This window comes from Lissotriton helveticus, chromosome 3_1 (assembly GCF_964261635.1).
Source record: "Lissotriton helveticus chromosome 3_1, aLisHel1.1, whole genome shotgun sequence".
Classification (NCBI taxonomy): Eukaryota; Metazoa; Chordata; class Amphibia; order Caudata; family Salamandridae; genus Lissotriton; species Lissotriton helveticus.
In genome coordinates, this window is record NC_136061.1 from 374,033,396 (window position 1) to 374,177,574 (window position 144,179).

A 144,179-nucleotide genomic window follows, 5' to 3' on the forward strand; every position below is an offset into this window, starting at 1 on the left:
TCCTAGAGGAGCAGGATGAACGAACTCATACTGCAAGTACTCCTGCGACCGCAATGATGCATCAAAAATAAACGTGACATCCGTGGACGTCAAGGAAGCAGCCCATTGAATCCACCGAGGGTGCAAAGCTTTAGAATTTGGTACACTGGCTTTAGTAACTGCCTCCAAATGAGAACAGGGTGTAACAACCAATATGCGTTTTCCCTGTGACAGAGCACGTTCCTTAAGAATCGCCATCTGTACAGCTGACAAAACTTTCTCCACAGTGGAAAACCGCCTTTCAGCCGAAGTGTACAAGTGTGACTTGTAGGCAATAGGTACTGTGTCTCCTTCATTAAAAGTCAGGTACGTGGAACCCACCGTCCCAGGAATGATTCTTATCACCAGGTTAGTGTGGTTATCACGAGTCAGTAAGAATTTAGAAGCGAGCAGATCAGCCTGCAAAGATTGCAAGATGGCTGAGTGCTCAGGCAGCCAGCATGATTTGGAAAAAGTTGGTTGTATCAAAGCATACAAAGGCTTGATACGCTGGGCATAGTCCGGAATGTATGTTCTCCCAAAATTTAAAAAACCCAGTAAAGACTGTAATTTTTTCAGTGTTGTCGGAGCGTGCAACTGTGCACATTTCTCCAGGAAGTGAGGAGCTAAACCTCTACCTTCATTGTTGAGCTCATAGCCTAAGAACAACACTGTGTACTCTGCAATGTGCAATTTCGCAAAGTTACATTTTTAACCCATATCAGAAAAGCTACAGCTGCTCATCATTGGCAGCTACATGGCGCCCATACGTTGGTGGTCTTATATCATGACAGTCGAGTAGTAGATCATTCAGACCTTAACCCCTTCACTGTCGTTTCAGGAAAGCGGTGGTGTCGGAAAAACCTACCTATTTTTGAAATAGGTCTTTTCAAGCTTGAATTTTTCTAAAACGGTTTCTTTGAATTACTACCCAGTTGTGCTACAAAGTTTACTTTGTCTTTTTCAATTACCGTGCAGTCATGGCCCAGCCTGTGGGCATTCCGCAGCATAGTCGCATTGCGGTGCGCAATGCAGAATTACCAGGTCCCATTAGAAGGCTTGGCTGTGGTTTTGGTGGTAAGTGCGGATGCAGCTTACCCTTACGAACTGTTTTATTCGTGGGTGACGTTTCCGGCTGTGGACGCTAATTCTGGTGTGTTCCACAGCTACACTGCCTCTCCTGTGCCGGCTGAATATATTCCGTACAGGGCTCTGGAAATACCTGTTGATCATTGGCAGCATCGCGTTTGGTTTGGTGGCGCCCTACCCCATTCGTTAACCGCTCCGAGGTTAGGTCCTTTGTCCATTCCAGGCGCAAATTGGCCTGTTCTGGCAGGATTTACTCCTCATCCTCAACACGGCAATTGTACCCTAGCGGAGGTTCGTAGACTACATGTAGTTTCAATTGCCGTGATTCGTGCATTAGTGCAATACATAGGTCGTCATCTCCCGGGTGGGCCCCCGGGGGGTCCGGCTCTTCCAGCGGGACAGGGCGGATTGAAGCTCAGTCCTGTAATGGTCAATGCTGTTATGGGTAAGCGTCCCCAGGACAAGGATGAATTTCCTTTCTGGCTTGCCGAGAAATTTGACCAGCTGAAAGCAGTATTTCCTAATACAACTCCTGGAGATAAACATAGAATCTTGACGATTAGTTTACCGAAAGATTTAGCACCCGAACTCGTTGACTGCGAGACCTGGGGCAGAACTTTTGCGGCTGTTTATGCGAGGTGTTACGGCACTCCATCTATGGCTGTACTGCCTACGATCATTAAACGTGTTCAAGATGATCACGGACCGGAGGCGGCGGTTGAATTGGGTATGCGCCTGTGTGGCTCCTTTGAAATAGTTTGCGATCTCATACTTGCTAATGTCAAGGTGGAAGCAGTGAACTTTCAGGTGGCTAATGCTTTGGCGGCTATCCCAGAAGCCAAAAAACCCCGCCAGTTAGCGAGGATTGTTGTGGCTGCTTATAAAACAGTAGGTCGCACTAGTAAGGGTCTAAAGCCTTTTTCTGTCAAAGAGAAAAAGCAACCTCAGGGGCAGTCTTCTAAGACAGAAGTCCAGCCCAAATCCAAGAAACAAAATTGGCCAAAGAAGCAGAAACAGGGTAAGAAACAGCAGCAGACTCAAGAATCTATTCCTGCGCCTCCACTGCCTGCGCAGCCAGAGCTTGTTTATGACTTGCGCGATCGCGCGACGATTAAATCACCTGATCGATTTCAGGTTTCTGATCAACGCTCTCCTTATTCCTTTCAGGACTCATCGGCCCCGAAGACCGGTGGTGGAGGAGGCGGAAGAGGACGGGGTGGTCAGCAAGGACGTGATCAGCCCCGCCAGGCAGACGGTGCTGGGAGGCAGGACGGCACTACGCCGAAGAGACCGCCGTTTGCCAAAAAGAATGTCGCGGCTTTACAGCGCATCGATATGCCACAGATAGTGAGAACGCGGCTTCGGAATCTGACGTGGGCTCTGACCTTGCTGGACAGCGCAGCGGAGATTACCATAGTGATAGAGGCCCTGCGTCCACTACTGAAGGTGACAGCGACTGACGTTTTGTTGTAATAGAGACAGCAGATACGAGAGTTGCTCCCCCTGATAGACTTTTTGAAATTGTCCTGTTAATCGAAGGAGACATACAACGTACTGTAAAAGGGGTATTTTGGGAAAACCTTTCGTCTACGTATGACATTTTGCTTTCTGAGGCTGACTGGCCCCCACCTTTTATGCTCGCGGCGCCGCGAGGGGAGGAGGTAATCCTCCCCAGTTTCGCGAACACTGTCTCGAAAGAGCATGCGCAGCATTTTGCAGAAGAGTGGGCTAAGGCTCAAGCGCCGGCTCTGTACCGCAACCAGTGTGGTTGGGATAAATTGTCCCCAAGCCACGAGATTCCTTTACGGTCTCAGCCACAGCCTCAACCTCAATATCCCTTTCGGCGTGAAGCCAAGGCTTCCGTCGCGGCTATCCTTGAACAATTGGAATATCAGGGAGTGATTGAAACGTGCGTGTCTCCAATGAATAATCCCCTTTTTACTGTGAACAAGCCAGACGGAACGTATCGTTTGGTTTTGGATTACAGGCATTTCAACTCGCACTGCCGTAACTGTGCAGTACAGAATACTCACGGCTCTGCACTTGTGGATAGTCTTGTGCGTAAGCGTTTTCAAACCACGCTTGACATTTCCAACGGTTTTTATGCCCATAGATTGGATGGTCTTAGTTCCCAGTGGACCAGCTTTACTTCAGCCGGGGTCCAAAAACAATTTCGGCGTCTCCCGATGGGCTATAAGAGTAGTCCTGGGATTTTCACTGCCCGCATTGTCTCTCTCTTGGAGAGGATCGAACCGGATGCTTGCTCGTATGTGGATGACATTTATCTCACAGACGACGAAATCTGGGAGCATCTGTGTCGAGTCAACAGCATAATTTGTAACTTTGCTGATATGGGTTACAAATTTAACTTTGCGAAATCGCACATTGCAGAGTACACAGTGTTGTTCTTGGGCTATGAGCTCAACAATGAAGGTAGAGGTTTAGCTCCTCACTTCCTGGAGAAATGTGCACAGTTACGCGCTCCGACAACACTGAAAAAATTACAGTCTTTACTGGGTTTTTTAAATTTCGGGAGAACATACATTCCGGAATATGCCCAGCGTATCAAGCCTTTGTATGCTTTGATACAACCAACTTTTTCCAAATCATGCTGGCTGCCTGAGCACTCAGCCATCTTGCAATCTTTGCAGGCTGATCTGCTCGCTTCTAAATTCTTACTGAATCGTGATAATCACACTAACCTGGCAATAAGAATCATTCCTGGGACGGTGGGTTTCACGTACCTGACTTTTAATGAAGGAGACACAGTACCTATTGCCTACAATTCACACTTGTACACTTCGGCTGAAATGCGGTTTTCCACTGTGGAGTAAGTTTTGACGGCTGTACAGATGGCGATTCTTAAGGAACGTGCTCTGTCACAGGGAAAACGCATATTGGTTGTTACACCCTGTCCTCATTTGGAGGCAGTTACTAAAGCCAGTGTACCAAATTCTAAACCTTTGCACCCTCGGTGGATTCAATGGGCTGCTTCCTTGACGTCCACGGATGTCACGTTTATTTTTGACGCCTCATTGCGGTCGCAGGAGTACTTGCAGTATGAGTTTGTTCATCCTGCTCCTCTAGCAATGCGACCTTTGGAGGACTTACTCTGCATCATTTACACTGATGGTTCGGCGCAGTTTGCGCATGGCTCTAAACACGCCTATGTTTCCGCATGCGCCATTGTGGTCGGTGCCATGGTGGACGATGAGTTCAAGTCCAGTGTCGTGCACACGCAGACTCTAGGGGACTGCACCGCACAATTGGCAGAGCTTTGTGCTCTTTTACTCGCGTTGGAGTACGCTGATCCTAGTGTGACTACTCTTATTGTGAGTGATTCTTACTACTGTGTTCAGTCTTACAATGAAAACTTGTTCTTTTGGATTTAGAATGAATTTCGTGATTCCAAGGGTAGCACAATAAAACACAAGATAATCTGGGTTCGAGTGGCTGAGTTTAAGGCTAATCTGCCGCTCGTTTTTGTGATTCATACTCTCGGCCATCAGCGCGTGGGAGTTCACGCTGTCGGTAACTCGCTTGCTTATGAAGCGGCGAAATGAGCGGTGTCTAAGTATCTAGTTGCAGCTGTTACACGGTCCAAAAGTAAGATAGATGATAACATCTTGGCGGCTGTTGCTGCCACTGAGAAGGGAGGTAAACATCCTACGGGGTTCCCTTCGAAGTACACATACCACTTAAGTCCCGAAAAGGTTCCTTTTGTGAAAATTCCTGATGTTGGTGAACGTTTAATTCCCAACTCGGATCGCAGAGCTAGCTTGATTACAGCGGCGCATGAAGGTGTGGAGTCTGCGCATGCGGGCGTCTCGGCCACTGTAACTCAATTATAACAACGTTTCTGGTGGCGGGGACTGTACAAACAGACGCGAGATTATGTCCTTCAATGTGACATTTGCCAGCAGATTAAACCTTCGACTGCTACGCGTCCGCCACAGCCACAGTTGTACATATCTAATAAACCGCTGGGATGTGCTTATTTAGATCACTGCGGTCCTTTTTCCTCTGATACTGCGTATAAGTACATCTTAGCTGCAGTTGATTCATGCACACGCTTTGTGTGGGTTTGGCCCCATCGCAGCGCCTATTCACGGACTGTCATTAGAGATTTGCGTGTCTTTGTAGGGATTTTTGCCTGTGGTACCTTTCATTTGGATCAGGGTCCGGCTTTTGCCTCTAAGGCGTATAAGGATGCCATGACTTCGATGGGGGTCCAAGTCAAGTTTTCGTCTCCCTACAGACCTGAGGGTAATAGTGTAGTGGAGCGAATGAACCGCGACTTAAAGCAATCTTTGACAGCTCGAGTTATAGGCACTGGCAGAAACTGTCTGGCTCACCTCAATGGCGTGCAGCGTGCTCTTAATAATCTCCCTAGAAGGTCTCTGGGTGGGCGGACCCCATACGAAATGCTCTTTGGCATCAAGATGTACGTCCCTGACCTTGACGGTCTAGACTGCGTGGTTTGCGCCACAACCTTTGACGTAGATGAACATTGCAATGTTTTACAGGATCTACAAAAGACCAGAGACAGTCTTGCACCGGAACATTTGCCCTCCACATCGGATGTTGCATTGCAGATCCCGGTAGTTGGCTGGCTACCCCAAGTTGGAGAACTGGTTCGAGAGAAGATCGATAACAAGAAAGAATTTGGACCTTCCTATCGAGCTCCGGTTCCAGTCCTTGGAGTGAAGGGCACAAGAACAGTCATTTTACCCCCACTTCCAGGTCGTAAGGAAAACAGGTTTATCTCCATTGACAATGTCAAGATACACAGAGTGGCCGATTCTTCTTAGTATGACACCAGCAGTCTCCTGTCCTTCCATTGTGAGTAATTCTGTTTTGGCCACTGCTTCTAATCCTGAACCTGAAGTTGCCATCGAATTACCTGCACTTTCCAGTCCTTTATTCGGTACTTTGCCTGGTACAGACCATGATGAAATTGATTATACTTACCCCACTGACTTATCTATACCTGACCTGCAAACACGTTTGGCCACAGAATCAAGATTTTCGTTTGACACTGTTTCCAATGCCTCGAAGAAGCCCTCACGGTTTGCAGTTTATGCCACTTTATTTTAAAAACATTTTTTGATTCCCCCTTGGACATATATTTGGCTGGTGCTTTTTTCGTTTTACCTTTTTATGTCAATTGGTTTTGTGTTTTATTTTTTCCGATTCATCAATGGTCACTACGTCGAGGAAAGAACATGCATTCGACATCTAAATGGAACTTTGGCCCCCCTTTCCTCGTCCCATTCAGCACACAGATTGAAAAGAGACTTGACATTTGTTAACATCACTGCTTGGCCAGTCCTTGATGGATATTGTGCAGGATGAGGTGTCTGCTTTGTACCATGGCGAAAATCAATTGTGTTCTGTCATTTGCTTGGACCCTACAGACATTGAAATCTGGCAAGGTGCCATGGACCTACATGAATGTTTCCTCTCTCTTTGCCCCTTTTAATTTGACTGACAAGCAGCGCTTGCTTTCCATGCGGGATGCGTCTTTTTCAATGTTACGTATTGAAAAATTAGAATTATTGCCTTTTTCTGTGGCGGAGGCTACTGCTGCGACGTGGCTTATCGTCGGTTTGATAAAATTACCATTTGCTTTGTATAAGTTTACTAATTGTATGCGATATGTTGCCATAGGTCGCTATGAACCGCTAGTTAGTGGGTTTCTCCATGAAGTCTGGTCCCTCCCATTTACTTACAGATGTTTGAAAGACGGACAGGAAGTTTATCTGAATGGGGAGGAGTATACAGAGACACCGGATCCCTCCTTAATGTGTAGACACATACAGTTGCACGGTTCTTGTAACCAGGACCGACCAAATTTAGCATGTGTTTTAAAAGGAACGCCAGTTCCAGCAATCATCCCCACTTTTACCTTACTGGCGAACGGAAGTTATTTACTTTTAAATAATGAGAATTGTTGCGGGTTAATTAAAGGTGTGGCTTATGTGGTAACAGTATCTGAACGTGTGGTTTGCTGCAAAAATGTGCTTTAACCACCCACGCATGGGAACGGGGATGTTTCCATCTGGCCGCGCATCCCAACCTTGACAGCGGAGTTCAATGGCATGAGTAGAATAAGAGCTCTTTTGTCCCAAAAAGAAGTGGACTTGAGGTCGGCTCGAGAAACATTTGTGCTTCACATAGCTAACACACGCACTGAGGTTCAGGCCCTTTTAAATACTGATTTGCCGTTGCACTTCAGCGAGCTGGTTCATTCGATCTTTAATGCGTCCTCCACGACTGGGCTGGTGCACTTTTTAAAAATAGTTAGCAGCGGACTCTTGACTTCATTTGAGAAAATATTTGGAGTCATTCCTGCTTTCTTCCATTATATTGTTTCAAACCTGTTTGGTGGATTCCCAGTTTTACTGGTGTGGTATATAAATAAATAATACCGGGACTATTTTTGAATTACATTAACAATAACAGATAGCTCAATAAATAAGAGGCAGGATCCGATGTGTCCGAGTTGAACAGGTTTTATTCAGGCAAAGGGGAAGGGACTGGAACGGGACAGCCTGAAAAAAAATAGGAAGGAAGGAAGGCAGCTGCACCATTTCATCGACAGTGCAGCGTATATATAGTAAAACATTACATTACATTACATGCAGTAGGCGTAACTTATGACAAACGTAAGATAAGAACACATGGGTGGAAAAAGAAGGCGTGTACAGGGCGTGCACTGAGACATGTGATGTGAACGTCACAGAAGTGTCATGAATGGGCGGAAAACATGGAGGGGGCTACCTGAGCAGCTGGGACCTTTAACCTAGTGGTGCGCGCAAACGGGCAATGACGTGTTACCGGGGAGAACTGGGGGCTATGACTTCTACACTAGAAGAGGAGACTAAAGTCTGCGGTGTCAGGACGACATGTACCTATAGCATATCTGGTATCTGGTGTTTGGAGTACATGTTGATAGAATCTAAAAGTTATCAGGGCAAAGGCTACTTGACACTAAGGCTGGTGCATGCATATATTCTACATGTATTGCGTGTGCTAGGAATCTTCTATGAATATTAATACAGTATTTCTCTTACATGGAGACAGAAAGACTAGACCATAGCTGAAACTGTTGATACGGTTCAGTAGCTTAGGAATGCGAAGAAGGAAAGCTGGACTGATAACTAGAAGCATAACATATTCTTGGCAGACAGGCAGGCAGAGCCAGGCCGGGCACTGCGCTGCGAGGCAGGAAGTAAGTGAAGGGTCAGGGATGCAGGTGGTGGCTGCATCGCTCCTCGGAGTGGGTTCAGGAAACTGGAGCTTGAATCTGATGTCCGGGCCCTTTTGAGGCCTAGAAACGGGGACAATTCAATGAAATAACGTGCACACTGTAAAACGTGGCAACATAGGCCTAATACTCGTTGCTTTCACGAGAACTGGAAACTGGCATACTAGAGTTGGACACAACTATAATTGCGTCTTTAATCGATCATAGAGGGATACATATGCATATCGATCATGCACATATAACATAGGATGGGGAACACGTAGGCACATATGGCAAGGCAAAATTCACTTTTCCACATTCCCTCCTTGTGCCCTACGTTTCCATCAGGAAACATCAATATTCATGATACTATCTATCTGTTCATATAGCATCATTTGCTCGTCTCGAATTGTCTTGGAACGGGACTTAGGACTAGGAATACAAGAGGTAGCACACATGCCGCAAATCGCAGGGCCACATTGTAAACAGAGGCAGCAACTGAATATGATCATTACTGCTATACCTAGGAATGACAATACTTTCCATCCCCAGGCAGATATGATACTCCAGAGCCAACCGGACCATGTCCAGGTGCCTGGATTCTGGTGTAACTGATGGGCAATCTTATGAAGTCTGGTTATAGCTGAATAAACAGACGGCGCGTTATTAGGAATGAAAATGCAGCAACTAGATCCGATGACTCTACATGCTCCTCCTCTATCGGCCAGTATGACGTCAAGAACGAGACGATTTTGGAGCACGACAAAACGCATAGCAGATTGTTCTTCAGTTAAGTTACCTAGAGCGGAAGTAGTCTCATTCACTACTGCTTCAAGGGTTCTGGTTAACCTACGTATTAACTTACTATTCTGGACAGGACCTATAAAGAAAAAGAAACCTTTATTGAAGTCTTGATACTGTTCTAGAGCAGTTTCAGTTTGATCGACAATTGGGGACTCAGTCTCCCTTTTATGTCTAATGTGTACTAGATGTGTGTTTCTGTGATAATCGGATGGGGCTAGAAAAACTGGTGGCAGTAGGAAGGCAATGTAACATGTTCCATCCCAATCTAGGGGCAGACGAACATATGCGGTCTGACCACAAACAAAATAAGAATGACGTGAGGTTTTGAAAATAGATTTCCCACTGTCACTATACTCGACCACAGTAGTAAAATCACTATGTCCTACATGTGCGGAACCATTCTTTCTGACACATAATTCGCCTTTGACTGGTAGAACTGAAATAGCAGGCAAATCTGGAGTAGTATCGGACTGAACATTCAGAACCATAAAATTCGAGGAATAATTACCTAAATCATATACTTCATTTTCTAGATCTAACCCTGTTCTATGGGAAAGACCTTGCTTGTCTGGAAAACATGTTCGATTCAAAAGGGACATATCAGTCGAGGATGACGTTAACGTGGACCATGCTCCACACGAACCATTATGTGAAAACGGGTAGGGAAAGAGTGGCAGAACTCCCTTCGGTGTCTGGAAAGGGGGGAGTCGACCACACACCCAACAATTAGTGGCATTGCTGGTCTGGTGTGAATAGTGCAACATTCGGATAAAAGTATTATTACGCATAGCAAGACGATAGGATAACTCGTGAGGAGGCAGATCACTAAATGTGTGCTCTACTGTAACATTAGAAAACATATGTACATGTGAAATAGGAAAACATAAATGTAAAGCATAACTTATGCATGTAACCATAAGACTCAGGAACAATAAAAAGAACAGAATGATGATACATCTCTTAGAGTTTTGACTAACTCTCTCACTGTGTGGGTCTGTCTCATACATGTCAGGAACCTGTCTAACCGTTTCACCCGAGAGGGACTTAGACAAGTAAACTGGCTGACTTACTAGACCTCAACTTGGATTTATACTCCTGCTGCGGAGTTTTCTCTAACAGGGGAAGTTTAGATTCATTGTCTGGGCAGTCCTTGAGAACGGGGCAGTCCTTGAGAACGGGGCAGTCCTTGAGAAAAGTTTTAGTTTTAAGTCCATGAAATTTCTTGACGTGGCTCGCGTGTAGCCACCCTTTTCTGTTTTCCAGTTTCACCGCAGTCCGGGTGGTGAGAAGGACGAGACGGGATTCCTTCCAGCGGGGCTCCAGCGGACTTGAACGATCAAAGTTCCTTATAAGAACCAGGTCACCTGGAACGACCTCATGCGGTTTTACTTCGGTGTTGTCTGGAAATGCAGCGGCAACCTGTGAACGACAAGATTGTAGTGCAGACATCAAGGAGGCAAGGTAATCTGTCAGCATATTACTGTCAACATCAGTAATGGTACGGGGTCTAGGTGTACCCCACATGTTAGGGGGACGACCAAACACTATCTCGTATGGAGATAGACCTGAACGGGAGTGAGCGACCATTCTCATATAAAAAAGGGCAACTGGCAGTGCTACTATCCAATCTACGCCTTTCTCTGCATACACTTTTGCAATGCGGATTTTCAGGGTCTGGTTATGTCTCTCTACGAGACCGGCTGCTTCAGGATGTCGTACACAATGGAACTTCCACTGGTACCCTAACAGAAGAGATACTTGTTTCATGAGCTCGGATGAGAATGGCTGGCCGTTATCTGAATACACGACCCTAGGTAATCCATAGCGGGGAAAAAACTCACGAACCAACTGCCTGGCAGTGGTCGCAGCTGTGTAATCTGGAACTGGATATGCTTCTGTCCATCTGGACAAAGCGCATACAACTACGAGGACGTACTTGAAACCTCGACATCGCTCCATCTGAATATAATCCATCTGGAGGACTTCAAAAGGGTGGTCAGGAGGATGAAATCCACCTTGTTCCACCGGAACACTTTTACCTGGATTGAACTGACAACATATCATACAGGTACGTACTTTCTGTTTGGCTGCTGCTCGTAAATGCTTGTTGAACCAGAGGTTCTGAATACTGTCTAACATGGCTTTTTCTCCTAAATGTGCTGGACTATGTGCGGTGTTAATAATGACTTGAACCATAGAGTCGCGGAGAAACCATGTGGCTTTTCCCTTCGTCAACCATCCTTGATCTGTCTGGACCCCTCCTTGTTCGGACCATTTCTTTATTTCATCGGGAGTAGCATGTAACTGTATATCTATGACATCTTGTGTAGGGTCCTTAACTGTCATACAAGTAGTCTGTTCTGGAATGACTGTCTGTGTTGTGTTAACTGGAATGTCTGGAGTCTGAGCTGTAAGCTTTGCCGTTCGATCTGCTAGATCGTTACCTTGGGAAATGATATCAGTGACTTTCGTATGTGCCTTGCACTTCATGATAGCGATAGCTGTCGGTAAATGTATTGCACCTAACAGAGCTTGAATGAGGAGACCATGCTGAATCTTGGTTCCATGAGAAGTCATAAAACCTCTTTCTTGCCAGAGCACTCCAAAGTCGTGTACGACTCCGAATGCATAACGTGAATCTGTGTATATATTCAGGTTCTTGGCACGTATGCAGGCTTGGGTCAGAGCGACAAGCTCTGCTGCTTGAGCAGACAGGGTGTCTATACGATGTGTTTCTATAACTTCGGTTTCAGTAGTCACTGCATACGCGGCTACTAGTTCTCCGGTATTTGTTCTCATACATGAACCATCCACATAAAGTGTCAGGTCGGGATCAGGTAATGCAATGTCTGTCAAGTCTTGTCTTGGCTTTGTCATGGTGTTAACAACTTCCACACAGTCATGTGTGGCGGGATTTGAAGTAACTGACGGTAACAGTGTAGCTGGATTTAAAATGTTGCAGCGTCTGATTTCTATGTGTGGCTGGAACAGTGTCAGTTCATAACCTGTTAAACGTGCAATAGTCAAGTGCTGAGTCTGTGTTCGGTTTAAAAGAACTTCCACGGAGTGTGGAACTTGTACTGTCAGGGGGTGTCCTAATACTATGGAATCACTTTGTCTGATAGCTAGAGCTGTGGCTGCAACTGACTTGAGGCACGCAGGCAGAGCCTGGGCCACCGGATCTAATGTGCTAGAAAAATAAGCACAGGGCTTGTATTGTCCTGCTTGATCTTGTGTAAGAACAGATAATGCAGTACCATCACGTTCTGTAACAAAAAGTGTAAAAGGCTTACTGTAGTTCGGTGTTGCTAGAACAGGTGCATTACATAAAGCTTTCTTTAACTCATTAAAAACAAGTGTATGTTCCTGGGTCCAAGGGAGGACAGTCGATACGGCTGCCTCCTGCGTCGTTAACTGTATCAGTGGCTTGGCTAGAAATGCATACTGAGGAATCCATTGTCTACAGTAAGAAGTGAGGCCGATAAAAGCTCGTACCTCCTTCTGTGTCTTGGGCTGTGAAAGACGTGCTATTAACTGGATACGGTCAGGTGTCAACTGCCTACCCCTCTTGGACAGTAAGTGTCCCAAGTAGACCACTTGCTGGACACAGAATTGCAATTTGGAAGGGGACACCTTGTGCCCCATCTCGGCCAAGAAATACAGAACTGTAAGTGACGCACGCTCGCAGTCACGTTCAGAACGGGCTGTGATCAGTAGATCATCGACATACTGGAGCAGGGCAGTGTCAGTTGGCATGTGAATATTGTCTAGTTGTCTCTTAAGTGCTTGACTGTAAATGCTAGGGCTTTCTGTGAAACCTTGAGGTGCTCGTGTGAATTTATAGCTTCTTCCATTTAAACAGAATCCGAAAAGGAACTGGCTGTCTGGATGAATGGGGACACTGAAAAATGCGTTCTTGAGATCGATAACTGTAAAGAAAGTGGCTTCAGAATCAATTGCTGTCAATAGTGAGGAAATATCAGGGACTTCTGGGTACTGGGGTATAATACATTTATTAAGTTCTCGAAGGTCAATCACTAATCGATAAACTGGAGGTGCATTTGGATCAGTACGTTTCAGAACTGGAATGATAGGAGAATTACATACATTGGAGTCAGTTTCTACAACCACTCCTTGAACAATTAGTTCGTCAATAATTTTGGATAAGGCTGCTACAGCCTCAGGTGGCAATTTGTACTGTCTGATTCGTGGTAAAACAACACCTTGCTTTAGAGTCACACGATGGGGTGTGATGTGCATACAACCTACATCAGTTGGACCTTGCGCCCATAAATGCTGTGGTACATTCAATAATCTTGGATCAAAATCACGTAATACATAATGACCTTTGAAATCACGTAGGAACAAACGGACCCCTTCTGGGGAGCAGCATATGACTGCTCCTAATTCTTTTAAAGTCTTAATGCCTAACAAATTTTCTGGGCAAGATTTTGTGAGTAACAAATCTGTGGTTCGGGACAATGGACCAACTTCTAGAGTAACTGGTTTCGATATTTCATTAACAATGGGCTTTCCTGAAAATCCAAGGGAAACATTTCTAGAGCCTGAGAGCGGAGCCCCTGGAACCTCGTCATGACTAATGGTAGTCCTACTTGCCCCTGTATCAATCAGAAACTTTCTGTCTTTCCCTAATACTTGACTGTGTACATAGGGACCCTCTTGATCTACAGGAATCTCGATGAGAGGCAAGCCTACCTCCCTCTCTAGGCTGTTTCATGAATATGGCTGATAATCTGGATACTCTGACTGTGCATACTGATACATCTGCTGTGTAACATGCTGTGTTGCAGCTATAGGCTGCGGTACTGTAACTGTCTGTTGTGCATTCTGTGGTGGCTGGGAAGTCTGTGAAACTTGTTCTTGTCTCGGCGGACGTGGTCTTTCTTTAGTCTTACCAGTAGCTATGTTGTGTTTCAGAACTGCACATTCGTTTATAAAATTACCTGGCTGTTTACAGTAATTGCATGTCCCTTTAACGGGAGCTGCAGGATGACTGGCTTGATTCGGACCCCTCTTCTGACTGTCTTGTGGAACAGACTGTGCAACTAATACTTTCATTTTCGTGTCTTTCATACGTCTCCTTTCGTGTTCCTGCTCTTCCCTGATTCTGTTCTGGTGGTACTGGAGCATCTGGAGCATCTGTGACGGAGTATTAGCTTGCCAGGTACTTTCGACTTTCAGGACTCGATTTTTAACTTGTGGACTTGAATTCTCGACTAGTTTGGTAACAAAAAGATGAGGGTATGACTCACTACTTGTTTTCAGACCACTATTAATAATAAAACATTTCTCAAATCTAGAATAAAAATCACTAGTATCTTCATCTTGTTTCTGTTTACAGGCTGAGATGGCATCCCAATCTTCCTTTTTCGTGGCTAGTAATCTTGGCAAAACTTGTATCAATAACTCGGGCAATTCTTTAGCTTTATCCCCAAGACCGGTACCTGGTACTCGTGAATTATCTTCAGCTTCTAGAGCTGTCCAATCTATCTTTTTCTCTCCCACCTCCCATTCTTTTTCTTTGAGTTTTTCATATATGCCCGCAGGCAACAGGACCTTTAACATTTTAATGATATCAGGATACGTGTATTCTCCCATACGGAGCATGTCCTTTAATTCACGGTGGAACCCTGCTGGATCTTTATCATGACAGGGAATTAACTTTTTCATTTCTAAGAGTTCCATTTTCGTGATAGGGGTGTAAACAAATACTCGTTCTAGACCACCACCCTCTTTCTTGACTGGATGTACTTCTCGTAACGGATTCTGTCTGTCTATGTAGAATGATTTACTTTCTGGAGGTGAGACGTGAACAAAATGTGGATTCAGAAACGTTCGGTATTTGTGGCGCTGTTCTAATATGACACTAATTAAATCGGTACCTAGACCTTTCCATCTGTATTGGAGTAACTCGTTTAATACATCATGTAAAGGACCTGGATCAGAATGCTGTTCCTCATACAGTGTAATGAGGTGCTGGATCATATACATACCCACCAGTCGTTGCTCGGCTGGGGGCAGTTTCAGAAACGTTTGGGCCACTATTTCGTCTGGAAAAGTGGTAGAATCAGTAGTCCACCGGACTGCTGATCGGGCTAGTTCTTGTTCATGCATGGTACTAAGCTCGCTATAACCTATTCGTGATTTCAGGATGTGATCGGTGGCCTGGAATACTTGCTCAAGAGAACACTGTTCTGGTACTGGAGGAGGAAAAGCTTTCTTGTAATCTAGGCGTGAATGTCGGTCGGAAAGTCTAGTTCTACCTACATACGCTATTCTGTCGGGATTCTCGTTGTCTACCTCTTCAGTAGAAGAGTCATATTCTTTCTCGGTTGCTTGTTTTGCTTCTCGTTTCTCGTGTATAGTTATGATTTCCCTACGAATTTTCTTGTACATACTCTCTATACAACCTTGTGTCTTGTGTTTTCCATCGGCTATATTGTCACTCCACCTAGTCAGGACTTTCAATTCTTCTTGATCTTTTTCTGGACAATCTTGCTCTCTTATTAAACAGTTAATCAAAAACTTTAAAATCATGAGCTGAGTCTCGACTTTTCTTTGAACCATGGCTTCGTGAATACTTCCTGGATTCACTCCTGTACGGATAAAACGGTATATTTTGTCTAGATGTTCTCCCATATCGGGCAGGGTGTCCAAATAGCTGGCAACCCGTCTTAAACGTAATGAATATATGACCATGTGATCCTCGCCTGGAACTGGATCATAACGACATTCAGTAAGACCTCGCATGATATCTACGTATGTAGACACTTTTGGCGTACGCTGTAACGCTAGTTCATGTAGCGTCAGACGTCTTGGTTGAGGCGGGGTACGAGGAGAACCTCCCCCCGCGGCTCCTAAACTAGAATCGTCGGTAAATACTGTACGTGCTGGTAGAGTGACTGGCAAAGCGGGTACATGTACTGTGGGCTGGGCCTGTGGTGCTGTAACAGGTACTGTAATATTAACTGGACCCACGGGACCAGCGGCTGGAGGAACAGGAATTATATTATTAACGGGAGCAGGCGGGACAGGATTTGCATAGGCTGGTACTGTGTCGTCCAAATAGGACGAAAGAAAAATATCAGCTGCGGTCGGTTTATGACGTAGCTTAGTCGGGACCAATGGCGGCGGTAAATTACAGGGTGCTTCCAGGGTTGCTTTTGGCAAGCCCTCGGCAAGAAGAGGATACATGCCTTTAATAAGGGCATTTCTCTGTCTGTCTGACTGTTCTACTCTAACTCGTTCACCTTCTTCGATTAGTTCCCTTTCTTGGGCTTTCTCTGAGGATTCCCTACTTAATTCTGTTTTTCTGAATTCTTTTTCGGTTCTTTTATGAGATTCTTTGCGCCATAACTCGATGGCATCTTTCTGGGACTGTCTGGCTTTCTTTTTCCATAATGCTTCTTCTACTCGCATGATGCACTCGGCATCCCATGTACCTGATACGGGCCATCTATATTTCTCTTCTAGTTCCTTGGTATAGTCCGCCCATAAGTCTAGATATATTATGGCATCTAAGCCATGCTTGTGATACATAAAATGTCCTGGACTGTCCCTAGGAGGGACAGGAACTGCTTCTTCGAGTAACCCTTTTCTGGTCTTTAACTGACGTAATTTCGAGAACAGAGGCATTTCGGTAATACACTTGAAACACAATATACAATAATCACAGTAATAATATAGCAAACAAATCTCTCATACCACGACATAAAAATACATGGATAACAGTTCGAACAGAATTACTACCTGATACACTGAAAACACAATACATGAATTTCTTGAGAAACGAAACTTACTAGAATTACTGGATGCACTGCTAAAACAGTACAGAACATACCGGTCCCATAAAGAGACACGTCAGGACCCGTATCCACCTAGGTGAATACTTCGTAATGGATCTGCGTACCCAAACCCAACGGACCAGGAACAAACTAATGATCCTGTCTAGATACTTCCCCCGCGACGGTACTCACCGGGAAGCAGAAACTGGAAGGCCTCGGACTGGACTGGACTGCTACGACGTCGGACTGAACTTCGGAAACTTCGGTTACAGGTGGGCCTCCGGATACCTCGGACCTTGCTCTCTCGGCTTGGGCTCTGGTCGGGACGAACCGCATTCCACACCGCTTCGTCTGGATGTCGGACCGCAGTCTCCGTCTCCTCCGTGGGCCTGAGGGAGACTTGAAGCAGAAATATCTGCCGGTGCGCAGTAGAGTTCCGTCACGGCTGCAGAGGGTCAGGGGGCCTGCGTAGCATCGCCAGCGCGTGAGGAAGGGGCTCGTCCCTATTCGGGCGCCATTATGTGGTATATAAATAAATAATACCGGGACTATTTTTGAATTACATTAACAATAACAGATAGGAGGAGCCTAGCCGACAACCATGATGGCCGTTTGAGTCCTCGGCTCCGCCGACCCTCGCGCCTTCCGCCCGCATTGTGCCTTATCCTGTAATTTCTCCTTTATGTGAGCCGCGTAATCAAGACCGGGAAGTGACCACGATTCTACTGGTGTGTTCCCCGGCGTTTCTACAGCGGCGGAGGAGGTGAGACGCTCTCGCCTCGTCCCGGCTCCTACTGGCGGTGAGAACGGGTCTTTGTTCGTGAAGAGACGACCAGCCTCGACTACAGCAGCGGCGGCCATCTACATCGGAGAGGCATCGAACGGCCGGACTGGAATTGCCGCGCTGCGCTTCCCGCTGCGGGGGTCCATTCTGCTCCGCGAGTCTACACGCCTGGAAGGTATCGCGGCTGCCTGTGATACATTGTATCGTCTCCCCTGGACAGTTCTTTTGTTTCTCCCTCCGCAGTGGTGGGAGCCATTTTGTGAGTCGCACGCTCCGCACCTACATCTGATCACCCTGGGCAGCGGCTGAAGCTCCAAGTGTGAGCCGATCTTGCATCAGCGCTGTATGTGGTGTTGACATGGAATCTGCTGTTTCTGCACCTCTGGCTCGGCCGTACTGCGAGGAGAATCGGCGGACTGGGCAGATGGTTGCGGTGAATACTGGCGGTCAGCCTCGAGGGCTGTTACATGCTTGTGAGCCTTGGGTGCAGGGAAATACAGCATCCTTTCGTCCTGGGACACCGCTGGTGATCAGCGATATTCTGGATGCTCTTGGTGCTTTACGCGATGCCCTGCTCGATAGTGCCCGGGATCTGGGGTGCCGGCTCGAGGCTATTCTGATTGATGTGCCCTCAACTGGATGTGTTTGTTCTCGAGTGCGGGGCGCTGCGCCACACCCTGTGACCGACTGCGGTGGGCTCTCTGTCCGGGTCAATACTGAGGTGTCGCAGGAGCGGAAACGAGATGTTGCCGCGGTGCTGACCGCAATGGTCGTGGAGAGGTCTGGAATTAGTGGATTTTTGCGATGTCTGGGGAACCGTCTCCGGACGCCATGTCCGGCGACTCCTTTGTGGTATGATGGCGTAACTTCTCGTCCCTTCCTGGAGCTGATTCTACTGTTCTGGCCAGCTGACCTTTCGAGATTGCTACTGTGCGTTGCTTCTCTCAGTACCGTGACTGGATACATTGCGTTGGTTTGGTCGGACTTTGTTGGCCGACATCCTGTGCTTCTGTGGCCCTACCGCATCCCTCATTCTTCTAAGATGGCGACTATGCAACCGGACTCGGTCGATGTCCCTGAACGACGGGGGCAAGGTTGAGGATGTTCACACGCTCACTGTTGCTTCCATTGCTGGGATTGTGCGGGACGGACGTTTTATTGTTTAGACTGAATGTTGGTTTTACATCGGTTCGGGGGTCCGGGGTTGAGCGGCTGAGAATACTTCTGTGGGTTGTCCTCCTCCTCCATCTTTTCTTCTCTCTTCTTTTTTCTCTACCTCTCCTTCGTTTTATATTTCCACTACTATGGGGCAGTTCCGGGGCGACAGGCACGCTGTTAGTGGGTTTGGCCGTAGCCATTACAGGGGTGCAGGGTGGGGGGTGAGGGGGGGGTTTGTTATTTTAGTTTGTTTGGTTCTATGGTCCCTATCGCTCTTTTCCGGCTTTGGGAGGGTTCTTTCTTCTCTGTGGGGTTGGCTGTTTCGGGGTCTTGCGCCTTTGCTCTTCCTGTGTTTTAATAAATGTTGTTTTTTAATCCTATGGGTAGCTTTCTGGGTTTACGCTTTAAAACGATGCTTTTTGTAATGATGTTTATTGTTCGGTCCTATAGGTGTGGTTGCTTAAGCCCATGTAGCTGCTGTCTTTATTGCCTCACTTTGATCATTAATAGGGTACGTCCCTCTTGTCGAGTGTTTTTGTGTTCCTTGATGTCAGATGTGCAGTACTTCCTGTTGCAGCCCCCTTGCTTCATCTTAACTTTAAAATGAAAACCTCCTATCCTATGTTGCGCGCCCCATAATCCCTTCTGGTATACTTTGCTGTATCCTGATTGTACATTGATCTGTTGCCCTCCTGTTTTTTTTCTTTCGACATTTATCGTTGCGGCCGGCCGTGATGGTTGTGGGCCTGCGCATGTGTATCCTGCTTATGTCTTAATAAAGGTTTTTTTTTAAAAAAAAAAAAAAAAAAAAACAATAACAGATAGCTCAATAAATAAGAGGCAGGATCCGATGTGTCCGAGTTGAACAGGTTTTATTCAGGCAAAGGGGAAGGGACTGGAACGGGACAGCCTGAAATAAAATAGGAAGGAAGGAAGGCAGCTGCACCATTTCATCGACAGTGCAGCGTATATATAGTAAAACATTACATTACATTACATGCAGTAGGCGTAACTTATGACAAACGTAAGATAAGAACACATGGGTGGAAAAAGAAGGCGTGTAGAGGGCGTGCACTGAGACATGTGATGTGAACGTCACAGAAGTGTCATGAATGGGCGGAAAACATGGAGGGGGCTACCTGAGCAGCTGGGACCTTTAACCTAGTGGTGCGCGCAAACGGGCAATGACGTGTTACCGGGGAGAACTGGGAGCTATGACTTCTACACTAGAAGAGGAGACTAAAGTCTGCGGTGTCAGGACGACATGTACCTATAGCATATCTGGTATCTGGTGTTTGGAGTACATGTTGATAGAATCTAAAAGTTATCAGGGCAAAGGCTACTTGACACTAAGGCTGGTGCATGCATATATTCTACATGTATTGCGTGTGCTAGGAATCTTCTATGAATATTAATACAGTATTTCTCTTACATGGAGACAGAAAGACTAGACCATAGCTGAAACTGTTGATACGGTTCAGTAGCTTAGGAATGCGAAGAAGGAAAGCTGGACTGATAACTAGAAGCATAACATATTCTTGGCAGACAGGCAGGCAGAGCCAGGCCGGGCACTGCGCTGCGAGGCAGGAAGTAAGTGAAGGGTCAGGGATGCAGGTGGGGGCTGCATCGCTCCTCGGAGTGGGTTCAGGAAACTGGAGCTTGAATCTGATGTCCGGGCCCTTTTGAGGCCTAGAAACGGGGACAATTCAATGAAATAACGTGCACACTGTAAAACGTGGCAACATAGGCCTAATACTCGTTGCTTTCACGAGAACTGGAAACTGGCATACTAGAGTTGGACACAACTATAATTGCGTCTTTAATCGATCATAGAGGGATACATATGCATATCGATCATGCACATATAACATAGGATGGGGAACACGTAGGCACATATGGCAAGGCAAAATTCACTTTTCCACACTGGCACTTGCGGCTGGCGTTCTGGTGATCTTTTGTTTCATTAAACATGGATGCCCTTCATGTGCAAGAAGCTGTGCAGCCCCTCCTGGCACTGTTTCGCAACAGGATGCTTGAATACTATGGCACTCTGCCGCTTGCGACTTTAAGCACGGCATATGGATTATCGTTTCGATTTTCCTATTTTACTTGTGTCCAGCCTGTGTTTCATTGCCTCAGCTGCGATTTTGACTGGGCCCTTGATTTGTGTCTCTGCAAGACGGTTTCTCCTGACGTCGATTTTAATCAGCTGATGGGTCCCGTTGCTACTCACGAGTTGGTTTGTTCTGGCGAAGGATTATGGCCTTAGCAGCGATGCATGGACTAATGGGTCTTTGGAACATAATCGCAGCAGCGCATGATTTCTTGGCACAGAGCTTTCTTGAGAACCCACCGAGCTGCCCTCTGATGGTGATAGAGGCTCTGGTACTAGAAGAGCACGTGTGTTCTTTCCCCCTGTTGAATTGGATGGCTGAACTGTTTTCGGATGAAGACGGTGATTTCATGTTAGAGGCTGTTGCTGCATATTTTGCATATTCGGTCTGGCCCTAATATCTTTTCAAGTTTCGTATCCCGGCCCATTGTTTTCTACTGACGTAATTTTTTCCAATTTTGCTTGCATTTTTCACCTCCCAGACCTATTGGCATGAGCAAAAATGAACAAAGTATTGACATTTTGGATATTTTTGAATTGATTAATGAAACGTTTTTTCCCATCGATTTCTAAGATTATTAATGTTGCTCATCGTTCTTGAACTCTGCTGTCATGATGAGGCCCTTATCTTATCTTATCTTATCCGTGCTCGGATCATGGGGGGGTGTCATATAGTTACTGCTTATCTATATACTGTGTTAAGTTAGCATGGGCTTATTAAATGTTTAAACGCCATTTTTCCTTTTTGCTGCTTCTGCACACGGCACATAATTGTTGATTTAGCTTTCAACCTAGTAGAGCGTTGTGATTTACATGAGAATAATATGTTATTGCTCTGATATCAGCTTTGCTTAATAAACTATGTCTGTACAGAGAGTGCTGAAGCTTCAAGGATAACACGACACAGAATTGTTATGAGGTCTGATCTCCGCACCTTCATAGACATAACATAAGTGCAGCTCCTGCCAATTTCTGGCTTTAGGGGCGTTTTATATTGCTTTGCTTAGAGCACACATACACACTTGATGCGGTTCGCATGCAGAGAGCTGGTGGAAGCTGATGTGATCTCTTCATACTAGGATCTTGAGGTATGGGCCCGCCCTGCTAAAACCCAAAGAGACCTTCTTAGATATTAATATAATATGCTAGTTAGGGAGGGTGTGAATTAGGTGTTGTTAACGCTTATTCATTACAGCATCTTAGCATGCTGTCACCTTTTGCTTTCTATGGACTAGTAACTATGCTGATAACTTTGCTTCTGATAATATGTTTCCTTGTATTATCTAAGATACTGCGTCTGAGAAAACGGCATTAGTAAATAAATATTTCAAATATGCACGTGTCCTCATTTACTCCACGTTCTGGTTTGAAATTATTGTATAACGAAAGAGTGCTCATGTGTTCCACGTAACCGGAGGTATCGTAAGTTAATGTTCTGGTTTGTCTAAACATTGGGGGTTTGTTATGACCAATGAGACACTGTAGCTAGCCTGGTAAGGGGATTTTGGGTACTGAGGTGAGTTTTGGGCCACCCTAATTCGCCGAGGTTCCAAATCTCTATGCACAGTTCTGTGGGAGAACGGAAACCCTGCTACATACCCTGTTCCTGCTTCTTTGGCCAATTTTGTTTCTTGGATTTGGGCTGGACTTCTGTCTCAGAAGACTGCCCCTGAGGTTGCTTTTTCTCTTTGACCGGAAAAGGCTTTAGATTCTTACTAGTGCGACCTACTGTTTTATAAGCAGCCACAACAATCCTCGCTAACTGGTGGGGTTTTTCGGCTTCTGGGATAGCCGCCAAAGCATTAGCCACCTGAAAGTTCACTGCTTCCCCTTGACATTAGCAAGTATGAGATCGCAAACTATTTCAAAGGAGCCACACAGGCGCATACCCAATTTAACCTCCGCCTCCAGTCCGTGATCATCTTGAACACGTTTAATGATCGTAGGTAGTACAGCCATAGATGGAGTGCCGTAACACCTCGCATAAACAGCCGCAAAAGTTCCGCCCCAGGTCTCACAGTCAACGAGTTCGGGTGCCAAAACTTTCAGTAAACTAATCGTCAAGATTCTATGTTTATCTCCAGGAGTTGTATTAGGAAATACTGCTTCCAGCTGGTCAAATTTCTCGGCAAGCCATAAAGGAAATTCATCCTTGTCCTGGGGACGCTTACCCATAACAGCATTGACCATTACAGGGCTGAGCTTCAATCCGCCCTGTCCCGCTGGAAGAGCCGGACCCCCCGGGGGCCCACCCGGGAGATGACGACCTATGTATTGCACTAATGCACGAATCACGGCAATTGAAACTACATGTAGTCTACGAACCTCCGCTAGGGTACAATTGCCGTGTTGAGGATGAGGAGTAAATCCTGCCAGAACAGGCCTATTTGCGCCTGGAATGGACATAGGACCTAACTTCCGAGCGGTGAACGAATGGGGTAGCGCGCCACCAAACCAAACGCGATGCTGCCAATGATCAATAGGTATTTCCAGTGCCCCGTACGGAGTATATTCAGCCGGCACAGGAGAGGCAGTGTAGCTGTGGAACACACCAGAATTAGCGTCCACAGCCGGAAACGTCACCCACGAATAAAACAGTTCGTAAGGGTAAGCTGCATCCGCACTTACCACCAAAACCACAGCCAAGCCTTCTAATGGGACCTGGTAATTCTGCACATGATTGCGCTCCGCAATGCGACTATGCTGCGGAATGTCCACAGGCTGGGCCATGACTGCACGGGAATTGAGAAAAACAAAGTAAACTTTGTAGCACAACTGGGTAGTAATTCAAAGAAACCGATTTAGAAAAATTCAAGCTTGAAAAGACCTGTTTCAAAAATAGGTAGGTTTTTCCGACACCACCGTTTTCCAGAAACGACAGTGAAGGGGTTATAGTCTGAATTATATACTACTCGAGTGTCATTATATAAGACCACCAACGTATGGGCGCCATGTAGCAGGGTTTCCGTTCTCCCACAGAACTGTGCATAGAGATTTGGAACCTTGGCGAATTAGGGTGGCCCAAAACTCACCTCAGTACCCAAAATCCCCTTACCAGGCTAGCTACAGTGTCTCATTGGTCATAACAAACCCCCAATGTTTAGACAAACCAGAACATGAACTTACGATACCTCAGGTTACGTGGAACACATGAGCACTCTTTCGTTATACAATCATTTCAAACCAGAACGAGGAGTAAATGAGGACACGTGCATATTTGAAATATTTATTTACTAATGCCGTTTTCTCAGACGCAGTATCTTAGATAATACAAGGAAACATATTATCAGAAGCAAAGTTATCAGCATAGTTACTAGTCCATAGAAAGCAAAAGGTAACAGCATGCTAAGATGCTGTAATGAATAAGCGTTAACAACACCTAATTCACACCCTCCCTAACTAGCATATTATATTAATATCTAAGAAGGTCTCTTTGGGTTTTAGCAGGGCGGACCCATACCTCAAGATCCTAGTATGAAGAGATCACATCAGCTTCCACCAGCTCTCTGCATGCGAACCGCATCAAGTGTGTATGTGTGCTCTAAGCAAAGCAATATAAAACGCGCCTAAAGCCAGAAATTGGCAGGAGCTGCACTTATGTTATGTCTATGAAGGTGCGGAGATCAGACCTCATAACAATTCTGTGTCGTGTTATCCTTGAAGCTTCAGCACTCTCTGTACAGACATAGTTTATTAAGCAAAGCTGATATCAGAGCAATAAAATATTGTTCTCATGTAAATCACAACGCTCTACTAGGTTGAAAGCTAAATCAACAATTATGTGCCGTGTGCAGAAGCAGCAAAAAGGAAAAATGGCGTTTAAACATTTAATAAGCCCATGCTAACTTAACACAGTATATAGATAAGCAGTAACTATATGACAGTACTGTATCATGGCACAGTATGGGATAGTGATGAGCAATGACGTCTTGTGTGGCATTTTATTAAGTGCTCTAGTGTGATATGCTGTGATACAATTTATTGGTGGGAGGAATATGAGGTGCTCATACCTACATTAGTACGACCTTATGACGTCATAGACTGGTGACCCCAAGGGGTAGATCTCTTGACCAGCCCACTGAAGGAATGGAGAACATTACAGCATTACCCAGTAGTGAAAAAAAGAAAGCATAGGAATAACTCAGACCATGGTACCCAGGGACGCCACCTCATCCACCCAGAAGCAATATTAGCTAGCAGGTAGGAGTCCTCAGAGCACGGGCCCCTCATCAGACTAGAGGTCCTGTCTCAGTTCATCATAGAAAGGCAGATGAGAAGCTCAAGTCCACTAATGCCCACATCATCAACCATAAAAGGATTCACCAGTCTGTGGAGAAGTTCAAGTCTCAATCCCTTGTCAGTTCACCGTGGTGAAGGGCGAGGTCCCGCAAACCCCAACCTCTAATGAGATCCATCAGATAGGCAGCAGAGCGTTGTGTTGGCTCATCCACCCAGAGAAGTGATAGAAGGGCAGCTGGGACTCACTCAGACGACAGAAGCTTAGATGCATTCACCCAAGAGAGTGATATGAGGGAGTTCCTCTGACTCCAGGTTCTAGACAGGCCCAACCAGATAAGCAGTGGTACATGCAGCTAGGGATTACTGAGCCCCACATCTCTAGTCTGCTCCATGCTGGGGAGAGTGAGAGGGCAGCAGAGAATTACCCAGGACTCCTCCCCCATGAAAGGTTGGGCCTTGGAAAAAAGTGATCCAACTAGTGTTTTCTCAGTCCCACAATCCATAATTACCTTTACTGACGGAAATTAAATGAGCGCTCGACACCCATCCATTGACAGAGCCGCCCAGATATCAAGCCAGAGGGGCCGCTGAAGTTTGCATAGACTGCATAACCCTAGACAGGATCCCTCTGGTGGGGTATGTCCGGCAGCTAAAAGTAACTCAGACCTTGAATACTTCTAAAAGGCTACTGATGACGAACGGTGAGGGGAGGAGGAGAGTAGACCAAGAGGAGGACAGTAGACCAAGACGAGAAGAGCTCTTTGCTCCCAAGGGGTCCACGCCCTCCTCTGCAAGTGTCAGTGGGGAACCGCAAGGTGGTGAACTGTTTCGCAGGTGACAGGCAGTGCAGAAGCGCTTGGAACCCCGTATTTCCCTAACTGCGCTGCCCCGGGCAGCACCTTGAGGGCCTCATTTACAAGGCCATTGCGCCGCAGCTGCGTCACTTTTTTTGATGCTCCGGTAGCGCAGTGTGCCTGCCAATTTTTACAAGGCCATGTAAAGCCATCCTGTATGACTTTTCATGGCCTTGTAAATATGGGCCCCTTTCACACCTTGCTCTGCGTGAAAGGGGCGTTTCATGGGTGTTGCTGTGGGAGTTTCCACGCAACATCAATGGGACCTCATGCATTCTCAAATCAGATTTACAAAGATTTATTAAGCTGGGAATGTGTCAGAATCCGAGGCGTAGGAGCGGCGAGAGGAGGAATACTTTTATTTCTCATCACTGTTTCCTCTTTCTATTTGTGCAAAGAAAGAGGAAAATGCCATCAATGATTGCTTTTGTGCAGGAAGGTGTCCCTTCCAGCACAAAAATAATAATCCCATTAATATAGCCACTGATTGATATCTCACGCCACCTGGACTTCATAGAGGGAACCCTGCTTGAGGCCCCTTATGCCGGCGTGTCTGCGGCTCTCCTGGTACATTCTCACATTTACTATGGACCTCCCATAAAATCACCAACTAGTGGACGCACGTGCTCAATGATATTGATGCTCATTTTGATACACAGCTCCCCCGCCTCCCAGCCTACACTCTCCTAGGACTGCCCAAAGCCCTTACATTCCCTCTTAAATTACGAAGAGGCCGCCAGATAGGCCTGGCACTAGGAGCTGCCCTTCAGAACATGGGTCGGGACGCCCTCCTACCCACCTGGGGTGGCTCCATCGTCTATGGCATATCCTGGGTATGGAACGTATCTCTCTCTCTCTCTCTCTCTCTTTCCAATCAAGGAGCCTCATTCCGAGACCTCTGGAAACCATTTTAATCACTACTTACCTTTGAATTTCAAGAGCTCACATGCCCCAAGTACCTACGGCCTCAAAGGCTCACAGCGCCGTGAGCTGCAGCTGTGGCTTCCATAATCTTGCCTGACACATAATAGGTGGGACGGAGGATGGGGGTGGGAGGTGGGTTGAAGGTCCCTGGGGCGAGGGGGGAGTTTGGGGTTCTACTGTCTTGGTTAACCTTCATATGCTCCCCTACGATAAGTAGAGTTATGGATTTGTATGTGATTTTCTTCCTTCCTGCCTGGTCTCCCTTTATTCCTGAAAATCAATAAAGAAATGTAAACCTAAAAGTAATCATCCACTAAATGCAGGCACCCTAGCATCATGCTGCATGGGGGCCTGTGCTGGCTGGCGCATGGCAGTCAATTGTGCGCCAGCGCAGGGGTAAGCACACGGATGCGTAGTGTTGTTGTTAAGACGGGGCATCCCTGTGCTTTTAAAATGCAGCATAATTTTTCTGAAAATAAGTCCCTCAATGTAATAGAGTGCACTTTCCTTGTTTGCGCCCAGCGCACCTGTTTAAAGGTGCGCCATGATGCAAGCAAAGACAGTGTGTCCTATCACTAATATGGCCCAGGTGTCCCACTGAGTGTCCAGCTGTTGGTCAGCAGTCAGGGGGGCTATCAGTCCACCTGAGAATCCAGCCTTTGACAGAATTTTGAAAATCTGGGCTTGAAGGTCTTCGAAATCAATAAGCGCTGCGATGCCATGCCATACTAATAGTAATAGAGCGCTATACAAATCTCACTTAACATAACCTAACATACACACATAACAGTACAACGATAGGGGCCGTCACTGTCTTACAGCAGAGCAGTGTCTCCAAACAGTCAGAGCTGGCTTTTGATCAGAGAGCACCCTGGACAAAACCAGATTTGGCACAATCCCCGAACCCACCACCACCACCTCGCCCCCCCCCCCCCCCCCCCCCCCCCGCCACCGCCCCATCCCACTCGTCCACTTTGTCTATGTATTGAACATTTGGGAGGAGTGGGAGGAAGGTAAGGGGGTGAGATTATGAAGCGCGATTAAAAAAAAAAATCAGAGAGAGCGCCCGGAGCTTTCAAAAAAGGTTTAAGCACACTTTTGTTTGGTCTTCAATTAAAGGGAGGCTGCTGCAGGGAGCGCCAGCGCCCCTTCAAGGTCGGCGCCCTGGGCGTGGGCCCAGCTGGCACATGCTAAAAAGTTGGCGGTGCAAGCAAGGGGGCATGTTGTCCAAGGCCACAGAAGAAGGATGTACGGTCCCGATGCATGGGATACTATTTTGCGAGGGTAATAAAGGGGAACCATTGTTGTACCCAAGAAGGGGCCCGAACTGTCCCAGAGCACAGCAGAAGGATATACTGTGTCAATGCAGGAGATATCACAGTGCGAGGGCAAAGCCTTAAGACGCGCCGAGGGGTCTGCGGGGTAGGCCTTGGTGCGAAGATTACTGCGGGGTGAGATGGGGACAGGGGAGGGGGCTGGAATCAGGGGCACTGGCCCCTCCCCCGCATCAGGCCACCCTGCAGAGCTCTCTATAAAGGGGGGCCCTGCCGGCCGGCGCTGTCTGCTGAGCTGGTGCTGAACGGCGGCGGCACGCAGCGCCTGGACATGCAGCGCCTGGACATGCAGCGCCTGGTCATGAAGCGCCTGGTGCTCCTCTGGGCCTTGTCGGCCGGGGGGCTGCTGGCGACGAGCGACGCTCGGGAGCGCGGGGGCTCGGTGTGCGGACAGACCACCCCGCTGCCTCCTCTCCCATACACCCTGCAGCAGGTGTCGGACGGGCGGCAGCTGGTTTCATCCACCCTTGATGCCAAGGGGCAGCTGGTGTCCTGCGAGCTGAAGGGGGCACCAGAGACCGTCAGTGCCTTCATGCTCACGTGCAGAGCTGGCAGTCGGGTGAAAGCGGCAGCGGTCACCCAGTACCCAGGGACGGTGGGTGCAGGAGTCACCGAGGACCAAGGGTGGCAGGGTGCCGCGGGCACTCAGGATCCAGGCTTTGAGGGGTTTGCCGGAGCCAGGCTGGCATGCCAGATCTTCCTCAAGGACAGGGGTGCGGGCACCCCACGAGACCAGCCTCACGTCGAGGGAGGGCTGCAGCGGTCCAGGAGGGGCTTCACCTACCCCGGGACCCTCTGGTGCGGGGCAGGGAACAGCGCCGAGGATGACGAGCAACTCGGTAAGAATCCGTATCTGACCGCCGTACAGTGCTTAGAAGTAGGGTAAAGCGCCCACTGCCCAGGATGCCAACCATTCACCCGTCCCCAACCCTCCCCAGTCACTCTCTCTAAGAGCCAGGATCTCTTTTGGCAGAAAAAGAGTCTGCGCTGCTTGTACTTTACAGCTGTTTGGTGAGAACGAAACTTCTGTCGCTCACAACTGACTGGAATATGAATGACTGAGTGAAAACCCTTTAACCCTCCATTGCTATGCGGCGTGGTTTTCCTGTTACTCTTTAATTTGATCACAGTTTGCGACTTTTCTTCATCGCATTCTTCTATTTATTATTATTATTGCCTATAATAACTTTAATAATAAAAATTAAATATAAAATGTCGTAAAAACAGTATTTGTTTCTGAGAAGAAGTTCGCCTCTCCGCATCAATTGTCTACTTTTTCCTGCCAGAGTCCGTCTCTTTCTCTCTTCCAGAAACAAATGTCTGTCACGCTCAAGGAATCCAGTGTCTCGCCCGAGAATGATGTGTCGCGCCCTCGCCTCCGCTTAAAATGGAGTCTCTGTCGCTCTCAATCTCGCGGTCTCTCTGCACTGTCCGCGTGTTCTTAAACTCCTCATCTCTTTCTCTCCCCCTGCGCTGTCTCAGAATCGAGTGCCCCCTTCTTCGCCAGAGACTGCTCTTCTCTCAGAACCCAATGTTCCCCCTCCCTCCTTCCAAAACACAGCCTCCCCTTATCGTTCCAGAAACAGGGCCCAGTCCTCATAAAACAGTGTCTCGCCCTCTTCTTCTCAGATTGCAGTCTCTCCCTCCTCCCAATCACAGTCCAATGTCTTCTCCTCCTTTGATAAACCCCTGTACCTCGCTCTCCCCTCGAGCAGTCCACTCTCCTCCTCTGGCCTCATTGTCCAAGGTCACTCCTCTGAAAGTCCAGTGCCTTTCCCTCTTTCCACAACCCAGGCATCTCCCTCTCTTCTTGGATTTCAGCGTCTCTGATTCTGCCTCTCAGAAACCGGTGCCACACTCGGGGTTCAGTCTCTCACCCCGAGGGCGCATTCCCAGAATCCAAGATCCCGTCTCATACACCAGTATCACTCACCCTCCTCTCACAGGTCGGCGTCTCTCCCTTCCTTCCCTAAATCCACTGTCTTACTCACTTCGCACAAGCCAGCGTCACTCGTTCTCTGCTCCGGGTTAGCATCTCTCACTCTCTTCTCTCTGACAATCCAGTGTCTGTATCCAGCCTCAGACCCACGGCCTCCCTCTCTTCCAACCCGCTCCTCTGACCCCAGCATCTCTCACTCTCGTCTCTGAGTTCAGTGTCTCCCCCATCAGAACTCAAAGTCCAGTGTCACTCCCTCTGTACTCAAAGAGTCGAGTGTCACTCCCTCTGTACTCAAGAGTCCAGTGCCACTGCCTCTGTAGTCAAGACTCAGGTGTCACTCCCTATGTAGTCAAGATTTCAGTGTCACTCCCTCTGTACTCACGAGTTCAGTGTCACTCCCTTTTTACTCAGAGTGGATGGTCACCCCCTCTGTACCTAAGAGTCGAGTGTGCCATCCTCAGTACTCAGAGTACAGTGTCACTCTCTCAGTACTCAGAGTCCAGACACAAATCCTCTGTATGCAAGAGTCCAGTGCCAATCCCTCTGTAGTCAAGAGTCCAGTGTCACTCCCTTTTTACTCAGAGTGAATGGTCACTCCCTCTGTACCTAAGAGTCGAGTGTCCCATCCTCAGTACTCAGAGCACAGTGTCACTCTCAGTACTCAGAGTCCAGACACAAATCCTCTGTATGCAAGAGTCCGGTGCCAATCCCTCTGTAGTCAAGAGTCCAGTCTCACTCCCTTTTTACTCAGAGTGAATGGTCACTCCCTCTGTACCTAAGAGTCGAGTGTCCCATCCTCAGTACTCAGAGTACAGCGTCACTCTCTCAGTACTCAGAGTCCAGACACAAATCCTCTGTATGCAAGAGTCCAGTGCCAATCCCTCTGTAGTCAAGAGTCCAGTGTCACTCCCTCTGTAGTCAAGAGTCCAGTGTCACTCCCTCTGTAGTCAAGAGTCTAGTGTCACTCCCTCTGTAGTCAAGACTCAGGTTTCACTCCCTGTGTAGTCAAGAGTCCAGTGTCACATCCTCAGTACTCAAAGTCGAGTGTCACTCCCTCTGTACTCAGAGTCCAGTGCCACTCCCTCTGTACTCGCGAGTCCAGTGTCACTCCCTCCGTACTACGTAGAGTTTAGCGTCACTCCCTCTGTACACCAGAGTCCAGTGTCACTCCCTTTTACTCAGAATGGATGGTCACTACCTCTGTACCTAAGAGTCGAGTGCCCCATCCTCAGTACTCAGAGTACAGTGTCACTCTCTCAGTACTCAGAGTCCAGACACAAATACTCTGTATGCAAGAGTCCAGTGCCAATCCCGCTGCAGTCAAGAGTCCAGTGTCACTCCCTCTGTAGTCAAGAGTCTAGTGTCACTCCCTCTATAGTCAAGAGTCCAGTGTCACATCCTCAGTACTCAAAGTCCAGTACCATTCCCTCTGTACTCAAGATGCCACTGTCACTCACTCTGTACTCAGAGTCCAGTGTCACATCCTCTGTACGCAAGAGTCCAGTGCCACTCTTGTTGTGTTCATGGGACTAGTGTCACTCCCTCATTACTCACGAGACTAGAGTCACTCCCTCTCTACTCAAGAGTAGAGTGTCACATCCTCAGTACTTAGAGTTCAGTGTCACTCTCTCTGTACTCAAGGCTCTAGTGTCACAACCCCAGTACTCAGGGTCCAGTGTCATATTGTCAATCCTCAGAGTCCAGTGTCACTCCCACTGTATTTAGAGTCCAGTGTCACCCCACCTGTACTGTGAGTCGACTTTCATTCTCACTTTACACAAGAGTTCAATATGACTCCCTCTGCAGTCAAGGATTCAGTATCATTCCACTGTACTCGAAAGTTCACTGTTACACCGTCTGTACTCAAGAGTTCAGTGTCACACATATTCTGTACTCAGAGTCCAGTGTCACACCCTCTGTACTCAGAGGCAAGTGTCATTTCCTCTGTACTCAAAAGTTCAGTGTTACACCGTCTGTACTCAAGAGTTCAGTGTCTCACATGCTCTGTACTCAGAGTTCAGTGTCACACCCTCTGTACCTAGAGGCAAGTGTCATTTCCTCTGTACTCAAGAGTTCAGTGTCACAAATTGTCTGTACTCAGAGTCCAGTGTTACTACCTCTGTATGCAAGAGACCAATGTCACCCCCTCTGTACTCAAGGCTGCAGTGTCACTCCCTCTGTACTGAAGAGTCCAGTGTCACACCCTCAGTACTCAGAGTCCAGTGTCACATTTTCTGTACTCGAGTCCATTGTCACTGCCTCTGCATGCAAAAGTCCAGTAGCATTCCCTACGCATTTAAGATGCCACTGTCACTCCCTCTGTTGTTACAGGACGAGTTTCACTCCCTCTGTCTTTCGCAGGACTCAGAGCCCAGTGTCACTCCCTCTGTACTCAAGAGTCCAGTGTCACTCCCCCGTACTCAAGAGTCCAGTGTCACTTCCTCTGTACTCAAGAGTCCAGTGTCACTCCCTCTGTAGTTGGAGTTCAGTGTCACTCCCTCTGTACTCAAGTATCGCACCCTCATTACTCAGAGTCTAGTGTGGCTTCCTCTGTACTCAAGATTCCACTGTCACTCCCTCTGTACTCACAGGACTAGTATCACTCCCTCAGTACTCAAGAGTCTAGTATCACCCCCTCTATACTTCTCAAGACTGCTGTGTCAGTCCCTCTGTATGCAAGAGTCCAGTGTTACATCCTCTGTACTCAGAATCCAGTGTCACTCTCTCAGTACTCAGAGACCAGAATCACATCCTCTGCACACAAGAGTCCGGTGTCACTCCCTCTGGACTCAGAGCTGAGTGTCACTCCTTCTGTACTCGACTCCAGTGTCACATATTCATTACTCAGGGTACAGTGCCATATTCTCAGTACTCAGAGTCCAGTGTCACTCCCCCGTACTCAAGAGTCCAGTGTCACTTCCTCTGTACTCAAGAGTCCAGTGTCACTCCCTCTGTACTCACAGGACTAGTGTCACTCCCACTGTACTAAGAGTTTAACGCCACCCCATCTGTACCCAGAGTCAAGTGTCACTCCCTTTGTCATCAGAGTTAGTGTCTCTTGCTCTCTACTCAAAGTTCAGTGTCAAATCCTCTGTGCTCAGAGTCCAGTGTCACTCCCATTGTACTCAAAGTTTAGTGTCTCTTCCTCTCTACTCAAAGTTCAATGTCACATCCTTTACTTAGAGTCCAGTGTTACTACCTCTGTATGCAAAAGACCAGTGTGACTCCCTCTGTACTCAAGAGTCTAGTATCATCCCCTCTGGCCTCAAGACTGCAGTGTCACTCCCTCTGTATGCAAGAGTCCAGTGTCACATCCTCTTTACTCGGAGTCCAGTGTCACTCTCTCAGAACTCAGAGTCCAGAATCACATCCTCTGCACACAAGAGTCCAGTGTCACTCCCTCTGTACTCGACTCCAGTGTCACATACTCATTACTCAGGGTACAGTGTCATATTCTCAGCACTCAGAGTCCAGTGTCACTCCCTCCGTACTCAGTGTACAGTGTCACTCCCTCTGTACTGAGAGTCCAGGATCACATCTTCTATACATAAGAGTCCAGTGTCACTCCCTCTGTACTCACAGTTGAGTGTCACTACCTCTGTACTCAAGACGCCAGTGTCACTTAGTCAGTACTCAGGGTACAGTGTCATATTGTCAGCACTCGGAGTCCAGTGTCACTCACTCCATACTTAGTGGCCAGTGTCACTCCCTCTTTACTAAGTCTACTGTCACTCTCGCTTTACACAAGAGTTTACTATGACTCCTTCTGTACTCACAGTCCAGTGTCACTCCTTCTGTATTCAAGGATCCAGTGTCACTCCCTCTGTACTCAAGAGTCCATTGTCACTCCCTCTGTACTCAAGAGTCCAGTGTCACATCCTCAGAACTCAAAGTCCAGTGTCATTCCCTCTGTATTCAAGGTGCCACTGTCACTCCCTCTGTACTCACTGGACTAGTGTAACTCCCTCCATACTCGCTGGGCTAGTGTCACTCCCACTGTCTTCCACCGGAATGAAGAGTCCAGTGTCACATCCTCTGTACTCAAGAGGAGTCCAGTGTCACTCCCGCTGTACTCAGAGTGCAGTGTCACACGCCCTGTACTCAAGAGTCCAGTGTCACACCCTCAGTACTCAGAGTCCAGTGTCACACGCCCTGTACTCAAGAGTCCAGTGTCACTCTCTCTGTACTCAAGACTCATGTATCGCATCCTCAATACTTAGAGTCTAGTGTGACTACCTTTGTACTAAAGACTCAACTGTCACTCCCTCTGTACCCACATGACTAGTGCCACCCCCTCTGTACTCAGGGTCCAGATTCACTTCCTCTGTGCTCAGAGTCCAATGTCAGTCCCTCTTTCATCAGAGTTTAATGTCTCTTCCTCTCTACTCAAAGTTCAGTGTCACATCCTCTGTACTCAGAGTTGAGTGTTACTATCTCTGTATGCAAGAGACCAGTGTCACTCCCTCTGTACTCACAGTTGAGTGTCACTACCTCTGTACTCAAGACGCCAGTGTCACTTAGTCAGTACTCAGGGTACAGTGTCATATTGTCAGCACTCGGAGTCCAGTGTCACTCACTCCATACTTAGTGGCCAGTGTCACTCCCTCTTTACTGAGTCTACTGTCACTCTCGCTTTACACAAGAGTTTACTATGACTCCTTCTGTACTCACAGTCCAGTGTCACTCCTTCTGTACTCAAGGATCCAGTGTCACTCCCTCTGTACTCAAGAGTCCATTGTCACTCCCTCTGTACTCAAGAGTCCAGTGTCACATCCTCAGAACTCAAAGTCCAGTGTCATTCCCTCTGTATTCAAGGTGCCACTGTCACTCCCTCTGTACTCACTGGACTAGTGTAACTCCCTCCATACTCGCTGGGCTAGTGTCACTCCCACTGTCTTCCACCGGAATGAAGAGTCCAGTGTCACATCCTCTGTACTCAAGAGGAGTCCAGTGTCACTCCCGCTGTACTCAGAGTGCAGTGTCACACGCCCTGTACTCAAGAGTCCAGTGTCACACCCTCAGTACTCAGAGTCCAGTGTCACACGCCCTGTACTCAAGAGTCCAGTGTCACTCTCTCTGTACTCAAGACTCATGTATTGCATCCTCAATACTTAGAGTCTAGTGTGACTACCTTTGTACTAAAGACTCAACTGTCACTCCCTCTGTACCCACATGACTAGTGCCACCCCCTCTGTACTCAGGGTCCAGATTCACTTCCTCTGTGCTCAGAGTCCAATGTCAGTCCCTCTTTCATCAGAGTTTAATGTCTCTTCCTCTCTACTCAAAGTTCAGTGTCACATCCTCTGTACTCAGAGTTGAGTGTTACTATCTCTGTATGCAAGAGACCAGTGTCACTCCCTCTGTACTCACAGTTGAGTGTCACTACCTCTGTACTCAAGACGCCAGTGTCACTTAGTCAGTACTCAGGGTACAGTGTCATATTGTCAGCACTCGGAGTCCAGTGTCACTCACTCCATACTTAGTGGCCAGTGTCACTCCCTCTTTACTGAGTCTACTGTCACTCTCGCTTTACACAAGAGTTTACTATGACTCCTTCTGTACTCACAGTCCAGTGTCACTCCTTCTGTACTCAAGGATCCAGTGTCACTCCCTCTGTACTCAAGAGTCCATTGTCACTCCCTCTGTACTCAAGAGTCCAGTGTCACATCCTCAGAACTCAAAGTCCAGTGTCATTCCCTCTGTATTCAAGGTGCCACTGTCACTCCCTCTGTACTCACTGGACTAGTGTAACTCCCTCCATACTCGCTGGGCTAGTGTCACTCCCACTGTCTTCCACCGGAATGAAGAGTCCAGTGTCACATCCTCTGTACTCAAGAGGAGTCCAGTGTCACTCCCGCTGTACTCAGAGTGCAGTGTCACACGCCCTGTACTCAAGAGTCCAGTGTCACACCCTCAGTACTCAGAGTCCAGTGTCACACGCCCTGTACTCAAGAGTCCAGTGTCACTCTCTCTGTACTCAAGACTCATGTATTGCATCCTCAATACTTAGAGTCTAGTGTGACTACCTTTGTACTAAAGACTCAACTGTCACTCCCTCTGTACCCACATGACTAGTGCCACCCCCTCTGTACTCAGGGTCCAGATTCACTTCCTCTGTGCTCAGAGTCCAATGTCAGTCCCTCTTTCATCAGAGTTTAATGTCTCTTCCTCTCTACTCAAAGTTCAGTGTCACATCCTCTGTACTCAGAGTTGAGTGTTACTATCTCTGTATGCAAGAGACCAGTGTCACTCCCTCTGTACACAAGAGTCTAGTATCACCCCCTCTGTCCTCAAGACTGCAGTGTCACTCCCTCTGTACTCAGAGTCCAGTGTCACTCCCTCTGTACTCAGAGTCCAGTGTCACTCCCTCTGTACCTAGATTCCAGTGTCATTCCCTCTGTACTCAAGACTCAAGTGTCACTACTCAATAGAGCCCGGACCCCCAGGATGTCCCCCGCCCCAACCACTTGCAATCCCGCAATCAACATTTGCCAATCCAAGAGTGTGGGTAAACACGGCCATGTTTAATAAGAATCAACATTCATAAACATGACAAAAGGCATTTATAGAAGTTCACATTTATATACTCAATATTTACATTTTTAATATCTACAATTTTTAGCACTGATCATAATCATCGGTTATACACTATTTACTTGCTCCAGCACCAAGGAGCCCTCTGGCTCGCATCTCCTAAATGAGAACCACGCAAGGTGCAATCCACCTGCGTCCTTGAGTGGTGAGCCCTCGGTACTTGTCCGCCATTTCTGGGGCCTACCCCTCTACCACCAGGCTGCCAAGGAGGCTCGTATGACCTGGCGCCCTTGCCTCCCCAGCCGCTGTCCCCTTTCTCCCTGCGGCGAGCTTACCGTCTCTCCCCTCAGTGTTGGCCTCGGGAGTAGGTAAGAAGGCCCCCCGTTAACCCTGAAAATCAATGTTCTGTGGCCTCTTTTCTGGCACTCGGGTGACCAGGGGCCAGAGGTCCTTCACCCTCCCCACCTGCAAACAAGTTCTGAACAAATTACCAGATCCCCTTGATCCATACGTCTGTGCTAATGTCCGACAAATGCACACCGTCTTGGTGAAACATCATGTCCCCTGTGATTAGTCTATGTGGAATATGACACAAGCGGCACAGGACTGAGCACAACTTGGCCAATTCCCCGTTGAGGCGCCTCACTGACACGTTTAAGGCTCGGGATCTGACTCCTGTGCCCCATGTCCGGCGAGGTATCATACAAGACCATGCAATCCGTGAATGAGGAAACGCTCTCCCAATCCAGGCGAACTCGATCAATAAGGCTTTCCTGACTGCCATGCGCCCCAAGTCCACCATGTCGTTGCCGCCCAAATGCAGGATAACCAAATCCGGGGACTGATGTTCCTCTTGTACCCCAAAACGATCCTGGGGCCAAGTGCAGGAAAACAGAATGTGCAACGGTGAACCCAGGGCCTAAATAGCCCTCCCATGGCTCCACCCTCCATTGCCCGCACTTGCCGGAAACACGTAACGCTGACCCGGAAGCAATTGTGCTGGCCGGTAGCCAATTGGGCTACACGGCCGAACTCTGGGGGTGTGGGGGGTCCAGGGGGCCAGGCCCTAAGGGCGCGCTCGCTTAGTCTTGCGCTTTTCAGAGTCTAGTGTCACAACCTCTGTAGTCAGTCTAGTGTTACTCCCTCTGTACTGAAGAGTACAGTATCACATCCTCTGTACACACAGGTCTAGGGTCACTCCCTCTGTACTGAAGAGTCCAGTATCACCTCTGTACTCACGGGTCTAGTGTCACTCCCTCTGGGATATATGACGTTACAACGCGGACTTTTACCACGCAGACCATTACCACGCATTTTTTACAACGCAGGACCCTTTACCACGCATACCATTACAACGCTGGTATTTACAACGCAGGTACTATTACAACGCATACCATTACAACGTAAGTATAGGTAAGTAAATAATATGGTAAAATAATTATTAATAATATTTTTTTTTAATTAATACATTATTATTTTAATATTTAATATTTTAATTATTTATATTAATATTTAATTATTTTTTTTTAAATATATATGTTAAAAATACCCCTGTACCCCAAAACCCAAACCCAGCCCTAAAACCTAAAAATACCCCTAAACCCCAAAACCCAAACCCAGCCCTGAACCCTAAAAATACCCCTGTACCCCAAAAACTGAAAACTGACCCTGAACCCTAATAATACCCCTGCACCCCAAAAACTGAAAACTGACCCTGAACCCTAAAAATACCCCTGTACCCCAAAAACTGAAAACTGACCCTGAACCCTAAAAATACCCCTGTACCCCAAAAACTGAAAACTGACCCTGAACCCTAAAAATACCCCTGTACCCAAAAACTGAAAACTGACCCTGAACCCTAAAAATACCCCTTTACCCAAAAACTGAAAACTGACCTGAACCCTAAAAATACCCATTTACCCAAAACCCAAACCTAAAATATTTTAAATAAAATTATATACTTACCAATACTTACGTTGTAATGGTATGCGTTGTAAAAGTACCTGCGTTGTAAATACCAGCGTTGTAATGGTATGCGTGGTCAAGGTTCCTGCGTTGTAAAAGTTGCGTGGTAAAGGTAGGTCGTGGTAAAAGTTGCGTGGTAAAGGTTGTATACCCTCCCTCTGTACTGAAGAGTACAGGGTCACGTCCAATGTACTCAGTGTCACTCCCAGTGCTTTAAATGGGCCGGTACTCACCGGTTCTGAGTACCAGCACGTCTCATTTTTACCGCTCTGAGTACCAGCACTTCTATGCTGCCAAGGAGAGTACCGATACTCATCAAAGGTAGGTTCATTGTTGCTATGGCTCACGCGCACGAACGAGGCTGTCTGACAGCCAAAGCGCCTCTAGCCCAAGCTGAGCCACCTTTAAACAATTCAGCAAGACTCATCTGCATAATGTCCAGTGTTCACCACCACTCTGTGTTTGACAGAGCAGAGTCCATTCAGGCCCTGGGCTGTCAATCACATTCACACCATGGTATGCATTTGTGCACACACTCGAATCCAGGCATCGCGCTGACAGCAGCAATAGCAGCAATTAAGAAAGCCACGGGAGATAAGGGGTGTAAAATGGCCTTTATCCCACCTGAGTCTTTTGTGTGAGTGTCTGTCTGCTTGTGTCTGGGTTGTTTGCCTGCTTGTGTGCACATGTTTGTGTGTGTGAGAGAAAAGCGAGTGCAAGAGGGAGAGAATCCAGACACTCGGGAGGTATTTTAAAGGAAATTCTTGGAATGTTTTGTGTGAGCATTGCTGCTTGTTTCTGTGAGTGCGCACTCTAGAATGTATAAGTGTTCAGCCACATAGTAGAAGTGTCTTATATATGTCTTGTCATTAGCCCCGCCCCTAGCCCCGCCCACTTGCTACACTCATAGCTCATTTTAAGAGTACCTGCACGTATTTGTTCCCATTTAAGGCACTGGTCACTCCCTCTGCACTCAGCCAGATGTCTCTCATCCTCCTCCTCATGCAGTGCGTCTTCTCTGATCTCCCTCACCCTTTTCAGTCTCTCACCCTCACTCCCCTTCATTGTTGTGTCCCGGAGGATGGAGGGGGAGTTGAATGGAGGGGTGCTAAAGTGCACCTCTGGCTGGAAAAGCCCACCTGTGCATTCCGCGGTGGCTGTGTGTGTAAGTACGCACGCAGGGGGCGGCGGATGTGTGGAGAGGGAGGGCTATGCTGTGCATGACATTTCAATGGCTCCTATCAAGAGTTCAGTTTATAAGTTCCCAAAAGCTCTTGACACAAGTGCTGGTCTCAGGTGTACGACCCCATTTCACGTGGGAATAAGCGCAAGCCCCTGGTCGCTCTTTGACTATACCCGTCCATCGGTGTGTGTGGCGATGTGCGTCTCCTCCGTGTGTTTTTGTGCCCTGTGAAGGAACATTCCTGGTGGGACTGTGAGCAAGTCCGCGCTGTATACGTAATGTTCCCAAGCTGTCTGCCTCCCAGAGTGTGAGTGGAATGCAGTGTTTCAGTCAGGGCTCGAGTCGGGGTACCACGCGGGTGGACGGCGTCCCCCCACTTATTTTACCGGGTGGACGCCGTCTCCCCTGCCAAACAGCTGGACTTCACTCTTTGGCCTCTCTGGGACGAGGAGCTCGGAGCTCACAGCACGCTGCTCACGCGCTGACTTCTCAGATGCAATCGCATCTAAGGGGTGAGCGAGGGGAGGCAATGAGCCCGATGGTGCAAGCCACCTTTCATGACGTCACTTCCTGTCGTCACTTACGGTGACAGCATCCCCCCACTTCTTTTTTAGGACTTGTGCCCTGGTTTCAGTGTTTAGAATGCAAAGTAGGATGCAGATACTCACTGTCACAAAGGACCTGTTTGCTACTGAGAAGCACTGGTACTCTTCCATTAAAGGTATTGGACCACTACCAAAACGTGCATTTACTCTCCATTTCAAATTAATGAAGTGCATGTACTCAGCACCGGATAGCACCTGCCCACTTAAAGCCCCTTGCGTTCATATTCCAGAGACTGTGAGCATGTGAGGCTTTCCCCTAGATTCTTGGATGTTACGTCATGTTTGATGCATTTCTACAGCACGCAATCGGCCATTCACATGGCCTCTCTTCAGTGCTAGGGAGCCGCTACCAGGGAGTTAATCTGTTCTCTGTATTGACACAGTAATCTGGATACTCGGAGAGCAGTAGTAGCTACATGCACTCTCACTAACCCCCCATTAGAGGATTACCCATTACCAGTGCTTTAAATGGGTACACATAAGTGCAGGTACTCATTAAAATGAGCTAGAGGTGTAGCGAGGGGGCGGGGCTAATGGCAAAACCTGATGATACTTAACTTCTATATTAGTTGCAACACATACCAAAATACACGAGAAATGTGTTCATATCAACAAAGCAGGTTAACACATTACACAAAATGAAAGAGAAATGCGATATGTTAACATTTCCCTTTTTTTGCAATAGTTGCACCTTCTTAATGTCATACTGTTAATTGCTGTTTGGCACAATACTATATATTTTTGAGCACGCAAGTAGGAAGAAACTGAAAATACTCCCACGTCGAACCAAAGCTCTTATGGCACCAAGAAATGAAGCAACTCATTATGCCCCTCCCCAGAAGATATCTCTCACCTCTTTCATCGATCTATCCATTTCTCCTTTCATCCTACCATTTACCTGCTGATGTCCACCATTTAACCTTTACATTCTATCGTCTATTCAGTCTTTCATCAATCATTCAGTTTTTCACCATTCCGTCTATCCACCTTTCATATCCAAACCTATCCATATCCAAACCTATCCATTCATCCTTTCACTCATCCATCTTTTTATCCACAATCCCTCATCCACCAATCCTTTCGCTCCTCCATCCAGCAATCCTTCTACTGCTTTATTCCACCCACCCTTTCACTCAATCCCTCCTTTCACTCATCCATCATCCACCCTTTCATCCATTCTCCCCACCTTTCATTCATCCATCCAGTCTTTCACTTATCCACCCATCATCCGCCCTTTTATCCAATCATCCACCCTCTTTCACCCATGCATGCTTTCACTCATCCATCCATCTATTAATCCATCCATCTATACATCCACCCTTGCTCACTCATCCATCCACTCACTCATCCACTCTCACTCACCCACCCACCCTCCCTTTTACGTTATTAATGAATCTATGTTGCCGAGCAGACATGTACAAACAAAGTGCCACCCATTTTCTTTAAAATACCTCCTGAGAGTGTCTGGATATTCTCTCTCTTTCTCTCACTTTTGTCTTGCAAAAACAGGCCTACACACAAACACAAGCAGACACACAAAATACAAGGGTATGATTAAAGCCACGCTATACTGTTCACCTACAATGGCCTTTTTATTGTCACCAGGGCCGGACTGGCCGTGGCCTGAAGGCCACTGCCAGGGCACTGACATGATTACTGTGCTTGCACGAACGCACAGGATAGTGTAAATGTGATTGACAGCACAGGGTCTGAATGGACTCTGCTCTATCAAGCACAGCTTGATGGTGAGTAGCCGGACATTATTCAAATGAGCCCTGCTGAATAGCTCAGCTGGGGCTCAGATCGGGGGCTGCAGAAGCGGCGCCTTGGCTGCCACTGACACGTTCCACTCCTGCTCACCAGCACAGGCAATGAGCCTCACTTTTCATGAGTACCGGTACTCTCCACGGCAGTAGAGAAGTGCTGGTACTCCGAGCGTTAAAGCTAAGAAGTGCCGGTACCCAAATCCGGTGAGTACCGGCCCATTTAAAGCACTGCCCATTACCCAGTGTAGGTGGTGTGAATGTTGATACCAACTGAGGTGACACAAACATTAGTGGGGCGAGGGTTGGTACTGAATAAAGTGACACAGAGATGAGTGATGACGTGAAGATTGTTCGGGTTTAAAACGGCACAGACCTCAATGGTGTGAAGATTGGTACCGAATAAAGTAACCGAGATTTGCTGTGTGAAGATTGACACACACAATTATTGTGTGAAACTTGAACGAAAGTGGCACTGTTGTAAATAATGTAGGTCCATTCCATGTAGTTTCTTTATGAAGATTTATTCCAAGTAAAGATCTTATGCAGAGTCCCGGGAACTGGCACTCTTGGGTTGTGGGTGACCAATGGAGTGTTCACTGGTGGGGCTCAGGGGTGCCAATATGCTTTTAAATCCGTAGCTTGTAGATTAAAGAGGTTCATTACCTTGTAGTAGTTTAAGGCTTCTCAGAAATAATCCATTAAGGTAGCAGAGGCAGGTACTTTCATAAATCGTCGCCAAAATGTGTTGTAAATAATGTAGGTCCATTCCTTGTAGTTTCTTTATGTAGATTTATTCCAAGTTAAGATCTTATGTAGAGCCCCACCAGGAGCAGCCTCCCCGCTGCTCAGCCCTTCCTCCAACTGACACTCTCTCTCATCCAACATTCCCTAACCAGCTCTCCTATCAACATTCCACTCCACAGACACAAAGGCTGAGCAGCAGCTATAACAGGCACATAGCCTACCACAATAAGTAACTGTCAATGTCTGTCAAGAACTCTTTAGTTTATTTAAAAAAAATACATAAATCGTCACTTAGATTACCAGAACAGATACCTAGAGCGGATGTGAGAAGAGTTTTAGGCAGCCAAGCAAACATTTGAGGCCAGGACGAATGCAGAACCTCTTCCTAGATAGGGAAGTGCTGGACTATGGAAGAAATCAGATTTACTATTCGCAACAGCGCAACTGCTATGTATTCATTTTTTTAAAATAAAAAATTAAATGTAGAAAAAATATATTTAAAATAGTAAATGTAATCATTAAGTAAGAAACCAATACAATAATATTTTCAAAATAAAAGCTTTACATTACAAATGAAAAACAACGTTTTAAAAATATTAAAACTATTTTCACCTACAACACTTGCTGCGCTACTACCCTAAAAATGAAACCCACAAATAAATAACATTAATAAAATATACATATTAAAAAACAAAAACGTATTAACATTACATTAATATTAATCAACACAATAAAAATGAATACATTGTATTGTATTGTATCATAATTGCATTTATGTAGTGCTTACTACCCCAGACGAGGAGTCACAACGCTTTTTCAGCGAGAAGCATGCTACTCCGGAAGCCATGAAGGATTAGTGGTGAATTAATGTAGTGAAAATATGATAGCAATTTAAGCGGTGGATATGTTAGTCAGTTATTTGGATTGAGAAGGATAGTGGAGGGATAGAAGAGGGAAAAAGGCTTACCGTATTTTCTGGCGTATAAGACGACTTTTTAACCCTTGAAAATCTTTTCAAAAGTTGTGGGTCGTCTTATACGCCGGTATCATTTAATAAGCAAGCGAATATAGCCCAAACCCTATATTTTAAAAGGAAAAGTAGGGGGTCGTCTTATACGCCCAGTCGTCTTATACTCCAGAAAATATGGTACCTTTATATAGCGCTTGCTACCCTTGATGGGGTGTTGAAGCGCTTTTTCGGCGAGTAGCACGTTACTTTGGAACCCATATAGGTTTATTGGTGAATTCAATAATAAAAATATCATTATTTAATACAATTTATTGAATATGTAAACAAATCACCCGTTTAATAATTACTTAAAATCAACAGTTAATTAAAATAACAATTAATCAATTCAATTTACACAATCAAGTAAATATGATACTACATAAGATCGAATAAATTACATATTAGGAAAATTCCATCACTTATCTACTACAAACCTAACAACTTACTGCTAAATAAAGAATTTCTAATTCAATTTAAAAAGAGAGAAATTTACAAACATTACTAAACAAGTAAAAGAGATATTATTTACAATAATAACTTATACTTGCAAAATAACAACTATAATTCAAACAAATTAAAAAACTGTATTTTATACAACAACATTGAAAAAACACTATCATATAAACGATATTTAAAAAAAACAGTATTTCATATCTAAAAAAACTATATTCTTATCTTCGGTATTAAGTCCCCACAGTATTCTGGCCACGATATTTGTTTCCCACAATATTGTTTCGCTGATACTTTGGTCAAACACCAAACTCACCTGCTTCTGAGGTCAGTCATGTACATTTGCTGCCCCATGCTTCTTGAATACATTACCCTGTCAAATCTTACCTAGTGCCAGCCTTCTCTCATCAGTGATGTACTTCAACCACACATCTTCTCTCAGGTCTTCAACCTCTGAGAGCGAGTACAAGATTGCAAACACGCAGGCATGCATGCACAGGCACCTTGTCTGCCCACATAGCCAACCCCAAGACAACGCCCATTCATTCTCCAACTGTTATTCACCAACCACCCCAGCTTTTCCTAACCCTGCAGGTCCCCAATCCCCACCATTCTTTGTTTTGTGCTCTTTCCAACTGTCTGTATAGAGGTTTATAAACCTTTTAATTTCAGTATTATGTTAAGTTGCAAGCACCACCTCTGGTACTTATGAGCACCACTGTGTGTAATCACTAGTGCGCAGTGAAGTGACACCACTCACGTTGTACACAATGCTACACTACACAAAATATCAACTATCCAATGGGAGCGGATCTTTATATATTCTATGAGGCGGGGTGTTTGTGTGGGTGTATATATATATATATATAATATATATACACACATGTACATAAATATAATTATAAATATATATAATATACATATTCATACATAAGTATTAGCTGACTTGAGCCAAGATCATATTGGCTTCTAGTTCACTGTGGCTTTGGTTGTCTCAAAGCCAGGGCTTAGCAATCTTTTAGTTGCCTTGACACTAATTCTCACTTTTCCCATCCTGCTTCCTTCACTCTTCTCCAGGAGAACTTAAGGAGACTGATGCTTGCTGCCGGGAGCATGACCACTGTCAACATGTCATCCATCCCTTCACCAACAACTACGGCTACCGGAACATGCGCTGGCACACCATCAGCCACTGTGCCTGCGACAATGAGTGAGTACCCAATCACATGCAAAAAGCGGGTGCCTGGCTTGTGACCCGCTCACCCACCTCTGTAGGCCTAGAGGTAACCTGTACTGGTTACCATCAGACATAGCCTCTAGGAAAAGTGAGAAGCAAGCTGCCTGACAGGTGGGAGTGCCGAGCCTGTGCTACAGGAAGCTTCCACTGACTGCCATGTCATCAGACGATGGGCATGCAGTGAACCCAGGTGCCTGCGAGGACTGAGGGCATAGTTGCTGGTGCTCTTATTGAGGAGGTCATGATAACCTGCCAGAGACACACTCAGCCCATTGGTAGCCAACAAGGGAGTATTAAGCAGGCCACAAGTATCAAGCAGGTCACAAGTATTAAGACGGCCTCGAGTGAGTATCAAGCAGGCTACGAGTGAGTATCATGCAGGCCACAAGTATCAAGCAAGCCACGAGTGAGTATCAAGCAGGCTACAAGTGAGTATCAAGCAGGCTACGAGTGAGTATCAAGCAGGCCACAATTATCAAGCAAGCCACAAGTGAGTATCTAGCAATCCACAAGTTAGTATCCAGCAGGCCACGAGTGAGTATCAAGCAGGCCACGAGAGAGTATCAAGCAGGCCACGCATGAGTATCAAGCAGGCCACGAGTCATTATAAAGCAGGCCACGAGTTATTATCAAGCAGGCCATGAGTGCGTATGAAGCAGGCCACGAGCAAGTATCAAGCCCCATGATATGTGAGTACAGAGCTGCCTTTGACAAGTAGTAAGCGTTCAGCTACCTGCAACAACACACAATACCCAATCTGTACTCTTGCGCTCTAGGGGGTCAGTGAAACTCCATAAGTTCCTACAAGGAGCGACCAGTTAATGCATGATTAGCTATGTCTTTGTGCACCTGCTCTGGGAGCAAGTAAAGAGGGACACTGTCTTCATTTCTACACACACGGTGGGACATGGAAGAGGGGGAGGCGGGCACAGCCAGCGAAAACAACAGACACTCTAATAACCCCAGTGTTCTTAGCCTTCTGCAAGCGGACACGTTTTCTGCATGATCCCAAACAAAAGTCCTTATTTTACAAACATGGCCTCCCCACTAATCCCTTTCCCTGGCTTTCTACAAGGGATCAGAGATAGGTCAGGTGCCCAAGGTTCATGATCCTACACAGGTTTTTGTTTGCACCATTGTCTCCAAGCTCCAGATCTAGAAGTGCTGCATCCACCCGTAAGGCTGGGCTGTCTCCTGAGTCGAGGCCGCTGTGCTGCTCAGAAATGCTGCTCAGCTTGGGCTCCTTTCAGACGGCAATCTAAGCTGCCTAGTGGGATAGATCAAGACAGCAAGAAAGAGCTCAACCTGAAAACTAGACACCAAACTAGCAGGCCAAACCTGCTCCCGGTTCACCCAAGGATACAACACAAGTCATGCTGATTTAATAAAGTCAAGTGGGTCAGTCTGTAAAAACATGGCCAGTAAATCCATGTGCATTGGTAATTTGGGATCTGCTGGAAGCATCAGTTACTTGTCCTTCTGCAGCAGTAGGAATGCCTGTGTCGACGCAACCATGCAGCGCTATCAGGCCCTAAGTAACTGAGCTACCTACTTATTGATCTGCAGGAACAGAAGGATCATCAGAAATGATCCAATGATCAGATAAAGGGTGATTAATAACAGTCTTTTTCAGTCAATAGTTTCCTAACCCCTCATCTCGATTCAGACCCTCTTCAGTGGTTTCTGAAACTCCTAGATTAAGAAGGCACATTTGCAGAGCATAATAACCACAACCATTGATGCCACCAGACCTCAACCAACTCATGGGTGCCTGAGAGCCCCACTAAGTCCTTCCTAGAAAGTACCCTTCCCTCTAGAACATAGGTCAGAAAAAAGATCTCTCTGTGAGAAGGATCTTGTCCTTGTACAGTGTGTGGTATCTGCCGCCTACTCTACTGCTTTTAACTCCCATCATTGCTGCAATCTGAACAGAATGTACGTGTTTTAGACTTCTTTGATATGCTTTAACATATAGTTAAAACAGACAATTACAATTGGTAAATTGGCTATCCATGTTTGACCGTTATTAGAGTTTACTCAGACTTTGCAGCGTGCAATTGAGCTTTCTCTCATTTTCCTATTACGCCACTGGCCCACCGGTCCTGTCTCTAGTGCAACAAGAACCCACCAGATGAAAACAGGACACGTGCTAGATTTAAATGTTCTAGAGTTGGTAGGCAGAGGAGTAAACATATCAATGTCTGGTAAACCTTCAAACCTACATGGAGAGGCTGATGACCAGCATTTCTCTTGGATGCTCCAAAGTGACTACCCCCATACATCTTTTGGGCCCTCAGGAGAAGGTTTGTGGAGCCACAGATGCTCTGAAGTGACCACCCCCAATCATCTCTTAGGCCCCCTGGATCACAGCAACTTCATGGAGCCCCAGACGCTTTGACGTAATCCCCCTTCGAGCATCTCTTGGGTCCCCAGTACATTTATGGAGTCAAACAGTCTCTAAAGTGACTGAAACTTCAAGGATCTTTGGGGCCCTCAAGAACTTCACAAAGCCAAAGATGCTCTGAAGTGACCACCACCACACGCACCTCTTACGCCCTAACAAAGTTTATCGAGCCAAAGATGCTCTGAAGGGAACACTAGCTCATGGATGTCCACGATCCAACAGATGGTCTAAGCTGACTCTCAAGCTTCTCTTGAGTTGTCAGGGTGTCGTTTGTAGAAAAAACCTTTAAACTGACCACCCCAACTAATGTTTTGAAACAGTTTCATACCAAGCACACTCCTAAATGTCTAAAAGTGAGCTGCCTGGCTACCAGTTTCTATCACAAGATGTCCATGGAGCCAATGATGCCCTGAATTGACCACTACTTTATGCATCTCTTGAGCCCTCAGAATAGTCATGGAGGCACTGATGTGCTAAAATGTCTATACTAAAGCATCCCTTTGGTTCACAAGATGTTCTTGGGGCCAAAGATGCTTTGATCTAGCTTCCTTCCTGGGTCCTCAGGATGCTCAAGGAGCCACAAAGGCTATAAGTTCACTACTCATCGTGTACTGGTGGCTTTCGCAGGACAGCACCGCTTCAATTCACTTCCGGAATTCCAAATGGCCCTCAAGACCTGGCTGTTCGTATAAGACTTCAGGACCTGCAAGTGCCTGGATACCCTATCAGGTGATTAGTTGTGCTTCATGAATCTTGATTGATAGATCGAATATAGACTAATCGCATGGTTGTTACAGGCCCTCCACCTAATTCACACCAATCGCTAGACTGAGGACAGACTCAGAAGAGGGGCACCAGCGCATTGTTTCTAGTCAATTTAAAAACTGCTTTGCTTGGGCTGCTACAAATTCATGTTTCCTCTGGTGGTTCCACAAAGACCACAACACGGTGGTTTACCGTGCTCTTTGCATAATGAGTGACTGGAGGGGCTGTGGCTCTTTATGTAACTGGTCCTATAGGGAGCTTTTCAGATTTTGATGACCTTTTGGAGACTGAATGCTTTTTCAACGTTCTTAACGGTACCTTTTGCAGATGAAAATGAAATGGGTGTATATAATACGTCGTTAACTACACAATAGAATTAAAAAGACACGGAGACAAAAGGAGAGAGCATAATCAAGCTTAAACTGGAACACGAGAATGTATCAAAAGAAGGGGGAAGGGCAATTTCTAGAAAAGGAAGGAAACGGATTGAAAATCCCCATAATTATTAAAGATTTCAGTATCATCCTGACAAGACGCTGCCTAAGTTGCCCTTGCTTTTAGACTGTTTTAGAAATGGGAAGGTTCAGCTAAGGACCCTGAGGGAGGGCCCAATCAAAATCAATGACAAAATAGACCTTTACTGCCCATAAATGATCAGAAATTAATTACATTCTTTACACTCATCATTCCAAGTGTTAAACCTTATTACTTTACTAACTCATTTCAAAATTATTTTTGTATCAGCACAGTAGGAAAACCTGGTTGACAGTGAACACCTCAGTTTAAAAATCAACACAAATATTTAAAAGAAATTGTGCATACAAAAACATGTGATTTAGGTGATTGACGTGTGATGTGGATAATTGTCCCGATCTTAACAATTATAAATGTGTTCCATGTTGTATGTACGGTGTTCATATTGCCTGTAAATGCTCCCCATACTGTGCGCCAACGTGTTTCGACTTCATATGTGAGGGGCATGGTTTAAAAGAGGTCTTCCTCAGGCCCAAAAGTATGTTTTATGCACTGTCAGAACACTTGATTATGGTGACACACCTAAAATTCCTCTCGACAATATCAAACCTCATACATTCCAGGTACCATATCCATTCCAAATTTCATGAATACGGGCTGTTAAAACAAAAAAGAAAAGAGGATGTATTGACTAATGCCCAGTTTGAACTAGTGTTTCTTACCTATTTCCTTAAGTGCACCACACGAGATATCTCAACAGAAATGGCATTCTTGTGAGTTTATCTATAATGTGGGGGCAACAAAATCATATTAGCTTACGATTATCACCATTCTAAACATTTCTTGTGATTGGTATCTTTGCATGTACTACAGTCTGATACGGGCTATGGAGGTGGTATATAGCTCCCACTTGGGCTATGTTACTTCAGTGGTGCGTCCTCATTAGTATGGTTAGCATCAGAGTGACGATGTATTTGTCCAGTCTGCATCACACACGAAGGGCAAGTGTGTGCGCAGGCGTGTTCAGTCCACGTCCCTGTGAGACATGGAAAAGACGCTGGGGCTCCTCATGCGTCCTTTCTAAGCATTAGTCTGTCCATACTCTTTGCCTAGTTTTCTGAGTAACGGATGACACTGGCGCTCTTATTGCGTCACTCAAATGCACTTCCTTACCCTGTGCTTCATGGGAAATGTAGTCGGGCCACTTTGTTCCAATGGGTGTCTGGTTGCAGGCCTAGTGGGAATTATGGCCAATCTGTGACTCTGCTTTCTCCCCCCTTGCCTCCTAGAATGAAGGACTGTTTGAGCAGCGTGAACGACACAGCCTCGCGTGTGGTTGGACAGGCCTTCTTCAATGTCATCCAGGTGCCGTGCTTCGAGTTCATGTATGAGGAGCAGTGCGTGGAGCGGTTCTGGTATGGCTGGTAAGTGTCTCAGACTCACCATGAGACCAGGGGGCAGCCATTGCATGCTCAGGCCCCACTGTTCTACAAATGCCCTCCCTTTCTTGCAGTACTGTAATATGAACACACGATCCATCATATAACAGGTAATTGCCCGGCCCTGTGTAGATGTGTACAGTATGAATACACATCTGAGACTGCCCTCTTTACATTTCCAGTTTGTAGTGTGCAAGGATTCGTCCTTTCCAGTTTGAAGGCTAAAGCCCAGTCAGCCTGCTGAAGGTACCAGTTATTTGCATCCGGTTTTGGGTTGTTGGCTAATACACAAAACTGTTGGCAGCAGCACTGAATTGTCACTATTTACCCTTTTGATGAATCTACTTCTTACTGGAATTTGCAACGATTGCATTTAATTGTGAAGAATGTTTGTAGAGTAATGAGCATCTTCTGATTACTCCAGCATTTTCTTCTGGATAAACCAGAATCAGCGCATAGTCCAATCAGTGATGGTGGGACCACACAGATGTTTTTTATCATACTGCCCTGAAAAGGCGTTTCTGTTTAAGGAGAGCTGGAATTGGTCATGGTACCTTTCAGGTCCTACATGAATCTCGTGTGGTTGGCTTTGTTCTCAGATGTATTGTATGCCACCGCCTATTACCTTGGGCTCAACTCGTAAGATTCTGCCTCTGCCTATGATCCGTCTGAACGTTGTTTGGGTGATTCGGCATGCAGAGGTTAGTCTTTTAATGAGGTGTGAGCCTTTCTAGGTATATTGGCCTTTTGCTCCAGAAGGTTTTGTAGGCTGTACAGAGAACTTCAAACGTTATCCTAGTATCTACTGGGACCCAACGGAGCACTGTCATTCCTGACTTCATGTGGCGACACCGCTTCGGGTTCAGGCAGAGAGTAGTAGTGTTTTCTGGCACAAATCATTTTATGGAAATCATGAGTCACAGTGTAATCCATTAATACAGTAAAACAGAATTGAGAGCTGGTCTACTAACAGCCTTTCAATCACACCTTCCAAAATTCAAAGATGATGGGATCTAGAGGTCACAGCTCTCCAATATTACAATAGTGGCTAGAGGAGTGTATTTTAATTGAACTAATCCCAGAACTGAATAAAAAGGAAGCAATGGGTTGTTTTAATTTTACAGAAGGCTGAGAAATGTCTTCTCAATTTCTTCCCAGGAGAAGTAAATTTGGTAGCTCATTAATACACAACATAATATGACTGCCTCAGAACGAAACAACTACCTGTCATATAGCTACTGTATATCTTTAGAATGCGTTAAGTCAGCATGGGCTCATTGCATGTTTAAACGCCATTTTTCCTTTTGCTTCTTCTGAACACGACACTTAATTGTTGATTTAGCTTTCAACCTAGTAGTTCGTTGTGGTTTACATGAGAATAATATGTTATTGCTCTGATATCAGCTTTGCTTAATAAACTATGTCTGTACAGAGAGTGCTGAAGCTTCAGGAATAACACGATACAGAATTGTTATGAGGTCTGATCTTCGTGCCTTCATAGACATAACATAAGTGCAGCTTCTGCCAACTTTGGGCTTTAGGCGGGTTTTATATGGCTTTGCTTGAAGCACACAAACACACTTGATGCTGTTCGCATGCAGAGAGAGCTGGTGTATGCTGATGTGATCTCTTCATTCTAGGATCCTGAGGTATGGGCCCCGCCCTGCTAAAACCCAAAGAGACCTTCTTAGCTATTAATATAATATGTGTGTTAGGGAGGGTGAGAAATAAGTGTTGTTAACCCTTATTCATTACAGCATGTTAACATGCTGTCACCATTTGCTTTCTATGGACTAGTAACTATGCTGATAACTTTGCTTCTGATAATATGTTTCCTTGTATTATCTAAGATACTGCGCCTGAGAAGACGGCATTAGTAAATAAATATTTCAAATGTGCACGTGTCCTCATTTACTCCACGTTCTGGTTTGAAATGATTGTATAACGAAAGAGTGCTCATGTGTTCCACGTAACCTGAGGTACTGTAAGCTCATGTTCTGGTTTGTCTAAACATTGGGAGTTTGTTATGACTAATGAGACACTGTAGCTAGCTCGGTAAGGGGTTTGTTGGGTACTAAGGTGAGTTTTGGGTCACCCTAATTCGCTGAGGTTCCAATCCTCTGTGCACAGTTCTGTGGGAGAACAGAAACCCTGCTACATGGCGCCCATACGTTGGTGGACTTATATCATGACACTCGAGTAGTATATCGTTCAAACCTTAACCCCTTCACTGTCGTTTCCGGAAAACGGTGGTGTCGGTGAAACCTACCTATTTTTTGAAATAGGTCTTTTCAAGCTTGAATCTATCTAAAACGGTTTCTTTGATTTACTACCCAGTTGTGCTACAAAGTTTCCTTTGTTTTTCAGTTATTCCGGTGTAATCATGGCGCAGGCTGTGGCCATCCCGCAGCATAGTCGCATTGCGGTGCGCAACCATTTACAGGCTTTCCAAGTCCCGTTAGATGGCTTGGCTGTGATTTTGGTGGTGTGTGCAGATCCGGCGTACCCTTTCGAACTGTTTTATTCGTGGGTAACGTTTCCGGGAGTGGACGCAAATTCTGGTGTGTTCTACACCTACACACCCTCACCTGTACCGGCTGAATATACACCGTACAGGGCACTGGAAATACCTATTGATCATTGGCAGCATCGCGTTTGGTTTGATGGCGCCCTACCCCACTCTTTGTCCGCTTCGAGGTTGGGTCCATTGTCCATTCCAGGCACAAATTGGCCTGCATTGGGTGGATTCACCCCGCACCCGAATCACGGCGCTTGTCCCTTAGCGGATATTCGCAGACTACATGTTGTCTCGATTGCCGTGATTCGTGCATTAGTGCAATACATAGGTCGTCATCTCCCAGGAGGTCCCCCGGGGGGTTCGGCCGTTCAAACGGAACATGGCGGTTTAAGACTCAATCCAGTTATGGTCAATTCGGTTTTTGGTAAGCGACCCGATGATAAAGATGATTTCCCTTTCTGGCTTGCCGAGAAATTTGACCAACTGCAGGCTGTGTTTCCAAATTCTACTCCTGCTGATAAACATAGAATGTTGACGATTACTTTGCCTAAGGATTTAACTCCTGAACTCGTTGACTGTGAAAGTTGGGGGAAAACTTTTGCGGCCGTTTATACGAGGTGTTTCGGCACCCCGTCTATGTCCGTACTGCCTACGATCGTTAAGCGTGTGCAGGATGATCACGGACCGGAAGCAGCGGTTGAATTGGGTATGCGCCTGTGTGGTTCTTTTGAGATTGTTAGCGATCTCATCCTCTCCAATATAAAGGGAGATGCGGTGAACTTTCAGGTGTCGAATGCTTTGGCTGCTCTACCCGATGCCGAGAAGCCCCGACAGTTAGCGAAGATTGTTGTGGCCGCATACAAAACTATAGGTCGCACAAGTAAAGGTCTGAAATATTTTCCTATCAAGGAGAAAAAACAACCACAGGGGCAGTCTGCTACAGCGGATGTCCAACCCAAGTCCAATAAACAGAATTGGCCTAAAAAACAGAAACAGGGGAAGCAACAACAGCAGACTCAGGATTCTTATCCTGCGCCACAAGTTCCTGCGCCGACAGAGAGAGTTTATGATTTGCGCGATCGCGCGATGATTAACTCACCTGATCGTTTTCAGGTTTATGATCAACGCTCTCCTCGTTCCTTTCAGGACTCATCGGCCCGAAGACCGGTGGAGGAGGAGGCGGTAGGGGACGTGGTGTCCAACAAGGACGTGGCCAGTCGCGCCAGACAGACGGCGCAGCGTAGCAGGAGGATTCTACGCCTAAGAGACCGCAGTTTGCAAAAAAGAAAGTCGCAGCCCTAACAGCGCATCGATATGCCACAGATAGTGAGAACGCGGCTTCGGAATCTGACGTGGGCTCTAACCTTGCTGGACAGCGCGGCGGAGATTACCATAGTGAGAGAGGCGCTGCGTCCACTACTGAGGGTGACAGCGACTGATGTCTACGTTGTAATTGAAACAGCCGATACGAGACTTGCTCCCCCTGAAAGACTTTATGAAATTGTCCTGTTAATTGAAGGTGACATACAGCGTACCGTCAAAGGGGTATTTTGGGAAAATCTTTCTTCTACATATGATATTTTGCTTTCGGAGGCTGACTGGCCCCCACCTTTTGTGCTCGCGGCGCTGCGAGGGGAGGAGGTAATCCTCCCCAGGTTCGCGAACACAGTCTCGAAAGAGCATACGCAGCATTTTGCAGAAGAGTGGGCTCGGGCTCTCGCACCGGCTCTGTACCGTAACCAATGTGGTTGGGATAAATTGTCCCCTTGCCACGAAATTCCCTTGCGGTCTCAGCCGCAGCCTCAACCTCAATATCCCATTTGGCGTGAGGCAAAAGCTTCCGTCGCGGAAATCCTTGAACAATTAGAATATCAGGGAGTAATTGAAATGTGTGTGTCACCGATGAATAATCCTCTTTTTACTGTGACCAAGCCTGACGGATCATATCGTTTGGTATTGGATTACCGGCATTTGAACTCGCATTGCCGTAACTGTGCAGTACAGAATACTCACGGCTCTGCCCTAGTGGATAGTCTAGTGCGTAAGCGTTTTAAAACAACGCTTGACATATCCAACGGTTTCTATGCCCACAGATTGGACAGCTTTAGCTCCCAATGGACCAGTTTTACCTGCGCTGGGGTCCAAAAACAATTCCGGCGTCTCCCAATGGGCTATAAGAATAGTCCTGGTATATTTACCGCTCGCATTGTCTCTCTTTTGGAGAGGATCGACCCAGGTGCTTGTTCTTATGTGGATGACATATATCTCACAGACGACGAAATTTGGGAGCATCTGTGTCGTGTAAATTCAATCATTTGTAACTTTGCAGACATGGGTTACAAATTTAACTTTGCAAAATCGCACATTGCCGAGTACACAGTGTTGTTCCTGGGCTATGAGCTCAACAATGAAGGTAGAGGTTTGGCACCTCACTTCTTGGAGAAATGCGCACAGTTGCGCGCTCCTACAACACTGAAAAAATTACAGTCTTTACTGGGCTTTCTGAATTTCGGGAGGACATACATTCCGGAATATGCCCAGCGTATCAAGCCTTTGTATGCTTTGATACAACCAACTTTTTCCAAATCATGCTGGCTGCCTGAGCACTCAGCCATCTTGCAGTCCTTGCAGGCTGATCTGCTCGCTTCTAAGTTCTTACTGACTCGTGATAACCATACCAACCTGGTGATAAGAATAATACCGGGGACAGTGGGTTTCACGTACCTCACTTTTAATGAAGGAGACACAGTACCTATTGCTTACAAGTCACACTTGTACACTTCGGCTGAGATGCGATTTCCCACTGTGGAAAAGGTTTTAACAGCTGTGCAGATGGCGATTCTTAAGGAACGGGCTCTGTCACAGGGGAAACGCATGTTGGTTGTTACACCCTGTCCTCATTTGGAGGCAGTCACGAAAGCCAGTGTACCAAATTCAAAAGCTTTGCACCCTCGGTGGATTCAGTGGGCTGCGTCCTTGACGTCCACGGATGTCACGTTTATTTTTGACGCCTCGCTGCGGTCGCAAGAGTACTTGCAGTATGAGTTTGTTCATCCTGCTCCTCTAGCCATGCGACCTTTGGAGGACTTCCATTGCATCATTTACACTGATGGTTCGGCGCAGGTTGCGCATGGCTCTAAACACGCCTACGTTTCCGCATGCGCCATTGTGGTCGGTGCCATGTTGAACGATGAGTTCATATCCAGGGAAGTGCACACGCTGCCACTGGGAGATTGCACCGCACAGTTGGCAGAGCTTCGTGCTCTCTTACTAGCGTTGGAGTACGCTGATCCTAGTGTTACTACTCTTATTGTAAGTGATTCTTTCTACTGTGTCCAGTCTTACAATGAAAACTTGTTCTTTTGGTTTCAGAATGATTTTCGTGATTCCAAGGGTAGCACAATAAAACATAAGATGATCTGGGTTCGAGTGGCGGAGCTTAAGGCTACGTTGCCGCTCGTGTTTGTAATTCATACTCTTGGCCACCAGCGTGTTGGAGTCCACGCTGTCGGTAACTCGCTTGCTGATGAAGCAGCGAAATCAGCGGTGTCTACATACTTAGTTGCAGCAGTTACTAGGTCCAAAAGTAAGATTGATAGTGACATCTTGGCGGCTGTTGCTGCCACTGAGAAGGGAGGTAAACATCCTACGGGGTTCCCTTCGAAGTACACATACCACTTAAGGTCCGACAAGGTTCCTTTTGTGAAAATTCCTGATGTTGGGGAACGTTTGATTCCCAACTCGGATCGCAGGGCTGACTTGATTACAGCGGCTCATGAAGGTGTGGCGTCTGCGCATGCGGGCGTCTCGGCCACTGTAACTCAATTACAACGTTTCTGGTGGCGGGGACTGTACAAACAGACGCGTGATTATGTCCTTCTTTGTGACATTTGTCAGCAGATTAAACCTTCGACTGCTGCGCGTCCGCCACAGACACAGTTGTACATTTCTAATAAACCGCTAGGCTGTGTTTATTTAGATCACTGCAGTCCTTTTTCCTCTGATACTGCGTATAAGTACATCTTAGTAGCAGTTGATTCATGCACTCGCTTTGTGTGGGTCTGGCCCCATCGCAGCGCTGATTCACGGACTGTCATTAGAGATTTGCGCATCTTTGTAGGGATTTTTGCCTGTGGTACCTTCCATTCGGATCAGGGTCCGGCTTTCGCCTCTAAGGCGTATAAGGATGCCATGACTTCGATGGGGGTTCAAGTCAAGTTTTCGTCTCCCTACAGACCTGAGGGTAATAGTGTAGTGGAGCGAATGAACCGTGATTTAAAGCAATCTTTGACAGCTCGAGTTATAGGCACTGGCAGAAACTGGCTGACCCAACTCAATGGCGTACAGCGTGCTCTTAATAATCTCCCTAGAAGGTCTCTGGGTGGGCGGACCCCATACGAAATGCTCTTTGGCATCAAGATGTACGTCCCTGACCTTGACGGTCTAGACTGCGTGGCTCGCGCCGCTACCTTTGACGTAGATGAACATTGTAATATTTTACCGGATCTACAAAAGACCAGAGACAGTCTTGCAAAGGAACATTTGCCCTCCACGTCGGATGTTGCGTTGCAGATCCCGGTAGTCGGCTGGCTACCCCAAGTTGGAGAACTGGTTCGAGAGAAGAGCGATAACAAGAAAGAATTTGGTCCTTCCTATCGAGCTCCGGTTCCAGTACTTGGAGTGAAGGGCACAAGAACAGTCATTTTACCACCACTTCCTGGTCGTAAGGAAAACAGGTTTATCTCAATTGACAATGTCAAGATACACAGAGTGGCCGATTCTTCTTAGCATGACACCGGCGGTTTCCTGTCCTTCCATTGTGAGAAATTCAGTTTTGCCCACAGCTTCTAATCATGAAACTGAAGTGGCCATCGAGTTGCCTGCTATTTCCAGTCCTTTATTAAGTACTTTGCCCGGTACAGACCTTGATGTGATAGACTATACTTACCCCACTGACTTGTCCATGCCTGACCTGCAAGCCCGGTTGGCCACAGAATCCAGATTTTCATTTGACACTGTTTCCAATGCCTCGAAGAAACCCTCACGTTTTGCAGTTTATGCCAGCTTATTTAAAAAAAAAAATTTAATTCCCCCTTGGACATATATTTGGCTGGTGCTTTTTTCAGTTTACCTCTTTATGTCAATTGGGTTTGTGTTTTATTTTTTCCGACTTATGAATGGACACTATGTCGAAGAAAGAACATGCATTCGACATCTGAATGGAACTTCGGCCCCCCTTTCCTCATCGCATTCTTCACACAGGTTGAAAAGAGACTTGACATTTGTTAACATCACTGCTTGGCCTGTCATTGATGGGATAGTGTGGGATGCCGTCAGGTTTCAAATTCATGGCCCTACCGAGGTTGTTAATGTCCCCAATGTGCTTAGGGTTAACATGGGGGATGTAGTGAAACAAAACATACGTTCTGATGATTGGGATGTTCAGGCCGTAGAGTCTTTGTTTTCTGATTTGAAATATTATGCTGCCTTTGATGCTGAGGATTTGTACTTAGAATCTGCTAATTATGGTGATTTGTTTTGCTTTCAACATTTTGGCAATCACTTCTTACATAAAACGGCATCCAGAAGGAATACTGTAAATTATACACAATGGGAGCATTGCCCAGCTCCTAAACAAGGCAGTTCGAGTACTTTTTTGAAAAAGTACACTTATTTTACTGACTTCAATCAGTCTAATCCCGAGTCCTTTTATTTCAAAATGACACAGAAGCCTATGTCCAAGGTTAGACTTACCGATACCAAATTATTGTATTCGAAGTCCTTTCTTGATCAGCTGGCTGTTGGCGGCTATGAATTATGGAAGGAAACTATTGACTTAAAATCAGTTTGGGGTTCTAAAAACTGGCAGGTACAAGGCACTGAGGCTTTGCACCGTGCTTGTCTCATCCCGAATCAATTGTTGTTTTTGAATTCCTCTATTTCACAAACGACGTGCTTTGGATTGGCTACTTCTAAAAAATTAAATTCTCCCACCATCCCAGAGTTAGAAGAATATTCTGGCTGGAGTAATTATACTCAGTTTTCGATTAGGGACTTGCAAACCCTATTGTTGAATTCATCCTTTAACATATCCAGTATGGATCCGAAAGGTTGGCTGATGTGGCACAGAAGTGCTGATTCATGCCAGCACCGTTTTCTAGGTTTATCTGATGGCTTTACACAGGTCAGACCTGATCCACGTTTTGAAACCGAGCATTCTGTCACAACTTACTCTGTGGGCAAATTATGTCAAAATTGGTTGAAACATTCTAAATTTTCTGCAGTTAAATTACATCTTGCAAAGCTGAATGATGATGTAGATTTAAATGATTTCATAAAGGGCCCGGCTAGTGGTAGATCAAAAAGATGGATATATGCTGTTTACAATGAAATCTGGAAGACATCACAGATTGAGGCTGCGACACGCCTTAGAGCTATAGATCAAGCCAATCTAGAAAAAGTACTTGCTGTGGTAGATAATAGTATTAACATGCTTTCTTCCCGCATTTACACTTTAGATAATATTGTGTCTTCTGTAGTGGATATTGTGCATGATGAAGTGTCTGTGTTATACCATGGTCAGAATCAATTACGGGGGCGTGGCCAAGATGGCGTCGGAGTAGGACGCTCTTTCTGTGCCTCTCCGGCGCCGATCCTTCTTAGCGGCTTATAGCTGCTGTCATCAGCCCGTTTCGGCCACCGGACGGCTGGTCGAGGTCAACGGAGTGGTGCGCCGTCTTCCGGTACCACCGGCGGAGCGCTGTTTCACTCGCGGAGGCGAAGAGAGCGGAGAGAGTGTGCGGCCTTGCAATCCCCGGCCTCGCGTATACTGGTGGCCGGCCGGAAGTTCAAGACTGTGGAGGAGGCCCGCGACCACCACCCGAGCTCTCCACGGGTGCCAGCGGCTGAGCGCGAGCCAAGCGGGTGGCGGAGGGTGAGGTTTCCTGCCGAAGACCACTGGAGGCTCCCGATCTTGTGAGTGGAGGGGCCGGCCTTGTGAGCAGCGTGGGGCCCGGAGGCGCCGATTTGGAGGTGTAGAGGAGGCCCCGGGTGCTTCCCGCCGGCGGCGCCCCTCTGGGACGCACAGCAGGGGACAGCATCGCTTTGTGGAGCTGTGCGCTGGCCGGGTGAGGAGGAGCACTTTCGCCCGGCGACCAGGCGGACGACGCAAGGGGGCAGCTCGGCCTCCTGTGGTGCAGAGGAGTCCTGGGGATTGCGCCTGACGCCGGTCTGCTTGGCATAAGGGCCCCCGGAATTGCCGCCGCCTTGCTGTGCCTGATCATCGGGTGGACCAAGAGACTTTACCTATGCAGGCCCCCCTCTTGGGCTGTGGGATTGGGAGTGCGGCTCGGAATGACGCCTGGTGTCCTGGAGGTGGTCAGGTTTGACGACGTGCTGCCGCCATTTTGCTTGCCGCATCAGGCCATCTAGGTGCATCACCCCCGCGCCCACCTTCCTGGTCCTCGGGGGCTTTTTCAGCTGTCCCTTGGGACTGCGGCACACAAGGACCCTCAGGGTGCCGCTGGCCGGGAGCAGAGTGGTTGGTATCGAGTCGTGTGGCCCGGCTGGGCCTGAGAGGTGACCGAGGCCTCGTCCACCCTGGTGTGGGGTACCTAGCAGTATGGCTAACCAGGCCCGCAAGGGACGCGTGTTGAAGGACGGAGCATCTAAATCTTCGCAACAGCCGGCTTCCCCGGGGGCGAGTGGGTCACCAAGAATGTCCGACGACGAAGCCCCGGCCACCAAGGCGTTCATGACCGAACTTTTTGCTTCTATTAAGGAGGACATCTCCGAGCTGCGGGCGCAGCTGGCCTCTGATCTCCGTGAAGTGCGGAGAGATGTTGATGAGATTGGGGAACGAGTGGCGACCCTGGAAGACCATGATTTGAACACGGCCAATGATGTCCACTTACTACAACAAGATGTCCTTCGTCTTACAGAACAGAACTTGGACCTACAGGCGCACACGGAGGACCTTGAGAACCGTTCCCGTCGGAATAACATTCGCATTAAAGCGGTGCCTTGGGACGGCGAGGCAGGGGACCTACGTGGCTATGTGACGGAACTGTTTCTACAGATCTTGGCCGAGGACGAAACGAAGGACATCCAGATGGATAGGGTTCATCGCGTTGGCTTGCCCAGGCGAGGGGGGGGGCCACCCCCCGACATCCTGGTCTGTGTTCATGACTTTCAGGTGAAAGAGCGCATCCTCCGTAAAGCCAGAGCCATCGCTTCGCTGCAGTTTCGGGATCACCACCCTCAGCTCTTTCAAGACTTGGCGGCCTCTACACTCCAAAAACGGAGGGATTTCAGGCCGGTGACCGCTTTTCTGCGGGAGCGCAACATCGCGTATTCTTGGGGGCATCCCTTCAGGATCATCTTCAGGTGGGAGAACAGATTAGTGCAGATACGCTCCCTCCAGGCAGCAAAGGACCTCTTGGGCTTGGAGGATACTACGCCGTCCCAGAGATCGAATGCGTCCCCATCCCGGCGGCGTCGACGGTCCTCTTCATGGCACAGAGTGGGGTCTTCTCCGGTTCGGGGGCGCCCGGACCGCGGTTCCAGCCAACAGGAGAGGGGGAGCGCGGTAGCTTCCGTGGCCTCGGCAACGATGCCGGCGTCTCAGGCCAGCTCTGGAGCAGCGTGAGATGACCTACTTCGCGTGGATCGGCGCTGGAGGGGGCACGGACCCCCCCGGTCTGGGTGAATGGATGTACTTTTGGAGAAGACTCCCCAGACCGTGAACTTGGGAGGAACCGGAGAGGTCTCCCTGTCCTGTCCCAGGAGTGGCCGAAGCTCCGCGAACTATGGACCAATGGGACTGATGAGTATTGTTTTCAGTTTGTTAATGTTTTGGGTGGTTGGGGATTTAAGGGGTGGAAGAGGGGTGGGGGTTGGGGGAGGGGGTGCTGGGAAGGGGGTGGCGACCGGGTGCTGTGTCTGCGAGATATGGTCTGCGTTTAGTGTGTCCTCCTCTAAGGCTCACTGCACGGGGCTGCTTTCTGGAGTGTTCTTTGCCTCATATGGGCCTATTGGCCCCCTAATTGATTTGGGATATGTGCGGATGGGAATGCTGCGCCTCTTAGACGGGTGGGTCCTGGTACCTCTGGGTAGGACGCTAGCCTGGCTGTTGATGGCGAGATGCCTCGATGTTTGGCACCTGGATTGTTTGTTCGGAGGGCCGCCTGGTGTGCTTCGTTCTGGGGGACCTGATTGTGCTGCTCTGCTGGGGTGGGGGGGTCATGGGGATGACTGGAGGGGGATGCTTAGAGTTTGGCCTGGTTCGGATGAGTGTGGAATGGCGATGTCCCTGGTGGGGGTAGGGGCGGGGTCCTTGCTGCCGCACTCCCAGAGCGATACCTCCCGACTTTGTCATGTCTATTGCTGTAGGGACCTGGAATGTTAAAGGTCTCAACTCCCCGCAAAAGCGTCAAAAGCTCTGGAAGTACCTGTTGGATCATCATCTGGATGTGGTGGCCCTCCAGGAAACCCACCTTGCTAGGCGGGACGAACTTCGGCTTCGTCACCGACAATTTCCCCTCATTTACAGGGCGTCTGCGTCCACCAAGCATAGAGGTGTGGCCCTAATGTTCAAGGCATCCCTCCATTTTCAGCCTCTGGGTGTGAGTAGCGACAAGGAGGGCCGTTGGCTCATGGTGAAGGGGTCCCTGTATGGTCGACAATGTACCTTTGTAGTTGTGTATGTCCCTAATGCTGGCCAAAACGGGTTCTTGCAGGAGCTGTTGGAGAGGGTGGGGAACTTTGTGGAAGGGCACCTATTCCTCCTGGGAGATTTTAATATGGTCTGGGACAAGAGCTTGGACAGTTCGGGTGCGCGGAGGGCGGAGTCCGGGGTTTTTTCAGTAGAGACGCAGCGACAAATAGGGGCTTTGGGTCTCGTGGACAGCTGGCGCTTCCTACATCCACAGACTAAGGACTATACGTTCTTTTCCTCAGTACATCAGTCTTACTCCCGTATTGATCACATTTTTATTAGCCAGGCGCTTAGGGGAGATGCCCAATCCTCTGATAACTTTTCGATCTCCCTCTCTGATCATGGCTTGGTGACTCTTGGCTTGCAATGGCGTATGGGTGGGGACGGCTGGCGGAAGTGGTACTTTCCGGCGGCACTCACTCGAGATGAGGAATCTTGTAAAGCACTGCGGAAGGCCCTTGGAGATTTCATGGCGCTTAACCCGCCCTCAGATACCTCGGTTTATGTGACCTGGGACGCGTGCAAGGCTTCCTTGCGGGGTACCTGCCTCGCTCTCAACGCACACCTCAACAAACTTAGGAGGACGGAGAGGGAGGCCCTGGAGGCGGAGCTTACCCTTTTAGAACAGGCGCACAAGTCCAACCCCTCCAGGGTGACTCTCCGGCCACTGACGGCGGTGAGAGGGAAATTGAAGGCCCACTATAATAATAGGGCGGAATTCACTCTCCTCCGCCTCCGCCGCATCTCCTACTCCCAGGGGAATAAGGTCGGGCGGCATTTGGCGCGGCAGCTCCACGATAAGCGCGAAAAGGACTACATTGGGGGAATCCGCGACCAGGCAGGCTCTGTACACCATGGTGATGCGGACAAAGCTGGCATCTTTGGCCGTTTCTACGCCACTCTTTATGCAGGTGACGCCCCCGACTCGGAGGCTCAATCTGCATTCCTGAGGGGTCTCCCTTTGCCACAGGTCTCCGCGGAGTGGAACGACATGTTGAGTTCCCCGATTACCAGAGAGGAGGTTCTGACCGCCATTAAGGCGTTGAAACTCCACAAGGCCCCGGGCCCGGACGGCTACACCGCTCTGTTCTATAAGACATTTGCATCTGAGCTCTGCGACTTCCTGGTCTTCCTCTTTAATTCCATGGCATCGGAGGGCAGGACTTCTGACACGATGGCCGAAGCGTTGATCACGGTTCTCCCCAAACCCGGGAAGGACCGTGCTGAGTGCGCCTCCTACCGGCCGATAGCGCTCCTCAACCTAGACGCTAAACTGTACTCTTCTATTCTTGCGGGGAGGTTGCGGGACTTGATGCCGGCTTTGGTGCAGCCGGACCAGTCCGGCTTCATCAAGGGGCGACAGACCCACGACAACTTGCGGCGTGTGGTCCATCTGATCGAAAAGGCTACTAGATTCCGTATTCCGGCGGTCTTAATAGGTCTTGACGCGGAGAAAGCCTTCGATCGCGTTGACTGGGGCTTCCTGCGCCATACTCTCGCGGCCTTTGGGTTTGACCCTCGCTTTCTTCAGATGCTTGAGGCCAATTTTAGCAACCCTATGTCGCGGGTGTTGGTGAATGGCCACAGTTCTGGCAGTTTCCGTCACTCACGGGGTACACGTCAGGGATGTCCTCTCTCACCACTCCTCTTCGCTTTAAGTATTGAGCCCTTGGCGCTCGCGATCCGGGAACACGAAGGCATCTTGGGCATCCCCTTCGCCGGGGAACAGCATAAGATCTCGCTGTTTGCTGACGACGTGCTGCTCTCCCTTAAAGAACCGGAACTGTCTTTGCCCCATGTTCATACTGTGCTTTCTGTCTTTGAGAAGGTCGCAGGCTTTAAAGTTAATCTTACCAAATCATATATATTGAACTTGACTCTCTCACCCGCAGGGGTGCAACGTTTGCGGGCACTTACACCCTTGTCCTGGTCGACTTCCTCGCTGATGTATCTAGGAGTGCACTTGACGTCTACTATAGGTGCCTTATTTTCGGCCAATTTTACACCCATGTTGAATGTGCTTCGCACTGAACTTGAGAGGTGGAAGCCCAAGTTCCTTTCATGGCTGGGTAGGGTTCATGCCCTCAAGATGGTCCTCCTTCCTAAACTTCTTTACCTCTTCCAGGCTTTACCTCTTCCGGTGGATTCAGACTATTTTCGTCGACTAAAATCTATGATGCTGAAATATGTGTGGCAGGGTGGCAGGGCGCGACTTTCCTATGCTGTGCTCCGCCGTCCATGTTCGGAGGGGGGGGTGGGGTTCCCAGATATGGTCCTGTATTATAAGGCGGCGCAGTTGAGGGTCCTTGTTGAATGGTCGCAGAGGCTCTCGGAAAAGCATTGGCTCCATATGGACCGGTGTGTGGCTGGCAGATCCATCTGGGACCTGGCATGGAAACCCAAGACTGACCGCCCCAGGAATGCGTACATTAGCACGCCTACCAGCACGGTGTTGAAGGTCTGGGATACACTTAGCGGAGACGACCGGTGGACCACCTTCCCTTCTCCCTTTACTCCTATTCATTTTAATCCGGCCTTCCCCCCGGCATTGTCGGGCGGACCGTTTGAGGTTTGGAGGGAGGGCGGCTGCCGAGCTCTTACCCACCTGTTTCACGGGACAGCGCCACTCACTTTTCATAACTGTATGCGAGATTACGGGGTGCCGCCCACGGAACGCTTTCGTCATCTTCAACTTTTGCACTGGGCGACTTCGACTACAGTTGGGGACGCCGCTGTAAGACCACTGACGAAATTTGAAGCTTTCATCCTCCGCACGTCTGAGATGAAGGGGGCGATTTCCTTCTTATATAGGATGTTACTTGATACTGCAGATTCCCCCCGTCCTCGTTACATGGACCACTGGGAGGCTACCCTGGGTAGGGATATCTCTGACACCGAGTGGAGGAATCTCTGGCGGGATGTGACGAAGCATAACCACTCCACGAACCTCCGCGAGGCTCATTTTAAACTAATGTTTGACTGGTATCTACATCCAGCTAGGCTGCATCGGATCTTTCCGACTACTTCAGATAGGTGTTGGCGGGGCTGTGGTGGCTTAGGGGACTTTCGCCACATTTGGTGGGATTGCCCCAGCATTCGTCCCTTCTGGTCCGAGATCCTGTCCCATATTAAAGACATATTAGGCTATCCAATTCCGAATTCCATGGATTATGTCCTGCTGGGGCTAAGAGATCCCTTGCTGGAACACCAAACGAGGGCTGATAAGCGCATGGTATGGCTGTGTTTGGGGGCGGCCAAATTGACACTAGCGACCGCCTGGAAGAGCCCGTCTGCTCCGGCTATTTCATTGTGGCATGCGCGACTGTGGCGTCTTTTGAGTATGGAGAGATTGTCTGATATATTTATGGGGAACTTCAAGAACTTCATATTTACCTGGGGTCCCTTGGTGAGGTTCCTCTCTCGGGGTCTCCCTTCTGCAGTTTGTCCCCCGGCACTTCGTGCACTACACCTATTTCAAGTTTAACCGTTCAGTGTGTGTGGTTGTGATGTATGGATGTTGGTCGCCACCTCCAGGGGAAAGGGGTGGGTGGGGGGGGGGGACTGGGGGGACGTTGGGGGGTTGCAGTTACTCTTGTTGCGACAAGCCTCCATGTGGGAGTGTCCAGCGGCGCTCCTACGTGACACCAGCTTGCCTTGGGACGCCGCCTCGAGCCCGATGAACAATCGTTATGGACTTGCCGCGCTCGTTGATTTAGTGACCGCGAACATTGATATGTGAGGCAACATATCTTATTTATATGGGGGGCGCTATGGCGGGGTTCCTGGCATCCCCTGTGCGGGAAATGTGGCGTTATGTCGCCTGTTATATGGTTCATCTCCTTCTTTCTCCCCTTTACTTTTCTACCTTTTCTTTCACTCTTGAGCAAATACCAAAATAAAAATTTGAAAAAAAAAAAAAAAGAATCAATTACGTTCTATCATGCAATTTGCATGGACCCTTCAAACGTTGAAATCTGGCAAGGTGCCATGGACCTCTCTTTGCCCCCTTTAATTTGACTGATAAGCAGCGCTTGCTTTCCATGCGAGATGCTTCATTTTCTATGTTACATATTGAGAGACTGGAGTCCTTGCCTTTTTCTGTGGCAGAGGCCAACGCTGCAACGTGGCTTATCCACGGTTTGATAACATTACCTTTTGCTTTGTATAAGTTTACAAATTGTATGAGATATGTTGCCATAGGTCGCTATGAGCCCTTAGGTAGTGCGTTTCTCCATGAAGTCTGGTCCCTCCCTTTCACTTATAGATGTTTGAAAGACGGACAGGAGGTTTATCTGAATGGGGAGGAGTGTACAGAAACACCAGACCATTCGCTAATGTGTAGGCATATACAATTGCACGGTTCTTGTAACCAAGACCGGCCAAACTTAGCCTGTGTTTTAAAAGGGACTCCAGTTCCTGCAATCAACCCGACTTTTACCTTGCTGGGAAACGGAAGTTATTTACTTTTAAATAATGAAGATTGTTGCGGGTTTCTTAGAGGTGTAGCTTATGTGGTCACCGTAACTGAACGTGTAGTTTGCTGCAGAAATGTTCTGTACCCACCCACGCATGAAAACAGGGATGTTTCCATCTGGCCACGAATCCCAACCTTGAAAGCAGAGTTCAGCGGCATGAGCAGAATAAGGGCTCTATTGTCCCAGAAGGAAGTGGCCTTGAGTTCGGCTAGGGAAACTTTCGTTCTTCACATAGCTAATACCCGTACTGAGGTTCAGGCCCTTTTAAATACTGATTTACCGTTGCATTTCAGCGAGATGGTACATTCTATCTTTAACGCGTCCTCCACAACTGGGCTGGCGCATTTTTTTAAATCTGTTAGCAGTGGTCTTGTAACTTCATTTGAAAAAATCTTTGGAGTCATCCCTGCTTTCTTCCATTCCATTTTTTCAAGTTTGTTTGGTGGATTCCCGGTTATACTGGCGCTAGCGGCGGCCGTTCTAGTGGTTGTTTGCTTCCTTAAATATGGATGCCCCACATGTGGAAGGAGCCGCCCAGCCCCTCCTGGCGCTGTTTCGCAACCGGATGCTTGAATATTATGGCACGCTGCCGCTTGCGATTTTAAGCACGGCATATGGATTATCGTTTCGATTTTCCTACTTCACCTGTGCCCAGCCTGTGTTTCATTGCCTTAGCTGTGATTTTGACTGGGCCCTTGATTTGTGTCTCTGCGGATCGGTTTCTCCTGAAGTCGACTTTAATCAGCTGATGAGTCCCATCGTTACTCACGAGTTAGTTTGTACTGGCGACAGGATTATGGCCTTAGCAGCGATGCATGAACTAATGGGTCCTTGGAACATTCTTACAGCAGCGCAAGATTTCTTGGCACTGAGCTGTCTTGAAAACCCACCGAGTTGTCCTCTGATGGTAATAGAGGCTCCGATACTGGGAGAACACGTTTGTTCTTTTCCTCTTTTGAATTGGATGGCTGAACTGTTTTCGGATGAAGACGGTGATTTCCTGTTGGAGGCTGTTGCTGCATATTTTGCATATTCGGTCTTGCCTTGATGACCCTTATTGGTTTATGATGATGCCCCAATTTTTTTTGCATTTTTTCACCTCCCTGTCCTATTGGCTTGAGTGCTGTTGAATTCTGAAATTGACATTCTTTGAATTTTGATTTGATTACTGTAGTTTTTTATAATTATAAGGTTGTTCATGGTTCTTGAACTCTGCTTTCCTGAAGTTGCCCTTATCTTATCTTATCTTATCCGTCCTCGGATCATGGGGGGGTGTCATATAGCTACTGTATATCTTTAGAATGCGTTAAGTTAGCATGGGCTCATTGCATGTTTAAACGCTATTTTTCCTTTTGCTTCTTCTGAACACGACACTTAATTGTTGATTTAGCTTTCAACCTAGTAGTTCGTTGTGGTTTACATGAGAATAATATGTTATTACTCTGATATCAGCTTTGCTTAATAAACTATGTCTGTACAGAGAGTGCTGAAGCTTCAGGAATAACACGATACAGAATTGTTATGAGGTCTGATCTTCGCGCCTTCATAGACATAACATAAGTGCAGCTTCTGCCAACTTTGGGCTTTAGGCGGGTTTTATATGGCTTTGCTTGAAGCACACAAACACACTTGATGCTGTTCGCATGCAGAGAGAGCTGGTGTATGCTCATGTGATCTCTTCATTCTAGGATCCTGAGGTATGGGCCCGCCCTGCTAAAACCCAAAGAGACCTTCTTAGCTATTAATATAATATGTGTGTTAGGGAGGGTGAGAAATAAGTGTTGTTAACCCTTATTCATTACAGCATGTTAACATGCTGTCACCATTTGCTTTCTATGGACTAGTAACTATGCTGATAACTTTGCTTCTGATAATATGTTACCTTGTATTATCTAAGATACTGCGCCTGAGAAGACGGCATTAGTAAATAAATATTTCAAATGTGCACATGTCCTCATTTACTCCACGTTCTGGTTTGAAATGATTGTATAACGAAAGAGTGCTCATGTGTTCCACGTAACCTGAGGTATTGTAAGCTCATGTTCTGGTTTGTCTAAACATTGGGAGTTTGTTATGACCAATGAGACTGTAGCTAGCTCGGTAAGGGGTTTGTTGGGTACTAAGGTGAGTTTTGGGTCACCCTAATTCGCTGAGGTTCCAATCCTCTGTGCACAGTTCTGTGGGAGAACAGAAACCCTGCTACATAACCATGTTCTATTTCAAAATTCTTACAAATATATAACAATATAAGCACTATAGGTTCTGGATCTGTATAATTGTTTATTATTGAGTATTTCAGTGTAGATCCCCGAGGACTCAGAGATATAATCACAGTGAGGCTGTCTAGTTTCACAAACATTTCTATATTCCCCAGCTGAACGGATGATAAAAAAACAAAAGTCACATGGATTTCAGAAGACCCTCTAGTAGCCTTATCCAGGAGGATTTGGTGCCTTTCCAAGCTACACCTGGGATTTTATTCAAATGTATTAACGCTTCGATCTCCTCTGCTACGGCTCCGAGCCAATCCTAATGAGAGTGCACATTTTAGGCTCACTTCCAACCATGTCTACTTGGCAAAATTAAGATAGGAAGATGTCTGTCAACAGCTGCAAGCCTCCATAGAGGAGAACCACATTTTCACCCCACATTCTGTTTTTCTTCCAATTCACAGCACTGAAGCGATTGTTACTTTTGCTCTTGACAATCCTAGTTAAATTGCAGCGGTACTTGGCGCTCCAATACTACTTGATCATTCTGCAACATTCAAAATGGTCAGTGATCACATTCCATGGGGCAAGGTGAAGTAGCTAGATTTCGGGTTCCTCCTCTGAATTGATTAGACTGTTTTCTGAAAGATATAACACGAGCGGCAGCCTTGCTGCCTTGCACATCGTCTCTTCCGATACTGATGCGTGGTGTGCTTCAGAAGTTGGGATTGGGCATGGTAGTGGGCAGTTGGCCATCCAACAAATATGTTCTGAAAAGCATAGGCTTCTCCCAACTGAGTTGCCAAAGCAAAAAAAAGGTACTTTTTTGGACAATCAGGCAACAGTGGTCTCACCGATCTTCAGGGTGGCAAAATCAATGTATCCCCCCTGAACACCAATAGGACATTTACATTCTGAGTGCAGCTCGAAGGGAACAAGACATTATGGCCTGGTACAATACAGGGTTTAATATACTACTGGTGAATATCTGGATACCACTCCACAATCAATAGAGAATTTCCAATGACTCCAGAAAGCTGCGGCTCAGCTACTGTGTGGGTTCAGGTGTCAAGAGCATGTGCCTTATCAACTCCTGATTACAGTTAAAGACACTTTGGCTCTCATTCAGAAGGCAGGATAAGCTTGATTTGGTCAGCAAAGAGAGGTACCGGCCAAATCAGGATTACAAGGTAGAGGGAAACCCACACCTGTTATTCCCCCTCCCCACCTCCAGACATTTCAGATAAAAAAGGGTGAAACGTGTGGAAGGTAAACAGCTTGCTAATGAGGAATAACGTCCAGGACTCAAATCTGTGCAAAACACTATTTCCATTGTAATTTCCCATTTCTCAGGGGCTCATTAACAATGGTCCATTATTTCTGAATTCTGGTAGTACTGATACCAGTGGTATCGGTACTTCCAGGTGCACACCCTCCATTCATCTTTAATCATTTGATGACATTAACTCCTTTAGACACACCCAAAAGGCACATTTACTCACCATGCCATTGCCTACAATATCCTTTGCCCATGCTTAAGAGTGTGTGTTTTCAGTACCACGAAACTGTTATGGTTGCACAAGCTGTGCTCTTTTACAGTCCTATAATAAGCAAGTCTTCAGACCCTCTTTCCTAGACAATAAGTGGATTTCTCTCAAATTTAATGGTGCATAGTTCATCACTTACTAATAAAAGTTCAGGCGAAACTCGCAACTTACGGTTGGATATTTCCCACCTCTTTCTGAGCAGACCACCCATTGGCTTGGTGTCAACACCATAGCCAACATGGAAGACTGACTTCTTTTTCCATTATGACCCCGTTATGACCCTTCACTTTTGTCAATTTACACTCCTTTTACTTGCTGGTATAGGGTTTAAATTGATTCAGGCTGGGGTATGAGCAGTGGGCTGCAAAGATTGGCATGCATTCGAAGCAAAATATAGCATTTTCCCCATTTACACTACATGGACCAAAATAGTCATTTTGTCATATTTATTTCCTCAAGATACTCTCAGGGCAAATCATATTTCACAATAGTTTAAAGTTGGTTACAGCACCGTATGAGACTGTGGCGCCAATACTGGTTAAATAAAATTAGTGTACTTGGCATTGACTTTGTTTTATTTTCTCATTTCTACAGGTGCAAGAGGTACAGTACGGTAGCAGTTGCAGTTCCCCAACCCCCTGTGCTGTATGATTATGGTGGAGATTTAATAAACCATGTCCCGACAACCAAACCAAAGAATCAAACCACTCAAATTTCGACTTCACCACAAGGAAGCAGCTCAGCACAACCGACTGGAACCTCTGTTGGAACTAAAGCTCATCCACTTGGAACCACAGCTCAGCCACATAGAGCCACAGGTGGGCAACTTGGAAGCAAAGCTCGATTTCTTGGAACCACAGCCCATCCACTTGGAATCACTGAGGAGCATAGTTCAGATGCTTCCAAGGCTCCAACACTTGGACAGGTCATTCAGGTCACAGAAGACCTACTGAAAGTAATGGTGACCACAATAAGCCCAAGTACCACTACCGAGAACAAGACCGGAATTGATAGCAAAAAGCAGAGAAAAGACAAGAAAAAGAAGAAAGAAGGGAAAAAGCGTAGGAAGGGAAAAGGGCTGAAAGGGAAGAAGAAGGTTCTTCCCATAAGTGAGGATCCCATCCCGACATCCCTAGTAGCATCAGCTACACCTCCCATTGCACGCAAGGACCTGTGGGTGGAAAGCCTAGGGAAGACCCTGGATAGGGAGTTGGAGCAGCACTTGTTTGACCAGAATCTGGATTTAGGAGGGAAACAGGTTGTGTTTAATGACGTCCTAAATGATGAACCAGGCAGAGACGAGGTTCAACTCTCCAACTACACGCTGGCAACTCCGACTACTAACCATCCTATCAAAAAGACCGTGGCACCAACTCCAGCAAAGCCCACTGCAAATGCCGAAGGTCAGAAGAGGAAGAGGAAGGATAGAAAAGGACTGAAGCGCCTGAGGGAGAAGGCCAGGTCTACTGGGGAGGATCTTGGGATTTAAGCCAGTGCTGTGACTTGTGACTTGCTGAGCACCCAGCCATCCTCTGCTTCCGGGAGAGTGTGTAATCATTCTGGGAAGAGGTCAACTGGGCCACCAACAGTCTGTAACCTCTGAAAGGCTGATAGTGGTGGGAAAAATAGGTTACATATCAGGCACAGGCACTACCAGTCTTACGAATTCACTGGCACGTAGCAAAATATCTCTCCATCCCTACAGACTGGTCTGCCTCCAAAGGTGCATTCAAGAAGAGTGAAGCCTGCAACTTGATTTTTTTTCTTCTGCCCTTGCAAGTTTAGCTGAAGTATCTCAGCTGTCTCATTGCTCGTGGCATTATAACAACATCACAGGATTATCAGGCAGCATTTCGATATGAAGTGGGCGCCTTTGCCTCATGACTTGGGGGATGCTTGGTGGCATAAGATTTGGGGGATGCTCGGTAGTGCCTTGACTTGAGGGGATACTTGTTAGCACCATGGCATTGGGGGATCCTGGCATTGGGGGATCCTAAGTGTCGCCATGACTTGGTGATGCCTTGTGGCACAATGGCTTGGGGATGACTGGTGGTGCAATGATTTAGGTGATGCCCCATGGCACCATGATTTTTAAGATGTCTAATGGCGGCATGATATTTGGGATGCCTGCTGAGCCATGAATGAGGGGGCACCTTGAGGCACCATGATTTTTCGAGTGTCCTTATTTGCAGCATGTGCATCTGCAACACACATCAGAGAACCACAACACAGACTGTGTCAGCGAGAAGTGATCTAGAGAATCTCAAGTACCATCAACAGAGCCAGACAGCAGCAAAAGAGACCTTTAGAGAGCAGCAATGGAAAATATCAGCAAACTGCAGCCCGTAGAATGTCACAGACCGTCAATACACCGATTCCTGCTGCTGTTGCTCTCTGTACATCATTTCTTGGTGCTCTCTGATCTTCCATCTTGCTGCTCTACCAAACTCTGTGCTACTTCTCTATGGCAATATAGTCTCAGTTATTGTCTAACATTCTGAGTGACTTTGCCGTCCTGTGCTGCTGTTGCCTGATCTTATGTGCTGTGGCTCTCCTGTGCAATAGGGGAGGTTTGCTAACAATGTTGTGAGTTGCTGCTCTCTGATATTCTCTATTGGTGCCCACAGTATTGTAAGCATTGTCACTATTTATTTTCTACATGTCCTGCTCTCATGTACACGATTTGTTGTTGCTCCCTGATATTGTTTGTTGCTATGTCTTAATCTGTGTCGCTGCTCTTTGATGTTCTCTATTTTGCTAGTTTGCTGATGTTCATTGATGATGTCCTTTGTGCTGTTGCTTTTTGATATTCTGTGTTGCCACCAGTGCTTAATTTGTAAATTTATAACTGCCAGGACCCTCCTCAGGAGGCCACACCACCCATTGCTGCTGTCATCGCTGCCAATTACAGTAAGAACATAACTACTAACCATCACACTAGTACAAGTTTACAAGTGTGGCAGTTCTGTCTGCTCCAGGTCCCGAAAGCTATAAGAATGGCTTTGTCGACAGGTTTTAGTAATTTTTAATGTATCTTGAATTAATAAACAGCTGTTGTTGTTCTTCTCTTTAAATTAGACTAACAGCGCTGCCATCTGGCAGACTGTCATAAGTGCCCGTGCTGGGCACTGGAAACCGCCAGCTCAAATTAAGCATTGGCTGCTACTCTCATACGTTTTACATTTTGTTGCACTCTCATGTCTTTATTTTACTATTCACTGATATCCCTTGTGCTGTGGGTGTTTGATATCTTGCAGACACGCTCTATGGTGTTGTGTTCTCATTTTGTGACATTCTATGCATTGTTACTCTCTGCCAGTCTTGGTCGCTGCCCTCTGCCTTTATGTGTGATATTACTCTCTGGTACTCCACCTGCTCCAGAGCTCCTATTACTCCTCCATAATATTCTGTTACTGTTCTATGGATTGTTGCTCTTCGATATTCTCATTTGCTGTTTTCTGTGCACTCTTTCTGTCTAGTATTACTTTTCTCCGTTGTTCTATGTTACTACAGTGTAACATTCTGCGTGCTGCTTCTCTCTTATAATGTATGTGCTTATGCTCCCTGATAGCCCGCTATGTTCTTCTATGAGACCCTGTGTTGCTGCGGTCTGATAGTCTATGCTTTTTTACTCTTCTAGTCTGTGTTGTTGCACCTCCATTTTGTTGTTGCTCTTTCTGTGTTTTGTTGGCTGCTTCTTTCTGATGTTCTTGGCGCTCTCTGATAGGCTGTGTTGCTTCCATTTGATATTTTATGGTGTGCTGATATTTTGTTCATCAGTTATATATTTTGCGTTGCCACACTTAGGAGTTGTTTGTTGCTGCCCTTATACTTTGTTTTGGTACTCTTCCACTATGTAAGCGGCTGTGATTCGATTTTCTCTGTTTTGCTGCCTCTAACAGTCTACATTTCTGCTCCCGGACTTTATATATGCTACTGCCCTCTATCATTGTGCTCTCTTGCGTTCTGTGTTGAGGCTTTCTTACATTGCATTTTTTCTCTCAGATTTTCTGTGTTGGTGTTGCCTAGTATTCTGTTTTGCTGTTATATGATATTCTATCAGAGGATGATCTCAGGATGTTAGCGAGGAACCAGAAGCAGAAACACCAAATATAGATCTGATCTGATCTGGTAATTAGTGTTGCTACTCTCTGACTTTCTGTGTGCTGCTGTTTCCTAAAACCGTGCTCCCATATTTTACGTCTTGGTGCTTCGTGATCTTGGGTACTTCTGTATGCAGGTGCTGTTACTCTTGCGCTCTTGTAGTCTGTAAAGTTGTTCTCTGATTTTCTGTGCTGTTGTTCTCTTAGATATGTTTTCACTGTCTGTTAATATTTGTGACCTATCAGCGAGCAGGACAGCAAACTACCTGCTGCTCTTTCATCTTCCGGTTGTGGATTCTGGGGCATATTATCAAGAACCTCGTTAAAATTATCGCCGTTTTAGCGGCAGGAAACTGCCGCTAAAACAGCGATAATGAGCTTGGTAATATGCGTTATAGAATTCCAATAGAAGCCCAGGTTAGATGTGCAGAACATCTAAACTGGGCTTCTATTGGAATTCTATAACGCATATTATCAAGCCCTTTATCGCCGTTTTAGCGGCAGTTCCTGCCGCTATAACGGCGATAATTGTAACGAGGTTCTTGATAATATGCCCCTCTGTTCGTTATTCTACCTTCTGCTGCTTTCTTTTAACCTCTACCGCGCTAGCGGGTTTTCCCGCTGTGCACTGAAATTTGAAAATCGCGCGGTTTGTGACAAAGCCAGCTCGTCATCCGCGTAGCGCAGGTAACGCCCATGACGAGCTGGCTTTGTCATCAGCGCTGAATGGTTCAGTTTGCTTCTTTCATGGGCTGTGTTACTGCTCTGTGTTGTTCTGTATTGTTGTTTTCTAAAGGTATGTGCTGCTGCCCTCCACAGTTCTGTGCCTTAATAGTCTATGTGTTGTTTCTTTCTGATATTTTGTGTGGTGCTCCTGTTTATCTTTACATGTGCTGCTGTTCCTTGACGGTCTATGCTGTGCTGCTCTCAGGCATTGTGTGTGTTACTGCTTTTTGATGTTATGTTTGTTCTGAACGCTGACATTCAGGGTTGCTGTTGCAGGATTGTTTGTGCTGCTGATCAATAATATTCTCTATTTTCCTTCGCTCTCCTGATCTGGGAAGCTGCTTGTTAATATTCTGTATGTCTTGATGCTTCCTGACATTATACAGCTTCTCTCAGACACCAGTGCAGGCTGTCGAAAAGCTGGCTGGCCAAAAGCCCTAATGTCAGGTTATGGTGGGCTTAGACCCCGTTCAATGCGTATCGGTCCATTGTCACTCTCAATTGGATGGTTTTTATTTGTTAATCAGTACGAACTTTCATTCCTCTTCTTGTGCTTTTACCTCCCCTGGAGTTTAGCCTCATTTATGTCCTCCAACTGCTTACTTTTCAGACACTACTTTTGTATGTTTGGTTAAGCACCACATAGGAGTGCATGTGTTTTCCAGGTTTCCCCTTTTTTACTTCTCTTCCCCCCTTCACAGTGCTCCGTTTTGCGCCCTCTCCCCTATGTGCTTCTCCCCCACCATGTTTCACTCACCCTCATGTGCTTCTCACACCGAGTAACTTTCTTATTTATGTGTTTTTTCCTCCATCCACCAGTCCCTGTTGTTGCGTCCCTCAGCCACGGTATTTTGGTTGTTAACAAATGTGGAGCAGATGTACAACTTCTGGCGCATCTCTGCTAATCAGCAGGGAAGCGCCAGAAGAGTTGCGACTCATCTGCCCACCCGTGCGGCACCACTAATGCGCCGCATTTACAATGCGGCGCGCTGTGGTGCACGGATGGGCATATGCGTGCCGCATCCCCCGGACGAAATGCGGCGCATTGCTGGAGTCGCGTCGTAAGTGCGAGCGGCTCCAGCAAGGTTCGGGGGTGCCCTATGCCTAACATGCTGCGTCAATCGTTTCGCCTGCTTCAAGCATGCACAGGGTTTTGACGCAGCATGGCCGTAAAAGTGACTCAGTGAAATCTTGTAGATTTCACTGCGTCACTTTTACGAGGCGTACCTGCGAAGGAACGCCCACCCTGCGCTGGAACGCCCACATGAAACCTGATGCAGGTTTCATGTGGCGCAGGGGTTTACAACTTGACGCATCTCCCTAGATCGTTGTAAATATGGCGCAACATAGCGCATGATTTACGACACAGCGGCGTAACTGTGTCGCAAGGGGCTTGTAAATCTGCCCCTGTATTTTTTTTTTTAGCAGGAGGTAAGGAATCAAATTGCTGCCAGCACGGCCACTGTAAAAGCGCTTTTGTGATACTTTTCTATCTATTTTTTTAATGTACTGATCTATCTGGAATCATCAAATAAAATCAAGCATTGGCAAAGCCAGTAGTTCTCCCAATAGACACCAAATGGCTTTGTCAATGGTTTTTAGCTATGCTGCATAGCACCTCTGATGCTGTGTAGCACGGCTAAATAAGAAAAAAAAAGCTTTGGCGCAGCTGCTGCATCATTCAGATGCCATGTGCAAAATAATTTTTTGAAACACAGGAAGCAAGGTGCAGGTGGGGGAGCAACACGCAAGGTGCAGGTGGGGGAGCAGCACGCAAGGTGCAGGTGGGGGAGCAGCACGCAAGGTGCAGGTGGGGAGCAGCACGCAAGGTGCAGGTGGGGAGCAGCACGCAAGGTGCAGGTGGGGAGCCGCACGCGCAAGGTGCAGGTGGGGAGCCGCACGTCAGGTGCAGGTGGGGGAGCAGCACGCAAGGTGCAGGTGGGGGAGCAGCACGCAAGGTGCAGGTGGGGGAGCAGCACGCAAGGTGCAGGTGGGGGAGCAGCACGCAAGGTGCAGGTGGGGAGCAGCACGCAAGGTGCAGGTGGGGGAGCAGCACGCAAGGTGCAGGTGGGGAGCCGCACGCGCAAGGTGCAGGTGGGGAGCCGCACGCGCAAGGTGCAGGTGGGGAGCAGCACGCACGGTGCAGGTGGGGGAGCAGCACGCAAGGTGCAGGTGGGGAGCGGCACGCAAGGTGCAGGTGGGGAGCAGCACGCAAGGTGCAGGTGGGGAGCGGCACGCAAGGTGCAGGTGGGGAGCGGCACGCAAGGTGCAGGTGGGGAGCAGCACGCACGGTGCAGGTGGGGGAGCAGCACGCAAGGTGCAGGTGGGGGAGCAGCACGCAAGGTGCAGGTGGGGAGCAGCACGCAAGGTGCAGGTGGGGAGCGGCACGCAAGGTGCAGGTGGGGAGCCGCACGCGCAAGGTGCAGGTGGGGAGCAGCACGCACGGTGCAGGTGGGGGAGCAGCACGCAAGGTGCAGGTGGGGGAGCAGCACGCAAGGTGCAGGTGGGGGAGCAGCATCAATCGGGAGTCCGAGGGAAGCAACACATGAGGTGGGGAGGAGAAACAGTGGGCGACACGGAACAAAGGTATGGAGAGACTAAGCAACAGACAAAAGAGAAGGAGGGTTCAGGTGGGGAAAGCAGCACAGAGGGCTGCAGGATACAAGTAACAGGGAGCCTAGGCTGGAGGAGAAGCAACGTGCAAGAAAGCAACTTGAAGCAGGTGGGGGGGGGGGGAGCACATGGGCGAGAAAGCAACAGGGAAGAGCACTGAGCGATCTCAACATGGAGAAGGCAGGGAAAAGGACACAGTGACAAAGAGCAACATGGAGTGCAGATGGAGAGAGAAACACACAAGAGACAGTTTGAAAACCGATGCACTTTCATGGCGTGCTCAACCAAAAAAGAAAAAATAGTGCTTGAAAAGCACCTACTTGAAGGATAAAAGCCAGCCAATCAAAAGAGAAAGTAAAGAGGATATGCTACATGGAAGGGACAAACCTAAGATTGACAAGCCAGACATGAACAAGAAGCAGACAAGTGAGAGTGACAGTAAAGCCAACCAAAAGTAAGCAACGGGTGGGTTCCAAGTCCTTGTATGCTCTTGGTAATCCCACAATATGCGGTTTGCACCCAGACAGCTGTACTGTCTTTTAGGCTCGACCTAAAATGGCCCCTCATCATTTTGTAGGCATGCTCATGCTCTATGCACAAGAGCACAGCTACAAAAGGAAGCTGTGCAGCGGTCCCACCTTTTGGTATGTTTTTTTTGTATTGCTTTTTACCATGCGGCCCAGCATCAGGCTGATGCTGCAGAGCATGGCTAAACACATTGACAAATCTAATAAGTCCATAAGGCGAGACCTATTGGCTTTGCCAATGCTTGTTCTGTTTTGCTGCTCCCTAAAATTAAAAAATAGCACACAAGTATTGCCACATTTTGGTTTAAAGTATTTGCGTTGTATAGTTGTTCAATATGATTCATGAATTAATATTGTGTGTTGCTGCTCTCTGATATTCTGTCTGCTGCTGCTCTTAGAATATCTTCAACAGCACAGACGTAAAACTGCGCTCTGGGAGCATGTACCACTGCCATCGGCTATTGTGTGTTGTTGGTGTCTGGCTGGATACAAAGCCACTCTCTTGTGTGTTGCAGCTTTATGGTAACATGTAAAGCTGCCCTCTTGCACTGTGTGTTGCTGCTCTTTCATACCTTGCAAAACTGCCCTGGAATATTGATAGGAGAGAAGCACTCAAAAATATGTATAACCCGCAATCTCGTTACTGTAAATAACTATAAATATAATGGATCCCTGATGAGGTCCCGTTGAAGGAACGAAATGCATTGGCTCGGCTGACAATTTGTATATTTGTATAATATATGTTATAAAGAAGAGTGAAGAATAAACAGACTACATAATTCCTCACATGATTAATGGACTGAATGTGGAAAGTCTTGTGACCATCACTGCAAGAATAGACATAATTGCAGTTATATTGGATAAAGAGATCGCAGACTATAGATATTTTTGAGAGCTTCTTTCCTATTTTTGTCTCTCTAATACTGTGTTGCTGCTGTGTGTTAGGGTGTAAAGCCAACCTCTTGTACAGTTTGTTGCTCCTCCCTGATAGCATACAAAGCCACCCTTTGCTACTGGTTTTTACTTCTCACGGGGAGCATATAAAGTGATCTTCTGATATCTTGAGTTGCAGGACTTTGACAGTGACAGCATGTAAACTTCTGACACGTGTGTCGCTGCTCTTCACTATTCTCTTTCCACGTCTCTCTGATAGCCTTTCTGCTTCTGTTCTTTGCTATTCTAGTAGCATATTAGACATTATTTGAAACATCATCACAAACCAACAGAGACCTGACACAGAACATCAAAGAGTAGCGGGGCAGAAAGCATAAATATGTACTGCTATTCTTTGATATCCTGCGTTGCTTATCTCGAACATTATGCTGCTCTACCCAGATAAACTAATTTATATCTGGTGAGACTCCGTGGTGTTGTGTTACTCTCTACTCTATGCATTGCTTCTCCCAGATATTCGGTTTCGCTGCTCTCCAACATGTGTGCTGCTGGTGTTCAGAGTGTTGCCACCTTCTGATATTCAATATGTAGAAGTCTGCTTATAATATTGCGACAACTTTCGGGGGGCCTCCATTAAAGCCGCATGGCAGCGGGAATGCGGAGCGGCTGACAGGAGGATCTTTAACTCCTCGTAAGCAGCGTGAGTCTGAATTTTAGTCTGTAGTTTTGTATTTTAGCTGCCTTTTACGTCCTAACACTTACCTGGACGATTCTGTTACGCCGCTTGCGCCACCCTGCTTCCTGGTCCACCACGGATTTTCCGATTGCATGGAGAGAGAAGGGTGGGGGGGTGGGGGGGAAGGGAGCTTAGTGCCACAACTTTCGGGGGGCCTCCATTAAAGCTGCATGGCAGCGTGGACGCGCAGCGCCGCAGCGCTTGCGCACCGAAGGCAAGCCCGTCTGCGCCCGTCTGCGCCCGTCTGCGTCTGACCGGGGCCAGGGGCCACAACCCCTGCTTATTTATCCTCAGGTAAAACTTCCTACTCCTCCTCTCAACTATTAAAGTTAAGGAGCCCATGTAAAGATAATTGCCAACATGTGCTTATCGAAAGTTGACTCCCGGTGTACTCGGTGTTCTTTCAGGCTGTATTCCGCTCCAAAGATGCTGCCAAACCCACAGTCACCATATACCTATAAAATGTTTTTACTGAACTGTAGATCACTACCAAAACACTCCGCTGAACTTAACATATTTTTAAAGAACAAACAACCAGATGTGTTATTATTAACACAAACTTGGCTCCATAAGGAGTCTGAACCTGACCTGATCCAAACCCTCCCCCTCTGGTTATAATATCCAGCAGAAAGACCAGGAAATTAGGAAAGGTGGAGGTATTGCTATCATTTTTAAAAACTCCTTCAATTTTCGTCTTGAGCCTACTCTTATCCTGGGTTGTGAAAGTCTATTCTTCTCTATTCTACTCTCCGCTAACCCAGTCTTTCTCAGGTATTCTAATCTACCGCTGCCCGGGTGTCTGCGGACAATTTCTTAACTCTCTCCCTGAAATATTGGCTACTTAAGCAAGCTCCTCCCCTAATATCACTCTTCTGGGGGATTTCAATCTACACTTTGATGATCCAAACAATGCAAATGCCTTGAATCTTTCCCAAGACCTATCAGCAATTCAGCTTTCACAAAAAGTGAAAGATCCTACACATAAGAAAGGCCATGCCTTAGACCCTGTTTTTTCCAACAACAATGAGCTGTCAGTGGGCGACCCTCTTCGTCTGCCTTAGTCTGATGACTTTTTAATTCCTATCTCTCTGAAGTCGTTATCTCAACCCACCACTACTCATCCCATTAATAGGAGAGACTGTCCTTGGTCCAAGCTTACTGTAGAATCCTGGATCACTGCTCTTGAAAACTCTAAGCCTAAGTTAGACCCCAGCCCTGTCGTAGCCACGAAAAAGTTTACTCACTGGATGGATTCCTCACTCGATGCAGTCGTCCCTGTTATTTATAGCCAAAAAAAGGTGAGAGAAAATGTCACCATGGTATTCGCCTAAACTCCTATCACTAAAACAAATTTGTAAAAAACTGGAGAGGAAATGGAGGATTGGTTACAGTGAACTGAGTAAACTAAAATACAGAGAATTTATAAAACTCTACCAAACAGAAATAAAAAAAGCACAAGCACTTTACTATGAAGGAAGCTAACACTCCATGGGAACTCTTTCGCATTGCAAAGAATTTCCTAGAGCTTCCACTTTCAGACACACAACAAGTTGTCTCGCCTGCCTGCTGCAATGAACTTGCAGAATTCTTCTGTGGAAATATTCAAGATATCTATAATGCATTTACTGGTTCCCCATGCCCCAGTGATCTTCTAGTAATGGATAAGTCCCCTTCTCCCACTGAGCATTCACTGGAGGAATTACCTGCCATGAATTTGTATACTATATTGGAAATTGTTTTCCTAATAAAATCTGTCTCTCCTTTCGACCCAGCATCCCCACTCTTCCTACGCAAAGTTAATGAAGTAGTGCTTCCAGTCATATTAGAGGTGATAACATTATCTATTTCTCCTGGCCTAATCCTAGCCCCCTGGAAGCATGCCATGGTGAAGGCTCTTCTTAAAAAGCCACGCTTAAACCCTGATGTCCTGGATAATTGCCATCCCATCTCCCTGCTCCCTGGGATCTGTAAGATCCTAGAGAAGTACGTCAATACGATCCTCTCCAATTTCTTAGAAACTCACAAACTCCTGTACTACTCACAGACTGGGTTCCACCCTCAACATGGAACAGAAACTGCTCCTCTGGCTGTGGTTGAAGAATGTAAGAGAATTCTTGATCAGGGAGGAGCAGTAGTCATCATCCTCCGCGATGTAAGTTCTACATTCGACACAATCAATTTTGATATTTTTTTTAATAGATTTAGCATGGTCGGAGTTTCTGGTGGCGCTCAGGTCCTATTTAGATGGTAGATCATTCTAAGTATTTGCAGGAGACTCTGTATCCAAGAGCCTAATGCTCAGCTGTGGAGTGTCTCAGGGCCCGTCCCTGAACCACACACTATTCAATGTATACATGAAACTGCTTGCAGATATTATTTTATTATATGGGATCAGAATCAACACATACGTTGATGATACACTGTTGGTGGTTGCTCTCAACCACCACCAGAGCACTCCATCCCACCTGGAAGCATGCTTAGAGAAAGTGGCATCATGGATGGACCACTCCTGTCTCAAACTTACCAGAGGATAAACAGATCTAATGATCCTGGGCAACTCTCTGAGTATGGATCTTAATCAAGCTTGGCCAACCTGCCTTGGCCCTGCTCCAACTACTAATACTAAAATCAAAAGCCTAGGTGTTTTGCTGGACAAATCCTTTACATTCGACCACCAAGCAGTGATGCTGGTCAGGAGCATGTTATGGTATTCTCAGACTCCTGCGGAAAGTCCTACCCCACCTTCCCATGAGGGCAAGAAGAATCATGGTCCAGGCCTTGGTTCTTTCTTTTCTGGACTACAGGACTTTATTTGGGAGCTCCTTATTCAACGATAAGTAAACTCCAAGTCGTTCAGAATTGTGCTGCTCGGCTGCTGCTTGGGACGCCTAAAACTCAGTCGGCTAAGCCAGCCTTGAAGACCTTACATTGGTTTCCAATCTCAGATTGAATAAAGTTCAAATCTCTGTGAATAGCCCACAGAACCTTATGGGGGAAGGGCCCATCAATCAATGACTCTCTTATCACCTATCACCCCACGAATTGCCTACGCTCAGCTAACTTAAATTTAGCCGTAATCCCCAAAGTTAAAAGGGTGAGATGCGGAGGCATGTCCTTCACGTACAACTTAGCTAGACTCTGGAATACTCTTCCTATACATCTTCAGTCAGAGTCTGAACATCTCCCTTTTCGAAAGCCCCTCAAAACATGGCTGTTCCAAAATGCCTCTCTATAAATCATTTAGCTCTTCCCTGTCTTGCTGCTAGCGCTGGGATGCCTTTGGGTAGCTATGCGCTCTATAAATGCTGTTTTAAATTAAATATTCTATGTTTTGGTGTTGTCTGATATCCCATGTGTTGCTACTTTCTGATCCTGCGTGCTACTGTTCTCAAAGTCTTTCTTGCTGTTCTTTGACAATCTATGCTCTGCTTCTGTCTCAGGCTATGTTACTGCACTCTTAAATCCAATTTGTTGGAACTCTTATGCGGTATATATATGCGTGTGTGTGTATATATATATATATATATGTACGTATATATATATATACACACACCCACATATCTATATATATATATATATATATATATATATATATATATATATATCCTGCTCCACTTCAAAAAGTACGGACCAGCACTCTCGTTTTTAATCCACATTAGGATTTATTGCGCATATAGAATTCAAACAAACAGACACGTTTCAGCATAAGCCATCATCAGTCCTTAAATTGGGCCAAACATTTTGTCCGATGAACGACTATGAGTATACACAGACTTGCATAGATTTATTTAAATTCATTAGAAAAATATAACTATACAAACTCTTCAAAATGAGGAATCCGGGCCAATTTCAAATGCTACCTACACCACAGGAGCCCGATTTAATGAACATACAGGATCTGAATACTCTGGCCATCCTTGGAGAATTGTGAGCTGAAGAAAGCCCACAACAAGGACCCGAAAGAGATAATATTGAGAGAATCCAAGAACTTGGAATAATGCAAGTGGGCGCACAGAGCCCATTCAAACCATCCTCAAGATTCTGTTCCCAAATGCCGCCAGACACTATTGATGATTTCTTCGACAGTGTAAATAAAGATCTTTTAACACTGAGAACTAAAGAATGTAAGAGAACTGGGTAAAGGAATTGGAATCTCACGTTCACACAATGACAAGCATTAAGAAGCTTGAAATAATATTCCTCAATTGTTTTAAAGCCCTCGGGCAAAGGGGGAAATGTTGTATTGCAGACAAAAGAAAATTATTGTAATGAGGCTCTAAGACATTTAAATGACAGAGAGAACTATGCTTTAACTACGGAGCAAGACTACATATTGAGCATTCAGATGTACGCTGAATTGATCGAAAAGTGGCACAAGAAAGGAATTTTGTCCAAGGAGGAGTTTCTATTTCTGCTAAACAAACACCCAAGAATCCCCACATTTTACCAACTGCCTAAAATCCACAAAGATGCTGCTAGACCACCAGGGAGACCCATTTTGTCATCTATACGAGGTTTCCAAGTTTGTGGATTATTTCTAATCTCCCTTTGTATCACAATTGTCCTCGTGGTTTTTGAATGCCAGGGCAGACAAACTCAGACGTTGATGCCTAGCGAATCACAAATAGTGTCTCTACTCATAGGTGGCGCAAGGTCACTTCCAGCAGTGGGGAGAACCTTGGCAAGATCGGTTTGGCTCCGAAGATAATGTGCAATGTCAGCAGTTCTATGTGTTGGTGTCTCCAAGACGGCTATCACTCGGATATGCTTTTTGTCAACAGTGGAGCTCAGTACTCCTGTACGTCTTTCTGCCTATACCACTCCTGCCCAGAGTTCTGAAGAGAATCTGTCCAAAGATTTTTGAGACAGATTCAAGGGATTGAATGGGAAGCAGACTTCACAATGGTTACACTTGATGTCTCCAATCTGTATACAAGCATTAGACATACCGATGGACTGGCAGCAGTGGAATATTTTTTGAAAAGCTGATCCCTGAGATACCTAGAACATAACAATATGATTTTGGAATGTATTGCTTTCTGTCTGAGTAATAACATCTTTATTTTCCAGGGACAACGATACAGACAGATACAGGGAGCGGCAATGGGCACCTGCTTCGCCCTCAGCTATGTGAACTTGTTCGTAGGCTGGTGGAAGAAGCGGGTGGCCTGGGCTGATGACATGGAGGAATGGGTGGACAGGTTGTTTGTTGGCGAAGATATATTGATGACCTCTTCATTATTTGTAGAGGGTCACAAGAATCAGCAAATCAATATATCTCCAGTCTGAACAGCAACCACTTAAATCTCAAATTCACAGGGGAAACAACTACCACCAAGGTGAATTTCCTTGCCTTGCATGTTTTTGTGAGCTCTAATGCTATCCAGACACCATGTATAGGAAAAGTACTGTAGGCTACTCTGTCTTACATGGACGGAGTAACCATCCGAAGATCCTCATAAGAAGTATTCCGTATGGGGAGCTACCTCGTATTAAAAGGAATAGCTCACAGCAAAGCAATTACGAACAGGCAGCATAGGCAAGCCTAGAACGCTTTAGAATGAGGGGTTACTCACAACACACACTTGAAACAGCACAGAAAAAGGTCAAGGATCAGGAGAGAGTGTCAATATTGCACTAGACAGATCGGGAAAAGAGAACGATGCGGGAAACCGCAGAATGATTACGAGCTACTCTAATGCAACAGATAAGATTAGAGCAATTCTACACAGAAAATTGAAGATCCTACAATCAGACAGTGTAGTTGGGAAAGAACTTCCACTCTACCCAAAGGTGTCATTTAGACGATCGCGATCCATAAGTGATCATGTAGTAGAAAGTCATCTGACAGAGAAAAGTTCAAGTGCCAGCATACAAGGCCTTCATGGTTCTTTCCACTACAGTGAGGACACTTAGATCTAGTGCTGCAACCCTCTCAAGCCGCCTGTCTTCAAATTGACAACTAGAGGATGGAAATCGGCAACGGTACTAGGGGCAAAGGCCTGGAATTGCATGCCAAAGGAACTAGAGCAAAGGAGCAGGAAGGGCATTTCAGAAAAGCTCTAAATACATGGATCCTTGGAATATCATATACCTGCTGCCTGGTATTAATCTAGGTCCTAATCTAATACAGCTGTTCTGTGTCATCTACAGCGCCAGGACACTCTGTTAGGAGTGGCAGATTGAGCTATATAAGCATCACATTTCATTTCCCATGTGGGAAATGTAAGGCCTGTGCCAACAGTAGAAGAGTGATCACATATCAGATCAAATGTCATGACCTGTTCCACGACTTATGGAGTCTATTGTCTGGTATGCCCATGTGATTTATGTTACGTAGGGAGTACCATACATTCGGTCAAAACTAGAGTGTTAGAGCATCAAAGGGTGATAACAACAATGACGTCAACTATCCAGTTGCACGTCATTTTGCAAGCCACCACAACAGCAATAGGGCCCTCCTACGATTTTTCTGGTTAAACTGTGTACCTGGGGATATCAGAGGCGGTGACAGAGAAAAGAAATTACGTCAGTTGGAGTCAGGATATATTACAGATCTCCAAACTAAGTCACCAGAAGGTCTGAATGGTGGAGAAGATTTAATGATACATTTGTGAAAATAGTATTGGAAGTGGATCGAGTATTAAATAGCTAAGCAGGACACTGAAGAATCAGGTACTATAAGCAGGAATAATAGTGATAATCACTCATTGATATAATTGATTAGGGGGTTCTCAACTTTGAAAGAGTTAGCCCATCCTGGGCGGAATAACTAAGTGCTCATTTGGGTACTATCAATGTGTTTAAAATCATGAGAGACCGATAGCATCTGAAAATCGGTTAGTAGGTTTGAGACCGACCAACAGTGCATAATGAATTGCCCACTGTGATTATCAACTCTTGACAATATGTAGTGGTGTGATATAAACAATAGGATGCATGATGAATTAATGTAGTATTTTAAACCACTTTTTGTGTAACTTGAACACTCTAAGATGACGCCTGAAATGTCACTAATGTAATTGTCCTACTTTGATTTTGATTAAATTAATTCAGTATATGTATGTTTTGGAAAACGGCGTCCGTCGACACTGACAAAGGCTTATGATCGAAACGCATCTGTTTGTTTGAATTCTATACGCGCATTAAAACCAGAATGCTGTCCCGTACTTTTTGAAGTGGAGCAGGAAATGCAGCGGTTTGCCACGCGGGGATAGAGCACCTGTGCATGAGTGCGGATACAATTGGCAGTAACCTGGAGAAAGGATATTATATATATTCAGAGTTGCTGCTCCGTTTTACTATTTGTTGATGCTTGATGATGTTTTATATTGCTGCTCTGTGTCAGTTAGCGTTGATTACATTATGAAATGCTGTTTACTCATTAATTATGCTCCCCACTGCTCTCCCCTGATATTATCCATGCTTTTACCCTGTTACTCTTTGATAATGTTCTCTGGTATCCTGTGTTACTACTATGTGAAATCCTGTGCTTATTTTCTCTGAGATTTTGTGCTATAGGTCCAAGCTAGTCCTTGTTGAGGTTCTCTGACATTCGGTGTTGCGGACCCATGTTAGTGTTTGTTGATATTCAGTTATATTCTTTGTTACTGCTCTTATTAATCTTTGTTGATGCTTACTGATTCGTTGTGTGGTTGCTTTGACAATTTGCGTTGCTGCTCCATGTTAGTCTTTGCGGATGCTCTCTGAAATTCTCTGTTGCTGCTCCGAAATTCTTGCGGATACTCTTTTATATTTGGCACTAGCAGCCCGCCCCAGCGTTGCCTGGGGCAGAAAGGGGCTGGGGGCAGCATTTGAGGGGTACCTGCACTTCTCCAGAGAGATGTAATACTTTTAATTGGAGAGTACCAGCACTTCTCAGAAACAAGTAGGTACTCTGATACACAGTACCTACACTTGGATGTTTCCATTTTAAGCACTGTACTCTATTTGATATTTTGTGTTGCTGATGCTCTCTGATACTCTATGTTGTTGATTTTTGAATTCCCAAGTTAGACTTTGCTGATGTCCTCTGATATTCTGTGTTGATCCACTATGATAGTTTTTGTTGATGTTCCATAATATTTTGTGTTGATCCGTTATCCTGTGGTGATAATCAGAGTTGCTCCTCCCTGTTATTCTGTGTTAACATTCTCTGATATTTGGTGTTGCTGCTTTCTGAATTTCTGGGTTGCTGCTCCACACTAGTCTTTGTTCATGCTCTCTGACACCCGGTGTTGCTGCTCTGCTGTCTTTTGATGTTCTACGATGCTTTCTGTTGATGTGTCTTTATTTTGTGTCGATGCTCCATTTTATTAATTGTTCATGCTGTTTTATTTGTTGTTAATAATGCTCTCTGATATTCTTTGCTGCTGGTCCATGTTATTGTTTGTTTATTTTCTTTGATAAGATGTGTTTCTTTTCCCTTTTTAATGCTCTTTGATATTTTGTTGTTGCTCCTAGTTATTCTTTGTTGCTGTTCTCTGATATTCTGTGTTTCACGCTCTAAATTCCTGGGTTGCTGCTTTCATAGTCTGGGTTGCTACTACATGTCAGTCTGTGTGAAAGACTCTTTCGTAATCTATGTGACTGCTTTCTGAGTACCTGGGTTGCTGCTCTTATGTTCTATGTTGCTGATCTATTCATTGCTGTTTACTGTTCTGATTTATATGTTGTTGTTCCTACACATTAGTGTTTATTAGTGCTCTCTGATATATTTGCTGGTGCTGATTATCTGTGTTACTTTTTGTTGAAAGGTTGTGCATTCTGTGTTGTTCCGCCATGTTACTCTTTGTTGATGAACTTGGATATTTCGTGCAGCTGTTCCAGGCTAGTTTTGTTGATGATTTTTGAAATAATGTGTTGATGTTCCCAATTATTCTGTGTTGATGCTCTCCAATATCCTGTGACTCTGTAGTATTCTGTGTTGATGCCCTCTTTTATCCTTTGTTGAGGCTCTCTGGTAATCTGTGTTGGTACTCCGTTATTATTTGTTAACACACTCTTATATTCTGTTAGCTCTCCCACTTCGTAGGTTGCTGCTCTGATACTATGTGTTGCTCTTTCCGTCATGTTAGTCTTTGAGGATGCATGCACTATGATAGTTTATCTTGCTACTCTATACTAGTTTATTTTGTGCTCTGCGGTATTTTGTGTTGCTGTACTATATCAATGTTATTTATGCTCTCTGGTATTCTGTGTTGCTGTTCCATTTAACTGGTATTGATGTTCTGATGTTCTGATATTCTGTGTTTCTGTTCCTTTTCACTGTTATTGATGCTCTCTGATATTGTCTGTTGCTGTTCTAGTTCACTGTTATGTATGTTCTGATATATTGTGTTCCGGTTCCATTTCACCGTTATTGATGCTCTCTGATATTCTGTGTTTCTGTTCTTTTTCACCATTATTGACGTTCTATGATATTCTGTGTTGCTGTTCCTTTTCACTGTTATTGATGTTCTCTGATATTCTCTGTTTTAGTTCTGATTCACTGTTATTGATGCTCTGATATTCAGTGTTGCTGTTCTATTTCACCATTATTGATGCTCTCTGATATTCTGTATTGCTGTTCCATTTCACTGCTATTGATGCTCTCTAATATTCCGTGTTTTTTTCTATTTCACCATTATTGAAGCACTTTGATATTCCGTGTTGCTGTTTCATCTCACGGCTATTGATGCTTTCTGATATTCTGTGCTGCTGTTCCATTTAATTGTTATTGGTGCTCTCTGATATTCTGTATTGCTGTTCCATTTCACTGTTATTGATGCTCTCTGATATTCTGTGTCGCTGTTCCGTTTCACTGTTATTGATGCTATCTGATATTCTGTGTTGCTGTTCCATTTCACTATTATTGATGCTCTCTGATATTCTGTGTTGCTGTTCCATTTCACTGTTTTTGATGTTCTCTTATATTCTGTGTTGCGGTTCTGTTTCACTGTTATTGAAGCTGCCTGAAATTTCCTCATATTCGAAGCACTATGATCATGTAGCTCTATTGCATACATTACGAGGCATTTCTCCCCACATGTATGATAAGAAAGTAAGCATGTGGCACTTGGTGCCCCAGTCTTGGGGCCATGTGGCACTAAAATAAGTGTCTCTGTAACTCAGCTGAATGGTTCTCATTTTATCAACCTCAGAAAGAGAAAAGTTGAGATGTAAAATGTATTTGTGTAATTCTCACTTATGATAGCCATAGTAAGAGGAGGGTCAAGAAATAGAGGGAAGCCCACTATAGCAACAGGATGAACCACTGACAAGCACAACACCCGGGTGCGGCTGGCACAGGTAAGAGCGGGGCGGGGGCGGGGCGACGGGGGTTAAGTCGACAGACGGACCAGGTAAAATTAAATGAAACTATTAATAAAACCACTTACCTTGGCTCGCCGCATCACCGATGCAGCAAGTTCAAGGTAAGTGGTTTTATTTTTTTATTATTTAATTTTACCTATCCTTTCGTCTGTCGACTTACCCCAACCCCCTCCCCCCCAGCTCTGCAACGCCCCACCTCTCTTACCTGTGCTGGCTTTGACTAGAAACACTTCTTTATAGGAGGGGCGACAGTCCCAGAATGCTACAGTGACCATAGAGAACAAAGTTACATTTTACCGAAGGGAATACAGGGTAGACAGCCGCTCTACGAGATAGTAACGAGAGAACTTCTGCACAAATGAGATCATAGAGAGGAAAGATACACTTCATAGTAAGAAGCATAGAGACAAGCACATCCACGTCTTCTAGGAGGGAATGTATAGAGGTGAGCGACAAACTATGAGAGGGACCCTTCAAAGAAAAGTAGCACAAAGGGTACAGCCAAACTTTATCCCATCATGGATGCTGGAGTCATAGCAGGGTACATCTGTTCTCCAGGGGGTGATAGCCTCTGGAATAGAGCTTTACTGACAACTGCCCTTCAGTGATATGCAAATAATTCACCAGCTGTTTAGGAGAGATACCAAGCCTTAAGATGGAGATTTTGCTGGACAAATCTTAGAGAGGAGGGTGTTTTCTACTGAGAAACAAGCAGAGGGTCACCCTCCCCCCCCCCCCTTCCGAAGGGTCATAGAGCAGAAGAGACACGCTTCACAAGAGGGAACATAGATGCGGGCGTCCACCTTACAGGAGAGTCCGTAGAGTTGACATTTTACAATGCTATTTCACATTCCCTTCATAGCCCCTTCCCCACGAAGGATGCTCCACCCTTATGAATCTGTCATGTGAACAGTTCCAGTATTCATTCGCTACACAGTTCAAACCGTGGAATATATGCTAATGTGCACATAACAAATCGCCACACCAATTCCACACCTGTGCAAATATTTCTGTATTTTCTTATGTGCCTTTATGAGGTCAATGATAGGGACTTCCAGCTTGGAAATCCTGTATGGCTTGGCCTCTTTATCCACATCGGGCTCAGCCGCAGTAAATAATAAAAGACACAGATCTCTGCATTTCACAGCTGTTGTGGTTGCGTGTTTCTTCAAGTAATTCTAACCAAAAATGTCAATGTTAAAAATGCCAGTGTTATCGCAAGTTAAAATTAAAATAGCTGTGGGGGGGGGGGGCTGATATATATTGAGAAATAACATGCACGAAAGGTATGGATGAACACAAACACATAATTGAGGTCTTTCTTACCTAAAGACTTTTCGAACATTATCACAATACTGCAAAAAGCACAGATGCTTACTGCCAAGAAATGATAAATAAAAGGACAAGCACAATGATAGACCATAGTGTGTTGTCATTCCAAAGAAAGGAGAAACACTGCCAAACCAAGAAGCAGAGCATCAGAATTAGAATTAAGCACAGGACCAGCCAACTGATCAGGACAGTGAAAGATTTTGCCAGTATTTTTTTGAGGGGTTACCTAGCTACAGCGAAGATGCATGCATCTGCCACAGCCATTTTGTAACAGAATGTCCTGCAATGCATTTATAATGTTTCAACAAATCCAGTTCAAACATGGCCACGGTGGATGTGTGCACATCCACAGTGGCCATCTTAAAAGGGTGTGTTAAAATAATACAAAACCATTCTTGTTGCCTGCTGCACCTGCATGCAGAGGCGCAATCACAAGCACCCACCTTGAAATGGTCAAATACATCTTAAGATGAATTACAGCAATGGTCAATAGCGAGGTAGAGCTAAAAAAGTAAAAAATAAGTTAGTGGGAGAGAGAGCACCAGGGGAACAGGGGTGAGGAAAAAATACAAGCGGGATGGAGATGGGCAGGCAAGCAGCAGACAAGCTTGAGGTAAGGGGAAAGAAACATGGAGAGCAAGAGGGGCAAGGGGGGGAGAACAAGAAAACTGATGCACTTCAATTTATGGCTTAAAGTAAAAAGAAATGTTGTTCCCTGAATGCAAGCAGCATCAGCAAAGGAAGGTTACATGTCGGCTAATCAGACTACTGTGGCACCGAAATGCACCTGGATGGAACAAACAAATACATTTTAAGGCCAACCGAGGTCTGTGATAGACAACCAGCCATCCAATCCTATGCAAAGGGCTGATGCAAACCCCACTCTATTTATATTGGGAACAGTGGGGCTGGCCAACAGAGCTAGAGCTATCTGTAGCAGAGCCCTTAAAAGAGTGTCTGCAGCAGAAGAGGTGACTAATGGGCTATCAAGGGCGATGGTGTGCATAAAGTCGGGGATAAATCACACACTGCACAGCTAAGTGACATTGAGGACAGGGATAGAGGAAGATTGCTGCTCTGCTGGGGTTAATCGAAGGAACTGAGAGAGGATAACAGAGTACATTGTGGATTTCCTTCCTTCATGCTTTACAGAACCAGGTGCTGTAAAGGAAATAATAGTGGACAGAGCTCAACACAACTCTGTGCAGAGGCAGGTCCTGGATTTGTTATCCCACACCATAGAGATCTGTCGGGAGAAGCACAAAGATAAGCTTAAGCTCCTACCATAAAGAGAAGCAGAGGAATAAAATGTAAAATGCAAATGTATTCCCATTATATTCTGATTTTAGAACTGAAGCAGGGGTGAAAAAGAACTGTGATAAAAGGCATTCTGCAAGAATTCTTGCTCAATAAAAGTTGCGCATTGAGGTTAGTTGTAAAATATTTTTTTGCATACTCTGCGTTGTAACACACAGAAGCAATCTCTAAGGGCCATATGTATCAAGCCAAATTGAATTCGCAAACGCCGAAATTCGCAGAATTTCGGCGTTTGCGAATGCGATTTGGACGATTGGTATGCATCAAGGAAAACTTCTTCAAAAATAAGGAATCGCAAAATATGCGATTCCTTATCTTGCGATTGCATCTAAGAAATCGCAAATTTTGCAATTCCTTAAATGCAATGTAAGAAGCCAAAATAAATAGCAAATTGGCCTTAAGGAATCGCAATTTACCACCAACTTATAGTTGGTGGTAAATTGCAAATTCCTTTCAAAATGCATATTTTTCCTTTTTTCTAAGTGCCATGTGACGCACATACATGCCCTCAGGGCATGTATGTGCGCCACATGTGCACCCATGCCGATTTCAGGGGTGCAACAGGATGTCCTTTGGACACCCCTGCACCCTTGAAAATATTCACAATTTGCGATTAGCAAATTGCGAATCGCAAATTTCCCCTTCATTCCTATGGGCCTCCTGGCCCATAGAAATGAATGGGAAATTATTCCTTAATTGCGATTGGCAATTTGCTAATCGCAATTAAGGAATTTTAAGAAATCGCTAAAATGAAGCTAATTTCTACATACATACCATTTTGCGATTTCTAAATAGCGATTACTTAAAATTCGCTATTTAGGAATCGCAAAACGGAATGTTGATACATATGGCCCTTAATGTGGCCCTGGGACCAAAAAGATGCAATAGGTGGTAATAATTGTAAATGTTGGTATTGTTTCTTGATGTGGATGCATATTCTTACAGACTGAACTATTTAAAAAAATCTCACCCCACATAACTGCGAAACTTCTGCTGATTCATGGCGTGTAGAAAAGAAAGTGCAACACCCTACTATTCATAATCAGTTTTAAAATAAAAGCCTTTCGTTTAATGCAGTCTAATCATTTTTAAATACTGTCACAGATTGGAAACTGTTCCCCATAGGAGCACAATGCTTTTGAGCCATTTCTCATCTTTACATATGAGGAGTGGCGGCTGCTAGCAGGGAAAAGTGGTGAAGCAGCGTGGGGGCCAAAAATAAAAAAAAAAGTAAGATCATTTACAAGCCTGTCCACCTCCTCGGTGCTTTTCTGCTCCTGATGCACAGTCTCCAATACTTCCTGGCACCAATTCAGACGCTGCTCTCATGCTGGTAACAGAGGCATAACAAAACCTGATGCCCCCCCACCCCCCGGAACGATATGCTGAAGGGGCCCCCTCATCGTGTTCTGCTCCCCTTTCCCTTCAGAAAATCATTATTTCTGTGATATTTACAGCAGTATGAAGCACTACATATAAACAAAGTGAACATTATGCGATTGATTTAGGAGACTGATGGATAGCATGTCCCTCGTTTACAAAGATATGAAGGCCACAAAATGGTTCTCTCATCAACAATGGTGATAAATAGCCAAATGTGGATTTCTTATCCCATTACATGTGCTATTGGGCCACATTTATTTTCACTGGCATGTACGTTTCGGAGACTGTCAAACACAAGATCTATTGTATGCTCTATAAGTGTTTTATTTTGTTTTCAGGAATACAGGTAAGTAAGATTAAACTATAGCATACTTCATTTAAAAATATGAAGATTATTTTCTGATTTCAAGCATGAGCCAACTTTAGGGGTAACATATTACTTTTATGTAATTTGATTCCTTTCTGAGCATAGTCATCTTTTATCATTCTACCTCTCCACTTATTGGTCAATACAGTCTAAAAGAATATGCCTATTATCTTTAAATGTCATTACAAGGGAATAGGCAGGATTCCATTTAAACTAGAACTGAAGACACTGGCCCAGACGTTGCTGTCATAGGTATATGCTCTTAAGTTGCACTCACCAACAAATTGTGTGATCCAAGGCAAACCACTAATTCTCCCCATAACTCAGGTCCATTATCTACCAAAAATGCAGTTATACAAAGGTTGCTGTGCTACCACATCAACCAACTGAATTATCCTTCAAGGATTTTAAGTTGTAAATTGTATACAGAATTATCTCCTTCACCCGTCAAACTAGCAGTGCCCTTTATGCCATCCTATTCCCGGCTGTTACCAAGACTCTAAGAGGAGTTTCCAACAAGCTTCCTGGAAACGATTACATTTCAGGAAGAATCCTGAATACATCCAGAACACTGAGAGAGAGTGTAAGACTTGAACAAAGAACTCTACATCAGGCACATTAGCAGGGCCGGACTGGGAACCAAAACCAGCCCTGGCATAGTGCTCGGCCGGCCCCCGTGAGTTGGGTCCAGAGGGGGGAGCATGAGAGAGAGTAAGTGAAAGGGTTAGGGATAAAGAGAGAGAAAAACTACTGAGAAAGTCAGGATAGTTGGCAAAGAGATAAAGGAAAGTGAGAGAGAAACAGGTCAGAGAGGTAAGAGCAGAAAGGAGGGACATTTATGAGAAAGAGAAGAAAACAAGGGAAAAACATGGAAAGGGATGTGTTGGGAGCAGAGATTTGCAAGGGGATGGGAAGACACTAGAAATAAGTACATTGAATGCAGCATGACTACGGTATTTTAAATGTTTGCCTTATTTCATGGAGCAGAGCTCAGAGTTTTTACACAAGTTTTCAGTGCTTTCCTACAACATGAAAAGCATACATTTTAAAGAAGTGTAGTGAACTCATTTTAGTGCAGTTTGAAAAATTGAAAAGCTGTCCTATCTTTCTCACCCAGCTTTCAATAATTATGGAGGAATACATGTAAAAGGAGCAATGTCCACTATTCAGAGGATCATTGGGATAGATCTGCAGGCTAGTGCTCAAAGCCATAGGGCCATCCGGCTATAAAACCTAGACACTGGCAGTCTGAGCCAACAGCGCCACTACTAGCGTCACAGGATCTGAACTTGGCTTGGCTCTCCTCTACATTCTCAGACCAGAGCAACATGTGAAATCCACATCTGCGGTAAATGTAATTCTGCTTCAGGTTGGAAATTCTCAGCTGCACTGTGTGCTGGTGGTAATGCAGAGCATTTACTCGGTCAGAACTCACTTTTGGGGGGGGGATGGACAGAATCTACCTCTGAAAAGCCAGAACAAGCAATACAAGGAGTCACTCCTATTCAGATTCCATCTATCGTCAGGCATTGTTAAAACAGTTGCCTTTGTTCAGTACTTGCAGGGGGCCAAGTGAACAACGCCCTGTGGGGGCTTCTGGGGGTTTTGTTAAGTCTGGTGTGACCAGGAAGTGAGGCATAATGAACGCTTCTGTGGTTTGGTCCCAATACCCCCATTGCTAGCCAGGTACTCCATGCCTCCCTTTGTTACAGCAAGGTAGAAAGAAAAGGGCTGTTGGTGGACACCAGCTGGTCCAGCACTAGCCTCACCTCTTCTTTAGTCGCCAGGAATCACAGCCCTTAAGCATTTTAGCGATGCAGGCATGGCCTGGGAGATAGCTGCTACAGGACCAGGACGCAGGAAATCCAAATACAGCCCTCTGGCTCTTTGCTGCTTGCCTTTTCTGTAGTGTGACTCCAATACTGGACTCTTACTGAGGGTGCAGGCTGGATGTGGGAGGGTCCACAGTCAAAACACTGAATTCTGCTTGTGGGCTAGGGGTTCGGGCGGACCGGAATAACAGGCATGGAGGCCAGATGTAGTGAGCTATGTTGCAGCTTTCTTTATTGTTGTACACAAAGTCAGGGGTGGGGAAGCCAAGGAAGCAGAGGGTTAGGGATGAAGGAAGCGCTCCGGGATGTCTAGTCGTCAGGTGAGAGCAGGTCCGGGAAGGTTCTGGATACTGGACGTCTGTGGAGTAGATCCTTCTTTTCCACGTCGATTCCGGTGGTCCTCGGAGGGAAAGGGAGAGAGAGAACAGGGCGGTTAGTCCTCAAGCGCAGGACTGTCTGAGTACTGTCACCAACACCGGGGTTGTGTGGAGGGAGAAGCGAGCGTGAGGAACGGGAGGGAAGGGTCAGAGATTGGAAGGAGAAAGAACGGGAAGGAAGAAGGTGGACGTGGTGAGGGTTCTGGTGTGGGGCTTCTATGCTATCGGGCTCGTGACGTGGTCTATAATAAATATATACAGTGCACTTTAGTGATTCTACACGGTGCGGGGATACTCTATCTACAACTATATACAAGTCCACCTGGGAGCCAGGAGACAGGTACTCACATGCCCCGCCGCAACTCTCCTGCGAGTTGCGGCCGCTCTCCAGCCACCTCCTGGGGACTCCACCAGTCTTCAGTCCAAACGTCCTCATCCTCGCCTCCGGTCTTCTCTTCTCCGCCGCCTCCGATACCTCCGTTCTCCACCTCCGGTTCTCCGCACGCTGTCTCCTGCCACGAGTCCGCCGCCTTGAACGCTCTCTCCTCGCTTCTGACGGCTTTTCCGGGTTCCCGGCCGGGATCGAGGGCGGGACTTCCTGGGTCAGGGCGAGGTGCTTCCGGTCCTCCGTCTATCGGGATAGGTTCCTGCAAGGGAAGAGAAAGGGGAGGAGTCCGTTTTGCCAGGTACGCGGTATGGTCGGGTTCAGAGCCCAGGGAGTTCGTGCTGAGCCATCGGCTAAAGGAGGTAGGGGACGTTTCCGTTCCACATCCCCTTCCCCTAGCTGTCTTTCTTGTAGGGGTTGGTGGGGGAGGGTACCGGGAAAGGTAATCTGCATTTCCCTGATCCACCCCTTTCCGATGTAGGGTTTTGAACCTGTACGGCTGTAGGGACAGGAACCATCGTAGGACACGGTCATTGTGTCCCTTGTTTCTGGCCATCCATTCCAATGGGGCATGGTCTGTATACAAGACGAATTCTCGTCCCTCCAGATAATATCGGAGGCTTTCCACTGCCCACTTGATAGCTAGTGCCTCTTTTTCGACCACCGCATAGTTCATCTCTCTAGGAAAGAGGTTTCTACTAAGGTAGAGGATCGGTTTTTCCGCCCCCTTTTGGTCCTTCTGGGATAGCACTGCCCCTAAGCCCTGATCGGAGGCATCGGTCTGGAGGATGAATGGCCTAGTATAGTCGGGGCTGACCAGAACCGGTTCGGACACTAGGGACTGCTTAAGCCTGTTAAAGGCTTGTAACAATAAGGGAGAGGGTTGTCTTAGGGCCTCTTCGGTTTTTGTGGCTTTCTTCAGGAGATCGGTTAAAGGAACCGCGGTCTGGGAGAAGTTGGGGATGAACCTTCTATAGTAGCCCAGAAGGCCTAAGAAGGCCCGGAGTTCTTTGCGGGTCTGGGGAAAAGGGATGGACTGTATGGCTTTTATTTTCTTGTTCTGCGGTCTGATGACCCCTTCGCCTAGTAAGAACCCTAGATACTTCATCGTTTGGGCGGCCAGGGTGGTCTTGGAGGGATTAATAGTGAACCCATTGCCCCCAAGGGAAGATATGACTTTCTGTAAGTGTTGTAAGTGCTGTTCCCAATCGTCGCTATAGATGACGATGTCATCCAGGTAGGCTCCAGCGTATTGGGAATGGGGTTGCAGGACCAGGTTCATGGCCCTCTGGAATGTGGCCGGGGCGCCGTAAAGCCCGAATGGCAGTACCTCGAACTGAAACAGCCCATCGGGTGTTGAAAAGGCGGTTTTCTTTTTATCTTCCTTTCTGAGGGGGATTTGCCAATAGCCCTTGCATAGGTCAAGGGTGCTTATGTATTTGGCCTTGCCTATGCGTTCCACCATCTCGTCTACACGGGGCAAAGGGTAGGTGTCGAAGCTTGAGATTTTGTTGACCTCCCTAAAATCTATACAAAACCTTATGGAGCCGTCTGGCTTCGGCACCAGGACAATGGGGGAATTCCTGCTGCTGATGGATGGCTCTATGATGCCCTTTCTCAGCATTTGGTCCGTTTCTTCCTTAATAATGGCCCTGCGAGCCTCAGGGACCCGATAGAGGCGTTGTCTCACTGTTTTTCCGGGATCTGTTAGGATGGCATGTTCTATGACCGTGGTATGGCCTGGCAGGGAGGAAAAAACCTGTTGTAGGGATGACAAGGCGTTTCGGAGGTCCTGCCTTTCTGGTTCCCGGAGGTCGGGATCAAAACAGACCTCATAAGTGAGGGGTTGCTGAGGGATTACATTGGACAGAACGGGACGGGCCCCTCCCATTTTTTAAGGAGGTTCACATGATAGATCTGTTTTACACCTCGATTGGGGTCTAGTTCCACCTCGTATGTCACAGGGGTAACTTGCCGTGGAACGGCAAACAGGCCCTGCCACTGACCCAACAGTTTGTGGTCCGAGGAGGGCATAAGTAGGAGCACGAGGTCCCCGGGGGCAAAGGTACGTGGCTTGGTCCCTTTGTCATATTGACGCTCCTGGGATGCCTGAGCAGTCAATAGGTTTTGTCTCACTATTTCTCTTATTTGGCCTAAGTGGGTTTTGAGGTTGTCAACGTACTCCGGGAGGGGTTTAGTGCGGTCGGCCTCGGCCTCCAAGGCTTCTCGGGCCATGTCCAACAGGGTTCGGGGAGCTCGCCCATATAACAGTTCGTAGGGGGAATAACCAGTGCTGCTTTGGACCTTGCAGCGGATAGCAAACAGAGCTAGGGGTAGTATCTCTTCCCATCTTTTACTCTCTAGCGCAAAAAGTTTCTTCAGGGTGGTTTTTAAGGTGGCATTGTAGCGCTCGACCAGTCCGTCGGTCTGGGGGTGGTGGCAGAGGTTCTTATCTGTTTGATACCCAGCTGGGAGCATACTTGTCGCATGAGGGAGGAGACAAACGGGGTCCCTTGATCTGTTAGGATCTCTCTAGGGAAGCCAACACGTGCAAAGATCGCGATGAGGGCTTTGGCAATGTTCTGTGTGGTGGGATGGCGTAGGGGAACCGCCTCAGGAAAACGTGTGGCATAGTCGACCAGGACCAGTGCATACCTATACCCACTTCTGGAGGGAAGAAGGGAGCCTATTAGATCCATGCCTACTCTGCTGAAGGGGACATCGATGAGGGGTAGAGGTTGGAGAGGTACTCTAGGTGGCCGATAACGGCTGTTCTTCTGACAGACCGGGCACTCCCTACAGTATCGTTTTATCTGTTGATACACCCCCGGCCAGTAGAATCTTTCGAGGATGGTCTGTCCCGTTTTTTCAACCCCAAAGTGGCCCCCTAACAGATGACTGTGGGCCAGGAACAGCACCTTGTCCCGAAATGGACCAGGGATTATCAACTGGGAGGATTGCTGAGGCCCGCCCTTTCTATACAATAGTCCGTTCCGTTTAAAGAAATAAGGACCTACTTGGAGAGGGTCTTCGTTGTCCCTGGCATGACCCCATGCATTCTGTAGGATGGGATCTTCTTGTTGGGCGGCGCGGAATTCCCTATCGGTCTCCCATGGATGGTCGTCTAGCTGTACCGGGTAGGCAGTAGTGTGACTTCTTTTCTCTTTCTTTTTCTGGTTTTTGGATTTGTGTGGCTTGGTAGGCACCCCCGGGGACGGGTTGGTTTGGGGAAACGGTGCTTCGGCCCACCATTTTTCCAGGGAGTCGGTCGTTTCTTGGAGGAGGTGAGGGAGTCCGCTGTAATCACTACCCAGGATCACTTGTTCCGGTAGATTGGGTACTAGGCCTACCGTCAGTAGGCTTCCTTGGTCAGTGGGATGTTGAACCCGCACTCTGGCGGTGGGATAGCATTTGGTGTCACCATGTACACATTGTATAGCTACCGTACCGGTCACTGGTCCTATAGTAGTCGGTAGCTCCTGAGGTCGTAGGACGCTTTATCGGCATCCCGTGTCAGCAAGAGCCCTCAGAGGATGTCCGTCGATCCTTACTGGACAGTGGTAGCTGGGAGGGCCTGTTTCAGAGGTAACACAAACAAGGTTGCGAGCCAGCCCCACCTCCATAGGTTCCTCCTTCTGTGGGCATACCCGGGCAATGTGACCATATCCCCCACAATGGTAACACTGAGGTCCTGGGGGTGTTGGTCAGGGCAGAACCGGGTAGGGAAAAAGGGGAACCGGGTCTGGTTTCCTGGGTATGGACGGCCTTTGTGCTCGGACGTGACTGCTATGTTGGACACAGGGTGCGTGTTCTTCTTTCGCCTTTTGGATGTCCTGTGCACGACTAAAGGCGCTGGCGATTTCCACGACGCTTTCCAGCGTCAGGCGGGCATGTTGACGTACCCATTTCTGGGTCGAGGGATGCAAAGAAACCAAGAATTGTTCCAAATAGATCTTCGCCAGGATGTCTTCTTTTGAGGAGGTGGCAGGCTTTAGCCAACGGTTCGCCAGGTCTTGGATGCGGAATGAGAGGGCCCGGGGGTTCTCCTGTGGTCCTTCTTTTGCTTGTCGTAGACGAATCCTATAGGTTTCTTCGTCGATCCCCAGACGCTCCAGTATACAGGTCTTTATATCATTGTTGGGGGTTTGTCCTTGTATGTTGGCCTGTTGATAGGCAGCCTGCAGTTCTCCGGTTAGCAGGGGACCCAAATAGTGGCCCCATCGATCGGCTGGCCATGCAGCGGCTTGGGCCAAGCGCTCGAAATTTGTGAAGAAGAAGTCCGGATCCTCTCCTGGGACATACTTCTGTAGAACGACCGACGGAAGGGAGGCTACCGGTCTCTGTTGTCCCAAAACATCGGTCAGTCTCCCCATGGCCTGGTCCTGTGCTGTGCCTTGACCCTTCAGGACGTCATGTAACTGCCCCGATCGTCCTCGGCAGTCTTGAGGAATTGTTCCATTAACTTCCCCATCTGCTCCTGGGTTTCAGCCAGCTTTTTAACAGCAGCCTCCATGCTTCCGGTGTATCCCACTTCTGACACCAACTGTGGGCTAGGGGTTTGGGCGGACCGGAATAACAGGCGTGGAGGCCAGATGTAGTGAGCTATGTTGCAGCTTTCTTTATTGTTGTACACAAAGTCAGGGTTGGGAAGCCAAAGAAGCAGAGGGTTAGGGATGAAGGAAGCGCTCCGGGATGTCTAGTCGTCAGGTGAGAGCAGGTCCGGGAAGGTTCTGGATACTGGACGTCTGTGGAGTAGATCCTTCTTTTCCACGTCGGTTCCGGTGGTCCTCAGAGGGAAAGGGAGAGAGAGAACAGGGCGGTTAGTCCTCAAACGCAGGACTGTCTGAGTACTGTCACCAACACCGGGGTTGTGTGGAGGGAGAAGCGAGCGTGAGGAACGGGAGGGAAGGGTCAGAGATTGGAAGGAGAAAGAACGGGAAGGAAGAAGGTGGACGTGGTGAGGGTTCTGGTGTGGGGCTTCTATGCTATCGGGCTCGTGACGTGGTCTATAATAAATATATACAGTGCACTTTAGTGATTCTACACGGTGCGGGGATACTCTATCTACAACTATATACAAGTCCACCTGGGAGCCAGGACACAGGGTACTCACATGCCCCGCCGCAACTCTCCCGCGAGTTGCGGCCGCTCTCCAGCCACCTCCTGGGGACTCCACCAGTCTTCAGTCCAAACGTCCTCGTCCTCGCCTCCGGTCTTCTCTTCTCCGCCGCCTCCGATACCTCCGTTCTCCACCTCCGGTTCTCCACACGCTGTCTCCTGCCACGAGTCCGCCGCCTTGAATGCTCTCTCCTCGCTTCTGACGGCTTTTCCGGGTTCCGGGCCGGGATCGAGGGCGGGACTTCCTGGGTCAGGGCGAGGTGCTTCCGGTCCTCCGTATATCGGGATAGGTTCCTGCAAGGGAAGAGAAAGGGGAGGAGTCCGTGTTGCCAGGGACGCGGTATGGTCGGGTTCAGAGCCCAGGGAGTTCGTGCTGAGCCATCGGCTAAGGGAGGTAGGGGACGTTTCCGTACCACACTGCTTTAGTCATCCATCCAAACCTTCTGCAAGAGCCTTTCACCTACTCCTGCAAAAAATCTAAGGCCTGGCTTCCTGTAGAATCAGTGGCTTTCTAAAATGTAACAATAATGTGCTACATTTCTACAGAGCAGTGTCAACCTATTGCACTGTCTCTGCACAAAGAACAGAGCACGTTGCAGTCTGCTGCATGATATCAGGACAAGCAAGGTGCATGGCTGAGGGTCCCTGGTGTGGAGTGTTAGGCCCATGTGTGTGCACACACTACCACACACAGAGCTCTATCTGTCTTTCTGTCTCAGCATTGCTTCTTCCTTTGAACTTCCTTTTGACCTTCCCTGGTCCCCGCTCTCTTGACTGTTTCTTTCTGCACTCCAGCACTCGAATTCGCAGATAAATCCTGTGGTGCCTTTCCTTCCAGGCCTCTCTACACAGACTAGAAACAAGAGCAATAAATTGCAACTGTTTCTTTTTGTGCCAGAGATCTTCACAACACTGCTACCTGCGCAAAGAAATGCTAAAGTGAAACAGCAACTAATGTGCAGTGGCCTGTTGGCCCTGTGCTTCAGCACTCACTTCAGGGTGGGACTGAGGGGGCCCCTTCAAGTGTAGGGAATCATGGGGGCCATCACACACTGCGGGGGCCTTTTTTATGTTATGTTATGTAATACTATTACCCAACATGAGAGAAGCGCCAAGATTGGGTGGAGTTGGCTGGTTTTAGGCTCCCATGGGGACTGGCAGCCTGTGCTTGCTGTTCTCCATTCAACATTATGGAGATATCTGAGTGTGCATGTCGGTTTGGCCATCCTAAGGCAGCTATCCAAACCAACATGCACATTTGGAGTCCGGGCCGGTGTTAGGCATAGGCAGTGTGGGCAGCTGCCCAGGGCCTCATACTCAGCCCACCAGCATGGGGCCCGCACCAGTGCAACACATCACCGATCCTCTTGTGCCCTTGCCGAACCAATTGAAAGAAAATGTGTCTCTTTGAAATTGGGCTTGGATGAGGCCCCCCCCTCCCTTGGCCTCTCAGGAACGGTATGGGGAGGCCGAGGGGAGGGGGACTCCTCCTCTTGGACCAGTTGCAAGAGGACGCATTTTGCAGGTTTGGCCTGCAATTTGTCCTCCTGCCTGACTGCCCATTGAGAGACACCGCGGGACAACCATTGTCAGCACTTTAGTGTCCCCACAGTTTTAACTTTCAGCCCCCAAGCAATTCTCACACCTTCAGCTTGATAGGAGCTGTAATATAGGTGCTTGTAGGTTGCTGAGAGGAGGAGCTGTGGCCCAGGAGGAGTCTGTACAAAGCAGCTTCCTGAGCCCTGAATGTGTCATTTAAGTAAATTAGAGGGGGGAGGCGGATCTAGCTCGCGACCAAGATGGTCTCTTGAGCCGAGCGCTCCGACAGACAGCCGCATTATCCTACAGATATCCTGCAGCTGCCACTATTTTATTCCTCTATAATGCACAGGCGAGTGTCTAGAGGCCCCACGCAACCCCCCTGCAGAAAGAACGTGTATCCTGCCTGCGTCTGGAGCCAGCATCGTCACTGGTAGAGGGGCCTACTACACTCCCGAGTGAGGCGCGTGACCTGGCTCTGCCCGGGAGTCCCCTTGGTCTGAGAGCCAGTGCTGGATTGTAGAGGTGGCTCCACTGCGGTACCCAGTACGGACACGCTTCCAGGTACCTCGGCGCTGGCATCCTGGAATGAGGCGCTGTGAGGGTAGTACGCGACTCGCTCCTTAATGCTGGGAGAGTCGAAGCTTGCAGGCAGCGTGAGTGGGATGTTAGAGATGACTCCCGGAGCCTGAAGGAGGAGCCCCTGGAAGTCTGCTGATCGGCGGTGAGTCCTTGCCAAGTCCCCTGTGGTGCCCCGTGTGGGGGGACGCTGCTGTTAATCCCTGTGCCCGCGACGCCTGCTCCATGAGCGGGACGGGCGGCTACTGCTCTGCGGACTGCATCCGCGCTTTCGTACACACCGTGCACGGGTGGGCCTATGAAGTGTGGGCCTGCTCCCCAGGAGGCGTCTGTAAATCGAGGGCGCTGAAGCCCCTGCAGCTGGCGGAGCGGGGATAGCGCACTGGACTGCGTGGCCACCACAGTAGGTGGGTCGCTGGATTGAAAAGGCCTATGAGAGCTACAGCCGGTTGTTGCATAGAGCTGGCCGTGATTTTGGGCCTAATCACGCGGCCTGGAACATCTGCGGCCTAGTCGAGGCCTAGTCACCACCGTTGATGTGTGGCCTGCGCTACATGCACGGCTCTAAGAACTGATCTACGCCCTGTCCCGAAGGAGCGGAGACACGCTGTGGGAGTCTTGGGGTACAGCCTCGTGGCGCCACTGCTGCGTGGGGACTTGTGTTGCTACCGGTGCATGTGCTGAGCCACGAGGGGTGTCCCACTGAGGCCGACTGTGTATCATCCCCCCTGTCAGGAACGCACTGGGAGCTCCTTGCTGAAGGCTGTAGGTAGAGGTCAGGAGTTGCGCGCTGCCTGATTTCCCCCCCCCTTCCGGGAACACTAGAGAAGTGCGATGCTTCGGGAGGTTAGCCAACGGCGAGGTCTGAAACCATAGGCTGGAACCTGGATGGGCCCTGGGCCTTGAAACTGCCTGCAGACCCCGGTGTAGTGTGATTGCGGGGAGAGGGAAGACACTACTACTCCATTCGTCGCCAGCCAGGCCTGCGATACGGGCGGCATTGGAGCTTTGGGGTGCTGTCACTTTGGAAGATACCCGTTGGTCCACAGGGTTCCCCCGTGCCCCTAGGAGAATGGGGTGTGTGGACAGGACCCAGTCCAAACTATCGTTCGACCCGAGGAAATCCAAGACGGGGGACCCCACCCCCTGGTTTGGGTGACAAAGAGCAAGGCAAGGATGATCCGGGCAAGGATATTCGCGGCCTCTTGGTCAACATGGAAAAGAACCTGCAGGGCGGGATAACCTCTTTCAATCAATCAATCAATCAAAGCATGTATATAGCGCGCTACTCACCCGGAGGGTCTCAAGGCGCTGGGGGGGGGTCTGCTACTGCTCGAACAGCCAGGTCTTGAGCTGCTTCCTGAAGGCGAGGTGGTCTTGGGTCAGGCGGAGGCGGGTCGGAAGGGAGTTCCAAGTCTTGGCGGCCAGGTAGGAAAAGGACCTTCCTCCTGTGGTCCTGTGGTGGCTCTTCGGATGCGGGGGACGGCGGCGAGGGCGTGGCTGGTCGATCGAAGCTGGCGTTTGGGAGCGTAGAAGTTGAGGCGGCTGTTGAGGTATCCTGGGCCTTGGTTGTGTAGGGCTTTGTGTGCGTCGGTGAGGAGCCGGAAGGTGATTCTCTTGTTGACCGGGAGCCAGTGCAGGTCTCTCAGGTGTCCGGAGATGTGGCTGCAGCGGGGGATGTCCAGGATGAGTCGTGCTGAGATGTTCTGGATCCGCTGGAGTCTCTTCTGGAGTTTGGCGGTGGTTCCGGCGTAGAGGGAGTTGCCGTAGTCCAGACGGCTGGTGACGAGGGCCTGGGTGACCGTCTTCCTGGTCTCGGAGGGGATCCATCGGAAGATCTTGCGTAGCATGCACAGGATGTTGAAGCACGACGAGGAGACGGCGTTGACTTGTCTGGTCATGGAGAGGGAGGAGTCCAGGATGAAGCCCAGGTTGCGTGCGTGGTCTGTTGGTTTGGGTGCGCTGCCCAGGGCGGGGGGCCACCAGGAGTCGTCCCAGGCGGAGGGTGAGGATCCTAGGATGAGGACTTCCGTCTTGTCTGAGTTCAGTTTCAGGCGGCTGTTCGTCATCCATTTGGCCACGTCTGTCATCCCTTCGTGCAGGTTGGCTCTGGCGGTGGTGAGGTCATTGGTGAGGGAGAGGATCAGCTGGGTGTCGTCGGCGTAGGAGATGATGTTGAGGTTGTGCTGGCGTGCAATGGCTGCGAGGGGGCTCATGTAGACGTTGAAGAGTGTTGGGCTGAGCGAGGAGCCTTGAGGAACGCCGCAGATGACTTTGGTGGCCTCCGATCTGAACGGGGGGAGGCGGACTCTCTGTGTCCTTCCGGCTAGGAAGGAGATGATCCACTCCAGTGCCTTCTCCTGGATTCCGACGTTGCTGAGGCACTGTACTAGGGTATGGTGGCAGACGGTGTCGAAGGCCGCGGAGAGGTCCAGGAGGATGAGGGCCGCCGTTTCTCCGTTGTCGAGCAGGGCTCGGATGTCATCGGTAGCTGCGTTCAGGGCGGTCTCGGTGCTGTGGTTGGCCCGGAAGCCAGACTGCGAGAGGTCGAGGGAGCCGTTCGTCTCGAGGAAGGCGGCCAGTTGCTTGTTGACAGTCTTCTCGATGACTTTAGCAGGAAACGGGAGCAGCGAGATGGGGCGGTAGTTCTTGAGGTCGGTGGGGTCGGCTGATGGTTTCTTGAGTAGAGCCCTGAGTTCGGCGTGCTTCCAGCTCTCCGGGAAGGTGGCGGTGTCGAAGGAGGTGTTGATGATGTCCCGCAGGTGGGGTGCGATGACAGTGTCGGCCTTGTTGAAGACGTGGTGAGGGCAGGGGTCTGTCGGAGATCCGGAGTGGATGGAGTTCATCGTGCGGATGGTGTCTTCGGTGCTGATCGGAGTCCAGGCGCGGAGGGTGGTGGTGGGGGGCGGTGGTTCGGTCCTGGCGTGCGTCGGTTGAGTGCTGAAGCTGTTGTGGATGTCCGCGATCTTGTTGTGGAAGTAGGAGGCGAGGGAGTTGCAGAGGTCTTGCGACGGGGTGATGTCGTTGTTTCCGGCGTTGGGGTTGGAGAGCTCTTTCACGATGTTGAAGAGTTCCTTGCTGTTGTCCGCGTTGTTGTCCAGTCGTTCCTTGAATGCGGTTTTCTTGGTGGCGTGGATCAGTTGGTGGTGTTTTCGGGTGGCGAGCTTGAGGGCAGTCATGTTGTCCGGTGTTGGGTCTCTGCGCCAGGTTTTCTCGAGTGCTCTGCAGTTCTTCTTGGAGCTCTTGAGTTCGTCGTTAAACCATGGGGCTTTCTTGCTGCCGGGTCTGCTCGGTGGGGTCTTCAGAGGGGCGAGGTCGTCTGCGCAGTCGCTGATCCATTTCGTGAGGTTGGTGGCGGCTTGGCTGGGGTTCGTTGTGCTGGTGGGAGGCTTCTTGCTCAGGGAAGACGCGAGCTGGTAGGCTGTGATCTTGTTCCAGCTTCTGCGGGGGACCTGTTGTTGGTGATGGTGGAGCGTGGTCCTTTTGAAGCTGAAGTGGACGCAGCTGTGGTCCGTCCAGTGGAGTCCCGTGGCGTGGCTGAAGGCGATGTCCTTGCTGGATGAGAAGACGGGGTCGAGTGTGTGTCCGGTGTAGTGGGTGGGGGTGGTTACCAGTTGCTTGAGTCCGAGGTTGGCGAGGTTGTCCAGCAGGGTGGTGGTGTTGCGGTCGTTGTTGTTCTCCAGGTGGAAGTTGAGGTCCCCGAGGAGGATGTAGTCAGCGGAGAGGAGTGCGTGCGGGCTGATGAAGTCGGCGATGTCTTCGCTGAATTGTGTGCGTGGTCCCGGGGGTCTGTAGATGAGGGTGCCTCTGAGGGTTGTCTTGGGGTTGATGTGGATCTGGAAGTGCAGGTGTTGGGCGGGTGCGAGGGTGTCGTCGTTGTTGGTCGTGATGCGGATGGTGTTCCTGTGGATGATGGCGATGCCTCCTCCTGTCTGGTTGACGCGGTCCCTCCGGATGATCTTGTAGCCGTCCGGGATGGCGATGGCGATGTCGGGCGCTGAGGAGGCGTTCGTCCAGGTTTCCGTGAGGAAGGCGACGTCTGGGGCTGTGGTGTCGAGCAGGTTCCAGAGCTCGACGGCGTGTCTGTGGACGGAGCGGGTGTTGAGCAGGATGCACTTCAGGTGGGTGCTGCTGGTGTTCGGCTTGGTGGGTGCTGGTGTGGCTTGGGTCCGGTTGCAGGTGAACTTGCAGGAGTGGCAGCTGAAGGGTCCGTGGGTGCGTCTCGGTGTGGCTCGGTAGCAACCCGGGGTCCTGCCAGTGTTGAGTGCGATGAGTTTGGTGGCGTCGTAGATTCGTCGGGTCGGCTTCCGTCGGTGGGGGCCAGGGGTCCTGGCACTGGGCGCGGTCCAGGCGCGGACGGGCGCAGACGGGCTTACCTTTGGCGCACCTTCGGCGCTCATTCGGTGCTCCCGCTGCGCGTGTCCGCTGCGCGGTCACTGAGGGGGCGTCATAAGTAGGGGCCGTGAGGGAGGGTCGATCGGGAGGCGGGAGGGCCAATGGGAGAGCAGGGGAGGCGGAGCTACGGGTCAGCGGCGGGAATCACGGAGGTGACCGGGCCGGTGAGGAGCGGGGGCAGAGGCGGCAAGCTGCGGGCAGAAGGCGAGCCCGAGGAAGAAGCGGAGGGCAGCGGCGTGGGGAGGTGAGCAGAGGTCTCGGCGATCAAGGGAGCGTCCAGGCAGCAGCTGAGACCTCAGGCAGGCGAGCGAGCGGCAGAGCAGCAGGTAGGCAGGCAGGCGAGCAGCAGCAGCGAGGAGGGAGCAACCGCCTGCGAGGGCACAGGGGTCACCAAGGACACCAAGATGGATGCTCTTACATATAGAATGGACCGCATGGCTGAACGCTTAGACAAACGTGCTGAAAGACTGGATATGTCACAGCGAAGGCTGACTGAAGCAGAGGAGGCCCAGACCACCCTGGACACTGAGCATAAAGCAGCTGGGTAAGGTTCCCCAGATACTGCAAGACAAGACTGAATACTTGGAGGCCCGCTCCAGGCGCTGTAACATGCGCATTACGGGCCTGCCCGAGAATACTCCCACTGGGAATATGGAACACTTTACGGAAAAACTTTTGAAAACACTCCTTGGCGATACCTCCTTCTCCGAGATGTTTGTGGTGGAGAGAGCTCACTGCTCCCTCTGCCTGAGACGAAAAACCGGGGGCACCTCCCAGGCCAATAATAGTGAAATTACTGAACTACAGGTTCGGGATGTTGCCGTCCGTTTAGCCCGCGAGAAGGAGCCGCTGCGGTACGAGGGGTCGACGATCTCGTAATTCCCGGACTTTACAGCACAGGAGCAAGAGGCGAGGCGCTTGTTCGCCGGCATGAAGCGTCAGTTACGCGGTCTTGGGGCAGATTATGCTATGCTGTACCCCGCTAAGTTAAGAGTTAACCGGCAGGGATGTTCGTTAAGTTTCACTGACCCTAAGGCACTGCAAAAAGCATTGAAGGACTGGGCGAAGGAACAGCGTACCTTCCCAGAAAGACACCTCCTGGCTGAAGCCACGGGGGGGATGCTGGACGAGCAGAACTGAATGCTGCTTCCAGACTTTGCCTGTTGAGTATTTCTGGTTGTTTTGGGAGGGTGGGGGGCTTCCTCCCGGTGGGTTTGGGTTTCCGGGGAGTGTGTTCTTGTACATCCTAATCTGTCACGTTGGAGCCTTCCCGTGTATCGGGCGGATTGTTCTACCACCACCACTTGAGGAGTGGAGGGCTAACTTCCACAAATAACCAGGTCCTTCTTTGAGCTCCTAATACATAGCCTGTTTGAGGGGCCTCCATGCGGGTCATGATTGGGAGGGGTGGCCACCTGACACGACATATTGGTATAGATGTGAGCTGTTTAAGCAATAACTTTGGGATTTGGCCATAATCCAAGACGTAGCTGCGGGGGGCCTAGCCCGGCTAAGCTCAATTACACTCCAGTGCAGCTGAGTGGACACCTATTTGGCCAATCGCGGAGTATCTCCTCATCTGGTCATTAATACCATTCTATTCTGCGAGCTACATCCGCCTCAGAGTGAATCACACCTGGGATGTGCTTTTTTGGTTGGGGCGGGGTGGGGGGTTGTTGGTAGGGAGGGAGGGATGGGATTGGATCGCAGCCAATTGGGGTCAGGCAGGCGTGGGTGGGCAGGGGGTGGGGCTTGTATCATGGAGCTGTTATTTGCTTCTTGCTATTGATCTCTATTGCAGGTTATTGTATGGTAAGGTTTCAACCGCATTGCTTGACCTCTACTGCTTTTATTCCTGCACAAGTAGGGGGGGGAGTTTATAGTTGTGGGGCCTCTTGAAGTTGTTTCCTGTTATGTAAGGTTGCGCTGCACAGCTTTGACATGGTGCGATCAGATCACACGACTTCCGACAGATCCGCTACGTAATCCCTTTTCACGACTAACATGCCTATGACTGATGCTTACGGCACTCCCGACTCACTAGTATTGCTCACCTGGAACGTACACGGTCTCAATGACAATCGTAAGGTCCGCAAAATCCTGAGTTATCTCTACAGACACAGAGTAGACATTGTCCTTTTACAAGAGGCACACCTACACCCGGACAGTCCCATGTTACGCTCCAAGGGCCTGGTGGGCAACATTCACTCTGCGGGCTTTACCTCACATGCTACGGGGGTCATGACATGGGTCAATCCAAGGTCATTGGTAACCCTGACACCCCTGAAAACGGACCGTGAAGGCAGATATACCCTTTCCAGATGTCACGGGAAGAGGCTGGACCTAGTTATCCTAAATGTCTATGGACCCAACTACGACCATCCAGAGTTTTACACTACCCTGGAGGCGATTACGCAACCCTACTCCCGGGACGATGTGCTGTGGGGCGGGGATTTCAACTTTACCAGACAACCCACTATTGACAGATCCGATGGCCCGGACAGACGTCGTTCGTCCTCGGCGAGGGCGGTTGAGTCCACACTTTTGAGATATGACATGGATGACATCTGGCAACACGTACATCCTCGACAGGGTGGCCTCACACACTACTATGCACAATACAATATTCACACTAGAATAGACTATTTGTTTGCCTCCTGACACCTACTTCAGCAGGTCTGTACATGCATGATTCTACTACGCACCTACTCTGACCATTCCCCATTATTAATCTCTCTGGTTTACCCCAAAACACACCCTCCCCTGTTCTCATGGCGCTTTCCACCATATTCTCTCCTCGACGGTGCATTCAAGGAGGAACTGGCCCTGTCCATTGAGACGTTCTTTGAGACTAATGTGGGATCGGTGGACTCCTTTCAAACTGTCTGGGAGGCCTTTAAGGTATATATCAGAGGTGTTACTATTTCAAAGCACTCGGGAGTTCTTAGGTCGATACGTGCCCGACTGGCAACACTGGAGCGTAAGTTAAAAGAACTAGAATCTGCCCGGGGGAGCGAGCAGGACACTGCCCTTCACAACGAGCTATCGCAGACGCTGCATGAATTTCACGAAGAGGCTGACGCCGAGATGAAGCATCTCGGGAAATATGCCAATGCCAAAACATACGACGAGGGAGAGAGACCGGGTAGGGTCCTTGCACAGATTATCAAACAAAGCAGGGACAGAACAGCTATACCAAATATGTATTCGACGCAGGGGGGCTCTCTGCTAACGGAGACCCAGGTAGTGGAGAAATTCAGGGAATATTATGCAGGTCTCTATTCCTCGCGAGGATCAGTCCCAGAGGAACGCATCCTTGACTATCTGTCCTACATAAAACTGCCATGGATGACCTGCACCGCGAGTCCTAATGCGACCGGTCGAACGAGATGAGATTATTCTGGCCCTCTCGGAAATTAGGGCAGGGAGTGCCCCGGGTAGTGATGGCCTTACCGTCGCCTTTTATAAGGCATTCCAGGACCGCTTACTGCCATACCTACTCACTTTATTCGACGACATCTGTACCTCTGGAACCATGCCACAGACTATGCGAGGGGCGACTCTGGTCGCCATACTTAAGCCGGGGAAGCCCCTGGATAATTGTGTGTCTTACAGGCCTTCATCTCTCATGAACGTAGATACGAAGATCTTTGCAAAGATACTCGCTAATCGTCTTAGCCCTCCAGTCACCACCCTAGTCGCCCCAGAGCAGGCAGGCTTTGTACCCAGTCGGAACCTGACCTATAACCTTAGAATGGTGTTCGCTGCTAAGGCATCAAAGTTAATTGGAGCAAGTCCACCATGTTCCCCCTGACGCCTACCACGGTATGCTTTGAACCGGAATATCCGCTACTATGGACTACGGAGCCAGTGCGGTATCTGGGTGTCCGGCTCCATACTGATTCAGAAATTGTTCTGAGGGAAAATTACGGGGTCGCCATCTCCAAATTGGAAGATGACGTCAACAGTTGGATCCGCCTCCCGCTGTCATTGATGGGCAGGGTGTCCTTGATAAAAATGGTTGTTCTGCCCCATTTCCTCTTCCTCTTCACGAACATCCCTATGGTCCTATCCAAAACATTCTTTCAACGTCTGCAGTCGCTGATAGTTCGCTTGGTGTGGGAGGGCAAACAGCCCCGGTGGCCTGGAAAATATTGACTCTCCCGAATGTGATGGGTGGTCTGAGTGCTCCTGACCTTGAGCTATATTACTGGGTAGCACAGCCTCCCATGCATATCACTGGATACATGGCCCTACTGATATCCCGCACATACGGATAGAACCATTGTTGCCGATCCCAAACCGCTACCATCTCTTCTAGTTTCACCCCAAGACAGGCGCACTGGGATATTAGACTCCCTAACCTCGGTCACCCATGCATGACACAGTATACTTGGTGCGTTCGCCGGTAACCTATTGTACTCCACATTGGCTCGCCTAGATTGGTGCTACTGGTTAGCGCCATGCAGAGACAGAGGCGTTAATGCGGCTTTAAGATCGCTGAATGCGCATACCATGGGGGATCTCTTTGAGGACGGGGTTGCACGCTCTTCGGGGGACATTGTGGAGGGGGCGAAATCGCCCTCGGCTTTGGCACAATTCCAGCTACACAGAACAAGACATGCGCTCAAAGAGCTCCTCGGAGAGGACATGGTGGATCCCCCGGGGGTCGTGGCCCACACTGTTGTTGTCAAAGCGCAATCTCCAGCTAAACTGGTGTCTAGACTCTACCATAGGGCATTGGCCACTAGAGATGGCGCATACACTAAGCTGCGTGTGGCATGGCAACAAGACCTGCAGACGGAACTGTCGGACAATAAATGGAGATAATGCTGCCTGAGCACCAAAAGAATATCCCTTAATGGCCGCCATAGGTTAGTCCACTTTAAATTTATAAATAGGGTATACTATACTCCGGAACGACTCCATCGCTATGGCCTTCGTGAGAGTCCGCAGTGTGATCGCTGCGGCACGCTGGTTGCCGATTTCCTCTGCGTATCGGAGATGGAGCTGACCCTGGACCCGCTTTTGGCCATATTGGGTTATTCCAAACCACTTCCTAAGGCTCGCAGGTGGCTGGTAGATATGGCCTTTCTCCTGGCTAAGCGATGTATTGCCAGCTGCTGGATGCGCAGCCGACTCCCACACTGGGACAATGGTCAAGAGACATGCTGTTCTACTGTACACAAAAAGAAAATTACAGTGAACTGCTCCCCCCACGAAACAGGCCCAAAAACTTCTGGTCCTTATACATCACTAAGAGGAACACTACAGAGACCCCTGACAGCTCTGACACAATTCTCAGACAGTGGCTGTCCCTACCAACGGAGACCCCGACACGTAGCTGCCCCTTATTTGAGCTTGGACCGCTATCTCCCCTTTATTTCTTCCTGGACAGAGAGCTGGCGGAATTAGCGCATGAACTGGCGGCGTGCCACAGGGGCGAGGCCTGGGTTCGTGAGATGCCTGTTGCTATAACCCTACCATCATGACAGGGTATCGTAGAAATGTACAATGTAGAATTACTGCATATGAAGGATGTGTATATGCCCATGCTAATGCCTGTGTAACGCTGTTTTTGCTTTGGTTATTATGCTGTAAAATCACCAAAAAACATATTTAAAAAAAAAAAAGTAAATTAGAGGGGCCTCGTACATTCCCTTTCTGCCCGGGCCCCTGAAAATCCTAGAACTAGCCCTGCTTGTAGTGCCCACCATTTCTCCTCCATGCTTGCTGCTATCAGAAGATTGCCTCGCCCCCAAGACTTGACTCCGGCTCTATCATGAAAAATAAAATGATAATAAAGTTGCTTATTATCATTTTATTTTACATGATGTTTTCACCTGCTGGCTGCAGCAGTGAGGCGTCACTCCTCCGCCATATTGGATGAGCCGCCGCTGCATATTAGTGAGATGGGAGGCAAAGAGTCGTGAAAATTTCAGCAATACCATGATGTCTTTATTAAAAAAATACATTGAAACCTATAGAGCTAAAATAAGGTCCTAGCAGAAGGCCACAGAAGCTCCACAAACTTCTATACCAAATGCAATTCTCAACTTACATTTTCCGAGCTTACACACACATCAGAGCGACAGCTATCCAAAATCCTAACATCATTCAAGAAAACATCGGCTCAACCGATAACTCCGATGCATACGTTTTCAACCAATCCCTTCCTGCATCGGCAATAATCACTAACATTATCAATGTTTCACTTGCGTTTAGAAAGGCACTTCAAATACTAAAACATATCATCATCACTCACCTCAACTGTCTGTAAAAACGCCTTATTGAATGACTAACTTACTTTTGATACCATTTGATACCACTGATCATAAAATGCTGCCTGATTGACAATACAGCTTAGCTTGCACTTTCCATTCTGAAATACTCTACGTCCCACCAAAAGCTGCTGATCAGAAAATAGCTGCACTTTATATGCAGATATTGCCTTCAATTTTGACTGCACAAAGTGAGCTGGTAGCATTTAATAAAACATTTAGGGATAAAACAATACGATCTTTCTAAGACAAAAAATTGGGTACCCAGGGAAAAAAAACAAATATTTACCTGCTGGTTGGACTATGTGTCCAATGATAGTCAGTTCATATTGGTATATGGAAAAACCAGCCACCGAAGACCTATTCTTGAAGTCCATAGAAGCTTACAAGTTAAAAAAGGTTAAGAATTCTAACTGAGGCTCAATAACATTAACAAACGTTATGGTGATTACTCCCCACAACCTCTACTACTCGCCTTTTTCTCAAAAGCAATCCCAATAATAACAATGTGTTTGACGATGTACAGAAATAAATCACTAAAGGAGTGAGGGATCGCAAAAGGATAGCTTCTAAGAGTCACTGAAATAAGACAAGGGACAATGCGGTCTGCCCATCAGTTACTATAGTGCTTTCAGTCGACGTCAATTAAAAAATAGCTATTTCTTTATTTTATACACGGCTCAAGTACACAAGAATAAAGGGGCTATAGCGCGAAAAACAATACTGGCAAAAATAATATAACAAGCACCAAATGGTAGTCATGGTCTCCGCCTGAAGGTATTAAGATATTTCAAATAGTGTGATTTGTAAGACTTATATTCAAATATAACAATGTTGTATGAGCGTAATATATGAGACTTTAAAGGAAAAAATCAAGTGTTTGGCTTCTGTAAAGCTGAAAGAGGAGATTGGTACCCATCAGACTATGAAATTACTTTCTGGACTTTTAGAGCCAACTGGGTACTACTATAAAGGATCTATATTAATTAGTGTGTTAATAGAAGAGAGTATTTAATTATGATTCTCAATCCAGCAAATACCAAAGCCGGCAGAGGTTGCAGGTGTCACATCTAGGAGGGTATGGATTACTCCTGTAGTCTAGGAACAGCTGAAACATTGCCGCATATCCTGTGGTTCAGTAGCACCTAATCTAGAGGGAAATAGCTTCACGCTAATATGGCTTAAGTTGTTTGTCTCCACAATAGCAGTCCACTAGTTAAGTGCAGTATGGTTGTTTTTTATATGTCTGTGATATTGAAAGCTTATTTTTACTAAACACTGCAATCGTCTGGTAAAATGTACTCAATAAAAACCTTTGACTGGACTGGACGGACTATGCTGGAATAGGTTGAGGCACACTTTCCTGGCTTGAATCCTTCTAGCAAGAACTGGACTTGTTTACCTTGTAAACTGACCATATTGTTCTCCATTACTATCAGTCTCTCTTGTGGGGCCCCTTTAGGATTCCCCATTTTAACAAACCTTTTCATTATCTTTATGGTGCCCATAAACATTATGCTCATAACGTGGGATACCTGATGTATGTAGACGACACAAACTCCAGCTTAAATTGGAAGAAGAATTTGCGAAACAAGTAGCATCCTGCCCAAATCAAATACAAAATTGAATGCAACAAAACTTTATGTGGGACTGTAAACCCATCTTCTCTTTCTCTGCCTACAGGAACCACTAGAATTTTGAACCAGGGAGTCTTCGTCCATATTAATTTCTTCCTCACCCACCAAGTGAAAGCAGTAGTCAAAAATAAGTTTAATCACATTTGTCTTCAGTGCTGAATACACCCTCTTGCGATTGTCTTTCAAAATTGTGCTACTCAGCTCATATGGAGGCTGAAGCAATCAACATATTACAACCACCCTTATGGCGCTCCCCAGGCCCCAGGCCCCTGGCCCAGGAGAGACCAGAATTCAAATCATGTGCTTAGCCCACATATCTGCCCATGGCCATGCTCCATCATACCTCAACATAGTCCTTCGTCCGTACCAGCCTCCCAGGTACTGGAGGGCAGCCTCCACCCATCTATTTTCGGTTTGTCTGTGCAACTCAGAAGCTTTGGTAGTAAAATCTTTGATGTGCAAGGGTAAACGCTCTGAAAATGCTTACCCTGATCATAGCCACATATTACCCCTTAATCAGGCAGATGGGCAAGATTGGTTTACTTCGAAACTGGCTCTTTTTTTTAAAAATAAATCTTTTTATTAACATATTCCAGAAAAGAAAAGAAAAAGCATCAGGTGACATTCATTGCTTTCACTTTAATCGATTATACATTTTCGCATTTCAAGACGGTTAACATGATAGCATTTAGGGATCACTGGGACTCCGACGCTACTTCCACTGCTCTAACCTCTGGAGGCGTACAGATGTCCCCTCTGAATCCATTCCAGGCACCCCAGACCTTCCTCCATTTCCTGGGGCAGCCCCTGGCAACATATACACACCTTTCCTTAAACATGCACCAGTCCAGATCTTCCATCCATTTCCCAATCTGTGGCACCTGAATTGCTCCCCACAACTGAGCAATGTTAAGTTTAGCAATCATGCATGCCAGGGTCACCCACAACTTCCCAGTTGTATTTAAGGCCGTGGGTTCCCAAACATTCAACCGGGGCCCCGTGGCGTAGGATCGGTGTAGGATCTTTGATTGGACCAGTCTCAGTCTCATTTGGATGGCTACTACTTTCGGGGAGGAGACTGCCTCCCTCCAATCCTCATCATCTAATACTAGGCCGTCTGCGCCCCACTGCTCCCTAAGAGTCGCCAATGGATCCCCCATGTGGTTGATTAGTTTTTTGTATATCAGTGAGATAGTTTTTTCTGGGAGGTGGCCATCCAGTACCCGGTCCTCCAAAGGGGAAGCCTCCGGGGTTGTGGTACCTCTGGGAATATTTGCTAATAAGGCATGTCTGACCTGAAGGTATCGGTAACTCTCACTCTCCTACAGATGATATTTTTCCTTTAGGGCGTCAAATGTAAGAATCTCATCTTTCCCCCAGACATCTCTAATCTGTGAGATCCCTATAAGGTCCCATTTATCAAAGGAGAGAAAACAACTCTTATAGAAGGGTCTAGGGGACAATCTTTACCGACCTATCAAGTTCACACCCCCAATGAACCATATAACAGCAACAAAAGAACTTGAAGGTCTGTCAGGGTGAAGGAGAAATAACCACGAGAAGATGACACACACCACTGTCACGACTAACGGTGAGGGACCATCAGTTATGAAGAAGTCCTATCAGCCCACCCATCTGGCGGAACATCGTCATCTAGGACCTTATCAACAGGTTCTCATGTGGCCAAGCTCACAAGTACTTGCTTGGTACCAATTGATCCTGTACTGAAGGAAGATGAGTCCTCACTGAGAGTGGTACTGATAGGGGGCAGTGCTCAAGAAAAAAGTGCGTGATTAAAATGGCGGTCAGGGTAGAAAGAAATTGTTTATTGGTATCTCCCTGGACGTCAGGTTAAAAGAAATGTGATGACAGTGTAACAATATCACTGTACAGTAAGCATCTACGATCTAGGCCAACATGTTTCTGCCATTCAAGTAATATTTTACAGGCATTCTTCAGGGCCAGGCTGGAAAAATAGCTACTGCAACATCTACTATTTTCAACGTGAAAACAAAATCAGAAAAAACTATATGACATGGTTAGAGTAAGTTTAATCATGTGGCTGGATCAGCCACCCTACCGTATCCTTGTGATTAACCATGCAGAGAGCAATCCTTTCCTGTGAACATCAAGAGGAAAAGTACAATCTTGTAACAATCAAAGACAGCTCCTTATCAACAGATATGTAAAACAAATTCTCGTGGTATTCCAAAACTTCATAGGACAGTTAAATTTGTACCGGCCAGGTGGAAACTTATGCAAAGTCATAATCAGGTAATCTGTATTTAAAGCAATGGAAAACATGAAAAACTTACCCAGCATTGTGTGGGAAGTAAGCCTCACCTCACCCGGCAACGGCTAGGATAGAGAGGCCCCGCTCTATAGGACATACGGAGAAAGACAGGTTCAAGGATTGATAGCTGTCAGACTCTACATATGTATTAATATATTCAGAAAAAACGAAACTTGGTTGTTCAATCATGGCCCACAGGTCCAAATAATGCGAAAATGCACACTCAGAGGGCCCCATTCGACTGGGACATATCTATACTGATATTATTTAATGTATAAATATAGTGTTCTAATTAACAGCAACAAAGATAAAGTAGGTTTGAACAGTCCTTGTAGTTTGCAGGTTGACAACCAAACATAGAGGGCAGTGAGCAAGCTGTACTTGGAGCCCTTCTATCTTGGCTAGTGGTCATGCAGGTTGTGAAAATCTACAAATGGCTGTTCAAAGCCTATGAGAGGTGCAAGTGCCCCAGCAAACAAACGCAAGGAAGCACCAAGAGACATAGAAAGACCCTGGATTCTAGTGTCCTTACCTGTCCGTCGGTACCTCCGGAAATGACCTGAACCGAAGGGGAGGCGCCGACGGACAGGAAATGCAGCGTCTTTATACGAGCGCTGATTGGCAATGACCCTAATTGATGATCCTCACCTGCGGTTGAGGAGGCGCGGCCGCAGGGCGTGTACATTAGAGAAGCGCATGGCGCGAGGTGAATGTATCAGCCTTGCGCATGCGCGATAGGCAGGGATCAGTTCCTTGGTTGCCGGATCACTACCTTCACCGGGCCTCGCGCATGCGTGAATGGGAAAAGGATCGGCAAGGCGAAGACCAATATGTCTAAGTGAATGTATCAGCCTTGCGCATCCGCAATAGGCAGGGATCAGTTCCTTGGTTGCCGGATCACTACCTACACCGGGCCTCGCGTATGCGAGAATGAGAGAAGGATCGGCAAGGCGAAGACCAATATGTCTAAGTACTGCGCTGGCCTATTGTCTGAATATACGCGCTGAACCTTGTGTCAGGCAGACACATACAGTCTATATACAGAGACGAGTCAAGAATAGTATAAATTCGGAGCTCGGCTCTGTGGCTGGAAGCCTTCATTGTGAAAGAGCGTTGCTCCGCTAGTGTATGAGCTAGTTTTGTCTGACCTACAGTAAGACAGCTAGAGACGTCTTTTAAGAAGGGTTATATAATCAAATGATTTAAAGGTTCGAATCATTTGACGTCTGTTGATGAATGTCAAAAATGAAAAATAAAAAAGAATTACTATTGGACAAGAGAATGATTATCCTGAGTTCACCTTATATATAGTGTACTGCTTCACTAGTCCAGTACTGAGTCCATATTGTTTGAACGGAAGACAGGGATTGTCAATGTCAAAATGAGCTATGGGGTGTCAGATTGACAGCTAGGGGTGTGTTCCTGCACAGTGTATGTAGGTCCTGTTCATAAAGAGTATAGTGTGTTTTAGGAATCACATACAAAAATAAACTGGAATAGACCGGAAGTGTGAGAAGATGCATGTCAACTGGTATGGTGCACCTCCTTAGGACAAACCCACAGTAAATGAGTAGGGAGAAGACTATACCAACGATGTAACTAGAATAAATATGATTCAAAGTGACACCCAAGGTATATTGTCGTTCAAACCCAGGACATCCGTCTTAAGTTTGTAAATCCAACGCTGCTCTCTAAAAAATAGAAACCGTGACACATCTGTCACGTGTGGTGGGATAAACGGTCGTTCTAGAACAACCCATTTCATTTCATCAGCTTTATGTTTAAGCTCCAAGAAATGGTTGGTTAAGCGAGTGGATTGTTTATTGCACCTAATGGTGCTTTTGTGCTCGCTTATGCGGAGCTTAATCTTCCTGGTGGTATGTCCGATGTAAATTAGGTTGCAAGGGCATGTTATCATGTAAATCAATTTGTCTGAATTACAGTTGGTATGGTTCTGTAAACGCCAGGGTCTTGCTGTCCCTATATCTATTGTCAAGGTTTTGCATGTTTGTGGACAGACCGCGCATCCTCCACATGGGTAGTGACCACGTACTGGTTCGGTATTCCAAAGGGTATTCGTGCCTTCTCTTGGATGGTACCTTGGCCTGGTGTGAACCAGGTTGTCCCTGATGCTGGAGCCTCGTTTGAAGGCAAATAAGGGACGTGGGATAGCACCCGTTGCTGTGTTCAGTATTTTCCAGTGTTTGAGGATAATTTTCTTCACATCATTGGAACGAGTATTGAAAGTGTGTACCATGGTCATACAGTGGATGCTTGTTTGATCTTAGGTTCCATGAGCGCCTCCCGATTATTATTAGCAGCTCTTTTGCAGGCACGTCGCACCAAATGGTTCGGGTAATGTCGTTCTCTTAACTGTGTCGTCAGGTCTTTGGCATGTTGTTGGAAAAGGGTCTTAGAGGAACAGTTCCTTCTGACTCTCAAAAATTGGCCCACTGGAAGATTGTCCCGGAGTGCCTGAGGATGGAAACTGTGATAGGACAGCAAAGAGTTGCGTGACATGGGTTTCCGGTAGAGTTCACTTTGTAGGCCTCCTGTTCCTACCTGGATCAAAATATCCAAAGATGGAAGTTTTTCATTGCTTGATTCCATAGTGAAATTCAGAAATTGATTTTGCGAATCGAGCCACGTATGGAACAATCCCGCGTCAACGGTGGAGCCTCTCCAGATGACTATCACGTCATCGATATATCTTCTCCACAGCAACACCTGATGGAGAAAAGGGTTGCTCTGGTGAAGAACGTGATCTTGCTCAAATTGGTGCATGTATAAGTTGGCTAGGCGCGGGGCGAACACGCTACCCATAGAGGTCCCCCGAGACCTGCAAGAAAAGTTCATCCTCATATTGAAATTTTTTTTCCATCATCGCCAACCTGGCACATTCCATGATAAAACCCACTGGTGTGATTGTGTTCAATTCTCTTGATTCAAGAAGACCCCTAATGCAATCCAGTGTCTCCTGCTGTGGGATGCATGTGTATAAAGACTCGACATCAAAACTGACCAAGAGGTCAGTCTCGATGTCGAATTCTACTTCTGCCAGTAGTCTCAAAACGTCACTAGTATCCTTCAAATATGTGGGAGTCTCTGTGACGATTGGTTTCAGAAAGAAATCCACAAAGGTAGATAAAGGCTCTAAAAGTGAGCCTATTCCTGATATAATTGGACGTCCTGGGGGTGGCCTTTTTTCTTTATGTATTTTGGGTAGGCAGTAAAAGTAAGGTGTCACAGGATGCGAGGTGATCAAATATCTCGCTTCTAAAGGCGTGATCCAACCTTCACTCGAAGCTTCTTCAATAAGACATTTGATCTCATTGGCTATTCTTGTCGTGGGATCTTCAGTGAGGCGGCGGTAGGCTCTTGTATCATTGAGCTGTCTCAAACACTCAGCTCGATAGACCTCTGTATCCATCAGCACGATTGCCCCACCCTTTTCAGCGGGTTTAACTGTCAGGGATGTGTCTTTAGCCAGATCCATTAGGGCAGTTTTCTCAGCTCTCGTGACATTCTGATAGGGATTCCGCTTGTATTGACCTAAGTTATTGATGTCATGAGTTACAGCTTGTTCAAAAGCAATAACTCGTGCTGGAACTTGATGACTCAGAGGTGTGTATGTGGATTTGGGTCTGAGACCAGTATTACGGTCCGTTGGTTCATTGGTCTCCCCTGCCTCTTGATTGGTATTGAAGAAAAAGTGGAGACGTATCTTCCTGTAGAAGTACTCCAGTTCACGTCTTAGTGTGAAGGGGTCACAAATGTTCGTAGGAACGAAACCTAGCCCTTTATTCAGGACAGATTTCTCATTTGCTGTAAGTATACGAGTACTCAGGTTGACCACCTTGCCGATCCTTCTCTCATTCTCGCATACGCGAGGCCCGGTGTAGGTAGTGATCCGGCAACCAAGGAACTGATCCCTGCCTATTGCGGATGCGCAAGGCTGATACATTCACTTAGACATATTGGTCTTCGCCTTGCCGATCCTTTTCCCATTCACGCATGCGCGAGGCCCGGTGAAGGTAGTGATCCGGCAACCAAGGAACTGATCCCTGCCTATCGCGCATGCGCAAGGCTGATACATTCACCTCGCGCCATGCGCTTCTCTAATGTACACGCCCTGCGGCCGCGCCTCCTCAACCGCAGGTGAGGATCATCAATTAGGGTCATTGCCAATCAGCGCTCGTATAAAGACGCTGCATTTCCTGTCCGTCGGCGCCTCCCCTTCGGTTCAGGTCATTTCCGGAGGTACCGACGGACAGGTAAGGACACTAGAATCCAGGGTCTTTCTATGTCTCTTGGTGCTTCCTTGCGTTTGTTTGCTGGGGCACTTGCACCTCTCATAGGCTTTAAACAGCCATTTGTAGATTTTCACAACCTGCATGACCACTAGCCAAGATAGAAGGGCTCCAAGTACAGCTTGCTCACTGCCCTCTATGTTTGGTTGTCAACCTGCAAACTACAAGGACTGTTCAAACCTACTTTATCTTTGTTGCTGTTAATTAGAACACTATATTTATACATTAAATAATATCAGTATAGATATGTCCCAGTCGAATGGGGCCCTCTGAGTGTGCATTTTCGCATTATTTGGACCTGTGGGCCATGATTGAACAACCAAGTTTCGTTTTTTCTGAATATATTAATACATATGTAGAGTCTGACAGCTATCAATCCTTGAACGTGTCTTTCTCCGTATGTCCTATAGAGCGGGGCCTCTCTATCCTAGCCGTTGCCGGGTGAGGTGAGGCTTACTTCCCACACAATGCTGGGTAAGTTTTTCATGTTTTCCATTGCTTTAAATACGGATTACCTGATTATGACTTTGCATAAGTTTCCACCTGGCCGGTACAAATTTAACTGTCCTATGAAGTTTTGGAATACCACGAGAATTTGTTTTACATATCTGTTGATAAGGAGCTGTCTTTGATTGTTACAAGATTGTACTTTTCCTCTTGATGTTCACAGGAAAGGATTGCTCTCTGCATGGTTAATCACAAGGATACGGTAGGGTGGCTGATCCAGCCACATGATTAAACTTACTCTAACCATGTCATATAGTTTTTTCTGATTTTGTTTTCACGTTTAAAATAGTAGATGTTGCAGTAGCTATTTTTCCAGCCTGGCCCTGAAGAATGCCTGTAAAATATTACTTGAATGGCAGAAACATGTTGGCCTAGATCGTAGATGCTTACTGTACAGTGATATTGTTACACTGTCATCACATTTCTTTTAACCTGACGTCCAGGGAGATACCAATAAACAATTTTTTCTACCCTGACCGCCATTTTAATCACGCACTTTTTTCTTGAGCACTGCACCCTATCAGTACCACTCTCAGTGAGGACTCATCTTCCTTCAGTACAGGATCAATTGGTACCAAGCAAGTACTTGTGAGCTTGGCCACATGAGAACCTGTTGATAAGGTCCTAGATGACGATGTTCCGCCAGATGGGTGGGCTGATAGGACTTCTTCATAACTGATGGTCCCTCACCGTTAGTCGTGACAGTGGTGTGTGTCATCTTCTCGTGGTTATTTCTCCTTCACCCTGACAGACCTTCAAGTTCTTTTGTTCCCATTTATCAAAGCCCTTCATTTTCCACAGGCTGCCCAATCTCTCTGAATTCCACAACGGAGTCGCCAGAGTTAGCTTCCCATCCGACTGAAGGTTCCGGGTGGCAGCGTGCCACACGTGTACCGCATGCGCCGGAGGCCCGACAAGGGGAAACCGACCATTCCTAGCATACAATGCTCTTAGAAGATCTCCCCCCGGTATCTGACCACGATCCATCGCAAATCCGGGGTCCAATGGGGACCCATAAATAGCGTGGTTAACTGCTGCAAGTTGAGAGGCCCAGTAGTACTTCTGGAGGTCCGGTAAACCAATCCCCCGTCATACCAGGGAAGAGTAAGCTTGGAGAAAGCAATACGCGGCCTGCCCTCCCAGAGAAGCTGTCATTGGAGGGACTCTATTTCCTTAAAATATGAGGAGGGTACCGGAGCCATCGAGTTCTGAAGCGCATATAGGAAGCGGGGAAGGGCCATCATTTTAAACAGTACAGCTCTACCAAGAAGTGAGATCGGCAACAATCTCCATCTCGCCACATCTCTGCAAAACCTGGCCATTGGGGGCCCCAGGTTGTTATCATATGTCAGTTTCGGGTCCTTGGTCACATATATGCCCGGGTAACGAAACTCCACTGGCTCAACCTGCAGTGGGCATGACTCCGGGATCGCTGGGGGATCTCCACTGAGGACCAAAAGCACTGACTGCACCCAATTAACGGCGAATCCAGAGTACCTCCCGAAGATTGCCAGGACATCCAAAAAATTGATCAAAGATTCCCTGGGAGTAGAGAGATAAAGCAAAATATCATCTGCGTATAGCGAGATCTTATCTTCCCACTCGGAAGTCCAACGCAACCCTCTAATCGATCGGTCCCAACGGACCCATGCCGCCAACGGCTCAAGGGCCAGAGCAAATAGTAGTGGGGAGAGCGGGCACCCCTGACGTGTACCTCTATTTAGAGCGAAGTCTGCTGATTTGTGGTTATTCACCACTACTCTGGCAAGGGGGCTTGTATACAGGAGGCGGACCCATCCTATGAATTCCTGGCCGATACCAAACTTCCCCAAGACGGCAAATAAATAGGGCCACTCGACCCTATCAAAGGCCATGGTAGCATCTAACGACAACAGTGCTGCCGGTTCATGTATCTTTGATGCGCCTCCCAAGATCCCATGCAGCCTCCGTAAGTTTAGGGCCGTGTTTCGGTGCGGCATAAAGCCCGACTGATCCGGGTGTATCGGGTTGGTAAAGACCTTGGCGAGTCTGGTCGCCAGCAGTTTTGCTAGCACCTTGGGTTCAGCATTTAATAGCGAGATTGGCCGGTAGGAAGAGCATAGCGTCCTGGACTTACCGTCTTTGTGGATGGCAATGATGTTTGTCACACGTTGGTCGTAGGGGAGTTGGCCCTTCCCCTTGCTGTCTGCAAACAGGGCACGGAGAAACGGTGCTACCTTATTCGCATTGAGTTTATACAGCTCAATGGGGATTCCGTTCGGGCCGGAGGCCCTCCCTGAATGGACACCCCTATTGGCCTGTGCCACTTCGTCGTTCGTGAGGGGGGGGGGAGTCTAAATACTTCCTGTCTTCTTCCGACAGCGCAGGCAACTGGATGTCTTGTATCATGGCCGCATTTTCGTCCTATGTATAGTTGCTTGCGGACGTGTATACCGATCGATAATAATCCGCGAACTCTTCTACTATCGCCTGCGAGTCTGTCACCCTGCCTGACTCTCCTGTATTTAATTCTGGCACCAACCTTGCCGCCCTCTCCCCCTTTTCCAACCACGCAATCAATTTTCCTGCTTTATCGCCATGTTCATATACCCTACTCTGGGTGTCTGCGTGCTGCACTTTGGCTCTGTCCCTAGCCAGACTCTTATATTCATCTTGGAGGAGTTGCAAACGGTGCGTTCCCTCGGGGGTAGCATCTCTCGACACCTCCTCCTCCACAGTTGTCAATTCTGCCCCCATCTTATCCACCTCTGCCCGGCCCTTCCTCTTCCTCCCCGAGACCAGTAATAACACTTTCCCCCTGCTAACCGTCTTGTAGGCCTCCCAAAGAGACTGTGCCGACCCGACTGTTCCCTCATTTTCTTGGAAATATCTCTCTATGGCTCGTACCACCTCCTTTTTGGTGCTGGGGTCCCTCAAGTGCCATGCATTAATGGGGGCAGTCCTCCCCACATCCCGCTGCCCACCTCCACTTTGAGCCAGATTGGAGAGTGATCTGAAATCCCCCTACCCATATGTCGCGCCTCTCTGACCCATGCTGCCTGCGACGCCGGCACCAAGACATAGTCTATTCTCGATAAGGAGTGGTGCGCTGCGAAACTGGCTCTTTATAAGACTTTTCTATCCAACTTACTGTTGCAACATAACATCCAACGACTTGGGCTCATCGATGAAGCAGATGTTATATTTCAGTGGATATACATAACAATGTAACCTGCTCATACTCCTTTCCACCCCCTGTGAGGCACTATTTATGATGCCTACTAAAGGAAACTAAATAACAGAAAATGGGCTCAGGCTAGGGGCGTAACACAGGCCCCCGCAGCCCACGCGGTGCGGGGGGCCCTTCGAAGCAGAAGGGTTTTAAATTTAATTTCCCAGCTAACTGGCAGTAGCTGTATTACCTTCTTTTTGGTGGGCGTTGGAGGTCAGAGGAAATAAGGCTGATTTTGGGGCTAGTTGCATTTTATTATGGCTGCACCACACACCAACCAATAATACCTAGTGGTTAGTGAGTTAAGTATGTGTCTGGAATTCTTTTTAAATAATACTTAAAGTCAGAGAAACAGACACTAAAATCTGAAATAAAAACGTTTCATATTTCGTATTCCTTACTGTTTTCTCCCACACATGAAAGTCAAAACAAATTATCAGCTGAACTCAGGCCCGGTCTGGCCGTAGTGGGCACCGGGCAATCCCCGGGTGCGCCGCAGGGGTGGGGGCCGATTTTGTTACAGGGCCGTTTTTGCAGCATAGCTGCAAAATCGGCCCTATAACAAAATCGGCCGAAAACCAGCCTGGAAAAGAGCTCTGCGGCACCCCCAACACCCGCGTGGGTGTGGGGGGGGGGGGCCTGGGGAGGTGGCCGCCTAGCACTTTGCCAGGGCCGGTTTTGGTTCCCAGTCCGGCCCTGGCTGAACTGGTAATTTCCCACATGAACATTTAGGGACTCATATATTTCCTTAAGAATTTTAACCATGGTTTATCCCTCCAGAATGCAGCAATTAGTAAATATAAAGCACAGGGACAGATAAAGGGCTGACGTTTTCCTGTCCTCCTTGGACCGCGCACTCTTCACCCCATGCAGTGGACTGGTTCCTCCCTCTCATCACAGGCACAACTTCATCAGAAAATGCAAATGCACCAAATGCAGTCGCCATCAATAGTTCTGCCATTTTACAAGGAAAATCAGGACAATATAGTAAATCCATGTGCAAACTGGAGAAGTGGGAACTTGCCTTCCCTAAGTCTCTCGAGTTAAGGGAGACCTGAATTATTTGATGTCAAGTATTTATGACAAGAGCTCAACAATATGACATGCTTTTTACCAAACATGAATAACTCAAAATTGGGGTAACAGCCGACTTAAATAGAGTTTCTGGTTCTTCTGCTTCCGAAACGTCCCTAAAAAGATGCAGAAGTGTACTTTGTACATACATTTAATTCCTAAACATGTACATTTGTTTGTGTTTTGATATAGTATTTGTAAAAAGTATAGTGACTCAGTAAAAGTTTACTCACCTCTATGGTACACAATGAACAATATTAGCTTCCAGTGGAGTTGTATTTGTGCCTTTGGTGATGGTTAACCATTGGGCGGAGTGGAATCCCAGGAGGCAGGGGCGGCTCTAGGCTCATGGCGGCCCTGGGCAGGAAGCGTAGGTCGGGGGCCCCTGAAGAGGGGGTCCGGGCGGGGCGGACCCCCGAACTAAGGAAGGTGTTATGAAGTGGAACAGAGCCGGAGGCCGCCGAATCCCTGCCAGGGGCCGCCACTCAAATATGTATCCATCCTCAGAGGATTAATATATTTAGGATATATATTGGTGTGGTGACCCCTGGGGTTTGGTGGCCCTGTGCAGGTGCACAGCTTGCACATGCCTAAGGCCGCCCCTGCAGGAGGGGATGCTGTTCTTCCCAATCACAACTGGCCTGCTGTTCCGTCCTCCGCATCTCACATTTTACCAGCTAGAAAATCCAGCCAGGAAATTGTTGTGGGATTGGGCTGCAAGTGAAGGCAGGCGCTGGTCCTAACGACTCCTTCATATATAACAGACGGGAGTATGTAGTCCTCCTCCCAGCCACTCCACATCCTCCAATTGCCTATAATTCCTCTTCAGAGTCCTCCTGTCCCCACCCTCTGCCCCGCAGTAGCCCTTCACTCATGTTTATCATTTGTTCATAGCAAGTGGGAAATGGGAGTGTTGATCTCCGTGGAGCTGGGAATTCCATGTGTAATTTGGCCCAGAAAAAATGGATGGGTCAGCAGTTATTCCCCATTCCGTGAGTATTAACTTCCACGCTGTCATGCAACTTGTGATCGGGTCTGTAGTAGCAGGCTGTGTAACAGGGCTACAACTGCAAGGGAGAGGTTGTGGCTGGGCAAACCACTTAATCTGCCCGTGCCCACCAAAAATGAGGGTGTCCTTGTGTTAACGTAACTGGAGCTCATGTAAAGCGCTCCAAAACCTTTGGGTCGCGTTCACGCTATATAAAACTGCAAAAAAGAAAAAAGGAGCTAAAAGGTTGTTCTTCCTGTCCAATGGGCTATCTACATAAAAAAATCATTTGAGGAACAGGTCCAAAACATTGCATCACCATCTTCCTGCGTGATCCAATTGATCCTCCTCTAAAATACTGGCCTACAGTATAAAAATATAGACAAAAATAAAAAACAAAAATGTAAAAAAACGCCCAAAAAAATATACTACAAAAAAGTAAAATGTACATTGCAATCAAAAACGTTGTGAAAAATGTATGGAAAAATGATAAGTGTCAGAGAGACGTTGAAGGGTTAGCATTAGTGTTAGAGTAAGATATAGTGTAAGCGAAGATGAAAGATGTGGTGCACAGGCCACGTTTAGGGCACAGGTAAGAATGGGGGTCAAGGTTGGGCTAAAAGTTAGTGTCTGGGTTGTAGTAAGGGTAGGGCCACTGGAATTATGCAGGAGGAGAGGGCCAAATAATGTGGCAGGGTTGAGGAAATTATGCAACAAGAAAAGGAAAATTATCTGGCATACTGCGGCACATTTTGGGATAGTATTACTTCATTATTTTGTAAGTTTTTAAACTGAACATCTTCTGGGCATTATTTGCACCTCATTAGTACCAGTTTAACACCCAAATTTAGCAATAAGCAACAAATGTGACCAATCAACCTTTGCAAAGGGCCTTCCACTGCACGCAACACGTGTCACTTTGTTTTTAGTAACTTTTTAACCATTTGAGCTAGAAACAATTTTTCCCCCCTAAAATCTGCAGATTATTATTATTATTATTTTGTGGCAAATACAACAAGTCTATAATTATGTGAAAACTCTGCAGCTGCACAATCACAAAATTCGAGTAACCCTGGGTAAGGGTGAGGGTTTTCTGTAAGCGATGCATTAAGGTTAAGTTATGCGGATAGGCTAATGGTAGTAATGGCAGCTGTAAGTGATGGTGTAAAGAAGAAGGCATGGGAAACGGTTGGCACAAAAGCAGGCACTTCCATAAACTGGAAAAAAAAAATGTATTTCAAAATATTTTTATAAAAGTTTACAGGCAAGTACATTCGCATTACAGTTACGGAGTTCCAGCCAAGCTTGGTTGGTGATGCCATGGTTACAGGTAGTTGTTGTACATGTTTGACTACAATGTCTTGCAAGAAGATTAGGACACTAATGGAAAAAATAGATTGAGGATAGGATTAAGGTGGGAGTCACTGTTAGAGATTAGGGTAAATTAGTACATGTATGCTAATGTCAGTCAATATAGAATTCACAAATATAGTGGTAAAGAGCTCCTATTGTTGATACTACATTTGTTTTACTTTTTATAGAAATATATATTAACCTCACCATTTTTTTACCTCTATCTTCGTACTTCCAAATTTTTACACTCTTCATTATTTTACAATAATTTGTTTACAAATTGAATGGCCACTAAACTGTCCCCGGCACCAATACATTATTGTCCTCAATCTGAGAACGGAAGACTCCAAAGTGAAATCCAAGTGCTTGGAGTGCTGAAGGAATTCTACTGACTGTTCAGTAAAAATAATATTCCTTAGAGAAGTTACAAAAACATTTTACAAGCGACTGCCCGGTCCATCATCGAAGCATCTCTAAACAGCTGTGTTTATTACCTCAGTATCCTAAAAACTCAGCACCTGGTTCCTCCTTGACTAGTGACTTCTTATCGATCGCTGTATAGATGTCAGGCAAGTCTTTCCTGTGAATCCAGAAGAAACCAATACCCCCATCAGACACAATGTTGAGGTTATGTTTAAAGAAATCAGACCCAGTTGTTATATGCAATGAGCACTGCCCTGAAATGGATTTTCAGTGTCATCTGAAGGATTTTGAGGGCTCTGCGTAAGACATATTTTGGGGTCCCCTGTGCATATCAAATTTGAATTTTCTGACCCATTTCCTGATAATCCAAGCCCTCATGACACGAAAAAATACGAAACTCTATGTTAAACTTTAAAAGAGTCACACAAAAAAACAATTGAAATATGCCTTGCCCAAAACCTCAAAAATCTTTAAGATGACGCACAGTAGAAAGACAGACCCAGTGGTAGCGGAAGGCAGAGAGGGTGAGCAGTTTAGATAGAGAAATAGGATAGAGATCAAATAGGCAAAAGTTCACCTTTACAAGGGACCCCTTAAAAAGTTGGGTGACCTGGGCAAATGCCAGCTTTGCCCATGCCTTGAAACGTCCCATCCGGCCGTCTCCAACCTATTAGTGCTGCAATGAATACAAGTTTCGTATTGTACACCCACGGGTGTACAGTAGCAGCAATGTCTTGTTTAAAGAAATATGCGAGGAGCTGGTTTTCTCTAAATTAATTGCAAACGCAAACCTAGAAAAGCACTTCTAAACTGAAGTGATTAGAAGGTATTTCTCATTGCAAAAACAAAAACAGTGAAGAAAAGGAATTAGTTACTCTAAATCACCATAATATAGCCTTTTTTAGGCCGTTGTCAAGAGCAATGCTGGTTCTTAAAGGCCTTGAACCCAAGTTATAGGCTCGAGCCAAAGGCAAAAGGCTCTAGGGCTATTAGAACATTCCACTCATTCACGGTAGAATGTTCTAAATTAACAAGCATTTGCAATGCAATAGGTCTCGCATTAGGAAAGTTTGAGCTATTGGTATTGTAAATGACGAATTTTGTATTTATGTGTTGGTTTTGAAAATAGCTAAATTAATAGCTTTGTCATTTACAATGCCAATAGTTATAACTTTCGCAAATGTGAAACCTATAGCATAGATGTATTAACATTACAAATAACAATGGCTTTTATTTATTTTTAATAATTAATACTTAAATAAAAGTTATTGTAATTTATAATGGCAATAGCTTAAACTTTGGTAAATAACTTTTGTGGAGGTGATGTTTAGTGTATTTTATTGTGATGAAAATCCAAGAACAGAAGAGAAATATTAACATCTTTTTGTGACATTTGTAATAAAGCTTGAAACATTGAGAGAACATATTTAAACCAGTTGTTGTTGAATGGTTGCACAGGTTGATGCTGTGGTGGCGCTGAGTGATGTTGTGGTGGGGACGAGTGATGCTGTGGCGTTCAGTGATGCTGTGGTAGCGCATAGTGATGTTGTGGTGCCCCTGAGTGATGTTGTGGTGCCCCTAAGTGATGCCGTGGGGGTGCTGAGCGATGCTGTGGTGATGCGATAAATAGAAGGAGTGAGTGCAATATATAGATAGAGTGAGAGCGATAGATAGAGGGAGGGCGATAGATAGAGGGAGAGCGATAGATAGAGGGAGGGCGATAGGTAGATAGAGTGAGGGCGATAGATAGAGGGAGGGGGATAGACAGATAGATAGAGTGAGGGCGATAGATAGAGGGAGGGGGATAGACAGATAGATAGAGTGAGGGCGATAGATAGAGGGAGGGCGATAGACAGATAGATAGAGTTAGGGCGATAGATAGAGTGAGGGCGATAGATAGATAGAGTGAGGGCGATAGATAGATGGATAGATAGATAGATAGACAGATAGATAGATAGATAGATAGAGTGAGGGCGATAGATAGAGGTGTAGAGAGAGAGGTAGAGAGACAGGTGTAGAGAGAGAGGGGTGTGTAGAGAGAGGGGTGTAGTTTTGAGAGGGGTGTGGTTTTGAGAGGGGTGTAGAGAGAGGGGGTGTAGAGAGAGGGGGGTGTGGAGAGAGGGGGTGTAGAGAGGGGTGTAGAGAGGGGGTGTAGAGAGAGAGGGGTGTAGAGAGAGAGAGGGGTGTAGAGAGAGAGAGGGGTGTAGAGAGAGAGGGGTGTAGAGAGAGAGGGGTGTAGAGAGAGGGTGTAGAGAGAGAGGGGTGTAGAGAGAGGGGTGTAGAGAGAGGGGTGTAGAGAGAGAGGGATGTAGAGAGAGAGGGGTGTAGAGAGAGGGGTCTAGAGAGAGGGGTGTAGAGAGAGAGGGGTGTAGAGAGAGAGGGGTGTAGAGAGAGAGGGGTGTAGAGAGAGAGGGGTGTAGAGAGAGGGGTGTAGATAGAGGTGTGTAGACATAGAGGGGTGTAGAGATAGAGGGGTGTAGAGATAGAGGGGTGTAGAGCGAGGGGTGTAGAGTGAGGGGTGAAGAGCGAGGGGTGTAGAGAGAGGGTTGTAGAGAGAGGTTGTAGAGAGAGGGGTGTAGAGTGTGTGTATGTCTGTGAAAAACAAGAAGTGAACCATGCTCTCTTCATTGAATTCTTTAATAGCTTTCGTGGATAGTCTCGGTCTTTGCGTTTCTCAAACAATAATGTCACATGATGGAAGTAGTCGTCTTTGCATGTACAATTCTGCCTAATTTAAAAAAATTGCCCATATGGCAAGTTGTCCCGGAGTCGGAGAGGACAGTCACTGGAACAGTGCAAAGCTTATTGCAATCTGTAGGTTGTCAATAAGCTCCTGTCTCTTACAAATACTTCAACGTCCAAAAATGTAATTGTTTCACTGTTGCTATTCCGGCAGAACTTGACATCAATTTCTTCAATGAATAGCAACAGTGAAACAATCACGTTGAACAATTTGTTATAGACAGGAAATTATTGCCAACACTACACACAAAACCTACATATTTCAATAATGCTTTGCACTATTCCAATGACTCATCCAACATAAATACGTAAGAAAGTTATGGCAGCACCGTTGGTCAACCACTTTACCGAAAAACAACACACAGAGGATGATGTACGTTGTGTATCGGGGTCAGTTATTGAATCCGACCCTCGGGGAGGGGCCGTTGAGAACCGCCCGATTAGCAAAGAGTTTTATTTAACCCCTGATTTAAGCACAGCCATTCTTAGTCTCAATGAGATGATGGAACTGCATAATCTCAGAAGCTAAGAAACCTATTTGATTACCTGTTGTATACATTCGTGTCAATAAGAATTTGCAAAGCCCTGACTGACATCCCTGCTTGCAGTACTGCATGACAGTTTTTTTGTCACCTGTTGCCATCGGACATCAGCCAGTGATTCCCACTTTTAAAATAATGTTTCCAAACACTAATATGTGCTCCATCATTTGATTCACCAAGTCATTCCAATCTTTTTCTGCGGCAAGTCTACAGACATCATGAAAATTCATCTGAGTAATCGGTCTGCCATTGAAAGAGAGTCCATATAACTACATGTCCCAGGATGCACTCGGATACAACAATGACGAATACTTACTGTCCTTTCAATCTGCAAAGTTTTCCTCAACCATTCACTCCAAGGCCCCCATGCTGCAGAGCCACAGACTTCAACAGTAAGAAGATGCTGGGTCAGAGCGAACAGACGGAGCTTTTGTGTAACAACAAGCAAACAAGCGCTCTGACACCTTCGGGTAAAGTCCGCGTATATAAAAACGCATTAAATAAATAAATAAAAAGAGACAGCAGCCACCGCAGCGAGCACGGAAGACTACTATTGACAACAAGCTGAGGCAGGGAGATAAGCGAAAGAGAAAGCAGCTTAGTATCCGGGCTGTGAGGAGACCTGGGAGGGCGGGGCTGCCCGCGCATGCGCGCCATTTCTAACTTTCGTTATGAGGAGGGAGCCCAGGTGCCAAAGCGAAGTGCGGGAGCTGAAGTCCAGGGTCCCAGGAGGGGGCCCAGGTGGAGACCAGCGGATAGCACTGCGGCGCTCCCATGCCTAAGGGGAGAGCCCCGCGTCGTGCTGGCAGAGGAGCTGGAGTGCTCTGGAAAAGCGCCGCAGACAGCTGCTGAGTAGTTCCCCCCACAGACCGGGTGAGTGGGGGAATCTCCATTAGTCTAATAGTTGTGCCGATTAGGGGGGTGGGGTGTGTGTGTGTGTGGGTTGTGTGTGTGTGTGTGTGTGTGTATGTGTGTGTGTGTATGTGTGTGTGTGGGTGTGTGTATGCGTGTGTGTATGTAGGTGTGTGTGTGTGTGTATGCGCACACGCTCTATTGCAGGAGGCTGACTTGCCTCAGAAGCGGGACAGGAGATGGGCACAGCGCGTGGGTGTACGTGCGCGCACACATGCTGAAATCGCCGAGAGCTCTGCGCGCGTGCCCATCCCCTGTCCCACTTCCAGAGCAAGTCGCTAACAATAGAGTCTTCGCTGGACAGCAGCGATTCGCGCTGCTTACACCAGCTGGACCTAAAAAGTTATTACCCCAAACACCTAAAAAAAACCTCTTTCAAGAGACTATTTATGACGCCGAGTATCAGTGGTTAAGTCTAGAGAATCCGTGAAAGGCACATGCAATAGGGTTTGTCTGCTATTGACAGTACCTAACTTGTCCCTGGGAATAACAAGAACGTGGCTGTCTTACCCCTTTTCATCATTCGTGTCCATTAAATTCATCTATCAGGGCTATTTACACCCATCCATCTTGTAGAAAACCAAACCTTAATAAAAAGGCAAAGTTACTTTTTATTTTCCACAAATTAACATTTTAATATAATGTATATATTAAAGGATTAAAATGGATCAGGTCGTTATGATTTCTACAGCGTTTGCATTGTAATACTTACTACCAAAGGCACTTTGATTATGCTGCTTTAGTAGCATACAAAAAACCCGAAATACGAAAAAGGTGCTTTCACCTTTGCGGGAGAGGCCTCTCACAAGCTCCACCATAAGACGGGATACAAAATGATGGTCTGAAAACAGCTCACTAAAATCATCAAATAGTACTTTCATGACGAAAACCCATGGTATTCCGATTTCATTTGAGTGTGCCTCAGACTTGAGCTATAGACCCCGTTGGGTTCTTCGCACATGCCTTGTCACACTCCTCAAGAATGGATCTTTTGATCTCATGGCATTGTGCTATTACAAGACTTTCACCCCAGTGGCACAATGGTACTTACTGGAACGCATAATCAGGTGACAATAGCCACTTAGGCAGTTTCGGACCTTTTCCACATTCTTGAAGAGACTTGACTGAACAGATCTTAAAAGCTCACCTTGACTTGGCACTGGGCTATCGAACATCGTTTTTAACTCCTTTTCAACTTCTTCTTTATGTACTGTATTTATCATCCATTTGATGAACTGCACCACGATGAATAAAATCATAATTCCATGTAAATAGATGCATTTAATTTCAGTGAGTGGATTGCCTGTGCAAACGCCGTTCTTTAATGTGGACAGCATGCTGGACCACAGTGTGGACGCTCACAAATGTTTATTCAGCACCATATATATGCACAACAATTTGGGTGACGCCTTCCAGGTCACTGGTTCTAAACGCACTTTACAGCTTTTGCAGATGCCAATGACAAGGTCAAATGCAACATATGAGAAAGACTACTCTGCTGCCTAGAGCGCACTTCAAGGTGTGTATTCAACACCCCTGCTGTTTAAGGTACAAAGTTGCAAAAACTGACATTGGCATAGGATAACAGCATTACTGTGTAGCATTACTTCATGCCAGAGAAAACGAATACCCTCAACCCCGTAAAAACAAAAGAGAGAGATTATATGACGTACCTAAGACAACGCAGCGAGCCGTGGAGGGGAACTGGAATGCCTTGTCCAGTAGACCTGACATTACTGAAGTGAGATGGACCTGATCTCAAATTAAGACAGAGGCTAGAGACCGGGGTAATGGCAAATATTGTGCTTTACTTGCACGCCTATATACAAGCACGCCTCCACCACTGTACGGTCTCCTGACTCTCCTCCAGTAAATATTACACTGAGGGTATCTTCGCACTGAGGCTCAAAAATGTACAATTGGATATAAAACAGACTCGGCGTTCTCTCAACTGGGTCCTAAAAGCAGAAAGCGGCCTAATCTGGCTGGAGATCCGTTTTAATACTCCATGCTGGCTGTCAACCAGCAAGTACGGAGAAAGGGATAGGGAAGGTACTTGATAAGGAGGCCTGGCAAATGACCAGCAGGTAGATCCAAGCCAGGCAGCCACTGGAGACTAGATCTGCTGGTCGGCCGGCAGCCAGTAAGTAGTACATGATGTATGTATGCAAATCGAGGATCTTCAAGGCAACTCGACTCCTCCCCAAGCAACTATTACAGGCATTATCATAACAGAAAAAGGTGACTGCTTCTGGAATGTTTCCCCAGCAAGGACACAGATGCATTACAAATGAAAGGGGAAGATTAAGAACATGTGTATGTGAACTAAAATACCCAGGCATGCACAAAAAGTACTAGCTTATTTCGATGCAAGACATGATGTCTACAAAATCATTATACAAATATTTTTGAATTAAAAATTGATTTTAATATCTCAGGATCTATACACAAAATGTACTATGATAAAACTGTATATTCAATGTTGGAGGTTAGAATACATGATTAACACTTAAAAAGAGATTTTTGAACTTTAAACAATATAAAAAATATGAAAAAGGGATGGTTTCGACACGTGGGGCTGTGTCTTCTTCAGGACTGTGAGAATGAGAATTGGATAGATGCACAGCAATTTAGGAAAAGTTTCATCAAAGTATAGTACTTATTTGAAGAAATTTTAAGGTGCTCCGCCAGGTGGCGCCGAGGGCCCAACGGCGTCAATGAATATACGAAAGACGTGAAATTAGAGGGTCTCTAGTTTCATCCCTGCGCAGGCACACATGTCAATGTCTTGTCTTGTGAAAGAAAGACTTCCAATCAAAGGATTTTTTTGAACATTGTTTTATATTTCATTTCATATTAAACTTGAGTTCCCAAATATATTGTATGGTAAATTCAAACTCATGATATGCAATTTTCGCTTCAGGCAATGTCTTTATAGACGTATCCAATGCATTTCGGGCATTGTTTTCATGCCCTTCGTCAGGGAATAGACACTCGATTGTTGTGTCGTGTTGACTGGAACTCGTCTGCTATGTCTTCTTCAGGACTGTACCATCAAAGTTCTGTAGATGACAGTTGTAGACATATTGTTACTGTTTATCATTTTAGTAGAAAACAGTACATATCTTGATTCACCTATTCATTGCTTGATTAGTTGCGCTAGTACATAATTCATTAGTTTAGATAGACCGCACTTCCTTATTTGTTGTGCTCAAAACTAGACAAATATCATATATATACATATAGAAAAACATTGAGGATATCCTAGTACTAAATGTTTAAAGGCATTGTGTTGACTTCTAAACCATTGGTCATTTTTCCCACCCCCATTATTTTTTCCCCCTTCCTAGACAGAGTTTCATAAAAACAGATTTTGTTCATGCATTTCTAATCAGAGGGGAAACCTTTTGAAACAGATTGTTATTTCTAAAGAAATACATGAATAATACATGAATAACAAAAATCATCACACTTCTCCTTATGCTATTAGTTGTTTTTAAGTAGAATTTCTTTTCTAAGGAAAAGGTCGTTAAACTCATGTGTTGAATTCTTTTATGTAAGACTGTTGTGGGTTTCTGGTATCTATGGGAGTTACTGTTATGAAATTAAGTAAAGGTTATCTCCCGAGGTAGGATGACCTGACTTTATTTAAATTTTTGTTGGGCGGTAAACAGTTTAGTCTAGTTTGTAACAGACTAATTACCTTGGTAGGTATTCTCTTTTTATGATTTACCTATCTCGTCTACTGCATTCTCACCTGTTAAAATGTGGCGGGGCATAGGGCCACAATCGTAAAATTCTTTTCGGATATGGAGGTACGCTGTACACAAAATGAAGGTTTGTTCATTCCTAAGAATATAAGCAAAGCAGGTCACCCCGCGTGTATTGGGCTAGTGATAATCTAAATCTAAAAGAGCATAATTCATGGCTATAATTATTACCTTTTTTAACGTTCTTAAGGAGCGCTGATTGTGCCGTGCTTCATGCGCAAGGTTACATATCGAATAAGAGCTGTTAGCCGTGCGTTTACGGTCGATAGGTGTTGTGGGACTTGTAGTTTGAGTAGACCCGCCCGTTGGTGAGGGATAAATGCTGCCTGAAAAAATGAAGACCGGGCTATTAGAGATATATATGTCTCTGTTTTAGGTCGTTTGGCAGAGATTTCGTATGTCCGTACTTACAAGAAATATAACAGGCTAATCGACAGCCAGATGCGATGGAGCGGATAGGTTGTCGAAGTCAGGGGCCAAATGAGAGTTTCAGGAAGACGACCAGACTTGTACGGTGTCTACATTATCAGAACAAAAGGAGAGGTTAAGGGAGGGTTACAGGGGATATTACAATCTGCTGCCTGTGATTCTATCGAAGGGGTTCACGTCTTACCGGTAACAGCGTTCTCTCTCGTGTAGACTGGATGTGGCGTCCTCGTTTGTTTGATGGAGATAGCGGCCGGATATTTCCTAGGCTCTTTTTATATTAGCGCTCTAGCTATTGGTTAAAGATGGTGCAGATTTCTTAAAGGGATACCATTTGGGCGCCTATTGCTGCCTGGATCACGTGCACATTTCTAAAGGGAATTACGATGTGAGAAACACCTTAGGAGGAGTTAAACGTTAGTCTACATACCGTGCTGATCTATGAGCTTCCATTGGTAAGGGAGTATGACAAGTTTCATTCGGGGCTGTAGTGTCACAAACCTGCAGCGGCATTATTTGGTGATTTATATTTATAATCCATTTGTTTAGAAGGAAAGTGTAATACTCAAATTGAACGGGGTAGACGAACAAATGCGACAACTAGCTTATTGGGGTGGTGCAATGCCTAGTGTGTATGCGCATATTACAGAATAGCGTTAGGCCAAGGGAGGTCATTATTCAACCCGTGGGTGAATGTTTTGAGTGAAAAAATCTAAAACACCTCCTTCTTTTTTCTTATTTTCTCACCACCGTTGTTGTTGGCAGTGTGAATTTTTTCTAAGATGCGCCATCTGATCTCTGTGTGGGCATGATGGTATTCTAAGTAATGGCTTACTAGCGGGGATGTTATTTTTCTTGTTTTTATCGCTGATTTATGTTCTGTCAGACGAGTTCTTATTGTGCGGGCAGTTTCGCCGACATAACCCTTGTTGCATGGACATAAAATCAAGTAAACAACATTACTTGAATTACATGTCCAGAGTTCCGTGGCTGTTATTTTAAAATCATTGTGTGTATGGGTTTCTCCTGGGATTATACCCTCACACGACTGGCAGTTGCCACATCGAGAGGTGCCTTTGTAGGCATCCGTGCCTGTTATATATTTTTGTATAAATGGATTTTTTACCATGTTGCTGACAAACCGTGATCTAACTACTAGATCTTTTAGATTTTTGTTGCGGCGGTGCGCATACATTGGTTTGTTGAGTTTGGGTTTTGTTGTGTCAGTATTTAATAAATGCCAGTTGGAATTGATGGTCTGTCTTATGGTAGCATTCAGTGTCGAGTGTTTCGTGACGCATACCAATTTTGATTCCTGAGTTGGTTTATCAGATTTAAGAAGAGTATCGCGGTCGTAGAACCTTGCTCTTTTATAAGCCTGTCGCACAAGGCGGTGAGGGTAGCCCCTATCTATAAATTTTTGCTTCATTTGTATCGATTGATGGTCATAATCTTTGATATTAGTGCAGTTTCTTCTGACACGTAAAAATTGGGAGAAGGGGATTCCATCTTTTTGGCATCTAGGGTGATAACTCGAAAAATGGAGGAGGGTGTTCCTTGCTGTAGGTTTTGTGAACAGGTCCACCTCTAGTTTGTCAGCTCCGCTCCTTATATATATATCCAGAAACTCCACCTGTGAGGTATGAACATGTGCAGTGAACCGGAGATTGTTATCTGCCATGTTGATCCATTCAAGAAATTCATTCAGAGTCTGTTCCCCACTGGTCCAGATGAAGAAGATGTCATCTATAAATCGGTACCAGTGGGAAACAGACTCAAAGAATGGGGCCAATTCATTATATATATGGTGTGCCTCAAAGAGGGCCATATATATATTTGCTATGGACGGAGCCATGGCTGCCCCCATGCTCACGCCCCTAGTTTGTTGGTACATTTGGTCCCCAAATTGAAAAACATTTTCTCTTAACACCAAGTTTAGACATTCCAGAATGAAATCTTTGTTACATGGTATGTTATGCAGATCAATGAACCACATTGTGGCCTCTACTGCTCCTGTCTGGGGGATGTTGCTATATAATGCTTCAACATCAAGCGTGACTAGTCGGTCACTGTTGCTGTTGAATGGTAGATGTTCGACTTTAGAGATAATAGCCCCAGTATCTTTGATGTACGAAGGAGTCAGTGGTATATATGGTCTCAAAATATCCAAATATTTTGATAAGGCTTCGGTGTGGGTACCTATCGTAGAAACTATTGGGCGATAGGGGGGATCTTGTTGATTTTTGTGCATTTTGGGCACACCATAAATGCATGCTATCTTTTTTTGTGATTTATTTAGGAAATCATATTCTTTTTTGTTTATTATTTTGTCCTCAAAGGCTTTTGTGGTGATTTGTTGGATTTTACTGATTACTCTGTTTGTGGAGTTGTTGGTAACTTTTTTTATAGAATAGGGGATCGTTCAACATGTTTAACATGTTAGTTTCATATTTGATGGAGTCCATAAGTACGATCCCCCCTCCCTTGTCACTACTCTTGATAATGATAGATTTGTTGTTTTTGAGATTATTTAGGGAAGTGTGTTCATCTTTGGAGATATTGTACTGAGGTTTAGGTATATATCTTAAAGCTTGTTCTAATTTTGTCATGACGACTTTCTCAAAAATCGCCATTTCAGGGCCTAATTGGTCTAACGTTGGGGTGAACGTGGAGGGTAGGGCCACAATGTTATTGGTTCTAGTATCCTGTTGTTCATCAGATTTATTTTGGAAAAATTTCTGTAATCTTTTCTTTCTAAAGAAAGCATGTAAATCTCGATGGAGTTCAAAAACATCTACATTGGCATGGGGGACAAATGTTAGTCCTTTTGTCAATAGGGATATATCTGATGTTTTCAGGTCATAGTTAGAGAGATTAAAAATGGGTATTAGTTCCATTGCTTTTGGTATTGTTTGTTTCGTGTTTCCAGAAAGTGTTGACGTTCTGGAGGATGTTGGTGCGTCTGGTAGTGGGCACGGGGTTGTGATTGGAATCTTACTCGTTGTCGTCCCCGCCTCGACCCGCGATGGCCTAAAAAAGGCTGCCTAGTGTTACGACTTCCATTTTGTGGATTGTATGGGCCTTCTTCCTGATAATTAGAGTCCAAATCTGAGTCCGGATCTGAGGAGTCAGAGAAGTTGTTTATTCTTGGTTGGTTGTATTGTGCCCCCCCTTGTTGGTATTCAGTGTTATAAAAGTTGTCTCTCAGATAAGGGTAAGTACGTTCCAATGTAAAGAACCTTTTGTCCTTAGTCAGTTTATCCCCTTTTCTTTTTGATAGGTAGTCTGCAAATGAAATGATTTCCTTCTTAAGTGCTTCTAGTTGATTTTCTGCATCTTGGATTGTGCTTGAGCTTTTTATTTTTTCTTCCAGGTTTTCTATCTCTTTCTTTAGGTCTGTAGCTAGCTCTTTAGATGTGTTGATGATGAGGATCATAAGGTCCCTTGAGCATCTGCTCGCTATCATACTCCATTTGTGGAGAAAGGCTTTAATGTCCACAAATAGACCAGGGATATTTCTGACACGTAGTCCCATTGGTATAATGCCTGATTTCAAGTAATTTAGCATAAATTCCCCATGGGCTTCTATCCTTATAAGTTTCTTTTTGAGGTTAGATAATAAACCTATATCGCTATTGTTTTGAGATTTTGACATGAAGCCTAAACTTGAGGATGCTGAAGTCCCTACTAGTGTTTCAAAATCTGCGTCTGAAAACCCAAATGTTTCCATTTGAGCCATCTTTATTGTGGGTTTTGAGGGGTTGGAGTAATGGACGTATAAAGAGGGGCCTTTTAATGTCGACACTACAGAATTATTTGTAAA

At 46.8% G+C, this 144,179-nt stretch overlaps 1 protein-coding gene across 1 annotated transcript; it reads left to right on the forward strand.

Annotated features, from left to right (window-relative positions):
* The first annotated feature begins 28,672 nt into the window (after positions 1 to 28,672).
* Positions 28,673 to 75,682, forward strand: LOC144824553 (uncharacterized). Its single transcript, XM_078683610.1, has 4 exons — positions 28,673 to 29,210; positions 45,644 to 45,776; positions 50,736 to 50,870; positions 71,945 to 75,682. The coding sequence occupies exons 1-4, from the start codon at positions 28,673 to 28,675 to the stop codon at positions 72,837 to 72,839; spliced, it is 1,701 nt and encodes a 566-aa protein (XP_078539736.1). The 3' UTR covers positions 72,840 to 75,682.
* Positions 75,683 to 144,179: the final 68,497 nt, after the last annotated feature.

Bases quoted from the DNA above. Each gene is read 5' to 3' on its own strand.
- LOC144824553 (XM_078683610.1), top strand. From the start codon at position 28,673: ATGAAGCGCCTGGTGCTCCTCTGGGCCTTGTCGGCCGGGGGGCTGCTG. The intron at 29,211-45,643 runs GTAAGAATCCGT...ACTCTTCTCCAG, and splicing joins CGAGGATGACGAGCAACTCG to GAGAACTTAAGGAGACTGAT. The intron at 50,871-71,944 runs GTAAGTGTCTCA...TCATTTCTACAG, and splicing joins GAGCGGTTCTGGTATGGCTG to GTGCAAGAGGTACAGTACGG.